The sequence below is a fragment of the Ambystoma mexicanum genome, chromosome 3p (genome assembly GCF_040938575.1).
Source record: "Ambystoma mexicanum isolate Mex_15411 chromosome 3p, UKY_AmexF1_1, whole genome shotgun sequence".
NCBI classification, from domain to species: domain Eukaryota; kingdom Metazoa; phylum Chordata; class Amphibia; order Caudata; family Ambystomatidae; genus Ambystoma; species Ambystoma mexicanum.
Window position 1 is genome coordinate 955822116 of NC_090925.1, and position 144179 is coordinate 955966294.

Sequence of the window (144179 nt, forward strand, 5' to 3'; positions counted from 1 at the left end):
TCTCCTGTCATTTCCAAAGGCCCTAGATACCCTCGAAGGATTTTTTAGGAGAAGTGCAGATGTGTCTTGGACAGGGATGGTGGCAGCTTATCTTTTCGTGAATTTTCAACCCTTCCTTTCCGTGCGAACCGTGTTTACCGCGGTTGGCTCAGAAAGGTGGCCTGGCTCCAAAACGTCCATGCCACAAGGTTCTCTGTCCTGTCCTTTGGCAATCTTGCTCCTTCCCTTTCCCCAGGTCGAGCTGACCCAGGTCAGTCTATATTTGGGCATGCATTCTCCTGCGAAACGCCAAGCTTTCGCGGGCTTCTGCATGCTTTGTGTGTGTGCTTCCAGGATGTGGGTTGGACTGTCTATTTCCAATACACATCCTGGGTGCCAGAGAGTCTTATGTGCTGTGAATGACTGAGACCACTGGATTCCATAATTGGTCCACGTCTTGTGTGCCTGTATCTCCCATTGGGTCCTCTTCGTTTTGGTGTGAAGGACATTCTGGATAAGAGAAGGCTCCAAACACCCATACTAGGTCGATCTCTGGAGTTCTCACTGACGAAGGATAGGATCCAAGTATCCTGAAACTAAGAAGCCGAGTTGAGGAACCGCTGGTGACCCGCTGGAAGGTTTGGCACCCTGAGCCCGGTGTTGTCCCGCTGGACACCTCTGCACTTGATCAAACTAGAAGGCCTGCGAAGACTCTTCGACCAATTAGAATAGTGGGACCTACTATTCTCGGTGCCTTCATCAAACTCTGCAAGTAAGCATTCTCGGGTGTGTCCCTGGGCCAACCAGTGGGCTGACCAGCTTGCGCAGGACCTTTGCTTTGACACCGCTGCCGTTTCGAGGAGATCCTTGAAACTTGGGACATTGCAAGCTCTGTGTTCACGGCACTCTCACACTGAATTTCGTATACTTGGCATTCCCAGGTCTGAAGTAAAGAGAGAATGCCCGAACAGGAGTACATGCCGTTACTGCGTCGCCCATCCGTGGTGACGAACTTTGCAGGTGCCTTGCTGCTGTGCTTCTCTGTGTCCTGAAGCCCTGCTACAGTGAAACGTGCCTAATCCATCCACCAGGAGCAGACAAATTGCCACTGTCCGATTTGGGAACCAAGGGTGTAACTTCGCCCCTGAAAGCCGCAGAGCTGCACAACTGCCGCATTTGAACATGCAACCGAAGTGGACTTGACTGCCGAAGTTTGGTCTGGAGTGTGTGTTAAGAAGGATTTCTGAACTCTGGCCTGGAGGGGCAGAAGTTCAGAAGGCCAGCCTAGTTTCTTGGAACAGGGTAACCTCTGGACAAGCCAGGCCAATTAGGGTAGCTATGGCAGGTAGTCAAGGCTAAGTCTCAAGAGGGGTGAGGGTGACTGAAAGACCTCAATGAGCACACAAAGCAAGGAGACTTACAAAATACTACAGACAGGTGTTATTTTAAAAATATAAACACATTTATTACAGGGCTTTTGTAACATAGACCATAGTAAAGAATCACAGTAACACTAAAGTAAACCAAAACATCAATACTACATATATACAAGACCGATGGGGTCTAAGGAGTACAAAGCACGAAATATGTAGACCACCTAGTTAGGGAGGAAAACAGGCAGTGCAAGTAATCTTTAGACCAAGTTCTACATCAAGAATGCACCTAACTAAGAAGCAGTCCAAGCCCTACGAAGAGAAGAGCCTTATGCTCAATTGTACCTGCACGGGCTGGTGCCAATGGACAAAATAGGGTCTCTTCAAGGGTCTCTAGCAGCTCAGGAAGGTGGATAAGGCGATGAAGAACAAGTTCCCACTATTCAAGCAGGACCTCCACTTGAGGGCAGAGGCAGTTTGAGAGTGCGGAATGGAGTCGCTTTTTCGCAATAGCTGTGGAAAGGAAAGGAACCCTCAGGAGCCACTTTCTGTGTAAAAATGGGCTCCTGCATGACGGTCCACCGGTTGGCGTAAGGACTACTCACCGGTCCCCATTGCAGGCAGACCCACACTTCACCAGTACAGTCCACTTCGCTGGCAGGTCGAATGCGACAATCAGGACGTCTCGAAACCGTGTAGTTTCCCAGATGAGTAAGGATTCCCAAACGGGACAGTGGCAATTTCTCCGCTCCGGGTGGAGGAATCCGCCCAATTCCACTGCAGCAGGCTTCAGGATCAAGGGGGTCACAAATACAGAGAACTTGCACAGGTCGTTACCACAGCAGGGCAACATGGAAACCGTGTTTACTCCAGTGTGGGCGCACTCGTCTCACTTCAGACCTGGGAACGCTAACCGTATGAAATTCAGTGTGAAGGTGCCATGGACACCGAGCAAGCAGTATACCAAGTTTCGAGGGCTTCCTCGAAACCACAGCAGGAACAGAGCAAACATCGCGTGTAAGCTGGTCAGCCCACTGGTTGGCCCAGGGACACTTCCGAAGAGGCTTACTTGTATGGTTTGATGAAGGTGCCGAGAATAGTTGATCCCACTATTGCAATGGGTCGAAGCGTCTTCGCAGACCTTCTAGGACGTTCAGATGCAGAGGGGTCCCACAGGACGACAGCAGGCTTAGAATGCCAAACCTTCCAGCGGGTCACCAGCGGTTCCTTGACTCGGCTTCTTGTTGCAGGATACTTGGCTCCTTATCCTTTGTTCGTGTGAACTTAGGAGATCGACATGGTAGTGGTGTTTTCAGCCTTCTCTTATCCAAAGTTCCCTTCGCGCCAAAACAGAGAGGACCCAATGGGAGATCTGCTCACAAACACTCACTCCATACGTGGACCAATCACGGACCACAGTGGTCCCAGGCATTCAAGACACTCCAGACTCTCTGGCACCCAGGAATTGTATTGGGAACAGACATCCCAGCCCACATCCTGGAGGCACACACAGAAGGCATGCAGAAGCCCGCGAAAGCATTGGGTTGCACGGGAAAGTGCATGACCAAATAAGGACTGACCCGGGTCGACTCTACCTGGGGAAGGTGAAGGGGCAAGATAGCCAAAGGACAGGACAAAGAACCTTGTGGCATGCCCATTTTGGAGCCAGGCCGCCTATTTGTGCCAAACGCGGTAAGCGCGGTTAACATGGAAAGAAAGGGTTAAAAACATAAGAAAACGATAGCTGCCACCAGTCCTTTCCGCGACACTTCTGCACCGTTCATGAAAAGTCCATCGAGAGTTTCTAGGGCCTTTGGAAAGACTAGAGACCCAAGTGTACTGTAAGGTAAGTTACATTGTACACTTGTTACATGTTGCACAAGAGCTGCAACATGAGGAACGGACTAAGGGAAACTAAGTCTCCCAGTACTGACTGTCTTAAGGGCATGTCAGTTTCCCCATAAAAAGTGAGCGAAAGCCCAGAGGAGTGCAGCTGAGGGCTGTGCTTCTCTGGCAAAGTTTAGTTCAGGGTGTAAAACAGCAGCAAAACGTTTGAGGGTTGACACATGGAGGGAAAATTACACTCAAATATGAAATATTTCCTAAGAGAGTGCCAGGGGTCGGTGAGTACTCACAACCCTTACCGGTGGCCCTTAGCGCATCCACCCATTTTTACGCACGAATGTCCCCTGAGGACCACTCTCCTTTCCACAGATAGCCTGAGCTATCGAACCATTCCCAACTCCTGGAACCTGTTCTGCCCTGTTGGGGAGACCGTCCACGAATAGTGGGAACTTATTCTGCATTACCTCACCCACCTTCCTGAGCTGCTACGGACCCTCCAAGAGAGCCCTTGTTTCACCCTCTGCAACATCACGTGCACCAGCACCTGAAAGTACATTTCAGCACTAGGCTCCTCTCAACATAGGGACTGGACAGCCTTTCAGTTAGGTATTGAACTTTGCAGAACTGCCTAAAGATAATTTGCACTGCTTGCTTCCTTCTCTTGATGGTTGTGGACCCATTCTGTGCATTTAACCCTTTAGGCCACTTGGTCTTGTATATATGTATTGTAGTAGCATCGTATTGGTTTAAAAGTATTACTGTTGACAATTACTGTGTGTTGAAACTCAAAGGTCTTGAATTAATGTATTTGTATTTTTAATATATATACACCTGACTGGGAGTGATTTGTAAGTGTTCTTTAATCTGTGTGCTCATCGAGGTTTCGGTCACCCTCACCCCTCCTCAGACCTAGTCTTGACCGTCGCGAATGCTACCTTGATTGGTCTGGCTTGTCCAGAAGGTTACCCTGTTCCAAGAAACTATGATGGCCTTCTGAACCTTTGCCCACCAGGTCAGAGTTCAGAAATCCATTTTAACACCTACCCCCACTATGATTCTTTGGTGGCTGCCGCTGATGAAGAGTTCCCTCACCTTCCTAACCCCATTGCTCCTTGGAACCCTGACCTTGTAACTGTTCTGTCCTTTGATCCTTAACCCATTCGTATTTGCCCATGTAACTGAATGGTTAGTTCATTTGCATATTCCTTTAACCCTTTGCCGACTACCACGTAGTGGCATTTTACAGTTCACATTCCTTTGTTTTTTCCATTTCGTTCCCCTGTAGCAGCATCCACGACCCCCTCCTGCCTCCTTTCGTACTCCTCTGGCCCTTTTTCTCCACACTTTTCTATTTGCACCCTAATTCTTCCCTAATGCCCATTCTCATTATGGCCATTCTGAATTCTGATAGATGCACCCTGTCGGTTGTAAAGTAACCAGGCGTTCTCAATTTTATCAATGTGTGTTTTATATAGGCCATCCCATTCAAAATTCTCTCCCTGTTCCTTAGTTCCCGTAGAGACCCCATCCCGACCGACAAAATGCTCCACGGTACCCCCAACCCCTAGTTTAGTTCCATCTTGTTGCACCTTCTGGAGTTGCCCCAGGACCATGTGTTGTTACACTGTCTTGGACCCTTTCGCTGTTACCCACAACCACTTCCCCCTTTGCCGGCTACACGTAGCAGAATCCTCTTGGAATAGTTGGCCTCATGTTGCCTTTTACCCACTTTGAATTTGCCACAAAGCTAATGTGTTGTTTCCCTTCATTGCGCCGTTCTGCTGTTACTCCTGCCCTCTTCCTCTTGCCAGCTACCCCGTAGCGGCGTCCGCCAAGTTTAACTCACATAATTATTTGCCTTTCCCACTTTGAAATTGCCACACAGCCATGTTTTGTTACCCTTTAATGCACTGTACTGCTGTTACCACCACCCTATTCCCCCGGCCGGCTACCCCATAGCGGCGGCGCTCTAGTTTGGTTTGCATAATATCGCCTTTTCCCACTTAGCAATTGCCGCACAGCCATGTTTAGTTTCCCTTTACTGCCCAGTTCTGCTATCACCACCACTGTCTTCTCATCTTGCCCTTGCCGGCTATCCCGTGGCTGCGTCCTCCTAGCCCTGTTCCTCTCTCTCCTGTCTATATCTAACTCCCAACGACTCTAAATCTTCCTTGATGCCCATTGTCATGTGTGCCATCCCCGCCTCCACTGATATTTGATGAGGTGCTTCCTTATGCGGCTAGTAGTTTTGACCACTGATGCAGAATTTTCTTTGGATTGCACTCTACGCATACATTTCCCCCGATCCTTTGCTTTGTTCTCGAACAGCGTATTGGCGACTCCTCAACTTTGATCACCTTCCCTCTCATCCTCTGTACTTATATGACCCTCTACCAACCTTGCGCTGATAGCTATCCTCGTTCTGCACATGACCCCACTGCCTGCCCTCCCTGCCCCCTAGTAACGCCAGCCAGAGGACCCCACTCCCCTGTATATGCTTACTTCGAGGAGAAAGGGATCCAACCGGAGCACACTAAACTAAAGACAACCTGGCACTAATATGTCCAACACACACACAGCGCCCGTGCTCCTGTAGGTAGTTAAGATGCACGAGTTGCAAAGATATTTCTTTTATCAGTGGCAGAGCCTTTCATAAGCATGATGGAACCTTTCCAACCCCAGGCTCGCATAGCACCATTTACCTTGCACATCTATGACGGATACCGTGTGCACATCAAGTGCCCATTTAAAGCTTAGTTTATAACCATGGTGTCTACCATCGATGCATGAACAATAAAGTTGCTTTCTGTCCTTAATCCAAATGTCTTCAACCCCATGATAACAACGAGCGAGCTGGAGGTTGTGACAAACCTCTCCATAATTGACCAAGTTAATTCGTCCCTTGTTGCCCTTAGACACATACAAGTTGAAACATTCCTTGAAAATACAGTCCCAAAAGCCAAAGTTTTTTTTTATTTTTTATTTATTATAGTGTATTTGGTTAATTAAAACCTTAATCACTTACATAAAAAGAAAGAAATCTCACTTTTACATTCAAGTAACAATTTGAAATCAAACTGAGCATATAACAATACATATTACAACATCTTGCAACAAGTTAGATTCAAATAATTAAATCATTAAAATTAGCAAAATGCATTAAATCCAACTATAAAGCATTCCAATTTATTATCTAAACTGTCCTTCCTTAATTCTGCCTTAAAATCTACCAGAGGATCAGTTCTAGACATATGGGAATTAAATCAAATATTTCATACTTCAGACCAGTTTATATGGCATGAAAAGGAGAACCCCTCTTACAGCAGCTCCATACGACAAGATAAATTCACACTCTCCTTTCTCTTTCTTTTTATATCTCCAAATTTAGTTTTCCCCATTCTAGGGTGATTCTTATCCAAATATAAAAGGCTGCTCCCACATACACAAATGGTTATGCCATGTAAATTGTTGACCAAAATTGATCAGACAAGATCAAACTTCCTATTGTAGACCAATTCCTTGTAACCTTTCATATACCAATACTCTAATTGTTCACAGGCTGTTTATAAATTCCTAGATGTCTTGATCTCCAAATTACAAAATCTGCACATTCTATTTTCCATGGGAACTCCCCTCCAAGTTCCCACACATTCATAGCAGGATAAAATATTAAACCTCAGTAATATTATAAATCTGGAGAGTTCTCTATTACTAACCTTCCATAAGTAATTACGTCTTATCCCAGGCCTCATTCCTTGCAAGCAATAATTTGCATATCTGCTCTTTTTAGCTAAGCAATTTAAGTTGTTTCTTAGGTCCCATTGTAAAGCCTTCTTCTTCAAAATGTTATGTAAACCATTCACATCATCTGTGTTTTCTGGCAGATTCATATTGATGTCCTTTAGAAAAGCCATGGAAGTGTCTGCCAGATCTTTTATAAACACATTCATTGGTTCACACGTTTTCATGCACAATCCTATCACCTTCATCAGACTATCTTCCTTATTCTCTTCCATTTTCAGTTCTATATATAATTTATAACTTCTAATTTTCAACATCGTCATCAAAGAAGTAAGATCTAATTCAGACCTAATGGCCTCAATCGGAGTAGAGCTAGCTAGTCTCAAGGCCGGTTTACATAATTTACTTTCAAGTTTGCTCAAATCTTTTGTAAATCTGGATGCAACTGTTACCATCGCATACAAAGCACCAGGTATTATACAAGTCCTATATATCGCCAACAATTCCTCAATCGAGTACCCACCCTTAGTAGACATACATGCTCTAATGACATTGCACTTTTTATCACTTTTTTCTGTATCATTTCCTCATAATAAAGATGAGGAGGGGGTTTTCTCACCAACATGCCCAAATACGGGTATGTTTCCACTACTTCAATAATTTGGGTGTGAATTTTCTATCTGAATTTACTGTTTTCTTTCCTACCTCCCTTCCCTCCAAATATGAGTATCTTTGTTTTCCTACATTAATGCTCAGGTTATTCTCATTAGCATAATAATAGAACACATTGAGCATCCTCTGGGGTCCAATGGGAGTTTTGTCCATAAGGACAGTTTCATTGGCATACGACATCCAACTAACGGGTAGTTCTCCTACCTTTGGAGGGTGGTTATTGATATCCTTAAAATATACCCCCACGTCTGATACATAAAAATTGTATAAGACAGGGGATGTCACGCAACCTTGTTTGGGACCCATATTTATTTTAATAGGTAGAGACCTATCTACTCCTTTATTTACACAAAGGGTCACTGTGATTTCCCTGTACATTTCTTTTAAGAAGTGTAGAATTATCGGACATATTTTCCATTTTGTTAACTCATCCCAAAGCCTTTCCTTGTTCAAATGTCCTGGAAAATCAACAAAACACGTATATAATTTTGTCTTTTTCTTTATAATATCTGCGGTAATATAGTTCAACATGACCATATTATCAATGGTGCTGAACCCGGCTCTAAACCCCGTCTGAAGAGGAGATATAAATTCATTTAATTTCCCCCATTGGTTTATCATTTGCAATAATAAGGAACCGAAAATCTTACAGCTGGAGTCCGCCATAGCCAACAGCTGATAATTCATGGGCACATTCTTTCCCCTTTTTTATGAATTGGAATAAAGATAGCCTTTCTCCAGCTGTCAGGGATCTTACCACTTTTCCATATCCATGAATAGAGTTCTAGCAAAGTAGTGGGCCATTTTCCAGGGTTGCATTTTATCACTATATTAGCAAGTTTATCTGGCCCAGGGCCCTAGAGGAGTTCATTTTATTTATAATCTTTCAGATATCCTCTCGTCCAAAGGGGAATATCATTTCCTCATTAGTCCAACTGATCTCCATTTGTGATATTGATTTGTTTTTCTCAAAATTAAGAGAGGATATGCAGTCTGTCCATCTATTGATTGATATTACATTGACATTTTTATTATCCTCTTCAGTAACATATTGCCTATATAGATACCAAATCTTTTTGCATCATGGACTCTACACAATCTGTATATGATTTTCCAATTTGCATTCTGCACATTACTCTTATGCGCCCTCAGCCAATTCTTGAATTTAGTTCGTATATTGCAGATTTTTTTCCCCTTTTTCCTCATCATTCATGCTCACATCAGATTTTGGTCATTTTATTTCCTGCTTTCCGAAGTAGCTGTTCGCTGAAGGACTCTGTGCTGATCTCGTGCTGGTCCTAGAAATTTGGCCCCTCCCACTTTCTTGGCATGTAATAAAGAGGAGCCCCTGCGCGCTCCAGCGAGCGCGCTCCACAAGTAGTTCCAAAGTAGCTTTTCGCTGGAGGACTCTGTGCTGATCTCATGCTGATCCTGGTATGTGTCACATCAACACATCAACACAGCTCACTGACTACTTTGCTCCATTTTATGAGCTATATTGGACTCTAATGGACTTTTACTGCTGCCTAATATAATTATCTGTGCTTGCAGCAAATTATATATATTGAATATATTTCATTTACCTTTTTTAGGAAATTTGGCCCCTTCCACTCTCTTGGCACGTAATAAAGAGGAGCCCCCTCGCGCTTCAGCGCACGCGCTCCAGAAGTAGCTCCAAAGTAGCTGTACGCTGGAGGACTCTGTGCTGATCTCGTGCTGATCCTGGTACGGGTCACATCAACACATCAACACAGCTCACAGACTACTTTGCTCCATTTTATGAGTTATATTGGACTCTAATGGACGTTTACTGCTGCCTGATATAATTATCTGTGCCTGCAGCAAATTATATATATTGAATATATTTCCTTTACCTTTTTTTAGGAAATTTGGCCCTTCCACTTTCTTGGCGTGTAATAAAGAGGAGCCCCCGCGCGCTCCAGAAGTAGCTCCGAAGTAGCTGTTCGCTGGAGGACTCTGTGCTGATCTCGTGCTGATCCTGGTACGCATCACATCAACACATCAACACAGTTCACAGACTACGTTGCTCCATTTTATGAGCTACATTGGACTCTAATGGACTTTTACTGCTGCCTAATATAATTATCTGTGCTTGCAGCAAATTATATATATTGAATATATTTCCTTTACCTTTTTTTGGCCCCTCCCACTTTCTTGTCACGTAATAAAGAGGAGCCCCTGCGCGCTCCAGCACACCTGCTCCAGAAGTAGCTCTGAAGTAGCTGTTCGTTGCTCGCAGCGTAACAGCAGTGACAGCTGGCTTCTTTTTGTGCTACCCCGGGACGCACCTTTATACGGTCCTATACGGTGGTGGTGTGGACTTGTCAGTGTTTTTGCCGACGATACAGTGAGTAATATTGTGTGTGTCATGAGTGGTTAGGCTGTACTCCATGCAGCGCTGAAGATCGAGTGAAGGTTGTGTGTTGTTGCATGCCGTGTGGTTGGTCTCTGGTGGACTCGGGAGTCTGCCGACTTTTTTGTTGTTGCTGCCATTGGCGGTGGGTTGTTGTGGAGTGCTACATTGATTATAGCATTGTCTGGCGTCGTGTACCTGTCCCATTCACGCGTCTGTGGAATTCCTGACCGTCAGTTGTATAGTTTGTGACTTGTTGACTTGTTAGGTGAGAGTGTTGCATGTCATACGCTATACGCTACTCCTACTCTTCCTCCTACTGCTGAAATGCTTTGAGCAAGAGAAAGAGTGTCTATGTTTTCAATGCACAGCGCACCTTTTCAGTTTCTCTTTGCTTGAATGTGCTGCTATACCTCTTCAACCTAAATGTACTATATTATGATGTTCTCTAGTTGATTTTGTTTTTTCTCATGCTTATCTTAGTGCCTATCTTGATGTACTAGTCTATCTTGGTTTATATATACTATCAATCTAGTCCTTTTGTGAAGCACTATCTAGCTAGTCCTTTTGTGAATCACTATCTATCTAGTTATATGAGAATATAAAACTAAACATACAATCAGTTACAATCAGTTATTGTATTTTATACCCAATATAATGTCATGGCTGATCACCTACGTGACATTGAAATGCATAAAACCCTTAGAAATAGACGTATATGTATACCTAAGGTAATTACACGCATTTCTACCCAAGGTAACCAGATTGCGGCCTATTTGGAAAAAATATACCACCTAATAACCATGAATGTTCATCTAAAGATAGCAAAATCTCTCCGACAAATGAGCTGCTAATTGAATCTACTGATGACCTGATAATTGAACTCTCCAGTGAGATGGGCTGTGTAAGCTCCAAATTATTAAATGATGTATTAGGGGGGTCGTTGGCTCTCAAACATGATATCGAATTGATTGAAAATATCGACCCCTCACCCAATATAGATCTGAACTCACAATACGATATGATTGTTGATTGTGCCAATATTCCACCTCAAGCTGCTCAGGCTACGCCAACTATAGTGCTTCCATCTGCGCCTCATGATCCCTCTACAAGCCATGTTATTGACTTATCAAACTCTAAGCTCGAAGAGATGGAGCTGGAATATTTAGGTCAAGATCTTGACCGCTCTATTGGTGAGCCAGTCACTACCCCCTTATATTTCACTCCACCATCCAAACCAATAAGCCTCCCGGCTCAGAAAGGGTCTTCCTTAGCTGATCCCATCTTAGCAACGCCAAATATTCAACATCATGTTGAGCCAATCCTGAATACTATGCCTTTGTTTAAGTTTAAGTCTTCTGTTAAGACTCTTCATCCCGCTCATATCCCATTAACTAAAAGTTTGACAACCGATCGAGGCCCAAAATTAGATGACAGTGACTACGATCAGAGTATGACCTCTGATGACAAATTTGAGGCCTCAGAAAATGTATTGTCCAATTTATTGGTAAAATGTACTCTTTTAGAATCTAAAATCGATATCCAATCTTTGTTGATACATTCAAGTCTTAAGACAAAATGTGGTACACAATGCCCAGTACAATCCATCCCTGTGCCGGTTGCACCTCTTCCTTCTATACCTCTGACCTGTGCAAAGACTCGGTTAGATGTACCTTGTGTGCATCCACCTAAGTGCATGTCTCGTAAAACAAACCGTGTTATTCATGCTTTTATGTATGGGAACCAATGAACGAAAAGAAGGCAAAAATGTAATGCAATCCAAGGGTGCCCCCCTCTTAAACCTGTGCCACCAATAACTTCTAGCGCTTCCACTCATATTGTTCCGATTATAATTGTAACTAATCCAACTCAGCCTAGTGTACCACCAGGTAATACCTCAATTGGCTCTTCAGCTGTCCCTAAAACTTTGAAAGTAAAGAAATCTGGAACTAGAAAGCTAGTAAAGCCTACACCCGTTGGCGTTTCTGAAGAATGGCAAATGACACTGCCGAAGGAATGGATAACAAGTCATCCAGCAATGAAGGACATTCCTTGCTCTATACCTAATATAACGACTATAAATAAATAACTCTAATGGCAGCTCTACAACTGACCCAAGTTTCTGTTGTCCAAACTGAAGGTCCATTAAACAGAGCAGCAATACACAAGTTATTTCACAAAATAGTTCCATTGCGAGTAATAACAACAAATGATATTTATCACGTTGACCAAATTGAGTTGAGCAATCATTATACATCGAATGTGTGTTTTAAAAACGATCCCACTCTTAACTATGTTCTAGGCTTTGAAGAGAATCTGCTTCAATTGGGCTACATTGCCCAAAATGTGGAAATCCCTACTAATAAACGGTGTCTTGATGAGTCTCGTATTAGAGCATCTCAATTGACAAATAAACATGGTCTTGTACCTGATTGTGGGTTCAATAATCCATCAAAAACCGCGCGTATACAATCGGTATATAGCCGTGCAATTGAGACGCAAAGGTCAGATGCCGTGCATCCAGTTGCTAATGGTCCTAACCTATCAAAAGATATTCCTTAAGGCTATTGGCAATGGTTGCCTCTGACATTCAAAGAACACTTTTCTGGGACACGCCAATGACCAACATATCACCAATTCCTTTATTCTTGGAACACTCGTGGACACTCACATTTTTGACGTCGATGGATTAATAAGCAACATTGACATGTTTCATATAGTGGCTCTCCAAGAAACTTGGATCACCACTGAGGTACAAATAGACAATTGATCTACAGTTCATGAAGTAGCTATAAAAGGCCAATTAGGTCATCCTAAAGGAGGCCTACTAATATCAGTGCAAGCACCCTGGTCAATTGAAAAATTAACACACTCTTCGCCTAATGTTTTTATTGCTAAGATCACTACTGCTGCACGATCCGCCTAAAATGTTGCTAATATCCAAAAATATCAAAGGAGTCGATGCAGATCTAAAACAATATTCTCATCGCTATCCAATATGGCTCCTTGGCGACTTCAACGCCAAAATAGGCAAGATTCCCTCAATTGATCAATTGACCGATGGTCTTCAGAAATCCGATGCCATTGAGCCTATATCTAATACCCAAGGCAATAAGTGGCGTAGAGTCTTACAATCCTATAATTTAGTACGACTGAATGGCACTACAATGAGTGACCCTCTAATGGCTCCTACAAGAATTGAGGGTTCATCTGCTGTTACCATTGATTACATTTGTTCTAATCACTCGGGTATGCAATTCATTAAGGACATGGGAGTTGTTTGTCGAGAGGAGAGTGATAATCTGCCCTTATGTCTCCTCATTGATACAATCCAAGTTAATGCACTTCTACCAATATATGATATGAACGGACAGATCCTGTTAAACGATGGACAAAATCGTATTCTAAAGAAAAAGCATAATATCTTAGAAGCCAGCACTATGGCCCGGGGATTATTACCCGATTTCATTCGATCGAGTTCATCTACTTTCAATCCATGCGATCAATTGATAAAGAATTTCTCGTTAACTATGGCTAACATTCAAAGTACAACTATAGAACAACGTTCATACAAAACTTGATTTGAGAGAGTTAATCTTTCCTTGCCAGTGCGTAAAGGCAATGATAAAACGATCCAAATAGTAAAAAGGAACTTACGCCATAACATTAAAAACATTGTACATTCCAACAACTGTGTGACCTCGGTGCCCTCGATCACAGCACAAATCCGTGCCTTAAAAATCTCTTATAAATAATGGCTAAAGACCCATAAAAAAGATCTAGAGCTACAAATCTGGCTAAAAATCGCCAGACTATCTGTATCGGTAAATGGCAATGCGATATGGCATTTGATTGCAAAAAACAGAAAAAGGGACCTAACACTAAACTGTATCGATGAGGACACATGGGATAATCATATTGCTTCTACATTTGGCCGTGGTGAATCTGTTGCTTCGCCCTTACCGATCCCTGACACACCTTGGGAATGCAAGGCTGCAATTCTTGATATTATTGCAATCATAGAAAATTTGAAATCTTCTCGTGCTGCAGGCCTTGATGGCATATCAACATATCAAACCTTGTAATTAAAAGTGATGCACCATTATGGGGTGCTGCTCTACATGCATTATTTTGCCACATTGGAATACATGGAATCCTACCCCCAACTTGGAAATCGAGTAACATCTTGACTGTTCATAAGAAGGGGGCCTGGGATGTCCCATCGAACCTCCGAATGCTGGCTATGCTAGATTCTACATCTAAAATATTCACCAAAGTCCTATTACAAGAATTGAATGCAAGGATAGATACCAATAAGATCCTTCCATCAAATCAAATAGGATTTAGAGCGAAATCTAGCACCTCTCACAATCTCCTCATCTTAAGTTCTGCGATCGAACACTCATGGTTGCAGCGTAAACTAGATGTATACTGTGCATTCATCGACTTTTCCGCCGCATTCGATACGGTTTACCGGAACCAGTTGTGGCGTAAATTAGATAATGGGGGATTCCATCTGGTTTTCTTCGTATGTTAATGATATTACATGCTGACACCACAGTTTGCGTCCGCCTCAATGCATTGGGCAAACTATCAAAATCAATGCTGACCCAATGTGGCGTAAAACAGGGGTGTATGATTGCGGCTATATTATTTAATTTATATTTGGCAGATATGTTCGCATCTTTTAACAATCATGCCGCCAACCCTATAAAGATCAAGAATGTGACCCGGGGCTGGCTCGCTTATGCCGATGACCTCCTACTCCTGGACTACACGCCTGCTGGATTACAATCAATGTTGAATGCCCTAGTTATATACGCGAATGCTAACACCCTCAGGATTAATACCACCAAAAGTAAAATCATGGTATTTACACAGAAATTTAGGCCAAAGAGACGACATTGGACACTATCCAGTGAACCATTTGAGCAAGTCACATCCTATAAATATCTAGGCGTAATTGTTGATGATAAACTTACATGGGACTTACACTGGGCTGATCTAAAACAGAAAGGCAAGACCTCAGTAAATGCCCTTAGAGCATTTATTGGTCGAAATAATGGTTATTGTGCATCGGCCGTTTTGTCTATATATAACTTTAAGATCTTGGCAATGCTGTCCTACGCTGTAGCAATTTGGGGTCAAAAGTACAAAAAACGTATTATTATGTTTGAAGCCAAACTTTTGAGGAGGCTATTTCGTCTCCCAAAGTGCATAAGCGTAGAATATCTTTATCTTGAGTTTAATGTTAAAAGTATCTGGAATGTGTATATAACCCAATGTGTATTATTGTACCAACGCTTAATCACAGTGCCCACTGATACCATCATCGTCCCATATATGAATGCCTTTTTATGCCTGGATGATACTATAGCAATAGGCACAATTGGGGTCTTGAAGCAAATACACAAGAAATGGCTATATAATAGTAGCCATACATTTCTCTCTGGCAAGATAAAGTATTGGCTGAAGAGAAAAATAAATGAGTCTGCATTTTTAGATAACATGCTCCATCTTGAAAACCTAACATCTTCTACAGACTATTGTAGGCAGAGATGGTTTCGTATGTCGAACCCGAAATACATTACTGCATACCCTAGTCCGATCACTTTTCGCACATACTTATTACTCAAGTTTAATGTGTCAGTAGCTTTATCGCCAAAAAACTGGAGGAACAAATCTGTTTATCATCACACATATTGTCGTCTATGTGGTAATTTTACTGATGAAACAGTGTACCATCTGATTACAGAATGTGAAAGTCTTAACTTTTTACGTAGGAAATATTTAAAGGCATATAATAATGCAGTAAAGGTGACGGATATACCTTTTTTATGGTTGGGTTTAATGCAAGGCAATGATATCAATTTAATATATTTCGTTATCAGGTTTTATCTGCACCTTGTAGAGATTTTTAAATGTCTTCAATAATCAGAATTGTGTTTTTAACTGTTTTTTTATCTGTAAAGCCAAAAGAATTTTATATGTTTTGTACGTTATGTTATACAAAGCTTGTTGCTATATGTATATCTAATAAATACATTTCAATTTCTTAATGTATATCTGGCTATCATACGTATTTCTATGTTTCTTTCCTGTCCTTTTGTTTTTGAGATTCTACTATGTGTCATCTGTATCATCCCTAATAAATCACCAATTACCTTGAGACCATTGAGGCCTATCTCTTGCCCACTAATGGGTAGGATGTTGAACATTTCATCACTTTTTTCCAGGTTCCTTTCTGTTCAGCAAATCCTATTCCCCCTGCATTGAATTGGATATTAAGGCTTTCTCCTCCACTCCCCGTTTTCTGTTGTGTAATATGTAGTGTACATTTTAGAATTTGGTGGTCGCTATGGCAGGTGACTATGTGTTTAAATACTTTTACCTGATTTCTTATCCCTTTATTTACAAACATGTAGTCCAATCGGTACTTCACCCTACCGTTAGACAATGTCAGGTATTTTCCACCCTTGATGCCAGGATCTAAGAAACCTAGACCCCAAATCTGTACCAGTTCAACCAGGTTAAACCATAAGAAATTAGAGGAGAATAGTTTTGATACAATCCGAGATTTTCCAAATCACCTGGTACAGGTATGTCATATGTCCTGCACAGCTCTTTCCAATCTTCTATGATTTTCCTCGCTATGCCACAGTAAGCATTGAAATCACCCCATCATCATCATCACATTTACGTAAGGGGATTCAAGAAGCCATCCTTCGATGGTATCCATCATTATCTTCCCTATTTCCATAAAGTTGCCCCTCCCCCCCAGGCGTGAGTATATGTTTATCAATAGCATTTCCTCATTAGTGCCATAGTTACCTATAATAACACACATAACATTTTCAGAATTGCCAAATTTTCTATAGTCTCTCACCATTAATGTTTTTTTTTTTACCCCTACACATAACCCCCCCTTAGGCGCCAAAGCTTTTTGCCCCAATTGCATTCTGGTATTTGTGGTCAAGATGGGGAATGATACCAAAATTGTGCACCTTTTGTTTAGCGTATATCTGTAATGTCTATTTGTTTCTCCATATGATCATATTTAACCCCAAGCTATAACTCCATCACGGCACCTCTTGTATCAGTCAAAATAGTTTTCTGCGTCGCTCCTCGTCCCAGCCCCACGAACGAACAGTAGCTTGCCAGACACTTATTGTTATCAAAACTGCTGGCAGTTATATAAAACGCCACCCATCCCCATCATGTCGCACTGTAAACACTCCCTCCTGATATACAGGAATGCCAAGAGCAGCGTTCGGAAGTGCGCATCGAGAACCATGGGGGAATTGACAGAGCGTTAGTGATTGCATGTAGATAACACTAAATATGCAGTGGACGACGTGTCACAAATTGTAAATTAAAATGCGAGATGCAGGAATGTCCAGAACAAACACTGTACCAATGCGAAATCACTTGTGATGACATTTCCATTAAAAAGAAAATGGTTATCAATAGGTGCACACCTAATTATTTGTCACTGTGAAGAGTAGTCACATAAACATTTTACAAAATTCCGGGTGCTGGGGAGGAATACAGGCCCTGACACTGGAGCGTGTGTAAAACATGAACTAAGAAAAAGTGTCTAACTTTAAAGACACTCCCGTCCCCTTCACACCCTTAAAGCTGAAATAAATCAGTCAATACAGTATTTATATTTTCAAAAATATGTAATTCAGAGTAACCAACTCAAGGTAAAAAAATATATATACATTTGGTTTAGCAAATGAATTCGTACAAACAATAGTAATTTACACATAAGGTCATCATAAAAAACAATGGAAAAAAACAAATATACTGCAGGTGATTAATAATTGTATGTATATATGTAATTGCAGATTTCTATTGCTCCTGAAGAAGGGGAGTTTCCCCGAAACACATAGAGTTGGAAATTACTCCTGAACATAAGAACATATTGTTTGGTTTTTTCCTTTGCTTTTTATGATGGCCTTATGTGTAAATTACTATTGTTTGTACAAATTCATTTGCTAAACCAAATGTATATATATGTTTTTACCTTGAGTTGGTTACTCTGAATTACATATTTTTGAAAATATAAATACTGTATTGACTGATTTATTTCAGCTTTAATGGTGTGCAGGGGGCACTTTTTCTTAGGACATTTCCATAAAACACGGGACAAATGTGAAATTCATTTCTCTACCTCCCTTATTCACCATGACACCCAACCTTTTGCAGATTTTTGCGCTGCATGCCAATTGCCACGTGTTCGAAATCTAATCATACCTAATGCAACCATATTTCAATCGTACCACAGCTTTCAATGTAGATGCTCGGACGGAAAGCGTGGCACGTACAGCGTGTTTTGGCCACCACAACGCTACTGGACCAATGTGCGTCGGACACCTATGCATGCCGCAACAAAGCAGGAACCTTTTCCGCCTACTATCGCCCGACAGCCAACAGCCTGCCCTGATTCCCTTGCAAACCCACCTAGGAACCTCGCCGCTTTGCCTGTGGCGCAGCATCTTTTCCTTACAAGAGCCTAATTCTTTTCTATATTAAAAACCACTGGCGCGCCATACCTAACAATAAATGGAACATGTATATTGCGGACCTCTTTCATCCGTTTCATGGCATAACAAACGGCCGTCCTTCAGCATGTGTGATGCGTTAATACCACTTCTGTATAACCAAAAAGGGTGACGGCCAGGCACGCTTCGGTGAGCACAGCTTGTAAGGCGACCATAACTTGTGAGATGAGCTCGCAGATCGCACTTTTACCACCCGAGCACTCACGCACTACGTAATATATTGTATATAAAATAGGCATGTATTCAGACGCTTAGACAGCAATCCCCTAAGAATTAAGTTTATAGAGCCTCCGATGCCGTCGAAATGAAGGCGAGGCAGATTGCTTAGCTGGTTCTAGAAAACAGCTTACAAGTTATTGTAAAGATCACTCCCTACCCGCATCATGTCTGGCCGCCAGCATGGCCCATGGTAGCGGAAATTGCAGGCCATAACTGTCCCTGTCGCTATTGAACCGGCTCCATCCGAGGGTGCCATCTGCATCAGTATGAGAGGCAAATGCAGACATTCCAGGGGGGTGCGCACAATGCAGTTGCTAACCCCTTGCCCAGGCGCCTTTCATTTTAGAGGGTTGCAAGGCTCGGACACCGTCCCTGTGAAACAGCCCCCTTAACCCTTTGAGAGGCTGACGCGGCTCACTGCGGTTTTGTTTCACCAGCAGAAATACCCCGTCATATGAGCTAGCACTCGGATGGCTATACGTCCCCTACAGTTCAGATCTACAACAGGCCACACTGGCGGCAATATTATTATTGAATTGTGGTGTGGCGGGGAGGGCGGGGGGTCATGAGGGGCAGGGCAGGTCCCCCCTCCTCGTTCTTGATTGTGCTTACCCTTTGGATGAGTTGAACGGCGAGTGCAAGCACTCACTCCTCTACTAGTAGCAGCAGCCCCATGCGAGAGCCGCAACTGAGCTTTAGCAGACTAACTTTGCTTCGAACATACATTACCCCATGCCCGTCTCCAGCTCTCGGCCCTTGCCATTTCGTGCCGCCTCCCTGTTGTTGGGGTCTGTCCTTTGCCCCCCAGGCGTGCCCGTGAGCCCCCAACCCAACAGAGCTCACACTCACACGTCCGTCAGGTTCGGGCTCCCCGGTCGCTCTACTGCTTCCGGGAACGCCCCGTTTATTTAAGCCGCACGCGGCGACGTGCAACGTCACGCCGCCGTGTGCGCAACCCTTACGGGGCAACGCCACACTCCTCCTTTTTCAGGAGGACACACAATTATGTTATTAGTTAAACACAACATATCACACAACAAACAACTTGCCCAACCTGGACCCAGGCCCCTTTAATGTCAGCCACCCTCACCCCGGACGACTCTCCAACTGTCCCAACACATACTAACTGAGGTAAGTGGGTTTCCCTCGCCCAGTCCTCTGGGGGTACCTCCCGCTCACCTCCGGCACCGGCAGTCCATCAACAGTAGCCTCCCGACACGGAGAGGCCGGGACACCAAGAGGGGGCCCATCTTCCTCAGGGATCTCAGCGACACCAGGGTCCAGAGGGGGTTCAGTTCTCGAGTCCCCCAGCTTCTTGAAGAAGCTGACGTTACGGGTGACAGCCGTTCGCCCATCGGAGGCCGTCACCATTGACCCCTTCACGGCGACCACATCCAGAGGCGCTGGTTCATAAGGTAGGGACAACTTCCCGTGAGGATGGCGGTTCCGGATGGGCACCTCATCCCCGGGTTCCAGCCGCTGGGGCCGCAGGCCCCGGCGCGCGTTCTCTTGGCTGATCCTGGCCAGTCGGTCGGCCTCAACCTGCTGGTCGTTGATAATCCCGGGTTCTCTCTGCTGTACCTCCGGCAGTAGACCCCGGGGGCATCGCCGGAACAGCACTTCCGCCGGGGCGACACCAGTGGAGGCATGTGGGGTGGTGCGATACACTCTCAGGAATTGATACAATGCCCGTTGGAGGGGCTGGCCTTGTCCTTGCGCAATCCGAAATGTCTTGTTTAGTGTTCACATCAGTCTTTCCGCTTCGCCGTTGGCCCGAGGCCACAGAGGGGATATCTTTCGATGTTGAACTCCACAGGTGGCCAGGAACTCTGAGAAACGTTCGCTTTGAAATGGCGACCCATTGTCCGAGCACAGCGTCAGGGGAAATCCGTGGGTTGCAAAGATCTTTTCCACGCCGACTACCACATGCTCGAATGCCACCGATTCCACAAACTCCACTTTGGGGTACCGGGAGTACTCATCGACTATGGCCAGAAAATGGGTGCCCACGGACGTGGACCCAAAGTCCGCATGCACGACCTCCCAGGGCCTGGTCCCTCGAGGCATTGCTTCGATAGCCGGTTCCCTCTGCACCGGGGAGGCTGCCTGGCACCATACACAGGCTGCCACAAAGTCATCGACCCTTTTCTCCAGCTCCGGGAACCAGACCTTCATACGCAGCCTCGCCTTCGTCTTGGCAGCACCCTGATGTCCGTGATGGGCCAAAGCGATCACCTCACCCACTTTGGAGTGGGGGACCACTATGCGATCCCCCCGGAGCAGGAGCCCCGACTCCGAGAAACACAGCTCATCTTTCACCTTCCACAGCTGTTCAAGGGCGGTCTTCGCCTCATGGGTCCGCCCTGCGAGAGCTTCCAAGACGAGCTTCCAGGAACCGCTCTGCATCGACTGCTTCAGTATCTGAAAGCACCCATCCTCAGCCGCCGCAGCCTCCAGCTCCGACAGGGGCAGTGCATTTGGTGTTGCTCCCTCCACCACCATCCGGTCATGGTCGTCCGTTTCTTCTGCGCAGTTGTCTCCCGCCACTCCCCCACGCACTCCGGGATGACGGGAAAGGAAGTCCGCTGCATTGTTGGCACCTGGCCGGTACTCCAGCGTGACCCCGTACTCAAGCAATGCGAGCATCCATCTCTCAATTCTGGCCGGGGGCTTAGATGACGAGCCCGCCAGAATCGGGAGCAGGGGTTTATGATCAGTCACCACAGTCACCGGGCGCCCCAGCACATAGAGGCGAAAATGTCGGCATCCCCACAAGACCGCCAGGGCCTCCCTCTCGATCTGGGAGTACCGCTGCTCCGTTTCCGAGAGCGCCTTGCTGGCGTATGCTACGGGCCTGAGGTTTCCATCCCGGTCCACCTGGGTCAGGACCGCCCCCAGGCCAAACGGACTGGCGTCGACCACAATCTCCGAGGGTAGCGCCGGGGGTCGAAAAACGCCATGGTGTCTTCCGTTGTTAGGGCGCTCTTGATGTCCTCGAACGCCGACTGTTCCAGTGGACCCCAGTGCCAGGCGGTCTCTTTCTTGGTAAGAGCTCTAAGCGGCTCAGACCTCGAGGCCAAGTTTTGGATGAACCGACCACAGTAGGTCACCATGCCCAGAAAACTTCTCACTTCCGACACGGATTCCGGGGGCTTTGCACTCTTTATGTCCTGAACCTTCCGCGGGTCGGGTGACACCCCTCCCTCCTTGAACACGAACCCAAAGAATTCTATTGATGGGCGCAGGAATTCGCACTTGTCCCTATGGAGGGTGAGGCCCAATGACTGTAGTCTCTCGAAGGTCTTGGCCAGGCGCTTCAGGTGGATCACCTCCGTGTAGGCAAACACCAAAATGTCATCACTGATGTTGAGTACCCCTTCAAGATCAGCAAGTGCACCCCGGATAATGTTCTGAAACACTTCGGCAGCCGACGATACCCCAAAGCTCAACCTCTTGTACCTGTAGAGTCCCCGGTGGGTGGTGAATGTAGTAATGTACCGGGACTCCGGATGGAGGACAACTTGATGGTACCCTGCTCTGAGGTCGAGTTTGGAGAAGAATCTGGCCCCCTGTACCTCAGCAATTATGTCATTGATGGTCGGGGTCAGGTGTCGCTCCCTTTTTATGGCCTTGTTGGGTAGCCTCATATCCACACAGATGCGAACGGAGTCCGGCTGCTTAGGTTTCCTGGCCACGACAATGGGGGACACCCATGGTGTTGGGCCTTCCACTTTCTCGATGATGTCCAAGGCCACCAGGTTGTCCAGTTCTTTGTCGACTTGCTCCCTCAGATGAAAAGGAACTCTCCGGTGTTTCAGGGCAATTGGTTGTACTGAGTCGTCAATGTGTAGCCGGACTGGATCACCGGTCATTCTCCCAATGCCGTTGAACAGGGCTGCGTACTTGTCCAGTAGATCGTTGATATCTTCCAGGTATACTGAGTACGCAAAACTCACTATCCCGAGTGCCTCCGCAGCCGCACAGCTCAGCAGGGTGTTGTTGCTTATGGGGGTCACATAGAACCGGTCTCTGATCTTCGAGCCTTCATGCTCCACCTTCGCCACGAACGCTCCGTCCAGCGGTATGGGCTCGAGTCCACCGAAGGCGAAGATGCGAGCTCTTGGCACAGCCAGGTTCGGTAATGGGTCAAGAGCGTCATAATGTCCCCTCGCCATAACATTGACCGATGCCCCGGTGTCCACCAGCACGGGAACAGGCGAGCGGTTCACCTCCACCACGCACCTTGGCTGTCTCCTGCTTTTGCCTTTCAGGATCCCCATTCTTGAGAGGAAGAAGATGTTTTCCTCCTCCTCTACTTCAGCCTCCTCTGCCTGAGCCTCCTCTTCCGCTTGATCCACCTGGGCCACGTTGGATGGCCGGGTTTGGCGCGGAGTCCAGATTCGGGCAGGACCTCTGGGTACCATGACAGGTAGAGCCGACTTACACACTCTCGAGAAGAGATCCGGCAGCCCACATTGGCCACATGTTCTTCCTGCGGCTGGGCACTCTGTGGGGTGGGGGAGGTCATAGCCACATTTCTGACATGACTCCCCCGATCTTCCTGCCCTGTCTCGGGGGGCTCCACCAGGCCTTCTTGTTCCTCTGCCGCCCCGCCACACAGCGCACACCTCTTCGGCCTTGATCGAGCGTGAACCCGCTTCCATCTTGTTTGCCCGTGCCTCAGCCACTTTGTGACATCGACCCAGTTCTAGTATACGGGACAGAGTGATTCCCGGCTCTCTGAGGACCTGTCTCCTCAGTTTGCCGGAGGAGCATGCTTGGATCAGCATTGTCCGTATCATGTCCTCCGCGTCCCCCCACGCGCACCCTTGGGAAAGGCGGCGTAGGCAGCCGTAAAACGTGTCCAGGGTCTCATCATCCTTCTGCTTGGCCGACAGCATCACGAATCTCTCAAAGTCCACGTTGGCAAGTGGAAGGAAGTGTGCGAGGAGAGCCGCTTTCGCCTCACCATAGGTCTGGTCCACCGGAGTCAGCGACTCGAAGATCTCCTGAACCGCGGCTCCCGCCGAGTACAGCATGGTGGCTACCATGCTGTCATCGTCATCCACTCGAGCAGCCCTGAAGTACATGTCCAGGTGGGCCACCCACCTCTTCCATCGGGGCCCCAGACTGGACGGGGGGCCCGTAGGATCGAATTCTGGTATCGGTTGCAGGGCCGCCTGGGCTCTAGCTTGAGCCATAATGGGGGGCCCTTGTGGAGCGACAGGCTGTGCCCCTAGTGGTGCCTGTGGTGCAGGCCCCTGATTCCCCGGTGGCAGCGGTTGCAGAGCTGCAGGCTGGGCCGCCTGACCTTCGTCCTGAGATTCTTCCCCAAGATCCGCGGTGTCACCGTCCTGGTCGCTGTCGGACATGGGACTGAGCGTACAGGCACCCCACTACCAGACCTGGGGCCGCAACTCAGATTCCCACCATCACCATGCGGAAGGATGCACCCCCGTGCCACACACAGCCTGGTGCAAACACACGGAGAACTTCCAGAACGGCCACCACCTCGTGATGATGAAGAGGATCAAAAAGAGTGTCCTGATGAAGGGGGCGAGGAAGTGCCTTGTTGCCACCTTGCAGCAAAGCACTGCCGTATAGAAGTCCCAAAAATTGAGCCACGTGGATGGACTGGACTAAGCAGGCCCTACCATATTAGTCCTTATCCTGGCTTACACTCGACGTATGTAAGAGGATTCAATTCAACACTACAGCTAAGTCAATGCCTAGTCTGGGATACTGAATGGAAACCCTTATTGATATATCTTTATGTCCAGTTCATGCGTTCTGGATGACTACCCCTATATAACACCCCTCTCTTAGAATCCCCCTGACCCGACTGAGCCAAGAAGTAGTTCTGTTTTGCAAGTTAAAGGGTTTATTTGATAACTTAAACAATATATATTATATCACGCTTTATAATAAATTAATAATTGAATATCACACTTAATCTGATATGATAAAGATTAACAACAGAGAATCTGGCACTAGCACACTTGTGAATAGGAACAGAAGAATAAGGTGGTAGAGAATACTTAATCTAAGTTCAGATGGATGTAATGTTGAATGAAATGCAATACAGAAAATACTCAATATAATTTCAACAAAGCAATGTAATCACTTTTCTCTGGCAATCCCCTCCCCCCCTTTATGCAATGCAAGGAAATGGAAGGAAAGCACACAGTTCTAAGAAATGCAATCAACTGTAATTCAGTTCACCCCAGCAAGTTTACACTACAGAAGTTGGAAACACAGGCCCAAAATGCTTTTATATGTGCTGGCAATGAAGTGAAAAATATGCTAAAATGCTTTTAATTCCCTCTAGGAGGTTCAGGGTGAGTGAAATATACTTGGGATGAGTTCAGGCTCACTTTAGCAAGGATCTAGGAGTAACTAGCAGGTTAAACGAATTTTTGGCAACTGAAAGCAAGCAAACTGCTGTTTTCACACGTAGAGAAATTTGCAAATCGCGGTAAATTCGCGGTTCTAGGTTCGTAGGAAAGCTACAATTCCCAGCTTTCAGAGGAAAGTTACTGCAAGTCTCTACGATAAACGGTCGTGGAGATATGAGCGATTTTGTGAAGGTCGTTTTTCAGATTTGAAATTTTAAAGTTCAAAAAGACAAGTGACAGCTAGCGACTAGAAAATGGCAGGTGACAGTTAGGAGACAGTTCTACTTAGATTAAAATAGATTGAATTATATTATTTTAACTAAGAGATTGGTTCTGCACAGTTCTGCTAGGTACTCACACTATATTCTTGAATTAGAATGGGCCTCGCCACGGATCTGGTCAGGTTTTAGACTGGACTCTGGTCTCTGCACTTCACAGTGATCTGGGTCAGCTCTCTCTGGTTCTGCTAACAGCGGTCTGGTCTGGGTCTGCTCTCTCTCTGGATTCTGGAGATTGATGGATTTGAAGTCTGGATCTTTCTGCACAGCTTTCTCTAGAGATTGATGGAGGTAAAGTATGGATTTTCCGGCAGAGCTTCCAGCTGCAAATGGATTTGAAGGTCCCTATCTGTCCTGTCTGTCTGCTTTTATCTGTTTTTAAAATGGGTGTGTGTGCAGCATCACTAGGCTTTACCCCTCTCCACTTGTCACTGGCCACTTCATCCTATTCCGCTTGATTGGGGGAATGAAATGAAGTGTCATCATGATGAGGTCTGTTTATGGTACAGAGAACCCACCCCTGTCAAATTACACACAATCTATATTTTGACCCAAAGGACATATTTCATAGCTACACAGTGGTTTGAAATTACATGCACCCATCATGCATCACAGGAGGTATACCCTTGTCCAAATCTGCTCTTCCTGGGAGCTTGCATTCAGAAATGGCACATATTTCACTTTTTAACTGATTTTGCAATTTCGGACATTAACCCAAATTTACACACATGTGCGCAAGGAGTATGGACATTAATTGATGAAGTGTCAGATTTTTAACATGCATACATTTAGAGTAATATCCTCTTTTCAGCTAAAACCCCCCTGAACATACCACCGGGTCCTAACACGTCTTAAAATGTGGGCAGAAAAATCACAAGAATTATGGTGTCATTTAAATAATTTTCACAGGTCCGTACTATGAGTTATTCATCTTTTTAGAGTTAGGTTCTGGCCCCAAAGGGGTGTGGTTTCCCCCCAGCACAAGGTTGAATTTCTGGTTTTTCCAGTTCTGCCAAGCCAGCTTGCTCTCACAGGCAGTGCCCCTCCCCTGTCCTTCCAGGAGGAAGCTCCATTTACGACTCCCACCAATAAAACATTTGCCTGAGTCAGGACAGGGCTTTGTTCAGAGCTCCTGTATTCTGTGGGGGCTCCCCTTAATTCAATTATCAGAGAGATGGCATATCCTTAGTGTGGCCAGCAAAAGGCAGATAGGCCTGGGAACACAGCTGTGACTCAAGTTTCACTCCTGATGGGGGGTAGTTGCCAGGCAAAATTGGAATCTCTTTAAGCCAGTTTTTAGCTACATGTCATTTCTGTTCCCCAGTTTTCTGCATTCAAATAAAACTAAACATTTTTACATATGCAGCTAGAATGCTGATTCTAAGTTTAAAACTATGACATTTAAACAATTGAAACCTATGTGACACTCAAAAGTAGGTCACTCAGTCAATTTAAACATTTAGATTTTTAGTGTCTTTCAGTCCAAATTTACTTAAACTGCTGAAATCCAGAGCTCAGCCAGTCTTGTTATAAACCTTCAAGTCACTTCAGAATATAACTTTACATTGGATCCACCTCTCAGTAAGTCTTTCTTTGGCTTGCTTTGGGTTCATTTATTCAGTTTTCTACAAAAAAGTAAAATCTGGTGTTGTTTTAAAACGCTGGCTTTTTGATAGTGGTGAGTACTGGTACTGCACCCCTTTTTGGGATTTAAGAAAATGAATTTCCAACAGTTATGGGTTTGCTTTTGGCAATCAGCATTGCCATTCCCAATGGTTTCAGACTACTGTGTGGGTAGTCCAATGGTGGTTTTAGGCAGTGTCCTTCTGTGCCCATAACATCGGCAAAAATGAGTGGCAGCCTATTCTTCATGCATTTCCCTGTGCATTTTCTGGGAAGCTCTGGCCATCATGATGTTTTCCATGTCAGTACTGCACAGTTTTGAGTTAGGGCTTGGATGCGTGGATAAAAACATCCCACAAGCCCCCCTCTTGCGATGGCCATTCTATTTCACTAATGGGACTCGCAAGACCTGGGATGTTTCCTCATCTTCTTCCAATAGATGGCACAGTTCAGCATCTTTTTCTCCATCCGGTCGGATCGATCGGTTCTCCTCGCCGGTCCTGATGGGAAGATTGGGCGGTACCCCGGGCCCGTTGCGTCTCTGCTCCCGGTCTCCGGATCGTCCTCCTTGGCCCGTATCAAGGTTTTCTTTCTCCTAGGACGACAAAGGAAGAGCGGCAATACCTATTCATAGACGTTTTTCCACCACTGTTGAGATAGTGGGGCAGCATGTGCATTTCATCATAACGAAACATTACATTCTTATTTTGAAAAAAAAACAGTATAACTAAGAGACATTTTCATGCAAATCACAATATTTTAGAGACTAGATGTGGTATGTTTTATGGTTGGAACTGAATTAGTCTGAGACAGTACCCGCTAGGATTCCAGAGGATTCCTCCAGTTGTTGCAGAGTGTGCCTGGGATGGCAACATTTCAACTGGTTTATGTGGACCCACTTGTCTTCCCCCTCTGCCAAACCGCCTTTGGGGATGCGGATCTTGTAGGCCACAGGGGAGATCTTGTCGATGATCTCAAAGGGTCCCTTCCATGTAGGCAAGAATTTCCGCTGTTTTGCCTGGTTTCTTTGGAAGTTGTATAGATAGACCCGGTCCCCCACCTGATATTCCTTCCTGGAAGTCTTCAGGTCATAGTGGGTCTTCATGCTATCAGCTGATCTTTCTAGATTCCGCTGAGCGTAAGCAAAAGCATGTTGAAGGTGTTTCCTTAAATTCTCCACATACTCATGAGTTGTGGAGGCATTTATCAGTGTCTGCCCTTGGGTCCTATAGAGCAAATGCTGCGGAAGCACCATCTTGCGCCCAGTCATCAACTCGAATGGTGACATTTTGGTTGCAGATGAAGGGGTAGATCTGATGGCCATTAGGACCAGAGGTAATCGGATATCCCAACTTGGCCCAGAATCTGCCACAAACTTCTTTAATATGCTCACAATGGTTCGGTTATATCTCTCTACTGCCCCAGAAGAAGCTGGCCGGTAAGCAATATGCAACTTCCTTTTGACCCCCAGTATCTCCCACATCTTTGTCATTACTTCACTGGTGAAGTGGCTACCTCTGTCTGACTCAATCCTTTGAGGTAGAGCAAAACGGGAAAAGATGTGGTTAATCATCAAGGCAGCTGCCGTTTCTGCCTTGCAATTTGGGGCTGGGAGACATTCCACCCACTTGGTAAACAAGCATGCCCCAGTCAACATGTACTTATTCCCCCTAGCAGAGCGAATCACGGGGCCTACAAAGTCGATTTGTAAATCTGACCATGGCAGTGTCATCCCCCTCTTTTGGAGAGGCGCACGGTGCGTGAGGGATGATGGCTGAAATTGTGCACACACAAGACACCCCTTCAAGTATTGGTCGAGGTCCTGCCCCATGTGTGGCCAGTATGCAACCTCTCTTAAGATTTCCAATGTTGTGTGAAACCCCCTATGACCGGCGGTGGCCGCATCATGGGCGTGACTTAACATCAGGCTTCGGAATGAGGTAGGAACCACCCACTGATCGTGGCCCGCTTTGGATTTCCTTACCAGCAAACCGTCTTGGATTCGGAACATTTTTGGACATTTCATCAACACTCTTAGGTCCTCTTTCCCAGGTAATCGGTATCCGTCAGGGGAAAGTTCTCAGGGTCCTCAAGGTGTTGGTAAAATTTACCAATTATTGGATCCCCCTTCTGAGCGGTAATCAAATCAGCATCAGGTGTCTCCTTACTCCATTGTGCAATTGAAAGTTCGTTGTGAGCATTTGTCTGGGACCTAGTGATAGCAGTGACCTGGATTTCCCCCAACAGGGACTCAATCTCAATTAGATCCCCTTGGATGACCCCAGTTTTGGCCAGCTGATCAGCTAAGACATTTCCAGTTTTGTCTGGTCCCTCTACTTTGGAATGACCCTTGATCTTCTTCCAATAGATGGTCATCTCATTCGAGGTGACCAGATCATCAATGTTTTGGATCAACTTCCCATGTTTCAAGGGTTTGTTGTTAGCACATAACATGCCTCTGGTTTTCCAATTAACCAGGTGCTTCGCGAACCCGTTCCGTACATAATCTGAATCTGTGATTATGACCAGTTCGTGGAGTTGATGCTGGACAGCAGTGAGGATGGCCTGATGCACAGCCATCAATTCTGCCACCTGACTACTTCGGGGACCAATTTTGTATCCAGCGGAGGGTTCTGGGGACTCGTTCACCCATGCATTCCCTACGCCGGCCACCAGTTCTTTCTCCCCGTCGTTGTCAACATGGTAAGAGCATCCATCCACATAGACAGTGGGCATTCCCTCACACTTGTCCTCTTCAAAGACTTTGTGTGGGGAATTAAGGTATGCCTCCATGTTGTCCTTGATTTTTAGACTTTCGTCCTCGAGACAGTTTTCTCTGGCACAATCATGCAAGTCAGCCAGACCTTGCGCGAGGGGACTCTTCTTGTTTTGGCAATATCTGACCTCCACAGGAAAGCCTTGCATTGACAGAATCCAGGAAGTAATTCGGGAATTACTCACATTTCCGGCCCGGATTCTGTCACTTTGGAGATATTGCAGAGGCTGGTGTGGAGACTCCACTATGATGTGTTCCCCCTGGATAAACGGGCGGTAATTCTTCAATGCCCACACCGTTGCCAGGAGTGCCTTCTCACAATCGTTGAATTTTTCCTCCACAGAGGATAAAGTTTTGCTCGCATAGGAGATTACTTTATTGACCTTGTCATGCTTTTGGTATAATACTGCCGTCAAGCACGTATTAGAGAACCCCGTCTCCAGGAAGAACTCCTTGTTTCTGACAGGGTAAGCTAGGCAAGGCGCTTGTGAGAGGCTTCTTTTGAGTTGTTTTACTGCCTCGGATTGTTCTGGACCCCATTCCCACTTGACCCCCCCTTCAGGAGATGAATCAGGGGTCTGGTGATCTCTGCGTAGCCCTCAATGAACTTTCTGCTGTAATTAGTCAGTCCAAGGAGGCTCCTTAGTTCCCGCAGAGTTGTGGGGTCTTTCAGTTTCTGAAGTGCTTCCACTTTCTTTTCCTGGGGACAGAGACCCTGCGGAGTAATCTCATGCCCCAAGAAATTAACACGGGTTCTACACCACTGTGCTTTCTGAAAGGAAAGTTTTGCTCCGGCGGCCCTCAACTGGGTCAGAACATAACGGATCTCCGCTATGTGTTCCTCCACAGATGAACTTTTGATGAGGACATCATCTACATAAGCCAGGTTACCCCTCGCACCCAGGTCGGGCATGGCCTTATGTAGGAAAATGTTGAATTCATTGCCGGAGTAGAGTTATCCGAAGGGAGTCCGGGTCCATGTGTATTGCTGGCCCCCAAAGGTAAAAGCCAGCTTGTATTGGTCCTCCCTACTGACAGGCACGGTCCAGTATCCATTGGTCAGGTCTATTGCAGTGAATACCTGTGACCCCTGAATCTGGGCCAGCCCTTGGTCAATGTAGGGAAGAGGCCATCGGGAAGTATGGACCCGTTTGTTGAGCTCCCTGAGGTCGGCGCAGAGTCTCCACTGGCCGTTCGGCTTCAATATTCCCAGCACCGGATTATTGAAGGTGCTGTGGACTGGACGGATTATTCCCCGGGACTCAAGGTTCTTAATTATTTCAGTAAGGGACTCCATTGATGCGAGAGGCAAACGATATTGCTTCACAAACACAGGAGTCATGCCAGGGTCCGTGGGGATTGTTGTTGTGTGGATGTCAGTGCGACCACAGTCATATGAGTCTACCGCAAAGAGATCTTGGAAATCCAAGAAAACTTGTTTCAACTTTTGCTTTTGTTCCAGAGTCACACAGGCATCAGCTAGGTTGACTCTCTCTTCCACCATCTGCCTGAAGCCTGGAAAGACTTCTGGTTTGGCTATTTCAGCGGCCTCCTCCAACTGGGTGGAGAAGTCCCTGGTCAGAGTGCTGATTTGGACCGGAGGCTTCAGGTGGGAAAGGCAGCCCTCATGGACCTGGAAAATCACCTCATCCCTCCTGAAGTCACAAGTCACATCTTCCTTACCATAAGGGCAGGAAGTGTTCACCAGGAAGTTCCCCCCATGCCGGGTAAAAATCCTGTCTGGTGTTGTATTGTCATCACTGTCACTGTCAAAGCAGTCCTTGGGGATTGGCCCTAACAGTTCATTACCTAAATCTATGGAAAAATGTCGGTCATCAACCGCCATTCCAATAATGGTGCCTGCGGCTAGAGTAATACTCTTTAAGTCGCTGTTATCCACCTCTATTAGAATGGTGTCATGTTCTATGTTGACTGATGGTGTTGGGTTTACCCCTAACCCTTGCTGTTGGAGAGAAGCATTTAGATGTATGTAAGCATCAGGGTTTTTCAAATGTTGTCCTCTTTTGACTTTCACTTCCAGGGAGAATTGTCGGGTCCTTTCTGGGATGGTGACTTCCTCTTTAATCTGAATTTCAACTGCATAAGGTAGCAATTGAGCTGACCTAAATGCTTTTTCTGGATCATCAAAGCCCATGGGATTATCCGCTAATCAGGACCAAGCTTTGAAGTTTATTAGGTCCAAACTAATGGCAAAGCGATTGAGAATGTCACTGCCTAAGTAAAAGGCGGCAGTGACTTCTCGCACGACCCAACAATTATGGACTATGCTCTTGTTGCCAATGGAGATTTTGAGCATACACCTGCTTGGCAGGAGATGTTTGGAATTAGGTGCTTCCAGGTCCATTTCCCATTTGTCTATCAGTTTGAAGGTGGGAATGGCTGGATCTTTTGGGAGTTGCGAAACATGGCTTCGCTGATGAGGCTCTTACCATTGTTCACGCACACTCGAGCGAGAACAGAGTCCTTCCCATCATTTAACTGCACAGGGATGAACAACTGCTCTCCAATTTGCTGAATATCAGCTAGGCTCTGAGCTGATTTCACATCTTTCTGGACTATAGGAGTGGGAGTTTCTGATTGTGGATTAGTATAGAATCTCAGAGTGTTTCCTTCCAGCGTGGAGTACCACTTTAGACTGGAAGGAAGGTTGATTTTCAGAAATAGAGAGGACCCTCCATCACCAGTCTGTTGTCCTACTGCTATTACTGTCACGTCAGGAATTTGGCTATTCTGGAAGTGAAATTCTACTTGGTCAGATTTTTGTTCAACCATGTGGCAGGTGCCGTTTAAACTAACATGGTTGACACTCTGTTTTAATTTTATTGGTCGGCTAGTCTGGGTCCAGAGGACCTTGTTTACGCAATCTATTAAGGGTGACAACCTCCTCAGGAGATCATTTCCCAGTAAACAAGGGGTGCCCTCTGGAGTCACTACTATGACTGGGTGTTTTAACTTGTGTCGCCCGATCTTAATGTCCAAGTCTGCAGTACCCTCAACGGGAATTTCCTTCCCGTCAAAGTTCTGCAGTTGTCCAGGAAGAGAGGTGAGAGGAATTTGGTAATTCTCTCCCCTTCCTGCATTCAGTTCGTCAAAGGCCCTTCTGGACAGAAGGGTAGCTTGAGATCCAGTGTCCACCAGTGCCAAAATTGTACCCTGCCCCTGTACTTGTACCGGGGCATAGTATCTTCCCTCCTTCTCCTCAAGGGGGCACAGATAATGCACATTTTTGGACAACTGGTGGGCTAACTTTCTGGTTTTGGACATCGCTAGCGAAGAGATTTGGGCAGAATTCTGTGGAGAGCCTTGGGAATCTGAAAGAAAAAGTTGGCAACTGGAGATCAGAGCCATTGTGGGTTCCCCTGGCTCTGGTTCCGGGCCGCCCCCCCCCCTTTTTGGGGGCAGTCACCAGGATGGGTTTGAACCAGGGGATTTTCTTGCTGTTGGTTCTGGGATGAGATGGTGGGCGGCGGTAGCTCAGTCTCCACATCTCCCCAGTCTGGATTTGCATCCCTAGGGACCCATTTTTCTTTGGGAGGAGTTCCCCCCTCTCTGAAGGAGAAGATCCTTTTCCCAGGATCCTCTGAGGATCCCTCTCCCTCAATTTGGAAGATCTGTACCTCCTCCTCAAACTGAGTCTGTTTGGGTCTTTTGTTTCTCCTACCCCCCCCTCTGCTCCTTAGGAGGCAGGCTTTCAGGGGCAAGAGATTTTGTTTCCGGTTCCTGGGTTTCCAGGGGCTGTTTACAAGTGAGGAAGGAAGCTTCCTCCAAGGCTTTACACCCCCCTTCCCTTTGTGCCTCCTCCCTGGGGACCGGTGTGTTATCAGTGTGCTGCCCCGTCATTGTTCTGGAGCACCAGGTCCAGAGTTGGGTGTGTTCTGCGCCGGCATGCCGATCTGAGGGTTCTGCTGAGCCCTCAGTATGTGACCCAGATCCCGTGCCATGTTTTGAACCTGGCGCTCTAACTGGGAAACCCGCTCAGGCTGATACGGGGCCCTGTTTTCTCCCCTGGGCTGATCCCGGGAAGGGTAGCTATCCCTTCTCTGGTAGTACCCCCGGTTGGGAAGATTTTGGTACCCCTCCACCCTTGGCCTCCCCTCTCCCGGATTCGGTTGTCCGGGCTCAGGGAATTGGGGAAAGAAGGGTGGAGGATTTTGGGGCTGGAAGTTGGGTGGATACCTGGGGAAAAAGTTCTGCCCAGGATTTGGAGAATTTCTGCCCTCCTGTGGGAAGTTGGGAGGGAAGTTCCCTGGGTTCGGTGCTTGGCTGGATCCCCCCCTTGGGCTGGAGGAGTCCACACATAACCCAGGATGGGTCAATTTCCCTTGTAACGGGGACTTACATAGTCAGGAGAGCGAGGGACCCCATTTGTGGGACTACCTCCTTGGCTCCCTGTCTGTGACTGGCCCGAGGACCTTCTGGGCCTAGCATTATTAGGTGCAGGTAGGTTTTTAGGCCCCCCCATCTCCAACTCTAAAACGGGGGTGACCTTTACCTCTGCCACCTTGGCAGCAGCAGGGGTGTTGTTGGCTTTGGGGTTTTTGGGCGCATTATTTTTATTTTCTATTGGCTTCTGCACCTCATAGATACGGGTCGCCTGTTCAATGACCCAGTCTAAAGATCTTTTCTCGTGAAAATCGCTCACAAGCTGGGTCATTATATATTTGGGCAAGGCATGGAAAAATGTATTGACAAATTCTCTGCTGTCTGTGCGCACCCTTCTGGTGGTCTGCGCAAAAGCACGCTTTAACTCCTGCACAAATTCTTGTGGGGCCTGATCCTCCCCACATTGTAAATTGTAGGCTGCCTTGCGAGCCTCTTGAGGATTTCTATGAACAGAAAAATGTTTTAATATGGCCGCCCTATAGGTGGACCACCTGGAATGATTTTGGTCCTCCAGCCCTGCAAAGAAACTGGAGTACTCTGGGGAGAATGTCCACTTTACATATTGGATACAGCTTTGGCTGTCCTTCAAATGGAAAGTCTCCATCATTTGCTCAAACAACTCTCAGTGCTCCCAAACAGAATACTTGGCGTTTTTATGATAAGGCGTGATGACGCTCCTGATTGCCTTAATCTGTTTCAATGGGTCCTTAATCAAGGCCCTTTTTGCCTTATTGGCCTTTTTGGTTCGGGTAACCCTGGTCCATTCATCTTCTGACTCAGAGGCACTGCTCCCCGAGGTTCCCGTCAGATCTTCCAGGTTTTCCCGGATTCTGCGAGCCTGGGAATGGCTGGCAGAATGTGGGGACCTGGTCTCCTGTGTCCTGTACCGCTCAGAGGAGTCTTCAGATCCCTCCTTGCTGCCAGGATTTGATGGGTACCCCCCCACTGACCTAACTGGGCAGAGGTTTTCAGGATGCCCTTAATGGGCCTACTCACCTGGGGTTCCCCATCAAATTGCACCGTGCTTGGGTGCCCATACCCGGCTGCCCGCCCCTCCATTCCTGGGTGGTACTGGCCTATGAGCCCCATGCTTCTGGCTGGATAGTAATCTGCCATCCCTGTGGCCCTGTGCTCATGTGCGCCAGGGGACATGGGGTGGCAGAGTCCAGGGACTGAGAGAAATAAAGGCCTCTGGTACTAGGGCTCCTGGGGTTATGCTCAGGAGTTTCTCTTTCCCAGCGAACCTCATCTCTATCCGCCCCTGCTCCCTGTTGCAATGCAAGAGCCTGCGCCTTCAGTTCCTCAGTTAAGGCCTTACTAGCCTCTATCAGTCTCTCCTGCATCGCTACCTGTTGTTGGAGTCTTTCATTGTGCTGGCAGAGAGCCTCATTCTCTCTCTGTGCCTCCTGATTGGTCCTGGAGCACTGGGCCAGTCTTTGCTGCAGGAGGGTTACCTCCTGAGCTGTGTCCCTATTGGCCTGCTCCTTTCTTGCCAGAGCATCCTCCACCTTCCTGGTGTGCTCTAACAAGTTCTGGTGTTCTTTTTGGAGGTCACCCAGTCCCTGGAGGGCCAGGTGATTTTCTTCCATTTTCCTTTTTAAGTGGCAGACTTCCTGGCCTAAGGTATCCCTTTCCTGACTAAGAGCCTGCATCTGTGCCACCAGGTCGTCCCTTTGCCTTTGGAAGGCACCAGCTTTCTGGTGCTCCTGGTCAAACTCTGCCTGGGTATCCAGGTCTTTCAAAATCAGTTTATTGCTCTCTGCCTTCTCCCTATCTAGGTGGCTTTGCAGGGTGACTACCTGCTCAGCACATGCCCTATTGAAGTCTAACTGTTGCTCCAGCTTTTTCTGGCTCTGCAGTAGGGAGTCCAAACCTTCTTGGTACTCCTTCTGCAGGGCCAGAAATCTGGTATCCTGGTCAGCCTTTTCCTGTTGCAGGATGTCCATATCCCTCTTTATTTTAATGATGTGCTGTCTACTCTCATTTTCTGACTTCTGGCTCCCCTGCAGCCTCTGCTCAGAAGAGACCAGGTCAGATTGGACCTTCTCTAACGTCATCTGTCGCTTATTCGCCAGATCTTGGCTTTCAGTACATTTATCCTGCATGTTTCCCATATACAGGTACAGGTATGCCGCTATCCTAACCATCTTGTCTTGTTCATCCTTAGCTTTAGGAGCCATGTATAGTTCACTCAGGGCCACATGTAAGGGACCCTGATCTCTCCATATATCTGACCCTGTTTCCGTGACCTGTTGCGTGATGGCCTGCAACCAGACCATGCGGTCCTGGTGAGTCCACTCACCTCTCACAAATAACTTATGTAAGAAGTGCTCTCTGGCTATTTTCATGTCTACTAAGGTCGTCATTCTGGAATTTGAGTTCCTTCCTGACTTACAGAAGTTTGTATTTTATTTTTGCAAAACAGACCTTTTTCTTAGAGCGTTCCTTCGAGGAGTGCTTTACAGCGTAACACAGCGTGTGATCCGACCGGATATGTGTATCTGGTCAGCTGGCACGCTGTATTAATCTGCACAAGTGATAGATCTAATCCAAACGTCCGGCACGAGCCCCCAATTTGTAAGAGGATTCAATTCAACACTACAGCTAAGTCAATGCCTAGTCTGGGATACTGAATGGAAACCCTTATTGATATATCTTTATGTCCAGTTCATGCGTTCTGGATGACTACCCCTATATAACACCCCTCTCTTAGAATCCCCCTGACCCCACTGAGCCAAGAAGTAGTTCTGTTTTGCAAGTTAAAAGGTTTATTTGATAACTTAAACAATATATATTATATCACGCTTTATAATAAATTAATAATTGAATATCACACTTAATCTGATATGATAAAGATTAACAACGGAGAATCTGGCACTAGCACACTTGTGAATAGGAACAGAAGAATACGGTGGTAGAGAATACTTAATCTAAGTTCAGATGGATGTAATGTTGAATGAAATGCAATACAGAAAATACTCAATATAATTTCAACAAAGCAATGTAATCACTTTTCTCTGGCAATCCCCTCCCCCCCTTTATGCAATGGAAGGAAATGGAAGGAAAGCACACAGTTCTCAGAAATGCAATCAACTGTAATTCAGTTCACCCCAGCAAGTTTACACTACAGAAGTTGGAAACACAGGCCCAAAATGCTTTTATATGTGCTGGCAATGAAGTGAAAAATATGCTAAAATGCTTTTAATTCCCTCTAGGAGGTTCAGGGTGAGTGAAATATACTTGGGATGAGTTCAGGCTCACTTTAGCAAGGATCTAGGAGTAACTAGCAGGTTAAACGAATTTTTGGCAACTGAAAGCAAGCAAACTGCTGTTTTCACACGTAGAGAAATTTGCAAATCGCGGTAAATTCGCGAGTGCGTTTTTCGCGATTGCGGCAAAACTATAGGGGGTAGGAATGCGGTTCTAGGTTCGTAGGAAAGCCACAATTCCCAGCTTTCAGAGGAAAGTTACTGCAAGTCTCTACGACAAACGGTCGCGGAGATATGAGCGATTTTGTGAAGGTCATTTTTCAGATTTGAAATTTTAAAGTTCAAAAAGACAAGTGACAGCTAGCGACTAGAAAATGGCAGGTGACAGTTAGGAGACAGTTCTACTTAGATTAAAATAGATTGAATTATATTATTTTAACTAAGAGATTGGTTCTGCACAGTTCTGCTAGGTACTCACACTATATTCTTGAATTAGAATGGGCCTCGCCACGGATCTGGTCAGGTTTTAGACTGGACTCTGGTCTCTGCACTTCACAGTGATCTGGGTCAGCTCTCTATGGTTCTGCTAACAGCGGTCTGGTCTGGGTCTGCTCTCTCTCTGGATTCTGGAGATTGATGGATTTGAAGTCTGGATCTTTCTGCACAGCTTTCTCTAAAGATTGATAGAGGTAAAGTATGGATTTTCCGGCAGAGCTTCCAGCTGCAAATGGATTTGAAGGTCCCTATCTGTCCTGTCTGTCTGCTTTTATCTGTTTTTAAAATGGGTGTGTGTGCAGCATCACTAGGCTCTACCCCTCTCCACTTGTCATTGGCCACTTCATCCTATTCCACTTGATTGGGGGAATGAAATGAAGTGTCATCATGATGAGGTCTGTTTATGGTACAGAGAACCCACCCCTGTCAAATTACACACAATCTATATTTTGACCCAAAAGACATATTTCATAGCTACACAGTGGTTTGAAATTACATGCACCCATCATGCATCACAGGAGGTATACCCTTGTCCAAATCTGCTCTTCCTGGGAGCTTGCATTCAGAAATGGCACATATTTCACTTTTTAACTGATTTTGCAATTTCGGACATTAACCCAAATTTACACACATGTGCACAAGGAGTATGGACATTAATTGATGAAGTGTCAGATTTTTAACATGCATACATTTAGAGTAATATCCTCTTTTCCGCTAAAACCCCCCTGAACATACCACCGGGTCCTAACACGTCTTAAAATGTGGGCAGAAAAATCACAAGAATTATGGCGTCATTTAAATAATTTTCACAGGTCCGTACTATGAGTTATTCATATGTGGTTTCCCCCCCAGCACAAGGTTGAATTTCTGGTTTTTCCAGTTCTGCCAAGCCAGCTTGCTCTCACAGGCAGTGCCCCTCCCCTGTCCTTCCAGGAGGAAGCTCCATTTACGACTCCCGCCAATAAAACATTTGCCTGAGTCAGGACAGGGCTTTGTTCAGAGCTCCTGTATTCTGTGGGGGCTCCCCTTAATTCAATTATCAGAGAGATGGCATATCCTTAGTGTGGCCAGCAAAAGGCAGATAGGCCTGGGAACACAGCTGTGACTCAAGTTTCACTCCTTATGGGGGGTAGTTGCCAGGCAAAATTGGAATCTCTTTAAGCCAGTTTTTAGCTACATGTCATTTCTGTTCCCCAGTTTTCTGCATTCAAATAAAACTAAACATTTTTACATATGCAGCTAGAATGCTGATTCTAAGTTTAAAACTATGACATTTAAACAATTGAAACCTATGTGACACTCAAAAGTAGGTCACTCAGTCAATTTAAACATTTAGATTTTTAGTGTCTTTCAGTCCAAATTTACTTAAACTGCTGAAATCCACAGCTCAGCCAGTCTTGTTATAAACCTTCAAGTCACTTCAGAATATAACTTTACATTGGATCCACCTCTCAGTAAGTCTTTCTTTGGCTTGCTTTGGGTTCATTTATTCAGTTTTCTACAAAAAAGTAAAATCTGGTGTTGTTTTAAAACGCCGTCTTTTTGATAGTGGTGAGTACTGGTACTGCACCCCTTTTTGGGATTTAAGAAAATGAATTCCCAACAGTTATGGGTTTGCTTTTGGCAATCAGCATTGCCATTCCCAATGGTTTCAGACTACTGTGTGGGTAGTCCAATGGTGGTTTTAGGCAGTGTCCTTCTGTGCCCATAACATCGGCAAAAATGAGTGGCACCCTATTCTTCATGCATTTCCCTGTGCATTTTCTGGGAAGCTCTGGCCATCATGATGTTTTCCATGTCAGTACTGCACAGTTTTGAGGTAGGGCTTGGATGCGTGGATAAAAACATCCCACAAGCAACAGTCCCAAAATCTGAAGAAAACACACAAATTGGGTATGGGCGTGCGGGTCATGCACTCAGCAACCACAAAATCCAAAAATTAGACCCGGATCACCTTCTCAGTCCAAACCGGAGCTCCGAGAAGTTCCGCGGCCTCGTATGCAAAATGGCCGCCAGCCGCGTGTGCGGTCCGCAGCCACGGCATGAAACGAAATGTCCGTGAACGTTCCGATCGTTTGAAAAATTCCAGACGCCTTTCACCGCTGGGCCCAGGCATCCGACATCACTCGTCGCCACTATCGGGGGTCTGTCCTTTGCCCCCCAGGCGTGCCCTTAGGCCCCCAACCCAACAGAGCTCACACGTCCGTCAGGTTCGGGCTCCCCGGTTGCTCTACTGCTTCCGGGAACGCCCCGTTTATTTAAGCCGCACGCGGCGACGTGCAACGTCATGCCGCCGCGTGCGCAGCCCTTACGGGGCAACGCCACACCTGTGAGGCATTGACGAGCTGCACCCCCGCACCGTAAGAACCCAGTCGCCGCCCCTAGTTGGCACCTCACCCGACGCCCTCTTTGCCCACCTGGGCCTTCCCTCCCCCTGTTGGCCCTCCCCTTGTTGGTCCTCCCCTTGTTGGCCCTCTGCCGGAGAGGACGGGGCTGGGGGATGGGATTTTCCTTACCCCTGTTATCTTATTTCCGCGGTGGCCGGGGCATCGCTCGGCAATCAGCTCCCTTAAGAATGGAAACCACAACTCCCATAATGCACCTAAAATTCTCCCTGACAGCACTGTAGATGCCCACCTGGTCTTCCCTCGGGTAGGACCCAACAACTTGCACTTAAACGGCTAGTGACGTTATGTCACGTTCAAAGTACCTTTTATCAGTTCAGTCTTTTGTTGATTGCCCTGTGCGTAAAGTGCCGCTTCATTCTATTTTTCCACAGTTACACCACGATTTGGCCAAATATAAACAAGAAAAGGTACTGCTACAGGTGGGGTTAAATACTCAAGGGTTATATGGTTAGAGAATTCCTTGGACCAGCCACTGGTTTGTATTAGACATCACATTTATTAGTTGTTTATATGCCAGAAAAAACACAAATAGACCAAAAATTAGATTTGCCATTCTTTGCCCATGTGTATTCTTGAAAAATGTATCACAAATGTAAAATTACATGAAATCAGGCAAAACAACATAATTTAGACAATTAGACAGATTATGGTCATTGGATTGCAATTGAGTGTAAACAATTTTCAAATAAAAATGGAAACACAAATCAAATAAAACGTGAACAGACTCTATGCCAAATTAAACAATTACGACTCTTGACTCATCTTGTGTACGAAAAAATATTATCATGAAAATTCACATTTCGAAAAGTAGGTCAAAACCCTGGGTTTCGCATAACAGTATCTAGAGAATATGACCAAAGGGAAGGGGCACAATGTGTTGGAGTTGATGAAAGTATAAAAACTCAATTATCTCATGTTAGTGGTTTGTATACTGTAATCACATTCATATAAAGAGGATCAGACGAGAAAAAACGAATTGGTTTGGCAATAAATGAAGGTAAAGGACTGATCCACTATTCAATTTTGATATATAAATGGATTTTTGGATCATCGAGATGCAAGCTGTCATGGGCGTAGGACATGGAGGACAAATTCCCCCACAATTTTAAGTGGGGGGATATAATGGCATTTATCCCCCCCAGAATATGTCTGTGTTGTGCACAATGTCTCTGCCACTGTCTGCAGTTGCACACAGCATGTAAATATACTTCTGTAGGCTGTGCACTGCTGAAAAGTCACTTTGCACTGCCAACACGAACCCTGATTCATGGAACTGTGTAAAGTGCATTTTTGGTGTGCAAAGTCAGTGTAAAGTCATTTTTGCTGTACAAAATGACTTTGCACTGCAAAAATACACTTTGCACGGTTCCATGAATCAGGCTTTGGATCGGCAGTGCCAGTGCAAAGTCACTTTTCAGCAGTGCAAACTTGCAAAGTCATTTTCGACCGTGCAAAATAAATCCATGAACCGTGCCCAAAAATGAGTCTTTACATGACATTGGCGACAATCCCTGAGGTCTCTCTTGGTACCCATGTGGTCTCCCTTGCTACCCCTAAGAAAATCTCCCAAAAAAGTGTTTAAGCATTTTTTTTATCGTTATTTTAAATTGAGGCTCATGTGCTGTGGCCAGCAGCATGTGGCTCTTTGTTTCTGGAGTGGCTGGTTTTCTGATAGCTATAGCCAGTAAGATAGCTCAGTGGGTTGAGCGCTCACCGCTGCAATGTGTGTGCGACCTGCAGGTTGCAGGTCCGACTCCCAGCAAGGTCAACTCAGCCTTTCATCCTGCTGAAGTTGAAAATTGAGTACATCACAGGTTGGGTAATACTGTATGTGTATTTGTTCTATAAGAAGCGCTTAAACATAAGTGCTATATAATAACGCATCATTATTGTTTGGCCTTGCATTCCAGTGATTTAGTACTATGGGCATATTCACACTGATATTAATGATACACATGGTGATCCATTCTTGTTTGAAACGTATATCACTTTACAGTGATATCGTAACCATATTTTTCGTAGTGTGCTAAGAAACAATGCTATGTGATGCCACTTCCTGTTTTGTCAAGGGGAGAAAGGTCGTGTTGCATCGCTTCCTGTGATGTCACTTCTGGGTGGGGTCAGATTACATCACGTCCTGTGATGTCATCAGAGGTCAAGCGTTGTGTGATGTCACTTCGCTACCCCCTGGCATTTTGGTGAAATTACATCCCTGAAGTAATCATAGGAAACCTTTGCCACAACATTTCAACTTTGTATTTATTGAAAGTTCCTTCGCAACACAACACTTGCATTGATGTGTGTTAAGACGGATTTCTGAACTCTGTCCTGGAGAGGCAGAGGTTCAGAAGGCCAGTCTAGTTTCTTGGAACAGGGTAACCTCTGGACAAGCCAGACCAATCAGGGTAGCGATCGCGGCGGTCAAGACTAGGTCTCAAGAGGGGTGAGGGTGACTGAAAGCCCGCAATGAGCACACAAAGCAAGGACACTTACAAATTACTCCAAGCAGGTGTTATATTAAAAATATATACACATTTATTACAAGGCCTTTGTAACATTGACCGTAGCGAGAAATCACAATAAAACTCAAGTAAACCAACACATACCAAACCAATACAATATATATACAAATACAAACGAGTCTAACGAGTTAGACGCACAAAATGTGTAGACCACCTAGATGGGGAGGAAAACAGGCAGTGCGAATAATAATTAGACCCAGTCCGCCTTCTGGAGGCACCAAACTAAAAGGAAGTCCAAGCCCTACGAAGAGTGCAGCTGGTGCTCAAAAGTACCTGCACACGCTAGTGCCAACGGGCAAAAGGGGAGTCTCTTCGAGGGAATCAGGCAGTTTAGTTTGATGAACAAATGAAGATGAACAGAGCTCTGCGAATCAAGCGCAGCCTCCACTGGGGCAGAAGCAGAGCGCAAGTACGGAAAAGCGTGCTGTTAGACACAGCAGGGAAAAGTGATGGGCTACTGCAGGAGGGTGACCCGTTCCTAGCAATGCTACTCACCGGCCCCCGATGCAGGCAGACCCAGGCTTCTCCGCGTCAGCTTCAGTGCTGGCAGGTTCCGATACGAGCAGGGAACGTCTCGGCGTCATGTAGATTCCGCAGCAGCAGAAGTTGAGTTGAGGATGTCCCAAAAACGGTGAACCCGCACAGTTTATTACCACAGCAAGGCAACGGAGCGGCCGTGTGTATTTCAGCCCAAGGTATACTACTCACTTCAGACCTGGGAATGCCAAGTGTACGAATCGTGTGAGAGTGACAAGGACTCATAATACAACACAACCTGATGGCGGTTACAGAGCAAGACTCCTGGGTAGGCTGGTCAGTCTGCTGTCTGGCCCAGAGACACTTCCGAAGGCTTACGTGCAGGAGATGGTGAAGATGCCGAGAATAGTTGTTACCACTATTCCAAGGGTCGAAGTACCAGTACAGGCCTTCTCGTTCGATCCGGGGTAGAAAGGGTTTCACAAGGTGACAGCAGTGCAGAGGAGCAGTCCTTCAGCGGGTCACCAGCGATTCCTCGGTTCAGCCTCGTGGTTGCATGATACTTGGCTCCTGTATTCCTTTGTTCGTGAGAACTCAGGAGATCGACATGGTAGTGGTGTTTCCAGCCCCCTCTTGTCCACGGTTCCCTTCGCGCCAAAACGGAGGGGACCCAATGGGAGATCTGCTCATAAAACACTCACACCATACGTGGACCTATCACTGACCACGGTGGTCCCAGGCATTTACGACACCCTAGACTCTCTGGTGCCCAGGATGTGTATTGAGACCAGACATCCCAGCCCACATCCTGGAGGCACACACAAGGCCTGTAGAAGCCCGCGAAAGCATCTGTGTTTTGTGGGAAAGTACATGCCCAAATAAGGAAGGCCCCGGGCCGGCTCGAGCTGGGGGAGGTGAAGGGGGCAAGACGATCAGCGGACAGGACAAAGAGCCTCGTGGTCTGGCCATTTTGGAAGCCAGGCCACCATTTTGGGCTAAGCGCGAGAAGCGCGCTTAAACGCCAAAAGGAGCTCAAAAACACAAGAAACGATTGCTGCCACCAATCCCGTCCGTGATTCACTTGCACCGTTCATTTACAATCCAAAGAGAGTATCTAGGGCCTGTAGAAGACTAGAGAAACAAGAGAGCAGTAACTTAGCTTACAGTGCCCTCTTGTGCCATGTTGCGCGAAAGCTGCAACAGGATAAAAGAACTACGGAAAACAACGTTTCCCGGTACTGACTGTCTTAAGGGCATGTCAGTTTCCCCGTAAGAATGGAGCGAAAGCCCAGAGGAGTACGGCAGAAGGCTGCACTTCTCTGGCAAAGTCTAAATCATGGTGAAAACAGCAGCAAAAAGTTTAGAGGTTGCCACATGGAAGGAAAATTAGCCACAATTAAGAAATCTTTCCTAACAGTGTGTTTACAACAACAGGGCCTTTTCAGCTCCTGCATTTGTGCATCACTAATCCAGTGCTTTGCTGGGTGCATGGTGTCATGGGAACATAGCTATTTATTTATGTATGTATTGAGTATTTAAAAAGCACCTAGACAGAAAATGGAGTTTCAAGGCGCCACAAGACAAAAAAGGGGGCGGCAGACAGGGAAGAAAACACCAAGGACAGTCCTACTAGGCCTTGCTGTTAACAATATAGCAGCTGGAAGCTGCTGTCTGTCAGACATCATTGAGATAATAAGTCAGTAGCGCCTGACCCTTATTCACATATCCTGATTCCTCCTCTTAAAATATCTCAGTGAAGCAACTGCACATGTTTGGGCAACCAGTAAGGCTCGAAATAGAGAAGTATCCAAAGCGACCTTCATTGTAAATTCCACTCAGCCTCATGGAACCTCACCAGTCCGGAAACCAGGGTCTTTAGGTCCTTTAATCACTGCATACTCAGTTGAAGTTCTGTCCCATTCAGCCGCAGTATGGCCCAGAATGCTGCAAAACATGCTCGCCTACACCAGCTCCCACAGATTGTAGGCACACAGCTGAGAAATAGATGTCGCAGCTGCCAATGCTCTATTGGTGTAATCAAAATGTTGTAACCAGGTTCGTGCTCAGCCACTTGATTTATAAGCACTATGTGTGTCCTTCAATGAAGTCCTGGTCAAAACAAACATTGGAAAAGCCAGCATTTTTGGCTTGTTTACAAGTATTAGGCATTTGCCAAGCATTGCTGTTAGATGCCCAGGTGCTCACACCACAAGTGACTTTGCTGACACAAAAGCCCAAACTGTTGGCATTGCCAATGCGTGTACTTTTCCAAATCAATTAGGATAAAATCAATGGAAGAAGATATTGTGTGAGTACATGTAGTCTATTGGTGAAAGTAAGATGCAAGCACTTAGACGTGGGACTTCAAAAATAAGTTCTTGACGGTAGCATAAACATCTGCAAAAAAAAAAAAATTATAGTAAAAGAATCTTTACATATTGTGGGATAGGGCATGCAGTTATAGGGAAACCTGAGGCTGAACAGGGCAGTTCCTGTATATGGGGAACCCTCGCAGCCCTACTTTACTTGACGCTAATGCAGGCTTTGGCTAATGGGTGGGTGCAATCAACTCACTCTATCATGGATCACCTCCTTCTTGTCCACATCACTTGGACTCACCATTTGGACCACATCCATCAGGCAGCGATTAACACTTTCCACTACCCCATTACTTTGGGGAGGTACAGCGCTGTCCTCCTGTGTTTTATACAACATTAGTACCCGGCGAGGGACAATCAGAATGAAAGGACCATTCTGATTGGCCCTCGAGGGGCAATACCTGACGGGGAATCCCTGGATTCATGCCTTTGTCCCCGGTGGGGGGCGTGGCAGCCCCTCAGCCAATGAGGAGGCTTGAAGCGGGGCGGCGTTTTGGGACAGAAAAAAAAAACAACCAAGAAAATGGCTGCCGGAAAAGGGAAAACGGAGTCCGTTTTCCCTGTCCATGGTGGCCATCGGGAGCGGACGCGCTGGGAACAGAAGTGCCCCTGCTTCGAGTCTCCACACAGCTGGAGGTATGGGGGACGATGGCAGCCTCCAGCTGTGTGGAGACTCGAAGCAGGGGCACTTCTGTTCCCAGCGCGTCCGCTCCCGATGGCCACCATGGACAGGGAAAACGGACTCTGTTTACCCTTTCCCGGCAGCCATTTTCTTGGTCGTTTTTTTTTCTGTCCCAAAACGTTGCAGCGTTTTGGAACAAAAAAAATGCTTTTAGTGCCCCGGTCACAGTGGTCGAAGTGGGCGGGAGCGTTCAGGAGCGGTGCTCCTATACTTATTTTAATTAAGTTTGACCGTTCCTATACTTTTATTTTAAAAAGAAACTGTTCCGGAATGGTTTTGTTTTAAAATAAGAGTAGGAAGAAGCTGAAACTTGAACTTTCAGTGCACTGCACTGAATGTTTCCTTAAAAAGCAGGCACATATTTTAGGGGGGTTTTATTGTGCATGGGAGGGGGAGCGGCGATGGGGTCTGTGGGGAGCAGTGCAGGCCATTAGGGAACATAGTTCCTCTACTTATTTTTGTATACTTTGTCCACTGCCCGGTCATGCAGATCTTGCGGGTTGGGGTACTAATAGCTATATGCCCCTTGTGTCGGGGGCATTACCGACTCTGGTTATAGGCCCGAGCGAAGCGAGGGCCTTAACAAATGCCCCGGGGCATTACCTGAGTCAGTAATGCCCCCGCCGCTCGGGGCATATTGCTTAATTGTCCAAGATACAATTCTACCTCCTTTATCACAAACTGTGGACCATTGTCACACAGTGCCCTGGCTGACTGGGCTGTCACCGAAAACACACAGAGCTCTCACTCCAACAGCCCGCTGCACGCCCTCTTCCGCTATCAAGGGAAGCAGGCTTTTTAATGCTTCTGCATGGCCTGGTACCACACCCAATAGACACTGTGCCAGGTGAGGGGATGCCTTCAGTCCTACCACAATAGTTTGATCCTAACTGCAGTACATGCTGTTAATGGCCTCTGGTATTCACTAAGCCATGGTTAGAGCACAGAGGGCCTGAATTTAAAAAAAAATTGTAACATTGGGTGTCTGTCTTAAGCCACCTCTCCAATATTCACATCACACATTAGATTAAAGCGCTCCTTTAGGGGATATGGATGTGTGAACAAATGCTCATGATCATCACTTACTACAAAATCATTGGCAGATAATTTTACTCTATGGTTTGTGTCTGCAGCAAAGTCCCCGTTAAGAGGGTTGTAAAGTGTGTGAGATTTGTGAACAAGGAATAGTGGGTGGACATCCAATCTTTTTGGGACCAGCTATGCTTAGGCCATGAAGCCTTTTGACCTGGGAAATGGTAACATTGTTACGTGAACTGAGCCTTCTGAAGTGAGCCGCCAAATTGAAGGATTTTATACTCTGAACTGCATTTCTTTTTCTTAATTTTCTTTTCTTCTTTACTCTTGTTTTATACAGTGATGATATGTGTAATTTAATACGTACTTCTATTTTCATTTAAATTTTTATGAAAAGTCGAGTTCTTTGACTAAAACACAATAAATAAAATAAAAAATAAAGTCCCCAGGGTGTCCCCTGTCCCCCCCAGATGCGATGTGTCTCCTACGCCACTGCAAGCTGTTGTACGAGATAAAGTGCTTCTTGCAAATGAATGAAAGCAAAATATTGTTCTGTTTAGACACACCTTTGTGAAACTACACAAACTAGTTCTCTTTTCTCTCTCTTGCCCTCGAGGTAAGCGAAATCTCTCGAGGTAGGGTCTGCGTTAAAAGTACCTTTTATCAGTTCAGTCTTTTGTTGATTGCCCTGTGCGACTAAAGTGCTGCTTCATTCTATTTTTTCACAGTTACATCACGATTTGGCCACAGCACTGAATTCCGCCCGCTTTATTTGGAGCTCACCGTTGTGGTGTAACCGAGCTGGGACCAGTCACGTGGGCGAGTGGAGACCCGAGCCATGTGACATGGGAGGTAATAAGGATTGGGCCGGAAACAGTGTTCCCACCTTGGCGACTTTCTCGCTATATTTAGCGAGACAGTACTCCCCCCTAGCAACTGTTTCATAAAAAAGCGGCTAGCAAGAAATCTAGCTACTTTTTTTAATTGGTTTGGAGACTTGCATCATTTATGTAAGTTTCCAAACCAATTGAAAAAAGTGTGGTCATTCGCCCGTTTTCTGACGGGAGCAATGCAAAAACACAGTGTGAATTTCAAAGGAAGGTCTTTACTGTTAATAATAACAATTTTATTGTTCTTAACGTAGCCAGCCCGCCCCAAGAAACACTCTAGGTGAACTGTATGTTATGGGGATGGACCGAAAGGAAATGGTTAAAAGGGGAGGGGCCACAGTAAAAGCCATAAATCATAGCAGGAAAGAGTAGATAATTATGCAAATTAGGCAATGCTGTCATCTAGCTACTTCTGGCGACTTTTACAGTAGCCAATAGCTATTTTCTTTACTGAAAAGTTGGCAACACAGGCCAGAACAACGTCAGTCCGGCAAGAGCAACCAGGCAAGTGAGTCTGAGTGTTTTGTGCTCTGAATACGTGAGGCCTATGTGAGCGTACAAATGTACCCTGACCTCCTGAGGAACACCGGAGGACAGGATAGGCAACACAACAACCATGTGATCTGTTTTGTTGTGCAACTTTTGCTCCTTAGCTATTGCCTTCCTATGCAACAGCGGTAATTCCGAGCACTGGGCAGGCCCAGGTTGGCGGACCAGTTTGCCATCATGTATAAAACTTAAGGTTGCTAGTAAGAAATTATTAGTGAGTCTGGAGCTCCCCGGCTGTTAGTTACATTTCCTTTATTTACTTATTTTGATTCATAGTGCATTTGAAAAGCGCTTATAGAAAAAAGTAAAGTGTGATTCAAAGCGCCCAACACGGTCAGCAGGAAGACACTAAGAACGACAATTCGTTTAAGCCAGGGGTGCACAACTAATTTTGACAGAGGGCCAAAAGTACCTTACATGAGGGCTATAGTGGGCCGAAAAGTAAATGTGGGCGGGGCGGTAGACGGGGCGTGACAGGAGGCTTTTTCAACCCCCAATTTGTATTAAACACATGGAAAAAGAATATGTTTTTGAGGGGTAACGATTTTTATTGCATTTCAAACTTACATTTTGTACTACACATTTTCCATTCTTATAATTTATTTCGATTTAGTTATTGTATATCGTCTTTTTAATTAAATTATATATATTTTATTGACCTATTATTGGACATTCCGTTATTTTGGACTGCTATAGTTTGCTGTTTGGGTTGCCCAAGAGGAGTATGGCCTTCGTTGAGTCAGGTTTCCTCAAAAAAGCAAAGGATGTACATCTCCTAACTGTGCCTTTTTTAGCTTTATTATTGGGTTCACTCTTGGAGTGCAGCACTATGCCCCATGGCTCCCACCCCCACCCAACACTATGCCCCATGTCCCTCACCCCCAACCAAACACTATGCCCCATGTCCCTCACCCCCAACCAAACACTGTGCCCCCTGGCTCCCACCCCCAACCAAACACTATGCCCCATGGCCCCCTCACCCCTAACCAAACACTATGCCCCATGGCCCGCTCACCCCAAACCAAACACTATGCCCCATGGCCCCCTCACTCCCAACCAAACACTATGCCCCATGGCCCCTTCACCCCCAACCAAACACTATGCCCCATGGCCCCCTCACCACCAACCAAACACTATGCCCCATGCCCATGTTCCCTACCCCCAACAAAACACTATGCCCCATGGCCCCCTCACCCCCAACCAAACCCTATGCCACATGTCCTTCACCCCCAACCAAACACTATGCCCCATGTACCTCACCCCCAACCAAACACTATGCCACATGGCTCCCACCCCAACCAAACACTATGCCCCATGGCCCCCTCACCCCCAACCAAACACTATGCCTCATGGCTCCCACCCCCAACCAAACACTATGCCCCATGGCCCCCTCACCCCCAACAAAACACTATGCCCCATGGCCCCCTCACCCCTAACCAAAAACTATGCCCCATGGCCCCCTCACCCCTAACCAAACACTATGCCCCATGGCCCGCTCACCCCAAACCAAACACTATGCCCCATGGCCCCCTCACTCCCAACCAAACACTATGCCCCATGGCCCCTTCACCCCCAACCAAACACTATGCCCCATGGCCCCCTCACCACCAACCAAACACTATGCCCCATGCCCATGTTCCCTACCCCCAACAAAACACTATGCCCCATGGCCCCCTCACCCCCAACCAAACCCTATGCCACATGTCCTTCACCCCCAACCAAACACTATGCCCCATGTACCTCACCCCCAACCAAACACTATGCCACATGGCTCCCACCCCAACCAAACACTATGCCCCATGGCCCCCTCACCCCCAACCAAACACTATGCCTCATGGCTCCCACCCCGAACCAAACACTATGCCCCATGGCCCCCTCACCACCAACCAAACACTATGCCCCATGGCCCCTTCACCCCCAACCAAACACTATGCCCCATTTACCTCACCCCCAACCAAACACTATGCCCCATGGCTCCCACCCCAACCAAACACTATGCCCCATGGCCCCCTCACCCCCAACCAAACACTATGCCCCATGGCTCCCAACCCCAACCAAACACTATGCCCCATGGCCCCCTCACCCCCAACAAAACACTATGCCCCATGGCCCCCTCACCCCTAACCAAACACTATGCCCCATGGCCCCCTCACCCCGAACCAAACACTATGCCCCATGGCCCCCTCACCCCCAACCAAACACTATGCCCCATGGCCCCTTCACCCCCAACCAAACACTATGCCCTATGGCCCCCTCACCCCCAACCAAACACTATGCCCCATGCCCATGTCCCCTACCCCCAAAAAAACACTATGCCCCATGGCCCCCTCACCCCCAACCAAACACTATGCCCCATGTCCTTCACCCCCAACCAAACACTATGCCCCATGTACCTCACCCCCAACCAAACACTATGCCCCAAGGCTCCCACCCCAACCAAACACTATGCCCCATGGCCCCCTCACCCCCAACCAAACACTATGTCCCATGGCTCCCACCCTCAACCAAACACTATGCCCCATGGCCCCCTCACCCCCAACAAAACACTATGCCCCATGGCCCCCTTGTCGGAATTGAAACAATATTATGCCTCCTATCGTAACAATTGTATGTGTATTGGCCTACGCCAAGTTGTCTAAACATCAATTGCGAACAAACTCAACAGCAAGGGCTTGACCTTAGAGAAAGCAATGTAAGTCGCCATCTTGGATTAAGCCGCCATTTTAGGTTCTCTTGTTATATGGAAGTCACCCTGAATATCAAAATGGAGGCCGAATGACATTCTGAGTAAGATTCTGGCCGTTGTGACCTCCGTACACATGAATAATTAATATGCCTGCAGGCCACTTGTCGGGGTCGCGAACTGAGACCTTGTCCTACCGTTGACTTATATGTAAATGTACAACTATATCAGTGAAACCAATCAAAATGCATATATTAAAGGATTGACCTGGCAAGGAACCCATAGGCCCGGCTCACAGAATGGTTAACCCGCGAGAGGGTTGGCCAAGGGCTGGATAAACTGTATAAAAGACCCAGGTATTCCAATGTGCTCTCTCTCTCACTAACGCATCGAACCCTCGTTGAAGTTCGTTATGTTACTCTGAGAGCCGAATACCTATCCGTTTGTCAATTGACTTTGGTAACTGTTGTAGCTTTTAAATAAAGCTCTTGTATGTTCTTTGTAACCTGTGTTGGTGTGTTTCTTTTTGGGCTTCCCGGCCTCATATTATTTCTCTGTTTCCACAGTTGGCGCCCGAACAGGGACCCTCAAGATTGATGCCGGATCATTGAAGGTTGACGCAGACTATCGAACTGGGATCGGACGGTGTGATACTGCGGGCTCGACCGAACGAGACGCGATACCTCAGCAGCGCTGCACGATCTGATCCTTGGACGATAGTCGTGTGGTCTGACACGGCATCTTGACGAGGGTCCATTTTTGAGGCGGGCAGATTTGTCGAAACCACCAAACACAAGGTAAAATTCGTTAGGTAAGTTCTTTGGTAAACCGTACGGTCCTCCTTAGGTTTGGTCAGGTGTAGTCGTGACCCTACTCTTAATTTAACCCTGACAATTTGAATTTGGCATATTGTATCTGCAGACACAATTATTGACCAGGTAACACCAATTTTTTGTGAAATGCCTGGGAAATTATCTAGCTGCTTTAGGGCTTTGTTCCGCAGCGATCGACAATCTTTGGAATTTAGCCGCCCGGCACCACAGGATGGGTCGCCGGCATGTACTATGTACTGTAAGTATGGCATTGGAAGTATAGTATTTAATGATATTTGGCACAGACAAACCAGACATGCCTCCGAATTTCAGTGGCCAATCAATGGTAGTTTCGAGATCCCCCGTATTGAATACCTAGAATCGGTCTTGCCAAAAAAGAAGGCCAGACCTGCAGCATTTGATGTTTTGCAGAATTGGAAAAAAGAAGCGTTGCAGCAGCTTAAAAGTAGGGATAAACATGCACGCCGTCATAAAACAAATGCCGAAAAAGCGTTGGTATATGATAAGGAAAAACATTCAGAGTCAGTCAAAAATATGGATAGGGCTTTCTCACTCGGTATCCAGAAAATGTATCCCTCTAAAGATTTCCATGCTTCTGAAGAATTTATTGAAAAATTGTTAAACGAACGAAGGCCTCGTGCCTCTGCGCCACCTCCGTATGATCCTCTCCCTGGTGCTCTGCCCATTCCTGCTGTTATTCCTGCTGTTATTCCTGTTCCCCCTGTACAACCTACTCTACCTATTCCTCCAGTTGTTGTTCCTCCACCTATCCTACCACCCCTTCCTCTTGCGCCGATAGTTGCACCCTCATTGAATTTGCCCACACCTCCGCTCCCGAGTGGTTCTGTATTGACTGAAGTTGATCGGGGTGCGGGGTCAAAGACTGTTACTCGAAATACTGTTTCTGCAGACAAGAAACGGGAATTATTTGCATGGGCTAAGCACTGTATGGAGAGAGGTGATCAAGGTAACGTTTTTTCCACATTATCAAATATGGGCAATTTTCCCGGGAAAAATGTTTTTATCAAAGGTTTGGGGACTCATTTATGTGTAATGTGGGGTAGATTAAATAATTCGGATCTCCCACAAAGGGTGAGGGATCTAAATACTTAAGCACTTTCGAGGGACACAGAGGAGAAAGTACATGGTCATGTTGAGAGATTGTTTGAGTATAGGAGGGAATTTGAAAAATTACGGGATGAGGATGAGGATGGTGATGACGACAGTATGTATGTACAGAAACGGTTCCTTCCGTGTCGTAGATCGGCATCTGAGGAAGTACGAATTTGTATCATCGATACCGCCGGATGAAGTATATGACACGTATAGTCAGTATACAGTAGAAATGCAGAGGAAGGTGATTCAGGTAATGGTACAGTACCTGCAGGAAGAATGTGTAAGGAAGAAGGTTAGTTGTCCTATAGAGTTATTGGGTATTTGTAAGAGGGCTTTTTCGTCCGACACTTCTTCAGCTGCCTTAGCGCTCGACCTGGCTCTGTTGCTTAGTAAGCGGTCAGAGTTACCTATATCTCAGTTGCCTATGAGAGAGGTTCCTCCGACATTTGTCCCAAAGGTTGAGATTCCTGCTAACGCTGGGACTGGTGCACCCGCTGTGGACATCCCTGCACATTATGTATCGCAATTTGTTCACGTCCCGTTTTCACGACAGGAAGTGAACACTTTTAGACAATCAATTCCCGATATTAGGAAAAACCCGACAGGATTCTACAAAGAGATAGAGTCCGTTTTGCAGTCCTCTGTGTTCACCTTAAGTGATATTGACTTGCTATTCCCTGTACTCCTGCCCGTAGATTTATGGAGGCAGGTTCGAACAATAGACGATGTGCCAGGGTTGGGAGATACGTGGGCTAACATGACTAGGTTTGATGGGGAAAGACCAGCTGGTGAGAAACCACCTCAGGTAATACTTAGTTTGCCTGTTAGAATTGTCGCAAAATTGAAAACCATAATTTCTGAGAAAATAATAATATTTGGGACAAGCTTACGGCCTGTGTTCAAGGAAAAACTGAAGGTGCCACCGAGTTCTTTAATAGATTCGAACAGGTATTCTCTGACTTCAGTGGACAGGACTTGGGCACAGAGTATGGGAAAAGGTTGTTTGTGGACAAATTTTGTACGTGGATTGTTGCCCGACATCCAGTCACAGATTATGTCCTCTGAGAGCGCTTGGCAGGCGAAATCCCAATCTGAAGTTTTGCACATGGCTCAGTATTATGAGAACCGTGTTAATAATGAAAAGGAGAAAATAGAGAAGAGGAAAGGAGATTTGAAGACTAAAGTATTGTTACAACAAATCGTTAGAAATCCCAGGGGGTGTACTTCACAGACCAGAGGTCAGTATGTCCCAAAAGGAAACGCTCCTTTGGGTCCTGTGAATGTTAATCAATGTGCCTATTGCCGTCAGGAAGGTCATTGGCGAGCACAGTGCCCCGTCCTTCGACAAAGGTCAACCAATGCATTTGGGAATATGGGTAGACAACCTAGAGGTCGCCCTGGAGCGGGGGGCCCTGATAGAGGTCAGTTTTCGCAAGATCCTCAGAAACCTTTTTCACGGGAAAATCAGACTTCGAGTGTGGACACGAGAAACATATTTGATCACCCTTCTGCTGTCTACCTTTCTGAAGAGCTTCCTTCTGACAACATTTTATTTCGTTAGGACTGCCCGAAACAGGTTTTGGAACTTTCACCTATTCCCGTTAATCACAAAGGTCCCTACGTTGAATTGTTAGTGGGGAATAGGAAACATCAGTTTTTGATAGACACTGGAGCACAGAAGTGCTCCATTGATCATTCCCGGGTTCCAAACATTCCACTGTCAGGGCAAACAAATGTTTCTGTAGGGTTTTCTGGCATACCAATTGCTTGCCTGGTTTCTTCGCCGGTGCCTGTTTCTTTGGGTCCCTTCACGGACTATTGTCCCTTCCTCCTGACTTCGAACTGTGGAGAGAATTTGCTGGGGTTAAATTTGTTGAAGAAACTGAATGCAGAAATTCATTGTTCCTCTGACGGAGTGCGACTGACCGTTTCATCACGGCAACTTCCCAATTTTCAGTTTTTGACTCGACCATTGCCTCCTGAGTTTAGTGTTGTTCCGGAATGTTTGTGGGCGGTTGACGACAATGATGTCGAGGTGCTACAGATTGAGCCTGTTAAAATAGTTTTGAAACATGGAGTTAAACTACCACGCATTCCGCAATATAAAATATCAGATGAGGGCGAGCGTGCTCTGAAGTGCATTGTTTCCGATTTTGTGCATCGAGGAGTGATTGAAGAGATTCCAGGTAGTTTATGTAACAGCCCGATTTTGCCTGTATACAAGAAAGGCGACAATGCAATCCCATACCGTTTCATAATTGATCTACGTGCTATTAACAAAGTTGTCGCTCACAATTTCCAATTGTGCCTGATGTAACAACGATACTAACAATGATCCCTGCTACAGCTACGCACTTTAGTGTTGTGGATCTAAAGAATGCTTTCTTTAGTATTCCTATACACAAGGAGAGTAGATATTTGTTCGCGTTCACCTTGGGAGGACGTTCGTTCACATTTACTCGTGCACCTCAACGGTATACTGAAAGTTCAAGCATTTATAGTAGAGCTTTGAAAGAGCAGCTTGATACCCTTGAATTGCCACCTACTTGTTCACTGCTTCAGTATGTCGATGACTTGCTTTTGGCTGCAGATTCTGAAAGTGCTTGTAAAGAAGGCACTGTATTGTTGCTTGTTCATCTGGCTAAAAACGGTCATAAAGCTTCGCTCAAAAAATTTCAATATTGTTGTCAGGAGGTCGCCTATTTAGGCTACCTCCTGTCAAAGGAGGGGAGAAGATTGACACCTGAAAGAATAAACCACATTTCTGGCATGTCTGTTCCAAATACACAGAAGGAAGTCAGAGCCTTAATAGGTATGGCTTCTTACTGTAGGTTGTGGATCCCGAACTTTTCACTAGTGATAAAACCGATGTTGGCTTTGACGAAGAAGGGTATTTCTTTGCCGCTGCCATGGAAATCGGAACATCAACGATCATCTGAGCTTCTCAAAACTGCGTTATGCTCTGCACCGGTTCTGGGTACTCCAAATTATGACAAGGCCTTTGTGTTGTTTGTGCATGAATGTGATGGATGTGCTTTGGCTGTGTTAACACAGGAACACGGAGGGAAGAATAGGCCATGCGGCTACTACTCTTCCGCCCTTGATCCTGTCGCATGCGCTTTGCCAAGATGTTTGCGAGCTGTCGCTGCTGCTGCCGCGTCGGTAAAACAGAGTGAGGGAATGATCCTAGGCCATGATTTAGTTTTGAAGGTACCTCACTCTGTAGATGTCCTATTGAATAAAACCCAAACGCAACACCTCACCTCTGCATGGCTGACAAGGTATGAATTAATTCTGTTTGCCCCTCACATTCAAATTAAGAGGTGTTGTGTTCTTAATCCGGCTGAACTCCTACCTTTCCTGCAAAATACTGTTTGCGGTGCCGAAGAATTACATGACTGCCTGTATAATACTGAACAGGAAACGAAGGGCAGGATAGACCTTATAGATACTCCTTTAGGCAATGCGGAAGGGGAGCTGTTTTGTGATGGCTCCTGCTTCAAACTCCCAGATGGTACATCTACAGCTGCCTACGCAGTTACTACGTTGAGTACGGTTGTTGAAACTAAGAGAATTCCGCATAACTCCGCGCAGGCCGCAGAGATTATAGCGTTGACCCGAGCTTGTGAACTCTCCGAAGGGCATACAGTAAACATATATACTGACAGCCAGTACGCCTTTGGGGTAGCTCACAACTTTGGGAGGCTCTGGTCGGAAAGAGGGTTCCTAACCTCACATGGGACCAAGATTCACCATGGTCCCCTGATAGTGCAATTGCTCTCGGCACTCTCACTCCCTAGGCAGTTAGCGATCATGAAATGTGCAGCACATCGTAAGGTCATAGATGATGTGGGAAAAGGGAACGCTTTTGCTGACCAGATAGCCAGGCAAACGGCCACAGACTTTAGCGCAGACATGTATGCTCTAAGGAAAACAAAAGATGCCTATGTAATGGATGAGGGTATTGGGTCTGTGCGAGATATCCAAACTGATGCCACAATAGAAGAATCTAAAAGGTGGGCCGAAGGGATGGGGAAACTGGATGACTATGGGTGTTGAGTGGATACATCTGAAGGGAAATGGTTGCTCCCTGATTCATATGTGCTGGCAATGGTTACGATGGCACACGGTCCTACGCATGTGTGTGCTCAGCAGATCACGAAAATGTTAGAACAAGTCTGGGTGAATGATAAAATTTTGAAGATTGCACAGTGACATGTTCAGAATTGTATGATTTGCTTACAGCACAATGTGGGGAAGGGGACAGTAACTCCAAGGGGTAGCTTTGGGCCCACTTCTGTTCCCTTTGAGGTCAACCACTTTGATTTTATTGAGATGGAACGGTGTAACAATCTAAAATATGTTCTTGTGATTATTTGTGCCTTTAGTAAATGGGTTGAGGCTTTCCCCGTTAAGGATGCCACTGCCATGACAACTGCAAAGACTATGGTAAAGGAATTCTTTCCATGATTTGGGCTGCCAAGAGTAATTTGGTCGGACAACGGTCCCTATTTCTTTGCAGCAGTAATTTTGCAGATATGCACAGCGTTACACATTGAAAAGCGATTTCACTCAGCTAGGCATCCTCAAAGTGCTGGGTTGGTAGAGAGACATAACGGTATCCTAAAGAATAAGCTTGCCAAAACATGTGCCGGCATCAAACTGAAATGGTCAGATGCCTTACCTATTGTATTGTTAGCCATGCGTACCACACCTCAAACTAAGACTGGGCTTTCTCCATTTGAGGTAGTGATGGGGAGACCTGCTAACATTTGGAGCCTTCCGAAGCCCAAAACCCTGAGGGAGGTTGAAAATGTATTGCTTGTAGACTACTGTAACCAGTTGACTAAAAATCTGTATCTCATTTATCATCAGGTCCAATCAGCTTTACCTGTACGGTATACGGGCCCAGGCCACGATATTCAGCCTGGAAGTTGGGTCCTGGTGAAGGCCTACGAAAGGTCTTCCTGTCTCGCGCCTCGCTGGCGGGGACCCTACCAGGTGCTGTTGGTCACCCAAACAGCAGTGCGGGTGGCTGGAAAGAAGCATTGGATCCACACGACACATGTCAAGAAACTTCCTCACCCGACGCCACACGTTACAGAAGAAGCAGAACCCCTTGCTGATGCTACAATCTCTGATCCTGGAGTAGCAAACAGCGCTGTGAGTGTGTCGGAGAATTTCTCTGAGCCCGTGGAGCTTGGGGAACAGTCCATTTCGTCTCCGCACTCTTTGAAAAGATCACTTCCGGAAAACATTGTTTCAAGTTCTGCGACTTCCGTCGCCTCCGATACGTTGCTTCCCTCAGGAAGTGACGTTACCTTATTTCCGGATCAAACAGTACCGGGTACCACCAGGTACGACCTTCGACGAAGACAATAGAACTACGGCACAGGTTTTGCCTGTGCATCTGGAAAGAAGAAGTCATTGAGAGTTTTTCTCTTGAAAAAAGAAAGTTTTTTTTGAAAAAAAGGAAAAAAGGGATTCTGCTGGATAGGGTTGGGGAAGGACTAAGAAGTCGCGCGACCGTAGTGTCGCCAGCAACAAACATTGGGGTCGTCGATTGAGAAACTACGATGCCTGCCACCTCCACCGCTGCTGCTCTCATTGGACTTGTAAATAAGGGGGTGACCAACTCGGACAACAAACAATGTGCCTGTGCCCCGAAAACGTATTGCTGTGTTGTGTTAATAATAATTGGAATTTGTATAGTTACTGCTGTGGGACTTTGGTACTTCGAAGAAATTTACCCTCTAAAACCTCTACTGCCAATTGAAATTGTACCTAATACTTTGACTTCCTCTGTACACCTTCATACTTTGTCACCTAGAGACTCCCAGCATAGACGAAAGTACCATAATAACACTTTAATGATAAAAATGAATTCAACACATGCCATTTTTAATAAGAGTAATTGCTGGATTTGCACCCATTTACCGCAACATGGGATTAAGGGGCTAGGATGGTATATTCACCCTTTACCTTTAACGACTGCTTGCTATGCCTCTCTTAGAGCACTATTCTTTGGCCGTTGGAATGATAGCATCTCAGGGAACTTTGATGGAACTAATTTAAATGATTTTGAGAAACGTGAATTGACTCCCTTGGGATGCTCGCTTTTTGCAAATAGAAGTAAACCTAATGTTGCTTCTATTAGGCCATCTGATAAACTATCTCTTCCTTTTCAAACTCTAATTTCCTTTAAAATGGCTCTGATAGGCAATAAGGACGCTGTACCTCCTTCCTACTCTATTAATCATAGCCCCGATTCAGTCCCCTTTTGTGTACAAAGAAATGGCACTCGGTCAATGGGAGATTTTGAAGGTTGTGTGAACATTGTAAATTTGACCGGGGAGAACAGGCCTCTGTATGTAGGGGGGCCTGTCTATTTCGTTTGTGGTAGTACAGCATTTCCCTGGTTGCCCAAGGATTGGCAGGGAACCTGTTATTTAGGAACCCTGTTACCTGGGATATTCATAGCTAGTACATTGGAAGTCTCTAAGGCTCGCCCACAGCGGGACGAGAACGGAGATACCCCTGGGCAAGTATTGGGAGATATAGCAAAATCAGTTGTGCCATTTTGGGGACAGATAGCAAATTCTGAAAATATTAGGGGACTAGCAAGGGTACTGGAGAGAACCATCAATCGGACCACGGATATACTCTACAATATGACACTAGAATAAAAGGCAATAAGATTGGTAGCACTCCAAAATCGGATGGCATTAGATATCATCCTGGCAGAACGTGGTGGAGTATGCAAATTAGTGGGGTCCGCTTGCTGTGTTTTTGTACCAGATTCCTCACCGACAATTTTCAAAGCAATACAGAACTTGCACATCCTTAGTTCTGAAGTGCATGTTCCTGTGGGAGATTGGAATATTAGCGCCTGGTTCTGGGATTCTTTACAATCCTGGGGTTGGAAGGTGCTTTCTGTTATACTGGTTATTTTGGGAATTCTGCTATTCCTTTGTTGCTGTTTCCAATGTCTATCTAATATATGTGCAATGCTAGGGGGATGTTGTGCTCAGCAAGTGAGCAGAATAGGGCACAAAATGTATGCCCCAGATACAGCATCTAAAGAGTTTGTGTTACAAGAGGTTCTGGTGAACGACCTAATGGCTATAGATATTACAGATAATGATTCAGGATGTATAGACGACAATGCATGGAGTTATTTACAAAGATATTAGAAATGATATTAGCACTTGGCATAGGCCAAAAGGAGGGTTTGTCGGAATTGAAACAATATTATGCCTCCTATCGTAACAATTGTATGTGTATTGGCCTACGCCAAGTTGTCTAAACATCATATGCGAACAAACTCCACGGCAAGGTCTTGACCTTAGAGAAAGCAATGTAAGTCGCCATCTTGGATTAAGCCGCCATTTTAGGTTCTCTTGTTATATGGAAGTCACCCTGACTATCAAAATGGAGGCCGAATGACATTCTGAGTAAGATTCTGGCCGTTGTGACCTCCGTACACATGAATAATTAATATGCCTGCTGGCCACTTGTCGGGGTCGCGAACTGAGACCTTTTCCTACCGTTGACCTATATGTAAATGTACAACTATATCAGTGAAACCAATCAAAATGTATATATTAAAGGATTGACCTGGCAAGGAACCCATAGGCCCAGCTCACAGAATGGTTAACCCGCGAGAGGGTTGGCCAAGGGCTGGATAAACTGTATAAAAGACCCAGGTATTCCAATGTGCTCTCTCTCTCACTAACGCATCGAACCCTCGTTGAAGTTCGTTATGTTACTCTGAGAGTCGAATAGCTATCCGTTTGTCAATTGACTTTGTTAACTGTTGTAGCTTTTAAATAAAGCTCTTGTATGTTCTTTGTAACCTGTGTTGGTGTGTTTCTTTTTGGGCTTCCCGGCCTCATATTATTTCTCTGTTTCCACAGCCTCACCCCCAACCAAACACTATGCCCTAAACACACTCTCAAGAATGCACCCGAACCACCCCACCCCCCAACTCAGCACACACACTCTCAAGCATGCACCCATACAGACCCGAACCTCCCCACCCCCCAACTCAGCACACACACTCTCAAGCATGCACCCATACAGACCCAAACCCCCCACCCTCCAACTCAGCACACACACTCTCAAGCATGCACCCATACAGACCCAAACCCCCCACCCCCCAACTCAGCACACGCACTCTCAAGCATGCACCCATACAGACCCAAACCCTCAGCACACACACTCTCAAGCATGCACCCATACAGACCCGAAACGCCCCAGCCCCCAACTCAGCACACACATTCTCAAGCATGCACCCATACAGACCCAAACCCCCCACCCCCCATCTCAACATACACAACACAAACACTCAAAAACAAACATTCATACACATCCGACACCCCCCACCCCCATCTCAACATACACAACACAAACACTCAAAAACAAACATTCATACACATCCGACACCACCCCCACCCTCCCATCTCAACATACACAACACAAACATACAGCAGAACAGACCCGACACACAAACACAAACAAACAGACCACTTACCGGACGTGCTGGAAGGCAGGTAAGCTGGAACGCTGGCGAGGTGAGTGGTACTACAGCTGCCGTGACCAGCATGGCTGAAATTCCTTCCGACATCAAGCCTCACTGGCCACGCCAGCCGTAGTGCTGGCCCTCCATTGGTGCAGCACACACGCACTACGTGGCTCATAGGAGCGACATGGTGTGTGTTTGCTGAGCCAATGACGGCCAGTGTTTTGTCCGGCCCGGAAGACAACAAAGACTTTCCGAATGGAGGGCGGCCAATGCTGCTTGCGGGCCACCCTCCATTAGGAAAGTGTTTGTGCCTCGCGGGCAGGACAAAACAGCATGGCGGGCCGCAACTGGCCCGCGGGCCTTATGTTGTGCACCCATGGTTTAAGCTAATAAAATAGCTCAGCCGGTTGTGTGCTTGCTGGGAAGATCAGCAGGTTACCGTTTCGGCCCACAGCAAGGTAGATCAAGTAAAACAACCATACTGTGGCCAAAGTTAAGGGGATCCCTATAGCCCAAGGGGTAGAACCTTGGTTATAACAGCAGCAACATCAAGGTTTTAATCTGCCCAGGCACACACGCACGGGAAAACGAAATGCCTAATGTTCAGCTTCGCTGTCTGGGTTTCCATAGGAAGGACCCTAGCCGTCAATCCAAACATACAGATGATGTATGGGCTAATAGATAGCTTCCATCTGCCTAGGAGTAAAAGAGTGCAGGGTCCGGAATGCTTGAGGCAAAACTGAAAATGTGTTTCGAACAATTCTGCAAAAGCGCGCGCAGTTTTGCCTCCACCCGCCCTCCCACCCCCCAACCACCCATGGGAAACCCCACTTATAAAGCACACTGTGATAGGTTTGACCATGCTGGTGGCGGCCCCGATATTAGGATGGAGGTGCGAAGATGGAACAATTTGCCCTGTGACAAGGTTTAAAACTAGAAAAGCACAATGTTCATAGAGGCTGTTTCACACGTCGCGTTTTTTCCTGTTCATAACCCAAATTGTGAAAATGCTTGCAGTTGTACGGAAATTTCAGCGCAACACGATGCAGTCCAAAAAAGCTAGGTCAGGACAAACACCCCATTAATGAAAAAACTGCGTAGAAAACGGAATGTCGGCCTAAAGGTTTAAAAGCTTGGCCGGGGTCGGTTTTGTTAGCATTCAGAGTGCAGGTTCAAATTGCGGCAAGTTCAAACAGCTTTCTGTCCTGCTGAGAACAATAAAAGAAACACCAAATTCGTCTAGGGTAACAGTAATAATGTATCGAAACAGGTCCTATGCAAGGTGCGGCAGATAGCGTGCTGCGTATAAAATTGACAGCTCCACGCATGAAGGTGCGCACGCCCTCCAGGCGCCACACCGCCCCCTGCCTTTCTCCCTTCACCAGGGACACCAGCAATTCCATGGATGCAGTGGGAGCCCCTCTTCTCCACCTATCTGGAAGCAGTTGGCGGCACGCGGTATGCCCCCATCAGGAAGAGGGCGATGCTGTTAAATGCATTGGGGGTTGAAGGTCAGCGCATTTTTGCAAGTTTGAAGACAATACCTGCGGCCGATGATGACTACGACGACGACGTCTACAAGGAAGCGACTCGTCGCATTGTGAAGAGGTTCACCAATAAGGAGAACGTTGTACTGCACAGGCTGAGGTTCTACACCCACAAACAAGAAGGGAGCGAACCCGTGGACGACTACATCACCAGGTTGAGGGAGCTGGCTTCTCTTTGCGCCTTTGGCGAAAACGCAGAACAGGTCATCTGCGACATGCTCGTCGTTCATACAAGAAAAGGAGGTCACCCTTGACAAGGCCATCCAAATTGCCAGGGCGGAGGAAGAAACCTCCAGCAGACGCAAAGAGGTGGGAAGTCACCTGCCCGTGCCCGAACTTGCGGCACTACAATGGAGAGGGCGTAGAGACAAGCAGTCCCGCGACGGCCCCAGAGACGAAGGTCCCAGGCAAAAGGAGGCACCCAAATGCTATAGATGCGCCAGCACCAAGCACATGGCGAATGATCGCGACTGCCCCGCCAGGAACAAGGAGTGCTCTAAGTGCGGACGCATTGGTCACGTGGCTCCGGCATGCACATGGCGGGAGAAAACTGTTTCCCGTGTCGATGGTGACTGCGCTTCGAGCGATGATGACAATCTACAGGACAGACCCATGGTCGTCATGGTCAACGCCCCCCATGCCAGGAGGGAAAAGCCCCACTGCACCATTAAGGTTGACGGAATGGAAACGCGTCATGGCGGACTCGGGATCTGACCTCACTATCCTCCCCATCAACACATACAAGGAGATGATGAGACAAGCTAAAGTAGAGATCAGAACTACCAGGCAAAAACCGACGGTGTTCGGTGGTGCAACTGTCGACCTTTTAGGCTACATCAAAGCCCGGATCGATTTCAAAGGGAGGTCTACCACCACCAAAGTGTATTTCTCAACCAAAGGCCCAGCCGTGCTGGGATGGGACGATCAACACAAACTCAGCATGAAACTAGATCCCAGCACTCTGGAACAGGTACTCATGGTCTCCTCAGGAGCAGCGCAAAATTTCAAGGAGATGTTCCCGGACCTGTTTTCCGAGAACCCAAGGAAGGTGAGAAACTTTGTCCACAAGATTCGCCTGAAACCCAACGCGATCCCGGTGAAACACAAAGTCAGGGCAGTACCTGCCACAGCGAGACCCGCATTGGATGCCCACCTTCGGAAGATGGTCGAAGAAGGAACCATTGAGACCGTGGAATCATCAGAGTGGCTGAGTCCAGTAGTTTTGGTCAAAAAGAAATCCAGCAACGACCTCAGGATCTGCATCGACCTAAGAAGCCTCAATCTAGAGCTAATCACGGATAGCTTTCCACTCCCCAGCATCAACGAAATCGTCCTCATGATCAAAGAGGCGGCAATCTTCTCTAAACTGGACATGCGTGATGCCTATCACCAGATCCCCCTGCACAAATCCTCTCGCCCCCTTACAGCGTTCATCACTCCCTTCGGCACCTTCCAATATACCCGCATGCCATTTGGGTTGTGGTCGGCAGCATCCGCATTTCAGAGGATGATGAACTCCTTACTTAAAGGACTCACGAATGTTTCCTTCTTTCAAGATGATATCCTCGTGTATGCCAAAGACAACGAGACCCATGACAAGGCACTCAGGACAGTCTTGAGCAGGCTTCAAGAGGAGGGCATTCACCTAGGCCATGAAAAATGCATTTTCGGAGTGAACAAGGTAGAATACCTTGGGTACTGCATCTCAAGTGACAGCGTCAGTCCCAAGAAGAACCTCATGCAGGCCATAACAGAAGCCCCGGCTCCGATGTCCAAAGAGGAGTTACGCTCATTCCTGGGCCTGGCGGAGTACTATGCTAAATTCGTCCCTAGATTCTCTGAGACCACGTCTCCCATGAGGGAGCTTCTGAAGAAGGGGCAGCCTACTCTTGGGGCCCGGAACAGAACAAAGCTTTCTGTGAAATCAAAAAGAGAATTCTGCATGCGCCGTGCCTGAAACCATACAACACTGAATGGGACACCTGCATTACCACAGACGCCAGCGCGTATGGCCTGGGGGCCACCTTGACCCAGAAGAAGGGAGACACTGAGAATATTGTGGCGTTTGCATCCAAAGCGCTGTCATCATCGGAGAAGAACTACTCCACGGTTGAGAAAGAAATGTTGGCATGCGCATGGGCCGTCGACTACTTCAGATCGTACGTATGGGGGACGAGATTCAAGCTGATTATCGACCACAAACCCCTCATTCACATGTTCAGCCCGGGCGGCACCAAGACTACCACCCCGAGGCTGGCCAGGATCGCCGCAAAGCTTCAAGAATATACATACGAGATAGCCCACATTGCGGGTTGGAAAAACGCACAAGCGGACTGCATGTCCAGACTCCTGAACCAAAGCGCCCCCGGTACCACATTTTTGGAAGATGAGTGTGTCGTAGCCTCCATCGGTGACTTAAGGAACGGCGAGTACATGGACCTGAGTGAGCGCCACTGGCAGGAGGAGTTCGAACAGGACGATGCCTTGCGGCACGTTAGTACCTGGGTTCGCGAAGGATGGCCCAACGAGAGAGCGATCCCCAAAGGCCTTGGTCCCTACTGGAAAGTGAACGAGGAAATCACCACCATGAACGGTCTCATCCTCAGAGGCGATCAAATCATCCCGCCCAGCGGACTCCGCAAGGTGATACTGTGCAGAGCACACCCAGGCCGCCTGGGATGCAACATGACCAGACGCAGGATACGCGACACCTACTGGTGGCCAGGCATGGACCAGGACATAAGACAAATGGTGGAAAGGTGCCATGAGTGCACCAACAGTGACAAGCGCCTAGCTGTGAGGCAAGCCCCCATGCTGCCCACCGAAGTCCCCAAAGGGGTGTGGCGAAAACTAGGTTTGGATTTCATTGGGCCCCTGGACAACATGCCCCCAGAACACAAATACGGGATAGTCATGGTCGACTACTTCTCCAAATGGGTGGAAGCTGACCTCACCTCAGACATCACCACAAGCACAGTCATTGCACTCACCGCTGTATTCCAGCGGGAAGGTCTACCAGAAGAACTTGTCACAGACAACTGAGTCCAGCTAGTCTCCCGAGAAATGGAGAAACTTCTGAAGCTCAACAACATTCGTCAGCGGAGAGCAAGCCTATACCATCCACAGGCCAATGACCTGGTTGAGCAGGCAAACCGCTTCATCAAAGGGGCGCTACAACTGGCTCATGCCTCGGGCCTAGGCCTGTACAAGACAGTCAAGAAAGCTGTAGCAGCCCACCGCCTTACCCCCAACGCCGTCACAGGTGTTTTGCCATTCCATCTGCTGAGGGGGAGAAGGGCAGCATACTCACTGGTACCACCCTGGCTCCATCAAGTGAGGGCTGACGAAGACGTGGACATGGATGATGTAGCGTTTCGCATGCAGCGCAACAAAGAAGCCATGAAGACCCAAGGGGACTTGCGTCGAGCTGCTCGATACACAGCAGTTAACAGAGGTGACCTGGTGAAAATACGCCTTCCCCACAAAGACACTTCGACTGGCTCCAAATACAGCAGTCCCATAGAAGTCATGGAGAGAGGGTCAAACCACATTTGCACCAGCGACGGAAGGAAATGGAATCTAGAGAGAGTGGCCATGTACCGCAGGAAGGAAGACAGGGAACAACCACACTGGGATACCGGAGAAGATCAAGACCGCCAGGGGACATTCGAAAACCCTCGCCTCTCAGAAAGAGATGCCTTGGAGCCACACCACGGCAGCGAGTTCTCAAGCCCCAACTCTCCGGCTACACCCAGGGAGGCACAGCGAAGAACAAGACAAGGAGAACTCGAATCACCCGCACCTCCTCAAGAGTACTCCAGCAATGCTGCCCCAGATACAGATCTAAGCAGACCTCAGAGAGAGAGAGGGAAGCCCAGCAAGTTTGCGGACTTTGTCATGGAATGACCATCCATCCTTTTCCCAGCAAAGGAGGTGTGTGGGGACATCACGTGATCGCGGAGCGTGTTCTCGCGAGATCTCGGCATACGTGATCTCGCGAGCCCACGCTCCGCGGGAAAGCTTTCCCGCCAGTGTTGATGCAGCGGCAGACCAAGCAGGTCATGCCACAGCGCTGCTCCTGATAAGGAGGCAACAACAGGAGGTTTTGAGCAGCCTCCAGTCACAGCTTCTAGGGCATAAGTCCACAGCCACAGGAGGCTACATGGGGGCCCTAGAAGCTTGTAGCGTGCCATCATTGTGCACACCCTTCCTACAGTGAGTTAACTGGGAAGCCATGAAGCTGAACTGAACCGAACTGTGAGTAAATGTTTGTCCCGAGTTAAGGCAGTTTAAGGTCCACCCGTTTGTCTTACAATAAAGACAGTTGGAACCTCTTACAGCGTCCTGTCGTCCTTTAAGGCCACAACACCTTCTTTCCTATTCGGGTGAGCGCTTTCTTCACCCAGCATCCAAGCACCCAGACACATGACAAATGGCATTGCTTCAGGCTATGCATTGCGAGTAAAAGGAGCGGTGCCTGGTGGGAAACTCCAGTCCTCATTGAGTCCTCCCGCGAACGCAGGAGACTGAGTTTCTTTTTTATTGCGCATTGCCCTGCTCATACAAGCAGCACCAAGCATTTCTCTTTACTCGCGGGAATCTGGCATCTCGTGAGAATTGAGGCCTGTTTATTTTTGGTTGCCCACGAAGGTTGACATCTTTGGTCATTTGGGCATTGTCCTGCTAAAGCACCCGCTCTACACGCCACAAGGCTGAGGAGAATGGTCCCCAGCAAGCGCAGCGGCACGGACCATAGGCGTAGCCAGGATTGTCTAACAAGTGGGGCCTGAAGCTAATGTAGTTGGGCCCACTGCAGTAACATCAGCATCTGTAGATTCCCACACAGCGCTGCTGGGTGGGCATTTACAGATTTAGGGTGGGCCTTGCCCGCCCAGGCCCTACCCTGTCTACACCTCTGGCACGGACCACTGGCGGATCGAAAGACACTTTGTGGTGTCCTGAGGCATCATAGACTGTTCCTCGCAGAGGCGGGTGACGCACGCACCTAACAAGAAGAGCGAAGAGAGCAGACCAGCAGGGACAACAGCAGGAGTCAAGGGCTTCCTACGTAAGAAACATCATGCTGCAGGTGGAGCTACAAAATACACAGCAGGGAACGCAAGTGGCAAGGCAAGGAGAGTACCGCAGGCGAGAGAAAGAGGAAGTGAACAGGGCGCATAAAGCACTGGGGGAATAATGCCGGAGAACAGGGGCGTTGCTAGGGCGGGGCTAAGGGGGCTATAGCCCCTGATCTTTTGGTTGTAGCCCCGGATAGAATCTCCGGAGCTACAGCCAAAAGACTAGCTAGCCCCCAGTCCCAACAGTTCCGACATCAGTTTAGCCCCGGGTCTTTTCCAGACCTAGCAACTCCCCTGCCGGAGAAGGAGCCCACATGACAAAATCCATGGCGCCAGATTGCTGTTCTTTAAGTTATTTCACAGCAGCTGAAACTCGGCCTCATCTCCTCGCGACACTGCGTCAGACATCGAAACAACAGCGGGTTTAAGAGGAACAGAGGGGTCAGCAAAACTCAAAGTTAAAGGGGAATGGGAGTTAACCACAACATTTCGGATCCAGCCATGCGCATCGAACAAACCCCTGACACCCCACCAGCGCCCCTACTGCTCATGCACTTAGCTCAAAAACACGGGCTCGCCAAGAAAGACTGATCACCACCTCTAAAGATGGAGAGAGGCGGCAACTCCCGGGATCCCAGGTAAATGTTGTAATGACTACAGTTCGAATCCGCAATCGCCTTTCAGCAGCTCGTTGCGAATGCAGAATACATGGTTAAAGTACGTAATACACAGTGTACATTATGTAATACCGCCTTCATCTAACCATGTGGTGTTGTGCCCGACCTATGAAAGTGACATATATGCTAAACCACCGGCAAAAGTTCTCGGATTGCAAAGAGAAAGGCAAAGCATAGTCATCCTACATGTAATAACTAAATGAACACGACGAGCCCCTAGCCCATTACCCAAGGTGCAGGTTTCCGAGATCTGTGCCTCAGCCAGCAGAGAATAATGGCTCACGACCGCGCAGTGCTGAATTGCCGAGGAGAGAGACATTGCACCCGAAGATGATGACAGCCTTGACGCAAAAGGCTTTTTCAGCAAGCAAGTTTTTATTTTCAACTGACGATACGCGGCACGCACCATGGCGAAAAAGAACATGTCATAGCATGGGGCAGGAGAAAGCTGGACGGCGGGATCACAAGAGACAAAGATGACACCGGCAAGATGGAAGATATAAATGAACCCGCCAGCAAGAAGAAATAAGCACAATTCAAACAGCGGCAAGAGCACTGCACAATGCCCCGTGAAGAAAAGAGCACAACCATGGGGGATAATAAGCAGCCCTCAGATGCCTGAGGGTTCGTAGCGCTATATACATCCAAATTATCATTCGCTAACTGCAACAAGAGCACCCCACAGTGCCCCAAGAATAAAAGGAGCAACGTTGGCTGCAGTGGCTCATTGACAATGCGTGTGCCTATGAAGCAAAACACCGGCTCGACCAATAAGCAAGAAGCAGGACCTAGGCTTTCAGGGCGAATGGTAGGAAAGTCTGTTTGCCGAATGCATCACGTTCCATAACAACTGAGCTCAAGGGAAGGAACGGAACCGGGGACAAACAAAGCTTAAAACGTGGGAGCCGGCAAATAGGAGTAGTGCTCACAGTGAAAGCTGCCAAACAACGCGAGATGCCTTCAAGAATGGGACAGAAATAAGAGACCGACAAAGCAATAAAAGAATTGCATCAGAGAGTAAGTGAACGCTACTAGAAGGCAGCAGCAGAGATTGACAAAGAATCAGACAAGGTATTTGCAAATAAAAGGAGAACCCGAAAAAAGGAATCTACAGTTCGCACAACACTCTGAACGGATCACAACAGAAGTAGTCTGTGTACGCAGAATACTGCAAATGCAACACGAGCACTGCACGGTGCTGTTACAATTCTGCAAGGGCACATGAAAAGTCAATACCCGGCAGTCACAAGACGGTAACAAATGAAGTGGGTAAGTAGCCAAGTATAATATTGGTCGAATGGTGGGTGTGCGCACACCCATCACAAATGGGACTGACTGGGTCGGGGACAGTGAAGGGAGTTTAGTAGATAACAAAATAACCACACAGATATATATAAAAGGTTATCTTTCATTGCAGGGGGCAAAAAATAAATGTGCTTAGTCCAGCCACTTAATGAAGCAGGTCAAGGGGAATTTTGTCACATGAGCCAAGGATGGAAATAGGAGTTGGGCGTGCAGACCAGAACTGTGATAACAGTGTGCCTATACTGCCTTATATTCCCTGGAACAAAGATACTTTTCAAGGCCCAGTTCAAATACAATCTGAATGGCAGAAGGCATGAGCAATGAGAGATGTTGGGCTAATTGGGTGGGGAGACAAGGTCAAAGTCCACCCACTGGCACCTGGGGTACCAGCTTATGTGCTGCTAGTGTGCCTAATGTTCCAGAGGGCACAAGCATGCAAACCAATTGTAGAGGGCCATATAGTTTGAGAGCCAATGATATACTGTGTACCTAATAACTGTTGAAGATGACTTGCACTAGGGGTGGGCATAAATTGTCCACCTGACTGTAGAGACCCCAATCACAAACCGTTCATATTAAACTTAGATGTTCCCATTGAACGTATCACAACCCCCATACATTTTTCTTGTTTGCCAGTAGTATGATGAATTGTTATATATAAATGTGTTTTTTTGTAAAATATTTGAGAGCTCGAGCAAACGTCCGTTGATGTCCGTTGTAACTCCCTGTTTTAGATAATTCATAATAAAACAGTTGGACGAGACTTTTTGCCAACTTCCTGAGTCGATCTTTTTATTGGTGTAAGAGTTATTCTGCATACCATCCATGCAAGATCTGTTACTGATTTAAGGACCTCCCGGGTTCACCTGGTAGCAATGGCGGATGGTTTAATAAAAGACCCATCGACCTGCTAGAACTCCAGTGTTTCGGACAATCAGACACCCTCCGCCATCTAGCCAGAAGATTGTGGGTTTCCTGTGGAGAGCGGCTCAATAGAAATCTTGCTAGAAAATTGAGACGGTGGGCAGCGTCACTCTTTGACAAAATCCCTACCTGGTCTACACAGGCGCTTTACAGATGGAAGGCGAAAGTGGTCGATTCGTGGTGGAGACGATACCGAAGGCCTCGAGCCAAACGAGCGAATGGTGAGTAGACTGATGGGAACGGCAAACAGAGGGGATGGGGTTGTGATAATTTAGAAACTACAAAAAGCAACAAAAGTAACAGGAGTAACAGGAAATATTGTGTAAAGAGAGAGAGAGAGATATAATGCTCAAGAGTCCAAACCCAAGGGGGTTTTAGAAGAGGTTGTCTCACACTCCAAACGGGTAAACTAGGCTACATGCAGGACAGGTCCGCATAAGGTGACAATGTAAACTCTGTGATCAGAGTATTAATTAGGGGCAAGAGGATGAGGTTGATAACCAAAGTTTTTATGTAAAGAGTCAACTAGTCTGTCTGTTTATGCATTTGTGTTGAATTAAGGTGTTGAGGAGTGGCACAAATAGTTGTGTGAGAATTGAGAAAAAGTTAAGAATGTATACTATCTATCTAGGGAAATGGTTGCTACCAATCCAGAGGTAGACAGAGAAAATTGGTGATTGTTGGCGCACGCTCATATTTATTGTTTTTAAGAATCAAAAAGCTGCAAAGGTATTTTATAAACTCCGGTAAGTATTGACAGTCAATTGAGACTCGTCACAATGGGAGATATTGCTCATCTGATGCCAAAACACATGCCCAAGCTCAAACAGTATAGTGCGGAATGGGTGAAAGGCACGGCAGACAGATAAGATGTTCATGCCATGGCCACAGGTGGATCATTGTCCAAAGCAGTATTGCAACATATGGCCACATGCATGCATGCTGTGTAGAAGGGAAAGAAGTTAAAGAAGAGGTTAGCTATTTTAGAGCATTGGAACATGTACCAGGAAGAGAGGGAAGATCCACCACCCAAACAGTGGATGCTTAATCAGTGTAAGGAGGAAGGTATTCATCCCCCGGCTCTCCTTACCTCGCTGTAAGAAATAGGATTGTATCCTTTAAAGGAACTGAAAGCGGCGACAGGGTATAGTAATCCAATATACAAACCACCTGCTTGTAGCAGTGACGATAGTCCATAGGAGAGTAAGAGAAAAGAGGAGAATTTTAATATCTTACAGGACAAGTAGGAGAAAAGTGAGCGATCGAATATATATCGACAGAGATAGAATGAGAAATTAAGAGATGGAAAGGAGAAAAGGATAAAGCTGACAAGGTAACGCTCGTACAGAACAAATGGATGGAAGGACAGCTATTAGTTAAGCTAGATGGGAAAAGAATTGAGGAATTAAGGCAAAGAGAAGATCAGGATGGACAGGATAGAAAAGACAGGGAAAAAGAAAAGAGACTTAAGGAAGACGAGCATAAAAGAAAGAGAAGACAACAGCAAGAACAGATGTATCAGGAGGAGCAAAGAAAGCATGACAATAGGTAGGGAGCAATAGAAGATTGGGATAGACAAGAAAGGAAGAGAGAAGAGGAGAAAGCACAGAAATTAAGGGACAAGAATACAGAGGCAAAGAGAAGGAGTAAGGAGATAAGAGATTAGACAGGCAGAGGAAAGAGTTAAATGGGAAGCGAAAAAGCAAAGAGACTCATTTGAAGAATTAGAACGTAAGAGGAGACAGCAGGAGCTTGATATTAACCGCATTCAAAAGGAGCTAATGGAGCCAAGTCCTAAAGGGAGTGACGCCAGGGCCATCTATGGTGGCCTTAGAAGAGAACTTTGATATAGGAAGCATCAGAGACAGGATTGATAAAGCCTACCAAAAGTTAAGACAAGGTAGCAAATCAGGAAGCTGAAGGAAGGAAGATCAATCCCTCGTCATCCAATCACAAAGCGAAGAGAAAAATCAATTTAGTCTCAAGCAAAGGGCCTTATCCTCAAGCAGACTGGCCTTAGATAAGGGGTGAATGGAATGAGAGTCACACTAGTTGGGGACTAGATATGTCAGATGAGGAGAGAGAATCCTTTCGTGGGGACGAAGGAAGAGGTGCATGCGTCTCTGAGGGAAGCCTGCAGGCGGAAAGGAAGTAAGATGGTCTGATCAAGAGCAACCTATGGATAGGATGCCAGATCCCAAGCATACCCAGAGCATCCCAGAGGACGATTGTATAGTGAGAAGAGAGAATCACCGCCATATGTGAGCAGGTTAAAATCTTTGGCAGGGAAGAGGCATTCAGGAACCATTGTCCCCACCATGCATAGGCAGATGGTGGGAGTCGATTGCAGGTTAGCGTTTACGAAATTTCCCTTATTGAAAAAAGGGGGAGCAAGACCACAGTATATTCAATGGCCGCAGATGGACAAGGATAATTTAAGATGCAAACTCCCGTGTTTGACATTGGGTCTGAGAAAATGGATTTATGAATTAGAAAAAATGACAAGAGGAAATACGCTAGCCATAGGGGACATTAAGGGTCTATTAGCAGCCATTCTTGTTGAAAGAGCTGATGACATATGGAAGAGAGCAGGCTATTCAAGTCTGACAGCATAGAACACAGCGCACAATGGAGCGCCATTTAATACTTGCAGAGCAAATGTCTGTCGGCTCTCAGGGTAATCCCAACACGTCAGACATAGGTGCGATCGTGACACATAAAATGAAAGAAGATGAAGACCCATTTGCTTATATTCAGGATATTTAAGAGTGTTGGACTCTTGAAACGGGGGAACCATGGGAAAAAATTGCGGCATTATTTTACCACATTTTATGTCAGGGTTTGCTCGACCAAGTACAGAGGCAGATGAAAAAACAAGTGGGAATGGTAGCAACGCCATGAGCTGAAATACAGTTGACAAAAGTTCATCACTGTCGGCTTTTTCAGGAGAAAAATAAGAAAAGAGATGAGACTAGGAAACTTGAGGAAGCTAAATTAGTTCAGAACTTTTTTTCAAAGTATGCCATAGAATGGGCAGTTATGACAAGCAGAGAAGGGCTTGGGAATACAGCAAACAGCGGGTACATAGCAGGCAAATAATCAACATCCGATGAACCAAGGAGGGAATGAGTTCATGCCACGAGGTAGAGGCATGGGCTACAGAGGAAGGGATGGATTCCAAAACAATCAAGGTGGGTTTCAAAATGCACAGAATGTGAATCAGAATGTGAAAGGAGGATTTAACCAAGGGGGACTAATCAGACGGGTTCCTCCTGTGTGTTGGACTTGTGGGAGGACAGGACACATTGCGCATGTATGTGGGAACAAAGGGAATGTACAGAATGGACAATTCTCAAGAGGGGGGACATGTTATCCTCCAGCATATAGCTTACAAGCTAGGGAAGGGTTTGCCCACGATCAGACAGTGTATCAAACACAGATGCTGCAAATGCAACAGGCACAGCAACCACAGCAAGCGCAAACGAATCCACTGCAAGTGCAGTCAAAGCACACCCCTATGCAAACACAGCAATATGCAAACACGGGACAAATATTAACACCTAGAATAGGGGGTACCAGAGTAGTGGGAGGGAATCCTTTTACAGGTACAGTGGTATGCATGTATCCACAATAGGACAGCTCACAGAGTGACTTGATGTGTTCAGTACTATCTGTGACACCAGACCCCCATGAGGAACCAAGTGTTGATTTGATGATAGGAGGCAAATCTTTTTCTTTTTTTAGTAGACACTGGGGCTACGTCTTCTCTCTCCTCTCTTGCTCCTTGCCCTTTTGCTCTTGACGTTCCTTCCTTCACTGCCACTCACAGGTAACGCATACCCTGGTGCAAATTAAATAGCAGAAATTCAGTCATCGGTTGCATCGTTACAATTTGCACTTAAAATCCTCCTACAAATGTCTCGGCGTATACTTGCTAATATATATGCACTCTCCATGGTTAACGACGGTAGAGAAAAAGAATGTGACTGATTGCTGAAGAGATAGAAGATCAGCAAGACCCAGACGGGAAGTGGAATCTAGCAGAGAATTGAGAAGCACTATTTTCACGTAAACAGGGTAGAATGGCTAGGAGAGCGGCAATGAGCAAAAGACTGAGTAGTCTGGCCTCACCATTGGCAGATTCGGGGGTAGTCGTGCACGCTCCAAGAAAGCCAAGAAAAGAGCAGCTAGAGCAAAGAAAAAGAGTGCCATGGGTGAGGGCCGTTTGACTAATTGGCTGCTCCCTGAGCAGGGGATTGCCTCTGTGCTGGCAGAAGACTTGGAAATCTCTGTGGTTGATGCTCAGTTGGATGAAGACATAAATCCACTGAGTGTGGATAAGACCTTGAACTTGTTATCCAGACATAAAGACCTAGCAGCTACATCCATATCACTGGGAGAAGATAAAGGTGGAGTCCTTGGTTACCGTATTTGCCTGATTAAGAATCTTTATCAAAGTGGAGAGCATAAATGGCTATCGTGTTCTGAATTTTTGATAAGATTACACTCAGTGCCTCAATCACGAGTTTTGAAATCAGATGATTTCCAATTTGTAGAACCTATGAGAGGACCAAACCCCAATGTCTCAGCGCTGCATTGTAAGTTCCTGTCAACAGCACAAATGCTAAGGTCATTTAAGGAAGAAATGATGGCAGTTGATGTTGAGATGGATGCTGATCTAAACAAAGACGATCCTAACTGCCCGTATGTGGAGATAGCAACGCTAGCAGATATAACATCATGCCCCATTCTACCAAAAGGAAAGAAGGTGGAATTAACGGATGTGCAACAAGTTCTAAAATGGTTGGCAGATTCACTTCCTGAGGTGTTATTAAAGCAGTGAGAATTCACTATTCTTTCTGGGAACTGCCGAGGTTTCTCCCACCTATTGTTGCCTGAGGGCTCAGTTGAATATATAGCTAAATATTGCTGTATCTGTTTACAGGAGACATGGTGAATGGACCCTTTGATACTAGATGGTTACGTGATTTACCAGTCCTATGCTAAGAAAGGTGAAAGAGGTAGACCTTATGGGGGTGACAAACACTTGAAGCCCTTGCCATTTTTTCTCTAAGCAGAACAATAACATGATTGCTGCTGAAGTGGACTATGTCTATAAGGGTAACCAGGAAAGGTTCTTACTTGTGAGTCTTTATAATCCCCCAGGAGCAGAGAGCTATTACATGATGCCTTACATGATCTATTGGCATCTTGGTTGATAAACCCTGAAAACACAGCGGTTATAGTGGTTGGTGGTTTAAATTGCCACATGACAGGGAGAGTGGAGAAATCTAATAATCATAAATTAAAAGCTAAGGGTACAATGCTGCACACTAAAAGTGATATTGAGGGTCTAGGATGGTTGCAGCTCTTTGAATATTGGGAGCTGGCGATGATCAATGGCAGAACGACTAACGATTATCCGGGCAGACACACATGGAGGAACAGTGCATCCTGTAGCACCCTGGACTACATGTTTGTCTGCCCGAAAATGCTACTACATGTTGATGACATGAAAGTCATGTCTAATAAATGGAGCGACCATGCCGCTCTATTGTGCACACTTAAGATCCCTAATGGTGGTACCGATTATAGGTGTATGGGGAATATAAATGTGGATTGTGAAGGTTTTAGAAGCAGTTGGTTAGACAAGAATTTGAAACATGTGGTAGAAGCTCTGACGATTGACAGATTCCCAAACTTGGCCAAATTCCATACTATGTCCATAAATGCAATAGAAGAATGGATATATGTTTTTGCTGGTGACCATGCTGTGCCCCTATAAGTGTAATGATTAGAGACGAAGGTAAGAAACTCCATCTCAACATACACAACACAAACACTCAAAAACAAACATTCATACACATCCGACACCCCCCACCCCCATCTCAACATACACAACACAAACACTCAAAAACAAACATTCATACACATCCGACACCACCCCCACCCTCCCATCTCAACATACACAACACAAACATACAGCAGAACAGACCCGACACACAAACACAAACAAACAGACCACTTACCGGACGTGCTGGAAGGCAGGTAAGCTGGAACGCTGGCGAGGTGAGTGGTACTACAGCTGCCGTGGCCAGCATGGCTGAAATTCCTTCCGACATCAAGCCTCACTGGCCACGCCAGCCGTAGTGCTGGCCCTCCATTGGTGCAGCACACACGCACTACGTGGCTCATAGGAGCGACATGGTGTGTGTTTGCTGAGCCAATGACGGCCAGTGTTTTGTCCGGCCCGGAAGACAACAAAGACTTTCCGAATGGAGGGCGGCCAATGCTGCTTGCGGGCCACCCTCCATTAGGAAAGTGTTTGTGCCTCGCGGGCAGGACAAAACAGCATGGCGGGCCGCAACTGGCCCGCGGGCCTTATGTTGTGCACCCATGGTTTAAGCTAATAAAATAGCTCAGCCGGTTGTGTGCTTGCTGGGAAGATCAGCAGGTTACCGTTTCGGCCCACAGCAAGGTAGATCAAGTAAAACGACCATACTGTGGCCAAAGTTAAGGGGATCCCTATAGCCCAAGGGGTAGAACCTTGGTTATAACAGCAGCAACATCAAGGTTTTAATCTGCCCAGGCACACACGCACGGGAAAACGAAATGCCTAATGTTCAGCTTCGCTGTCTGGGTTTCCATAGGAAGGACCCTAGCCGTCAATCCAAACATACAGATGATGTATGGGCTAATAGATAGCTTCCATCTGCCTAGGAGTAAAAGAGTGCAGGGTCCGGAATGCTTGAGGCAAAACTGAAAATGTGTTTCGAACAATTCTGCAAAAGCGCGCGCAGTTTTGCCTCCACCCGCCCTCCCACCCCCCAACCACCCATGGGAAACCCCACTTATAAAGCACACTGTGATAGGTTTGACCATGCTGGTGGCGGCCCCGATATTAGGATGGAGGTGCGAAGATGGAACAATTTGCCCTGTGACAAGGTTTAAAACTAGAAAAGCACAATGTTCATAGAGGCTGTTTCACACGTCGCGTTTTTTCCTGTTCATAACCCAAATTGTGAAAATGCTTGCAGTTGTACGGAAATTTCAGCGCAACACGATGCAGTCCAAAAAAGCTAGGTCAGGACAAACACCCCATTAATGAAAAAACTGCGTAGAAAACGGAATGTCGGCCTAAAGGTTTAAAAGCTTGGCCGGGGTCGGTTTTGTTAGCATTCAGAGTGCAGGTTCAAATTGCGGCAAGTTCAAACAGCTTTCTGTCCTGCTGAGAACAATAAAAGAAACACCAAATTCGTCTAGGGTAACAGTAATAATGTATCGAAACAGGTCCTATGCAAGGTGCGGCAGATAGCGTGCTGCGTATAAAATTGACAGCTCCACGCATGAAGGTGCGCACGCCCTCCAGGCGCCACACCGCCCCCTGCCTTTCTCCCTTCACCAGGGACACCAGCAATTCCATGGATGCAGTGGGAGCCCCTCTTCTCCACCTATCTGGAAGCAGTTGGCGGCACGCGGTATGCCCCCATCAGGAAGAGGGCGATGCTGTTAAATGCATTGGGGGTTGAAGGTCAGCGCATTTTTGCAAGTTTGAAGACAATACCTGCGGCCGATGATGACTACGACGACGACGTCTACAAGGAAGCGACTCGTCGCATTGTGAAGAGGTTCACCAATAAGGAGAACGTTGTACTGCACAGGCTGAGGTTCTACACCCACAAACAAGAAGGGAGCGAACCCGTGGACGACTACATCACCAGGTTGAGGGAGCTGGCTTCTCTTTGCGCCTTTGGCGAAAACGCAGAACAGGTCATCTGCGACATGCTCGTCGTTCATACAAGAAAAGGAGGTCACCCTTGACAAGGCCATCCAAATTGCCAGGGCGGAGGAAGAAACCTCCAGCAGACGCAAAGAGGTGGGAAGTCACCTGCCCGTGCCCGAACTTGCGGCACTACAATGGAGAGGGCGTAGAGACAAGCAGTCCCGCGACGGCCCCAGAGACGAAGGTCCCAGGCAAAAGGAGGCACCCAAATGCTATAGATGCGCCAGCACCAAGCACATGGCGAATGATCGCGACTGCCCCGCCAGGAACAAGGAGTGCTCTAAGTGCGGACGCATTGGTCACGTGGCTCCGGCATGCACATGGCGGGAGAAAACTGTTTCCCGTGTCGATGGTGACTGCGCTTCGAGCGATGATGACAATCTACAGGACAGACCCATGGTCGTCATGGTCAACGCCCCCCATGCCAGGAGGGAAAAGCCCCACTGCACCATTAAGGTTGACGGAATGGAAACGCGTCATGGCGGACTCGGGATCTGACCTCACTATCCTCCCCATCAACACATACAAGGAGATGATGAGACAAGCTAAAGTAGAGATCAGAACTACCAGGCAAAAACCGACGGTGTTCGGTGGTGCAACTGTCGACCTTTTAGGCTACATCAAAGCCCGGATCGATTTCAAAGGGAGGTCTACCACCACCAAAGTGTATTTCTCAACCAAAGGCCCAGCCGTGCTGGGATGGGACGATCAACACAAACTCAGCATGAAACTAGATCCCAGCACTCTGGAACAGGTACTCATGGTCTCCTCAGGAGCAGCGCAAAATTTCAAGGAGATGTTCCCGGACCTGTTTTCCGAGAACCCAAGGAAGGTGAGAAACTTTGTCCACAAGATTCGCCTGAAACCCAACGCGATCCCGGTGAAACACAAAGTCAGGGCAGTACCTGCCACAGCGAGACCCGCATTGGATGCCCACCTTCGGAAGATGGTCGAAGAAGGAACCATTGAGACCGTGGAATCATCAGAGTGGCTGAGTCCAGTAGTTTTGGTCAAAAAGAAATCCAGCAACGACCTCAGGATCTGCATCGACCTAAGAAGCCTCAATCTAGAGCTAATCACGGATAGCTTTCCACTCCCCAGCATCAACGAAATCGTCCTCATGATCAAAGAGGCGGCAATCTTCTCTAAACTGGACATGCGTGATGCCTATCACCAGATCCCCCTGCACAAATCCTCTCGCCCCCTTACAGCGTTCATCACTCCCTTCGGCACCTTCCAATATACCCGCATGCCATTTGGGTTGTGGTCGGCAGCATCCGCATTTCAGAGGATGATGAACTCCTTACTTAAAGGACTCACGAATGTTTCCTTCTTTCAAGATGATATCCTCGTGTATGCCAAAGACAACGAGACCCATGACAAGGCACTCAGGACAGTCTTGAGCAGGCTTCAAGAGGAGGGCATTCACCTAGGCCATGAAAAATGCATCTTCGGAGTGAACAAGGTAGAATACCTTGGGTACTGCATCTCAAGTGACGGCGTCAGTCCCAAGAAGAACCTCATGCAGGCCATAACAGAAGCCCCGGCTCCGATGTCCAAAGAGGAGTTACGCTCATTCCTGGGCCTGGCGGAGTACTATGCTAAATTCGTCCCTAGATTCTCTGAGACCACGTCTCCCATGAGGGAGCTTCTGAAGAAGGGGCAGCCTACTCTTGGGGCCCGGAACAGAACAAAGCTTTCTGTGAAATCAAAAAGAGAATTCTGCATGCGCCGTGCCTGAAACCATACAACACTGAATGGGACACCTGCATTACCACAGACGCCAGCGCGTATGGCCTGGGGGCCACCTTGACCCAGAAGAAGGGAGACACTGAGAATATTGTGGCGTTTGCATCCAAAGCGCTGTCATCATCGGAGAAGAACTACTCCACGGTTGAGAAAGAAATGTTGGCATGCGCATGGGCCGTCGACTACTTCAGATCGTACGTATGGGGGACGAGATTCAAGCTGATTATCGACCACAAACCCCTCATTCACATGTTCAGCCCGGGCGGCACCAAGACTACCACCCCGAGGCTGGCCAGGATCGCCGCAAAGCTTCAAGAATATACATACGAGATAGCCCACATTGCGGGTTGGAAAAACGCACAAGCGGACTGCATGTCCAGACTCCTGAACCAAAGCGCCCCCGGTACCACATTTTTGGAAGATGAGTGTGTCGTAGCCTCCATCAGTGACTTAAGGAACGGCGAGTACATGGACCTGAGTGAGCGCCACTGGCAGGAGGAGTTCGAACAGGACGATGCCTTGCGGCACGTTAGTACCTGGGTTCGCGAAGGATGGCCCAACGAGAGAGCGATCCCCAAAGGCCTTGGTCCCTTCTGGAAAGTGAACGAGGAAATCACCACCATGAACGGTCTCATCCTCAGAGGCGATCAAATCATCCCGCCCAGCGGACTCCGCAAGGTGATACTGTGCAGAGCACACCCAGGCCACCTGGGATGCAACATGACCAGACGCAGGATACGCGACACCTACTGGTGGCCAGGCATGGACCAGGACATAAGACAAATGGTGGAAAGGTGCCATGAGTGCACCAACAGTGACAAGCGCCTAGCTGTGAGGCAAGCCCCCATGCTGCCCACCGAAGTCCCCAAAGGGGTGTGGCGAAAACTAGGTTTGGATTTCATTGGGCCCCTGGACAACATGCCCCCAGAACACAAATACGGGATAGTCATGGTCGACTACTTCTCCAAATGGGTGGAAGCTGACCTCACCTCAGACATCACCACAAGCACAGTCATTGCACTCACCGCTGTATTCCAGCGGGAAGGTCTACCAGAAGAACTTGTCACAGACAACTGAGTCCAGCTAGTCTCCCGAGAAATGGAGAAACTTCTGAAGCTCAACAACATTCGTCAGCAGAGAGCAAGCCTATACCATCCACAGGCCAATGACCTGGTTGAGCAGGCAAACCGCTTCATCAAAGGGGCGCTACAACTGGCTCATGCCTCGGGCCTAGGCCTGTACAAGACAGTCAAGAAAGCTGTAGCAGCCCACCGCCTTACCCCCAACGCCGTCACAGGTGTTTTGCCATTCCATCTGCTGAGGGGGAGAAGGGCAGCATACTCACTGGTACCACCCTGGCTCCATCAAGTGAGGGCTGACGAAGACGTGGACATGGATGATGTAGCGTTTCGCATGCAGCGCAACAAAGAAGCCATGAAGACCCAAGGGGACTTGCGTCGAGCTGCTCGATACACAGCAGTTAACAGAGGTGACCTGGTGAAAATACGCCTTCCCCACAAAGACACTTCGACTGGCTCCAAATACAGCAGTCCCATAGAAGTCATGGAGAGAGGGTCAAACCACATTTGCACCAGCGACGGAAGGAAATGGAATCTAGAGAGAGTGGCCATGTACCGCAGGAAGGAAGACAGGGAACAACTACACTGGGATACCGGAGAAGATCAAGACCGCCAGGGGACATTCGAAAACCCTCGCCTCTCAGAAAGAGATGCCTTGGAGCCACACCACAGCAGCGAGTTCTCAAGCCCCAACTCTCCGGCTACACCCAGGGAGGCACAGCGAAGAACAAGACAAGGAGAACTCGAATCACCCGCACCTCCTCAAGAGTACTCCAGCAATGCTGCCCCAGATACAGATCTAAGCAGACCTCAGAGAGAGAGAGGGAAGCCCAGCAAGTTTGCGGACTTTGTCATGGAATGACCATCCATCCTTTTCCCAGCAAAGGAGGTGTGTGGGGACATCACGTGATCGCGGAGCGTGTTCTCGCGAGATCTCGGCATACGTGATCTCGCGAGCCCACGCTCCGCGGGAAAGCTTTCCCGCCAGTGTTGATGCAGCGGCAGACCAAGCAGGTCATGCCACAGCGCTGCTCCTGATAAGGAGGCAACAACAGGAGGTTTTGAGCAGCCTCCAGTCACAGCTTCTAGGGCATAAGTCCACAGCCACAGGAGGCTACATGGGGGCCCTAGAAGCTTGTAGCGTGCCATCATTGTGCACACCCTTCCTACAGTGAGTTAACTGGGAAGCCATGAAGCTGAACTGAACCGAACTGTGAGTAAATGTTTGTCCCGAGTTAAGGCAGTTTAAGGTCCACCCGTTTGTCTTACAATAAAGACAGTTGGAACCTCTTACAGCGTCCTGTCGTCCTTTAAGGCCACAACACCTTCTTTCCTATTCGAGTGAGCGCTTTCTTCACCCAGCATCCAAGCACCCAGACACATGACAAATGGCATCGCTTCAGGCTATGCATTGCGAGTAAAAGGAGCGGTGCCTGGTGGGAAACTCCAGTCCTCATTGAGTCCTCCCGCGAACGCAGGAGACTGAGTTTCTTTTTTATTGCGCATTGCCCTGCTCATACAAGCAGCACCAAGCATTTCTCTTTACTCGCGGGAATCTGGCATCTCGTGAGAATTGAGGCCTGTTTATTTTTGGTTGCCCACGAAGGTTGACATCTTTGGTCATTTGGGCATTGTCCTGCTAAAGCACCCGCTCTACACGCCACAAGGCTGAGGAGAATGGTCCCCAGCAAGCGCAGCGGCACGGACCATAGGCGTAGCCAGGATTGTCTAACAAGTGGGGCCTGAAGCTAATGTAGTTGGGCCCACTGCAGTAACATCAGCATCTGTAGATTCCCACACAGCGCTGCTGGGTGGGCATTTACAGATTTAGGGTGGGCCTTGCCCGCCCAGGCCCTACCCTGTCTACACCTCTGGCACGGACCACTGGCGGATCGAAAGACACTTTGTGGTGTCCTGAGGCATCATAGACTGTTCCTCGCAGAGGCGGGTGACGCACGCACCTAACAAGAAGAGCGAAGAGAGCAGACCAGCAGGGACAACAGCAGGAGTCAAGGGCTTCCTACGTAAGGAACATCATGCTGCAGGTGGAGCTACAAAATACACAGCAGGGAACGCAAGTGGCAAGGCAAGGAGAGTACCGCAGGCGAGAGAAAGAGGAAGTGAACAGGGCGCATAAAGCACTGGGGGAATAATGCCGGAGAACAGGGGCGTTGCTAGGGCGGGGCTAAGGGGGCTATAGCCCCTGATCTTTTGGTTGTAGCCCCGGATAGAATCTCCGGAGCTACAGCCAAAAGACTAGCTAGCCCCCAGTCCCAACAGTTCCGACATCAGTTTAGCCCCGGGTCTTTTCCAGACCTAGCAACTCCCCTGCCGGAGAAGGAGCCCACATGACAAAATCCATGGCGCCAGATTGCTGTTCTTTAAGTTATTTCACAGCAGCTGAAACTCGGCCTCATCTCCTCGCGACACTGCGTCAGACATCGAAACAACAGCGGGTTTAAGAGGAACAGAGGGGTCAGCAAAACTCAAAGTTAAAGGGGAATGGGAGTTAACCACAACATTTCGGATCCAGCCATGCGCATCGAACAAACCCCTGACACCCCACCAGCGCCCCTACTGCTCATGCACTTAGCTCAAAAACACGGGCTCGCCAAGAAAGACTGATCACCACCTCTAAAGATGGAGAGAGGCGGCAACTCCCGGGATCCCAGGTAAATGTTGTAATGACTACAGTTCGAATCCGCAATCGCCTTTCAGCAGCTCGTTGCGAATGCAGAATACATGGTTAAAGTACGTAATACACAGTGTACATTATGTAATACCGCCTTCATCTAACCATGTGGTGTTGTGCCCGACCTATGAAAGTGACATATATGCTAAACCACCGGCAAAAGTTCTCGGATTGCAAAGAGAAAGGCAAAGCATAGTCATCCTACATGTAATAACTAAATGAACACGACGAGCCCCTAGCCCATTACCCAAGGTGCAGGTTTCCGAGATCTGTGCCTCAGCCAGCAGAGAATAATGGCTCACGACCGCGCAGTGCTGAATTGCCGAGGAGAGAGACATTGCACCCGAAGATGATGACAGCCTTGACGCAAAAGGCTTTTTCAGCAAGCAAGTTTTTATTTTCAACTGACGATACGCGGCACGCACCATGGCGAAAAAGAACATGTCATAGCATGGGGCAGGAGAAAGCTGGACGGCGGGATCACAAGAGACAAAGATGACACCGGCAAGATGGAAGATATAAATGAACCCGCCAGCAAGAAGAAATAAGCACAATTCAAACAGCGGCAAGAGCACTGCACAATGCCCCGTGAAGAAAAGAGCACAACCATGGGGGATAATAAGCAGCCCTCAGATGCCTGAGGGTTCGTAGCGCTATATACATCCAAATTATCATTCGCTAACTGCAACAAGAGCACCCCACAGTGCCCCAAGAATAAAAGGAGCAACGTTGGCTGCAGTGGCTCATTGACAATGCGTGTGCCTATGAAGCAAAACACCGGCTCGACCAATAAGCAAGAAGCAGGACCTAGGCTTTCAGGGCGAATGGTAGGAAAGTCTGTTTGCCGAATGCATCACGTTCCATAACAACTGAGCTCAAGGGAAGGAACGGAACCGGGGACAAACAAAGCTTAAAACGTGGGAGCCGGCAAATAGGAGTAGTGCTCACAGTGAAAGCTGCCAAACAACGCGAGATGCCTTCAAGAATGGGACAGAAATAAGAGACCGACAAAGCAATAAAAGAATTGCATCAGAGAGTAAGTGAACGCTACTAGAAGGCAGCAGCAGAGATTGACAAAGAATCAGACAAGGTATTTGCAAATAAAAGGAGAACCCGAAAAAAGGAATCTACAGTTCGCACAACACTCTGAACGGATCACAACAGAAGTAGTCTGTGTACGCAGAATACTGCAAATGCAACACGAGCACTGCACGGTGCTGTTACAATTCTGCAAGGGCACATGAAAAGTCAATACCCGGCAGTCACAAGACGGTAACAAATGAAGTGAGTAAGTAGCCAAGTATAATATTGGTCGAATGGTGGGTGTGCGCACACCCATCACAAATGGGACTGACTGGGTCGGGGACAGTGAAGGGAGTTTAGTAGATAACAAAATAACCACACAGATATATATAAAAGGTTATCTTTCATTGCAGGGGGCAAAAAATAAATGTGCTTAGTCCAGCCACTTAATGAAGCAGGTCAAGGGGAATTTTGTCACATGAGCCAAGGATGGAAATAGGAGTTGGGCGTGCAGACCAGAACTGTGATAACAGTGTGCCTATACTGCCTTATATTCCCTGGAACAAAGATACTTTTCAAGGCCCAGTTCAAATACAATCTGAATGGCAGAAGGCATGAGCAATGAGAGATGTTGGGCTAATTGGGTGGGGAGACACGGTCAAAGTCCACCCACTGGCACCTGGGGTACCAGTTTATGTGCTGCTAGTGTGCCTAATGTTCCAGAGGGCACAAGCATGCAAACCAATTGTAGAGGGCCATATAGTTTGAGAGCCAATGATATACTGTGTACCTAATAACTGTTGAAGATGACTTGCACTAGGGGTGGGCATAAATTGTCCACCTGACTGTAGAGACCCCAATCACAAACCGTTCATATTAAACTTAGATGTTCCCATTGAACGTATCACAACCCCCATACATTTTTCTTGTTTGCCAGTAGTATGATGAATTGTTATATATAAATGTGTTTTTTTGTAAAATATTTGAGAGCTCGAGCAAACGTCCGTTGATGTCCGTTGTAACTCCCTGTTTTAGATAATTCATAATAAAACAGTTGGACGAGACTTTTTGCCAACTTCCTGAGTCGATCTTTTTATTGGTGTAAGAGTTATTCTGCATACCATCCATGCAAGATCTGTTACTGATTTAAGGACCTCCCGGGTTCACCTGGTAGCAATGGCGGATGGTTTAATAAAAGACCCATCGACCTGCTAGAACTCCAGTGTTTCGGACAATCAGACACCCTCCGCCATCTAGCCAGAAGATTGTGGGTTTCCTGTGGAGAGCGGCTCAATAGAAATCTTGCTAGAAAATTGAGACGGTGGGCAGCGTCACTCTTTGACAAAATCCCTACCTGGTCTACACAGGCGCTTTACAGATGGAAGGCGAAAGTGGTCGATTCGTGGTGGAGACGATACCGAAGGCCTCGAGCCAAACGAGCGAATGGTGAGTAGACTGATGGGAACGGCAAACAGAGGGGATGGGGTTGTGATAATTTAGAAACTACAAAAAGCAACAAAAGTAACAGGAGTAACAGGAAATATTGTGTAAAGAGAGAGAGAGAGATATAATGCTCAAGAGTCCAAACCCAAGGGGGTTTTAGAAGAGGTTGTCTCACACTCCAAACGGGTAAACTAGGCTACATGCAGGACAGGTCCGCATAAGGTGACAATGTAAACTCTGTGATCAGAGTATTAATTAGGGGCAAGAGGATGAGGTTGATAACCAAAGTTTTTATGTAAAGAGTCAACTAGTCTGTCTGTTTATGCATTTGTGTTGAATTAAGGTGTTGAGGAGTGGCACAAATAGTTGTGTGAGAATTGAGAAAAAGTTAAGAATGTATACTATCTATCTAGGGAAATGGTTGCTACCAATCCAGAGGTAGACAGAGAAAATTGGTGATTGTTGGCGCACGCTCATATTTATTGTTTTTAAGAATCAAAAAGCTGCAAAGGTATTTTATAAACTCCGGTAAGTATTGACAGTCAATTGAGACTCGTCACAATGGGAGATATTGCTCATCTGATGCCAAAACACATGCCCAAGCTCAAACAGTATAGTGCGGAATGGGTGAAAGGCACGGCAGACAGATAAGATGTTCATGCCATGGCCACAGGTGGATCATTGTCCAAAGCGGTATTGCAACATATGGCCACATGCATGCATGCTGTGTAGAAGGGAAAGAAGTTAAAGAAGAGGTTAGCTATTTTAGAGCATTGGAACATGTACCAGGAAGAGAGGGAAGATCCACCACCCAAACAGTGGATGCTTAATCAGTGTAAGGAGGAAGGTATTCATCCCCCGGCTCTCCTTACCTCGCTGTAAGAAATAGGATTGTATCCTTTAAAGGAACTGAAAGCGGCGACAGGGTATAGTAATCCAATATACAAACCACCTGCTTGTAGCAGTGACGATAGTCCATAGGAGAGTAAGAGAAAAGAGGAGAACTTTAAGATCTTACAGGACAAGTAGGAGAAAAGTGAGCGATCGAATATATATCGACAGAGATAGAATGAGAAATTAAGAGATGGAAAGGAGAAAAGGATAAAGCTGACAAGGTAACGCTCGTACAGAACAAATGGATGGAAGGACAGCTATTAGTTAAGCTAGATGGGAAAAGAATTGAGGAATTAAGGCAAAGAGAAGATCAGGATGGACAGGATAGAAAAGACAGGGAAAAAGAAAAGAGACTTAAGGAAGACGAGCATAAAAGAAAGAGAAGACAACAGCAAGAACAGATGTATCAGGAGGAGCAAAGAAAGCATGACAATAGGTAGGGAGCAATAGAAGATTGGGATAGACAAGAAAGGAAGAGAGAAGAGGAGAAAGCACAGAAATTAAGGGACAAGAATACAGAGGCAAAGAGAAGGAGTAAGGAGATAAGAGATTAGACAGGCAGAGGAAAGAGTTAAATGGGAAGCGAAAAAGCAAAGAGACTCATTTGAAGAATTAGAACGTAAGAGGAGACAGCAGGAGCTTGATATTAACCGCATTCAAAAGGAGCTAATGGAGCCAAGTCCTAAAGGGAGTGACGCCAGGGCCATCTATGGTGGCCTTAGAAGAGAACTTTGATATAGGAAGCATCAGAGACAGGATTGATAAAGCCTACCAAAAGTTAAGACAAGGTAGCAAATCAGGAAGCTGAAGGAAGGAAGATCAATCCCTCGTCATCCAATCACAAAGCGAAGAGAAAAATCAATTTAGTCTCAAGCAAAGGGCCTTATCCTCAAGCAGACTGGCCTTAGAGAAGGGGTGAATGGAATGAGAGTCACACTAGTTGGGGACTAGATATGTCAGATGAGGAGAGAGAATCCTTTCGTGGGGACGAAGGAAGAGGTGCATGCGTCTCTGAGGGAAGCCTGCAGGCGGAAAGGAAGTAAGATGGTCTGATCAAGAGCAACCTATGGATAGGATGCCAGATCCCAAGCATACCCAGAGCATCCCAGAGGACGATTGTATAGTGAGAAGAGAGAATCACCGCCATATGTGAGCAGGTTAAAATCTTTGGCAGGGAAGAGGCATTCAGGAACCATTGTCCCCACCATGCATAGGCAGATGGTGGGAGTCGATTGCAGGTTAGCGTTTACGAAATTTCCCTTATTGAAAAAAGGGGGAGCAAGACCACAGTATATTCAATGGCCGCAGATGGACAAGGATAATTTAAGATGCAAACTCCCGTGTTTGACATTGGGTCTGAGAAAATGGATTTATGAATTAGAAAAAATGACAAGAGGAAATACGCTAGCCATAGGGGACATTAAGGGTCTATTAGCAGCCATTCTTGTTGAAAGAGCTGATGACATATGGAAGAGAGCAGGCTATTCAAGTCTGACAGCATAGAACACAGCGCACAATGGAGCGCCATTTAATACTTGCAGAGCAAATGTCTGTCGGCTCTCAGGGTAATCCCAACACGTCAGACATAGGTGCGATCGTGACACATAAAATGAAAGAAGATGAAGACCCATTTGCTTATATTCAGGATATTTAAGAGTGTTGGACTCTTGAAACAGGGGAACCATGGGAAAAAATTGCGGCATTATTTTACCACATTTTATGTCAGGGTTTGCTCGACCAAGTACAGAGGCAGATGAAAAAACAAGTGGGAATGGTAGCAACGCCATGAGCTGAAATACAGTTGACAAAAGTTCATCACTGTCGGCTTTTTCAGGAGAAAAATAAGAAAAGAGATGAGACTAGGAAACTTGAGGAAGCTAAATTAGTTCAGAACTTTTTTTCAAAGTATGCCATAGAATGGGCAGTTATGACAAGCAGAGAAGGGCTTGGGAATACAGCAAACAGCGGGTACATAGCAGGCAAATAATCAACATCCGATGAACCAAGGAGGGAATGAGTTCATGCCACGAGGTAGAGGCATGGGCTACAGAGGAAGGGATGGATTCCAAAACAATCAAGGTGGGTTTCAAAATGCACAGAATGTGAATCAGAATGTGAAAGGAGGATTTAACCAAGGGGGACTAATCAGACGGGTTCCTCCTGTGTGTTGGACTTGTGGGAGGACAGGACACATTGCGCATGTATGTGGGAACAAAGGGAATGTACAGAATGGACAATTCTCAAGAGGGGGGACATGTTATCCTCCAGCATATAGCTTACAAGCTAGGGAAGGGTTTGCCCACGATCAGACAGTGTATCAAACACAGATGCTGCAAATGCAACAGGCACAGCAACCACAGCAAGCGCAAACGAATCCACTGCAAGTGCAGTCAAAGCACACCCCTATGCAAACACAGCAATATGCAAACACGGGACAAATATTAACACCTAGAATAGGGGGTACCAGAGTAGTGGGAGGGAATCCTTTTACAGGTACAGTGGTATGCATGTATCCACAATAGGACAGCTCACAGAGTGACTTGATGTGTTCAGTACTATCTGTGACACCAGACCCCCATGAGGAACCAAGTGTTGATTTGATGATAGGAGGCAAATCTTTTTCTTTTTTTAGTAGACACTGGGGCTACGTCTTCTCTCTCCTCTCTTGCTCCTTGCCCTTTTGCTCTTGACGTTCCTTCCTTCACTGCCACTCACAGGTAACGCATACCCTGGTGCAAATTAAATAGCAGAAATTCAGTCATCGGTTGCATCGTTACAATTTGCACTTAAAATCCTCCTACAAATGTCTCGGCGTATACTTGCTAATATATATGCACTCTCCATGGTTAACGACGGTAGAGAAAAAGAATGTGACTGATTGCTGAAGAGATAGAAGATCAGCAAGACCCAGACGGGAAGTGGAATCTAGCAGAGAATTGAGAAGCACTATTTTCACGTAAACAGGGTAGAATGGCTAGGAGAGCGGCAATGAGCAAAAGACTGAGTAGTCTGGCCTCACCATTGGCAGATTCGGGGGTAGTCGTGCACGCTCCAAGAAAGCCAAGAAAAGAGCAGCTAGAGCAAAGAAAAAGAGTGCCATGGGTGAGGGCCGTTTGACTAGTTGGCTGCTCCCTGAGCAGGGGATTGCCTCTGTGCTGGCAGAAGACTTGGAAATCTCTGTGGTTGATGCTCAGTTGGATGAAGACATAAATCCACTGAGTGTGGATAAGACCTTGAACTTGTTATCCAGACATAAAGACCTAGCAGCTACATCCATATCACTGGGAGAAGATAAAGGTGGAGTCCTTGGTTACCGTATTTGCCTGATTAAGAATCTTTATCAAAGTGGAGAGCATAAATGGCTATCGTGTTCTGAATTTTTGATAAGATTACACTCAGTGCCTCAATCACGAGTTTTGAAATCAGATGATTTCCAATTTGTAGAACCTATGAGAGGACCAAACCCCAATGTCTCAGCGCTGCATTGTAAGTTCCTGTCAACAGCACAAATGCTAAGGTCATTTAAGGAAGAAATGATGGCAGTTGATGTTGAGATGGATGCTGATCTAAACAAAGACGATCCTAACTGCCCGTATGTGGAGATAGCAACGCTAGCAGATATAACATCATGCCCCATTCTACCAAAAGGAAAGAAGGTGGAATTAACGGATGTGCAACAAGTTCTAAAATGGTTGGCAGATTCACTTCCTGAGGTGTTATTAAAGCAGTGAGAATTCACTATTCTTTCTGGGAACTGCCGAGGTTTCTCCCACCTATTGTTGCCTGAGGGCTCAGTTGAATATATAGCTAAATATTGCTGTATCTGTTTACAGGAGACATGGTGAATGGACCCTTTGATACTAGATGGTTACGTGATTTACCAGTCCTATGCTAAGAAAGGTGAAAGAGGTAGACCTTATGGGGGTGACAAACACTTGAAGCCCTTGCCATTTTTTCTCTAAGCAGAACAATAACATGATTGCTGCTGAAGTGGACTATGTCTATAAGGGTAACCAGGAAAGGTTCTTACTTGTGAGTCTTTATAATCCCCCAGGAGCAGAGAGCTATTACATGATGCCTTACATGATCTATTGGCATCTTGGTTGATAAACCCTGAAAACACAGCGGTTATAGTGGTTGGTGGTTTAAATTGCCACATGACAGGGAGAGTGGAGAAATCTAATAATCATAAATTAAAAGCTAAGGGTACAATGCTGCACACTAAAAGTGATATTGAGGGTCTAGGATGGTTGCAGCTCTTTGAATATTGGGAGCTGGCGATGATCAATGGCAGAACGACTAACGATTATCCGGGCAGACACACATGGAGGAACAGTGCATCCTGTAGCACCCTGGACTACATGTTTGTCTGCCCGAAAATGCTACTACATGTTGATGACATGAAAGTCATGTCTAATAAATGGAGCGACCATGCCGCTCTATTGTGCACACTTAAGATCCCTAATGGTGGTACCGATTATAGGTGTATGGGGAATATAAATGTGGATTGTGAAGGTTTTAGAAGCAGTTGGTTAGACAAGAATTTGAAACATGTGGTAGAAGCTCTGACGATTGACAGATTCCCAAACTTGGCCAAATTCCATACTATGTCCATAAATGCAATAGAAGAATGGATATATGTTTTTGCTGGTGACCATGCTGTGCCCCTATAAGTGTAATGATTAGAGACGAAGGTAAGAAACTCCTGTATAATAGACAGATTAGAGATGCTAAGCGGAATCAGAGGGCGGAACTCCATCACGCCAAGAAAGTGTACACTCCTATGGAGTTATATAATGTGAATGTGAGGAGAATTAAGAACAGATATAGAGCAGCGATGAAGGCTAGGAGAAGAGCTGAGCAAAATGAGTCTTGGCAAAGATGAATACAGACTATCCGTTCCAGAAAGACGCAAAGTGTTTGGGCACACCTTAGTGAAACAAAGGGGACTGTGAAAGGATGTAATACCGTTGAGCAGTGTCCCATTGGTATCGCCTCTCAATGCATCTTATGATACAATATTGGCCAAGATCAAACAGTTGAAATCGTCTAGAGCACCTGGACCCAATGGATTGGCTAATGTAGTTATTAAGAGCCAACCACAATTTTGGGCCAGTTTGCTAACCATCATGTTCCAGTAGATCCTTGTTGAAGGCAAAATACCTTGTTCTTGACAGACGGCGATTTTAATCCCCGTATTTAAAAAGAGGAATCGCTCGGACCCTAATAACTATAGGCTCCTATCGATGTTAGAAGTGACTGGCAAATTATTCGCCTCACTAGTACTCAATAAGTAACAGATATGGGTAGGTCAATTGAATATCCTTTGCAAGTTCCAAAGTGGGTTTAGTTAGGCAAGGTTATTCCACTGCCCATAATCTTATGGTCATTGACATTATGCGTGCTAGAGCAAGGAAAGGTGGGCAACCCCCTTGTATGAATTATACATAGACTTCAAAGCTGCGTTCCAAGAGGTAGACTATGGTTGAAGTTAAAGGCTATGGGCTGCCCAGAGGGTCTTCTCTATTATCTTAGATTATTACATCTAAATACCTTAGTCAAACAGAAATTAGACCAGGAAGGCCATATGACAGAAAAGGTATGTCAGAACAAGGGGGTAAAGCAGGGGCGTGTCACCACCCCACTTATTTACAATCTATATGTCTATGACATACCCGTGGCAATAGCCTCAGCCAAAAACTGTACTCCTAGAATCGGGGAGGCATCCTGCCCGGTCCTAGCATATGCGGACGACCTGGTCCTATTTGACTATACTATCAGTGGGATACGTCGATTGCCTTTGGCTTGTGGGAATATGCAGAAAGTAATGGGCTCTCCATTAATATGGAGAAGACCCAAGTTATGAGATATGCAAGTAAGAAAACTGCACATATCAAGCTTTTTGTATGCTATGTTGAAATTCTGTATGCTCCCCACTACAGATATCTTAGAATTGACTTTGAGCCCAGCAGCGACTATGTCTCATGCAAACAAGCATGTACCATCAGAGCGTCGCAAGTGACTGCATTGCTTCATAGCTTTACTATCAAGCAGGGACGCTTTACATTGGGGGAACCTGCCAATTATATGTGCAAGTATTTTCCCCTATGATTACACATGGCCTCGAAGCTCTCCTGCATACTGATTTGAAACGGCTGCATGTCATTGTGGGGAAATTTTGGCATAGGATTTTGGGTTTACCTGCCTGAAGGCCTATGGCCCCTATAAGGCTGGAGCTGGGGCTGATCTCTTTAAAAGCCACAGTCCTGAAGAAGAGGGCAGGACACTATTTAAAGATGAGATGTGGAACAAAAAATGCATTGCGAACAGCAGTCTATCAAGAAATGTCTAAAACAAATACCACCTGTTTGCTGGAATACCTCATGGAAAAATTCCTAGTGGATGTATGCTGGTCCGATAGAGGAGGGTGCTTCTCAGAGGAAATGCAGAACACTTTGGGGAAGCGTATTGACCTTTGAGATTTGGTGGAGAACTTTGACCATCTGAATAGGCTAAAAAAATATCAATTTGTCCAACATGGGTTTTATACTTTCAAGAAGCCGCAAGTGTATTTGAACCTATGCCCATCCAAAAGGCTCAGCTCCCTACTAAGATGGTGATGGGGATTATTGACAAGATCCCTATAGAACAACGGTTCCGCCATATATGTAAAGATCAGGAAATCCCTGCGACAGCTAAGCATCTGCTGACCGAATGCCATGCAATGACCAATATAATCAAATATTATATTGATAGACATGTGCACAACTGGGAAACTATTGGGGAGATGTCTTTCTAGTTGCACTTGTTATACAAAGCGTCACAAGACCACTGGTTACCTTTTCTTGCTGGGGAGCGAGGAGTTGAGGCTTCCAGTCTGTCAGTAAATCTTTGCAAGCTCAAGGAGCGACGCGGGGTACTGATCCAACACCTTCCTGACAATATACGACAGGGCGGAGCACAACCAGCTCTCAACGCCATGGGACAACGGTTCTCTGATTATCGTGACGTCAGGACAGTGTAAACACTGACAGAGAAGGATTGGTGAAATCCGCTGCAGAACAGGATGGTCGGAACTTCAGAGGTTTGTAGAGAATGCAGTCACAACCACAGATACCGGCAGGGCACAAGACCAGTAGAATTTGAGAAGGCGGACCCCCCAAGAAAATGAAGAACCACGAATAGGACCCAAGCCACCCCAGGACCAGGCCCCAGGCAGACCCAAGAAGAGAGAGAACAACGAGGAACCCGGAAAAGGAACAACAGGGTGACCCAGGCAGGAAGGAGGCCAGACAGTGAAGGCAGTAAGGCCAGGGAAGGCAGGGTAAAACCAGGAACAAGACTGGAACCCAGGAAGCGCAAGGCAGGAGCAGGGAACAAGGGATACAGAACCCCGAGGGGCACTAGGAAAAACTGGAACCAGGAAATCAGGGACACAGGCAAGTCCCAAGGAGCGCAAACACAGCCAAGAACAAACCGCATTGAGACGCGTTGTTTCCTGGTTGTGTGGGCTGGATATAGCCCGGGGCCAGAACGAGGCTTGGAGCACACGCGTCTGTCACTGCGCATGTGCGGAACGTCGAACGCTGACGATTGCGCATGCGCAGGACATTCACAATGGCGGCGCCCAGGGATCCGGGAGTCCGAGCCGCGGGATACCGGCGGGGACGCCAGAGCGGGTACAATCTCCAGGAGGGAGATCGCCGGAGCAGAGGACCCCGACCCTTAGAACAGGTAAGTGGCGTGACAGCACTGTACTAATACTAGCAGTATGAGTTTGCTGATTGCCCTGCACAATATGTGGTTAAAGATAGAAGCCAAGTTGGGTATATCATTATAAGTAATTGATGGTATAATCAACAATAAGCATTTTTGCGAGTGGAAGAGGAGCCTTTATAAATACACCCTTCAAAAGCTGGTGCACTCGTGGAGAATTAATGTAATTTTATTTAATGTTACTAAGTAGGATAAGGAGTGATGTACAATGCTAAAGGAATCGAAGGGAAGCCTTGAATGCGACTTGGAATTGTAATTTTTAAGTGTTTTATTGCGTACCTGCATTAGACAGGTGTTATGTGGATTTTGGAAATATGTCTTCTTTATATATATATATTTTTATAATGCTATGGGAAAACGAAGTTGTTTGATTTCTTTTTCCATCTGTGCTGTGTATTTTATTGATAATATGTTATATTGATATTTTTATATTATGTGTAAAGTTTATTATGTAAACTAAATCACATTAAATAAATAAACTGCCACCCTTGACTTACTGTCTGTCTCCTCTACTTTCCTTTTGTCCTCCTTCACCTACAGTCTTAACTCTCCTTCAGCTCTGCTCCTGACCTTCTCCAAGACTAATTCACATTTCGACTGCCATTTTGAAAACACACAGCAGACTGCCTGCATTAGGCTATCGTTTATCACACAAATGGGAAAGGCTTTGGCTGCTTGATACACGAGGGGCCCATGTGTTCAAATGAGCAGTGCCCTATACGGACTGCGCAAGCAATAGTCACAGACTTTCATCTTTCAGTAAACCACCCAGGATTGCGGGGTCCATTGAGTCTTTGTACAGTTTTCCATGGGCAAAACCTTATCTCACCGGACAAAGGGTTTGCAAGGTGGTGATGGACAAGGGAGCATGTGAGATCACAGGCATAACAAGGCTTAGGTCCTACGGCACCCAGGGCAGACCCTAAAATAGACCACAGTAACAAGCCGCGTTCACCAACTAATCGTTGCACTGTTCAACAAATGCAGTGTAACAAGAATTTGTTTTGTGCTCAGTGCAAGCCTCACACCCAAAAAAGCATGTCCAAACTGGTATATAGGAATCATATTTTGCAGACATTTTACTGTTAAGGTATCATGATAAATGAGATCCAAGCCCACTGTGCAATGTGTGCTCAAAATAGTTGCATGCTTACATCATTACCACAAACATACGTGCTAAATATTAAAATATGTGTCTGTAATTATGTTAATAAAATGCTCTTATTTATTTATTTATTTATTGTATTTGTTGGTCGAATCTTTGATTTTATGCAGAGCAGCCAGAAACGATTTGCCATATATCCCCATACCCTTTCCCGTAGGAGACATTTTAACATAATAGGGGAGATCTATTCACTTATTGAACTGTTTATAAAGTGAGTAAGAGACTATGTAACTTATAAACAGCAATTTATTTACAAACGGACCCAGAGAAATTCATTTACAACATACAATATGCAGACTGAATGCAAACAAGACCACCGGAGATCATGCTGAGTGACCCACAATCCATGGTTGCAGTGTCTGATGATTGTTATTATTATTAATATTATTATTGTTATTATTATTAATATCATTAGGTTTTTTATTGAGCGTAGACCTAGCTTCGAGAAGCAATGTACGCCCAATCTTAGGTTAAGTGGAGATTGGAGGGTGTGTGGACCTAGTCATTAGGGAGAAGCCATCCCTTGAAGATGAGGTCCTGAGGTCCATCCTGAATTATAAAAGTGAGGGGCCGTGTCTGATGGTGACAGGGAGGAAGTTCCAGAATCTGGCAGTATAGACAGTGATAGCCTGTCTTCTGGTTCTTTCCTTCATGCACCAGTGGATTTCATGTCTGTAGATGTCCTTGCTTCTTGCTTATGATTTATTGTGTGAGTGACATGTGTGTGTGTGGGTGTTTTTTGAATATGCACAATGCATTCATGCGTTTGGCAGCAGTGGGCTGCATCATGGAAGTTATTGATAGTAACAATGCTAGCTTATTGTGTTGGTGCAGCATCATTCCATTTGCTATATGGATCATTTTGGCTGCAGCTTCATTAATGTGATTTACAGTGACCATACACGCCTAGATTGTGTTTGCACTTTCATAAAAGTTATTTACTGTGATGATAATGACATAGATTGTGGCTACAAAATGTAAGTGTTTTATGCTAGGAAGTATGGTATTTATTATGGATTCAGCTTTATTAAATGGTTTACACTGGCAATGCTGGTATATATCATGGGCAACACTGCATAAAAATGACTTACAGTGGCAATGCTGGCAAATGTTGTGAACTCAGGCATCATGAACATGTCAAATGCCCCTTTCTACTATTGGTGACATGGCATCTACTATATGTTTTCATGTATTACCCTAGTATACCTATTGTTAACGTATGACTTCTTAATCAATTTTTCTTCGAAATGTGCCATAGAATTAATCATTTCAATATATTGTTTTAAAAAATATTCTTGGGAAAAACACTAGAATTCCCATACGTTACTTAGGGCTCTCTTGCTATGCTTTCTTGTTTGCGTCAATTTGTGGAATACGTTAATGCCCCAGCACTAAAGATATTCACCTGCCTCCACTATCCTTGAATCTTTCAGAATGCCAGTGTCCCCTCAGGAGCTGTCGGAGCGGCCATTCGCTTAATAATGTTCCTGGCCAAACACAATGGTGGCTGGAACATTTGCGTGCCATTGACTACACACCACCCTCTTGTTTCTATGTTTGCGGCAAGATATAAGATTTGATTCAAACTCTTATATCATTCACCTAATGCCGTCTGCATCATGCCGCTGCGACAGATGATCATCATATTCATTCAGCATGAGTGGTGTTCCAGGCTGGCCAGAGAGTCTGTGGAGCAGAATATGCTTCTTCAATGAGCTTGTGGGGAGGGGGTGTCAGCAGGGCTCACAGGGGGAGTATCTCCTTTTGTAGTTTGCCATTGTTTGGGATCATTCATGTACCGCCTTCAGGACCTGCATCACATAGTGATAGGTGATCCCTAAATCCTCAGGGTCTCCCCAGGCTCATCCTTAGCATCCAGCATAGAACTTTGTCACAGTGTATTCATGGTTTGCACTGGATCTATGTAACCGTGTCAGGAAAAAAAGTCTCCTATTTTGGGTAGTTTAGATTCTATCACAATCTATGCATTATTGCTTTTTAAATATACTTCATTATGTATCCCACGTTGCAGTACTTGATGTTTTAGTATGTATGGTGTCCTTCTTCAATGTGTAGGAATAGGCTATCCATTAGGCATGGCTTGATAATATGAGAGGTAATCCTCATTTCCAATGTCTTGCAATCTTTTTATTGTGCTTTCATCTTTGGTACCCATCACTTCCATTTTTGGACTGTCTTACCCTCTTGGGTTTCTTGTATGTTGCCCTATATTCTATTTAACTGTAACGTTCAATGTTAGTCTGATCATTGTCACTGGCTGGTTCTCAGAAGAGGTCTCTCTTGAGCTTATGGTGGTATCATTTTATAGTCTGTTTCCATCCTGCTTGTGAATTAAGATGTATTTTTGTATCTGATTTTCAAACTGTTTGAGGGATGATAACATTTCACTAGACAAATCCGATCTATGAAAGCCTCATCAAAACAGGTCCATCCCTGTTCCTCTAAAACTATTAAGGACCACATAGATACCCTCACTCTGGCCCTTGCCGATTTCTATAACCTCTCCTTTGCCTCTGGATCTTTTCCCTTCACTCTGAAGCACTCCCTTGTGCATCCTCTCCTCAAGAAACCCACAGCTGATACTTCTTGTCTGGCTACGTATCGCCCAATTTCCATTACTCCCTTTTTGGGTAAACTCCTGGAAAAGCTGGCCATCTCTCAGCTTAGTCAATACAATTGAAGTCCCCAGGGTATTCAGGTTCTGTCTCCTTTCCCAATCATGTTATCACATCCCAAGCAGAACCAATTATGTTACTTATTAAAAAGTTATTAAACCTGACACTTAAGTCCTTATTGCTGGCTAGATGTCCCTATCCAGAAGACGAACTGTCCCTTCTGATGTTATAACCCTAGTTGGACGCTGGTGTATCGACTAACCGGGGAAGAAGGGAAAAAGGGGAGAATGGTTAGTGCTCTCCCTAGCCTGGCTCACTACTTTCCTATGCTAAAAGGCTGCACACTGGGGTCAGTCAACCATTGATTTTAATAGTGTTGCTGACCTTTCGTGTGTCTTACCATAAAATACGATGGCGCTGCCTCCATCTCGTGGACTAATTCCACTGTAATTGCTAAAAATATCTCTATGTCCTATATAGCAGACCTCTACAGAGTTATTGTATGTCTGGTAGGTTGGAATAGCAACTGGTTCAACCATTGTCTCTACAGAGTTGTGTGTCTGATAGGTTGGAATAACAACTAATTCCACCAATGTCGACCGGTTTCAGTGGGATTCTATATTGGCCGCTTTCTTCAGGACCTATTAATGCTGATTGTGCTTCAACATATGGGCATATGTCCCATTGTTCAAAACAGTCCATTTAATTGCTGTCTTCTGATTCCTTTTTCTGGAGCAGATATCTTCCGCAAAGTCGGAATCCCGCTGAAACCGGTCGACATTGGTGGAATTAGTTGTTATTCCAACCTATCAGACACACAACAACTCTGTAGAGACATTGGTTGAACCAGATGCTATTCCAACCTACCAGACATACAATAACTCTGTAGAGGTCTGCAGGGTAGAAAAGGCTACAAAGGTAAATTACAGCATTTGTGACATTGTTCTGTCTAAGAAGGAAATATGCGCTTGCATTAAGTCTCTCCCTAATGAGAAAGCATCTGCCCGTATGGATTGAAGTCAGATTTTTTTAAATGATTCCTGGACTGGTAGGTGCTGATTTTCTAAAAACATTTTAATGCTATCAGCCGGTCTGGTGTAATCCTAATCTTCTGGAAAAGTGCCATCATATTCCCCCAATTTTAAAAAAGCGCTGCATTAATAGTCCTCTTTGCTACGGTCCCATTTCTCTGTTAGATATACTGAGCAATATGTGTACTAAATGCCTGGAAAACAGATTGGAGGAGTGTGTGTGCTCAAATTACATTCTGCAAGCCTCACAAGCAGGGTTCGGAAAGGCGTTTTCGACCATTGATCATTGTTTTATTTTAAATACTTTAATAAAAAATACTTCTCTGTTAGGGGGTCAGGCTGTATGTAGTCTTTTTGGCCCTTGAGAAAGAGTTTATTCTGGCGATAGGGAAGCCATGTGGTAGAAAATGGTGATCCTGAAGTCCGTTTGGGTTTTCCACAACTAATAACAAGATGTTATATGAACACTCATGCAGTAGTTAGGTTTGGGATGATTTTATTACAATGAGGGTTGTTAAGCAAGGATGCTCTTTAGCTCTTCTTTTATTTATACTATTTTTATCAGATTTAAACCCCTTAACAAGTGTTTTTAAAGTATGTCCCTGGTATTGGGAAATATGCCTGCTATATCTTTGTTGTATGCAGATGGTATGGCCTTCTTGATCTAACTTTCAATGAACTGCAGCAAAGTCTCAATTATGCAGATAACTACTTCAGAATGAATCTAAAGCTCAATATGAACAAAACAAAGCTCGTCAGTTTTGGGAGAGGCAAAAACAATTACCCATCGGTTTTAAGTGGACTGGAAATTGAGGTTGTAGACACTTTCTGTTATTTAGGATTGTTGTTTGCAAAAAAATGGGACATGGACAAAACATATAGATATGGTAGCCGAGAAAGCCCAGGTAAGGATGGGTGGCCTATTAAGATTTTGTTTTCTCTCCAGATGATGTATTTTAAATAAGTGTGTACATTTTTACAAAATCAAGATGGGGAATACGTTGTTATAAAGAAGCAAGATTTGAGGGTACTCAAAATACTCTAAATTTGCTGTTACACAGAATAAGATCTCAACAAAGTTAACAGGACTCCCACAGGTCACTCCAAATAGTGCTTTACATTTGGAATTCGGGGGTATCAAAATTTGAACCACAGGCAAGTATCAGATTTGGTCATTTTTTAATGAAGACTCAAATGAGAGAGATTGAGAACCATAATATTCAAACTGAATTAATGGAAATTGTAAATTCCCCCATGCAAAACAGATATATTTGGTTTAATGAGGGCTATAAAATATTCATAAAGTGGGGATTCGTAGATGTAAATATTTTGAAGCAAGCTTCTTATGTTCAACTAAGTTTTGTTTTAAAGCAAAGAGCCATACATGCTTGGATGACAGGAGAACGGCATGAAGCCTGGGATCTCTACGGTTGTACGCCACTATTCGAGGGAACAAATCGATAGGAGGTGAAGTGTGCAACGTTATGTCCCCTAATTGCAGAATAATAGTCTTGATGACCCACCTAAATGTGCCTCTTCTAAATAAGGACCTAAATGGGGTGGAGGACAAATGACTAATGCGTGCTTTTATGATATGGGTGTCCCAGAGCATCTGGGTAATTTTCTACTGATTTGTTACTGCTTTGCGTACCTGCGTAAGAAACTGCTAAAAACACACTTAGGGCCTGATTCATGGATTTTTTAGCAGGGTGAATATGGACTTTGCGCGTCATTCTGCATGCACAACCCCCTTCGTCAATTCATGAAATCGACTTTGCAGGCCTTTCCATACACCGTGGGGACTTTGCACTGGATCGGCACGTCTCTGCGTGCAGCCAAGAGCGTTGAGCAAGACTCCACACAGAGTGTGAGTTGTGCCTTTGCAGAGATGTAAATAAGGGACAGAACATGCATAATGTGGAAGAAGAGCAAGGAAATTTGTGGGCATGTCAAGAGACCGCCCGCTCGAGGAAATCGCATGCCCACAACTGCTCAAAACCAAGCGTATTCATGGATCTGACCCTGCAATGTTACGTCGGGAAATCAGCATGTAAAGCTTTCGATCTCACTATCACCTGAAGGTATGCATACAGTCCCAATCGTGTAGTAATCACCTCACAAAGATAAGGTCTGATTGGGGATATAGGGGTGCGTGCAATGCAGTTGAGGTGCCGATTGGAGTTAGGGGTGCACGTATGCAGTGTAGCAGGCTGCATCCACAGTTTAGGGCAGTTTGCACACAGATTTGCTGGGAACTGACCACATTTGCGAAAAAAGGTACGCATATTGAGGGGGCACTGTCAATAGATACGGGGGATGCCATTTCAGAGTCATCGGGGTGCTGCATTAGTTGGGGGGGTTTGCATGCAGTATTGCTGAAGGGTATTATTTCACGGACGAGGAGTGCGCAAAGGTCAGACTACGTGGCTTGAATTGCTTTGCATGGGGGCTTGTCGTGGATGTTCCGTCACTACTTGCACATAGGGTTACATTGCAAGAAATGTTCCATGAATACGCAGAGTGCGCACAAAAACGTATGTGCACAGGGACGTGCAAAGTCATTTTCGGCACACAGATTTTGCAGGGTCAATGCACACTTTTTTTATGAATCGGGCCATTTATCCAAAATAACATTAGTGTAGGCAATGTGGCATTCTATGAATTGCAATAATGCAGATTTTACTTACAACTTGTAAGAATATATTAGGGCTGTGTTAACCCGTCCAGCAGGTTATATGAAATGTTAGGTTTCTGTATTGATTCGGTAGATTATCAAACGTACTTTCTGGAATACTGTTCATAGAATGTTTTATCAAATGGTGATGGGTGGCAGCCAGAACTGTCTTTGTTTACTTTATTTTAGATGCTTGTATTATCTAATGTAAATGCAGAAATCCGAATTTACTAAACTATGATGATGATGTGTTTTACAAACTATCCCCAAACACCATTCCTTTGTAAAGAATAAAAAGGTACAGAGGCTCCGTGGGAAGCCACTTGCAAAACAGAATAACGCATGTAGTCTGCTGATTAAACCCCCAATTCATTGTTTATTCAGCACTTTGGCATTAATTTTATTTTATGTGAATACAGCATTTTTTTGTCTCTCATTATGGGCTCTTCCGTACCCCCCGCTATTCTTGAATTTGAAGTGATTTCCAAAATTGTTCTCCTTTCCATTTTGCAACTGAATGTGCTTCAGTTAGGTGCCGTAAATGAAACAGAAAATGAATTGAATTCCAACCTTCCTCTCATTAATAGACATTACTCGAGGTTTCCCAAGGACCTCCTGAATAAGTTCATTCGGAAACACGTGTCGAGATTCATTCCTGACCCTTCCCGGTAGCTGCCATTGTGAGCGTCATCTCACATGAAATGATATGTCATTCTATAATTCCAAGGCTGCATATTTTGTTCCACCTATGCACTGAGCAGCACACAGTCTCCTCTATATCTGCGTGAATAGCGGCACTGTACAGTACATTACTCAGCGCATATGAAGCCCTGACCTTTTCTCCAATCCATGGAGAGGGTGAAGGCTAAATGATGAGCAGGAAACATTCAGCATTGCTTTTACCAAATACAAAATCATTCAGGCAGGAAAAAAGCATCTTCATGAAACATGGACAACAGTAAATGAGAAGGATTTCAATAGGACATGAGTGACGCGCAACCCACAAAGCGATTGATTTCCTGGCTCTGCAACATTCAAGGCATGGGCCCAGATCCAGTTACAGACTGGATTCAGGGAAGGACTTGGTGTAGGTAGGTGTGTACTGCCAGGTGTTCTTTTTTCTTTCATGTAGAGGTCAGGGCTATGATTTTATCGTAATCACAGGAGCTGCAACCTGTAAACTCGACCCCCCCCCCCAAAGACTTTTTAAACGATAGTGTCCACCAGAGCATGTTTTTCAGTGTATTAAATAAATAGAACTAATCTTTTGAGAGCATGCACAAGCAATGGGAGCCAGTGATATAATCATTTGCCAGAACGTTATTGACAGAAATCGAGACAAAAAAAGAATGCAGGGATTGAATGATAGTCGCTCATAATTTTGTACTAAGGCACAGAATGCCGTTTTACTTTCTGTTACAAAAAGAATATCATGGACAAGGGGTAGTGGGGGAGGATTAGTAGGGGAGGGCAGGAGTTCAGGTGGTGCCCCCTGAAAGGGTTAGTAGACCAAATTCCTTTCTTTCTGTGAGTATATAAAATCTGTAAACAACGTCAAATAATTACGTCACAGTTTAAAGCGCGATGCTGCACGCTTTATTTCACTGTCCTGAAACACTGCATTTCATGTTAGCTAACCTCTTCTTGCCTTTTGGAATGTGGCTGTAAAGTAGACTTCTGTGATCGCAAATCTTTCTCGTGGCACCTTTGTTATCTTGCTTGTGTAAGCAATTACACATCCACATTATGTTCACCTGTGGAGTGTTTGGCGAGTGTTTGGACCTGGGACTTGCCACAACTCCTTTCCTGCTGACCTGTGCCTGAGTGGCTCTACTACCTCTATTACCAACAGTGAGAGGCTGGAGGCTGACCCTCCACTATAATACCACTGCTCCAAGCGGAGCGTTTGCGGAGTGTTTGGCAAGTGTTCGGCGTGGTGTGAGGTAGAAGAACAAACATGGACCACACACCCGCCCTGATCCCTGGCGACGCAGTGATTTCTCAGGTACCTCGTACCCGTAGCCGTATGAAATTGCCTGTTGTTGGGGGTAACGCAGGGGACAAAGTAGAGGCGGTGAGTACCACCACGGATGATGCTGGATTAGCTGGGGTGCCCTCCGTTCCGCCTAATGACCACACGGAGCCCCCTAATGACAGATCCCATCTATCTGACCCTCCCGCGCTGTCTTCCCCCTGTCTCCCCCTTGACCCCTGCTCACCTTGCCCCCCTTGTCACACAACTGTAGAAACATCTTTACCCGTGGTGGATGGGTCCCATGGTCTGCCGTTGTCCGGGTCTGCGCTCAGCGGGGGATGGCGTGGGCCGTGTGTTGTGATGGGGATGGCTGCGACGCGCACGGTTGCAGTGGAGCTGCACCTGAGAACGGGGCCGGAGTCCCGTCGAGCGGTCCAGGCGGAACTACAGAGTTGCAGTGTGTGTTGGGGGGCATACCGCAGGTGGGCAACTCGCTTCCTTCGAGGGAAGCGGCGCCCGCTGCGAGTGCGGCAAATAAGGACGTCTTCTGCCTGCCGCAGGAAGAAGCTTCTTTTTTAACAAAAAAAAAAAACAACAATCAACAAACAAAAAAATAAAGCCCCAAAAACATTTATACCAGGTATACTCTATGAGAGTAGTGAAGCGGCAGCCATTCTAAAAGGCACGGAAAATGGAAGAACAGAAGATATAAGTATCGAAGAGGTCCCAAATGATAAATCAACCTCAGAACATCAAGGGGACCTAACTTTGAATTCTCAAAAAGCAAAGGAAGATGTCCCTCAGGAACTAAGCAGCACCCTATCTGCGGACTCGCAGCTGGAAGATGAAAAACAAACTGTGCCGGGCCTCAATTCGGCCGAAATTAAAGAAAAACATCTTGGAAGAGAACAAGTACCTTCATATAACCCTTGACCAATTACTGATATTTGTGCAAACATGCAAGCCGCAATAGGATCAATGATGACTATAGCACTTGCACCATATCTGAAGTTATATGAGGCACTGCACGGAAATTGTAGGGACCAATCGCATTTATTGGCTCAAATCCAGTCCAAACTAACAAGTGTAGAAAAACATTTTGAGGCTGAACAAAAAAGAAAGATCCATGAAAAAGCATCGGAAAACGTTATAGTTAAGACGCTAATCGAGCTAATTGAGGAAGCTTGGGAAGACAAGAGAGCGTTTTTGCATTGTTTCAGTGACACTATTAACTTACTTAAAACAGAGAGTTACAAAAACAATGTTCAATATGAGGTCAAAAGCACCTCAACAGAAACAATGGACAGAGAGCTAAGGCCAAGTGAGGAACAAAGAAAGGTAAATGTGATGGTTGAGCAGAACAAAAAAACCGCAACTGAAAACACAAGAAAGGCTGAATTCATAGTCAATCGAACACTGGCACCTGGCTCCCAAAGAACAGAGGGAAAACAGGGAGAGTCCCTGATAAATAGTCAACCGATACAGGTCACTGCTAATAACAACTGCGAAACCAGCCTAATGGTACTTATCCATTATTCAGCATTGAAAACCCTAAAGAACCGAACAGAACAGATAAGATGGAAAAATGAAATGAAACTTCGGAACAATCAATCAAAAGACCAAAAGATGTCGTGGAAAAATCAAATAAAAAAACTAAAAATGTGCCCAATCAAAAATGTATGACTAATGAAGGAACGCGGCAGTTCATTCGAAACTTAAAGCTCATAGGTAAAGAGATAACGAACTCTATCCAACAAGCACCGCTAATAAAAAAAAAGGACGATGCAGGGCAAGTAAAGAAACAAGCAAGAGAATTCATTAAAGATGTGGAACTAGAGAGTACATTAGAAAGCTCCATAAATGAGTCCTATGTTCAAGAGTCTTTGTTGCTCTTATCGGTTTATGAGGATGATAGCTCGCAAGAGTCAATTGAGGAATGTGAAGAGCATGAGAGTAAGGAAAGTAATGCTCCGGAACGTCTTGAAGTACCAGCTTCGACCTTTCGAACTTTGCAAGAAAAAAGAACGCAGATTGGACTAAAAAAGGACTTGGAAAAAAAGCAATGCCAGGTGCTTAAAGATATGATCAAACAATCAGAACAAGAACGAGAAAGCTGGAGCACCCAAGACCCCAAGAGCTAGAGAATGAAAAATAGGAATAAAAGTGTTGAGAAGAAGGACCGAAGAAGTGTCAAGAATAATTTTGAACCCTACAGCAATCAGAATAACACCCTAAAATTAAGAATGGAGAGAGTCCTAAGAGCACAGGATGGTTTGATCCTAAATAGATCAAACCTAATGAAACATTTGCATAACGTGCCCCAATTGAGAGTGATTGAACCAAAAGATATACGAATTGTGGAATTTCCAAACGAAGAAGATTTGGATAGAATTCATATACACTTCAACTCAAAGGCAGTTATGAACGCAATATGGCTAGCGGCGGATGACCTGCAGGTTTTGGGTTTTGATGTTAAAACAGAATGTCCGCAACAGAGAGAAAAGGACATAAAAAGGGACACAATTAAGAAAACAAGCTTTGAAGAACAACAAAAAAATGCCAGCGAAAACCAAAATGAAGAGGAAGTGGATTACAGACCTAAACGCTTCTCACCAACAGTATTACGGGGCCCAAATGCTCTACGTATGAAAATTAAAGGAAATGTGAAAGGGAATCTGGTCCAGCAAACAAATAATGACCGTCCTATTGTAACTAAAATAGATGCTGAAAAATCCTGGGCTGGTTAGCGGAAACTTTGAATATGAAAATAAATGAAAAAAAAATTAGACCGAAGGACTAGGACCCCAAGGATTAACAAGTTTTGCTTCCTGGAATACAAGAGGCTTCCATCACTTGTTTGAAAAGCTAAATAAAGACATTCTAAATGCAGATATTAGCTGTATTCAAGAGTGCTGGCTGCAAGAACAGCCATACATACATGGAGCAACTTCTTATTTAAATAAAGCTCTCAAAGGAAGAAAAGGTAGACCTTCCGCAGGTTTATTAACTATCATAAAAAACACATATGGCGGAAATGTAATTCGTACGATACACCCCTCACCATTGATACAAATAATAATCACGCAACAGGATTCAAAAGGAAGTGATACACAAAAAGAAAAAAATACATTAATCATTTGTAATCTATACTGGAATACAAAAGCAAAAGATGGACAAGTATTCCTGGAATTACTAACTAATCATATAGACCAATTGAGGTCAGAATATGATAATCCGGCATTAATAATATGTGGTGATCTAAACATCTCCTGTGGTAAAACCAAAAATCCACAGTCAAATTTGTCTAGTTACAACCGACAAAAACAATCAAAAGCAAGAGATTGGCAGATGGAAATGGAGAACCGTGATCTCTTGCAAGTAAATGGAAATGTCCAAGGAGACCTGGAAGGACAATCGACTTGGTCATCACATAATTCAAGCGCAACATTAGACTACTTTTTTGTTGACCGGAAAATCTTTGGCAGAATACTTACCTTAAAAATCTTACCAACAAAAAGTAGTGACCACAAAATACTAATCCTCACATGCTCAGATCAAGCAATAGAGCATAAAAGGGTTGTGGTACCTAGGAATACTTGGCCTACTGGAGTCAGTGTAAATGAGGGGCGAAACAGACTGAGGTTGACAACACAAATGATTCCCATGCTAACAAATTCAATAAATAAATGGGCTACCATAACAGGAAAAGACGTGCAGTATGAATCGTGTCTCAAAATCTTTAAAGTGACCACAGAAACAAATAGAAGAACCACAAAAAGCAGGACGCATTGTTTCAATGCGGTTCTAGCGGAAAAAAATGACAGCTGGCTAGAGATCTAAGAGCCTTAAAAAAACAGAACATTGCCTATGATGACATGCAAACAAAAAAGAAATAATTGAGATAAGGTTATCGAAACTTGGTTAAGTCCCATATAGCTCTATTATTTCAAAAAGACTCTGAATACATGTTAATGGCGATGAGAAACAAAAATGCAAAATATCTATGGACATTGCTAAATCAGAAAGGAAACCAACAAAGTGAGGAACAACTTAATCCTATAAATGAAACAACGTGGGAACAATACTTTCAAGAAAAATATAATCGAGAGCCCATAACAGACAAAATTCCACAAGATGACAAAGAAGAAAAAGGTTGGGATATCAAATTCACTTTAAGTGAAATCTTGGCACTGATAAAAAAAAAAGCAAGTAGATCGCGAGCACCAGGGCCGGATGGCCTCACGAAGGAAATCTTAAAGCAAGCTCCAGAGGTATGGGCACACATGTGCTTTGTTCTCTTTACACGAATAGTAAAAATGGGTTATATACCAGAATCTTAGACAACTTCAATTACTATTCCAATCCATAAAAAAGGAGACAGAGCTTGTCCGGAGAACTATCGTCCCATATCCTTGCTGGATGTCTTAGGCAAACTCTTTGCGGGCATTCTCTTGAAAAGATTAAAGGAATGGATACAAAGATCTGGTAATTTCGATCACAGACAAGCGGGTTTTGTGGAAAATGTAGACTGCAGTCTAAACCTCCTAATCCTCAACCTGCTAAAAGCAAAGACCATCCATGAAAATCAAAAACTGTTCATCGCCTCAATAGATATGGCGGCAGCCTTTGACAGAGTAGACCGCCAAATTCTCTGGTCCAAATTGAAAGAAAAAGGTTGTCCATCAGACCTAATAGAAGCTATCAAATCTCTCCAAACAAATACATTGATGCGAGTCAGATTGGACCAAAAGGGAAACTTAACGCAGGCAATAACAACAACCTGTGGGCTAAAACAGGGATGCCCACTAGCGTCTATACTCTACAACTTCTATATTTTAGAAGTAAAGAACTGCTTGGAACCACCAAGAGCATGCTCGCCTAAAATAGGAGAAATGAAAATTGGTCATCTCTTATATGCTGACGATCTCATTGTGATGGACAAAACTGAAATGGGTCTACAAAAAAAACTAGAAGCTCTGAATACACATCTAAAAGAAATCGAACAAAAAATCAATCCTGAAATATCAGTGGTAATGATAATTAAAAAAGCAGGTCCTGCAAGTAAAACATCTTTTAGATGGCATATAGAGAATGACCTGATAACAACAGTTAAAAACACAAAATACCTGGGAGCAATTGTAAGTGCCAATTGGAGTGACCAACCGTGGATTGAACATTTGCAGAGGAAAATGGACCAATTAACATCACAGGCATTAATATTGAAAATAAAGTTCTGTAAATTCTCCAAGCGCCCGATTGTTGAATTCTATAATGCAAAAGTCATCCCTAGTGTGACATATGCTGGCGAAACAGCCCTGAGAATCCCTTGGGAAACATGGATAAACTTGAAGCCAGATTTTGGCATAAATTGCTGAATATTCCGATATGTGTTCCGATAAGTATCATACGACATGAGCTAGGATTGCATTCAATGCAAGTCCGAATCATCTGGAAAACACTGGCCACATACAGAAAAATATCTTTGGTCCACCTCAATACCAAATATTGAACAAGGAAGCAGGAAAATGCCCTTTTGGCCATTGGATGAATGGAAAGCGAAATGTAACGAGCTGCTGCAAAATCTAAAAGTCACGACAGAAGCCCTTCTGAAACATCCAAAGAGGGTAAAAATACTTTTATTATCAATCGACTGGTCAGAAACAGAGCGTGCGAGAGTAGCTTCGAACCATCATACTCTATCGAACAAGATAACTAGATGTCCACTGATATTGCCTGGATACCTAGAAAAAAGCGCAAATCGGAATCACAGAGACCTAATAATGCGCTTTCGTCTGAACATTTTAAGAACAAAGATCAATCTGTTCAGATATGGCCTGGCAAAGGAAAAACTATGCAGATTATGCAAAAAAGAAGAAGAATCGTCTCAACACTTAATGTTGTTCTGCCCTGAACTCAGATCTGAAAGGGGTTGTTTATTACTACCAATATTGTCTCCATCATGTGATCTGGACCCCAATTTATGGTGGTCAGCTTTATATGACGATCCAAGCAAGAAAACCGTTAAAGGTCTGGGTATTTTTCTGGAATCTATGCTAAAGAGATTGGAAGGGAATTAAGACTATTATTAACAAGGAGGACCAAAAAACAAATAACCAAACCTCGATTTAAGAACAAAGAGAGAAGACTTGGGAGAGGTCTGGCTTGTGCATGGGGAGGACGGAAAATTTGTACATAAGCAAAAGCTTGTATTTTTGTACGCTGAAAGCTTTAATAAAATAAAATAAAAAAATGTTCACCTGCACCCCTTGGTTAATCACTGTATGATAATTCTCTGTTCTTTTCTGGGCATAAAAAAATAACTAATTTTTGATTTCCCCATCTCCAGCACATCAATGATTTTTGACAATGTTTTAGGAGCAATATTTTTAAATGTGCCATTATTTTTATCAGAGCACAATATCTAAGCACTCTTACGACCTGATTTACAAAAAATTTTGCAATGGGACTTTCCAATGTGAAAACATTTGTGTAAATCAGGCCCTTTATCTTTTCAATGACATTTCTAAAACACAATGTTTTAAAACCGTTAATATCACATACCCCATAAGCAATACGTTTGTGCTGTGCCAATACATTAAAGCAGCTACTTGAAGCATTCTATGATTAGTGTATACAATGCGTGGGCTGGTAGTTTTTTTTAACATCAAAGGAGTAATAATACCCATCTGAAAAATGGTACCTAGCACAAACACTACAAACTGAAACATGAGGACTGGAAGTTTTTGCATGATTCACACCAGTGGCATTTCTCCTGGCAGCCCTCCAAACCATTGTTTTTCAGCCTACCATGACATTACGGAAGGAGAAAGACCATATTAAAATCAGGCTTCCTCCTACCCGAAAAGTCCAGCCCAAACTGCTAGGTCACATTATTTTTGTATTTGTATTTTATTATTATTTATATAGCGCTTTAATCCAAAGCGCTTTACAGTTTAACAACCCGGAAACAACAAACAGGGAACATAAAAGCAATAACAGTATACATGATTCAAACCAGGAAAACAGCATGTGGAACAATTTGCATTTGAGAAGGAAGAAGAAAGGAGGGGGAGGGGAGGAGAAAAGGGGGAGAGTGTGGTGAGTAGCGGGAGAAGTAGGGAGGATGGAGATTATGGGGAAACAGGGAAGATAGAGGAGCAAGGAAGAGGGTATTGGGAGGAGAGGTGAAAGGGGGAAGGAGTCAGGGAAAGGAGGAAAGAAGGAGTGCTTTCAAGGAGGAACATTAGTACTTCAGAAGTTGCACAACTCACAGAGGTGAGCTTGATGTGCCTAGAAACCCAAGCTACAATTTACGGATCACACCCATTGAGTCTGAAGTATGTCTGGGGTTGCTTGTGACCAGTGCCGAAGAGATGTGACCTCGTCTTTTCAGCTATCCCTTTTGTGATGGGACAAAGCTGGATTTGCATATTGCTTTAGCTACCTACAAAATGATGGTTTCCCCACCGGAATGCCGGAGGTTATGATTTATTCAAAGCCTTCCAGTTTTGCACAGCAAAACCATGGAATATGTGTTACCCATCATGCATACTTTTCCAGAAGAATTAGTCGTTGCAAGTGCACAAATTCCATTAAGCGTACATGATTATACACTGCCTTTTGTCCTTATGCACTCTGATGTGCAAATGACCAAAATTCGGCTGTGGGTATCCACCCACGTGTATGTCTACATGTAACAGGTTCCCAACACTGAACTCAAAAATGAGCCCCAGAATGTGTACAATTCACTGTTACTAGTCCCATGATCATTAAATTAATATTAGACATTTCTAGTATTTGCTGTTTAGTGCACCACAAAAAAGGCGCTTTCAATTTTATTTGCACAACTCCATGTGCCAATAGCCATACATAACACAGGATTGATCATTATTGCTAATGACGTTCCCCTCAATTTATAGCCCTTGGTTTTACCTCCATCAATAACTTGGGTGCAGTTCATTACCCCACGAAAATGACCCCTCTTTTAGAACATGAGATGTAATTAAAATCACTGCAACTGAGAATTTGAGCCTAAGAATTCACATCCCAAGAGAATATGCCCGTCAGGAGTCTTCTGCCAAAGGATTTGGATTCGACATGAATTTGCCACTGCTATAAACAACAGGACCTCTGCTGTGCCCATATAAGTCACTGTACTGGGAGAGGTAGTGCAAGGACGCTTGTCGCTCCTGATTGCCGGCCTATGCAAATTGCCAAAAAATTATGACCTGATGAGCACAAGAGCATGGGCTCTGCAGGGGGCAGGGCTGGGGCAGGAGTGAATACACTTGACACAATTTCTTTAGATTGCCACTCTGGCCATATTTTTATTAAACATATGACATATCATAACACCAAGAAATTCGACTTTAAAACACCCGCAATAACTATCTCAACACTGACAGGTGGTCCAGGTGGACCACAGCACCCCCTCCCCCAGTGTGGTGCATGGTGGGCAGGCCCTATTCCTTCCCCACCATGCCCTTTTCTCGTTTGGACGGCGATACCAGGAGGCAGACTGACCCAAATTGCCCTCTGATCCTGCCCCGTCCTCGCCAGGACACCCCAGTGGCTGTTCACCAATTATGATGGGGGTGTCCTCCACCCTTCCCCATCACACTATTCCAGTTCTGGAGTCCCACAGAAGGGGATCTCGGGGTCCACGTGGTCTTCCCCCACCTGCAAACCCCTACTTCCTCCAAACTCTGAAATTCAGGGTGTGTAAGATGGAAAAGGCACAACAATACCTTCAGTCAAGTTGGCGCAGGTCCGGACGGCAGGAGCACAGTGGCACAAAATCCCCAGGTGAGGCAGAGAACTTTACCACCTTGCACTTTTGCTTCCCTCTTATGGGGACCTTTTGCACCACTTCGCTCCCCCCTGTGGGCCTGAGACGGCGTAGCTGACTTGGCCCCCTGCAGGGAAACGGAATCACCCAAAAAGCTCACAAAAAAGCCTAAATGGGAGATTTGGAAGAATTGCGGCCGTTCGAAAATTCTGAACGGTCGAAAAGTTTGACCAAATCCCCCATTTGTTGCTAAGGGCTGCAGGGGCTGTGGGGGTGTCCCCCGCACTATTGTTCACTATTTTGTGAGGGGGTTGCGGGAGTGTCCCACGCAGCCGATCCCAAAAAAAAAAGAATAAAAGAAAAGAAAAAAAGGAAAGGACCCTGCGGCGGTTCCATGTCATTTCATTGTGGGATGTTTTTTCACTGGGTTTTTTGACGCAGATTTTTTAATGAATGTTTTAATTTTTTATTTTTGCGGGGTCCCCCCAAACCCTCTATCGCCTTTTCTTTTTTTATATATTACCGAACACCCACACCCCAAATATATATTTTTGTAACCCCCCTAAAAATATAGATGAGTATTTTTTGCAAAAAAACCTGAAAAAAAATCCTGCAATAAAAAATGTGTTGTACCCTGCGGCGGTGGTTCCCGATCACGGAAGGGAAAGGGAACAGGCTTTGCAGGGACATAGCGAGTCGGCGGCACACAGCGAAGTGTGCTGCCGCAACGCAAGTAGGAGGTGGAGGTGGGGGTGGGGCTAGGGGTGTGGATGTGGGTGGGGGCAGGGGCCAAGTCACAAATGTCCAGGGGAGAAATCTTCAGTTTTTTCTCCCTCAAACATTTCCATCACGGGCTTCCAAGCCAGATCGCTGGGGAACCAGTTCGGTTAGGCATCCTTCGGGTGCCACCAGCCCACTCCTACTCCCAGGCACCCCCTGGCCCATCTAACTTAGCATCCCCACAAGGGTGGGTCCTTTGCCTTTGTGGGCTCTGCCGCAGTAGGAGTGAATACACTTGACACAATTTCTTTACAATGCCACACTGGGCAATTTTGTTTATTAAACCTGTCACATATCATAACACCAAACAATGTGACTTAAAAACACCCCGCAATAACTATCTCAACACTGACAGGTGGTCCAGGTGGACCATTACCCCCACCCCCGGGTAGCGCATGGTGGCGAGGCCCTACCCCCTCACCACCATGTCCTTCTCTGGGTTCGGGGGCGATGCCAGGAGGCAGACCCTTCTTTACCGCCCCAAACTGCCCTTTGATCCGGCCACCCCTCAATGTCTCCCCTGTTGGGACCTCTACTGGCTGTTTACCATTTATGATGGGGAGCCTCCTGTGCCCTCCCCCTCACAGTATTCCTGCTCCAGAGTCCCCCGGAAGGAGATCTCAATGTCCACATTGCCCTCCCCCTCCTGCCACAGGGGCGCAGACCCACCGGTCCGTGCCACCCCCCACCTGTACAGATGTTCTCATTACAGCCAAAAAGTTCTGTTGCAACAGTTCCTTACCGTATTGGGATAAGTGAACCCTGTCATGGTGACAAATACTCAGGCCACTCAACTGGCCATTCTCTATAATCTGCAGGCGTCCGTTGCTAGCGGTAAGCCAGGCCAGTTCTTTATTCAGTTTTCATTCTGAAATGTTCAATGGTCATGTGGGACCTGGTCGCCCCAGTTCAACCTTGGAAAGATTTGCGACGAGGTGAGCAATGCACCCTGGAATAAACGTCCGAACCAACCAAAGAGCGACAACAGGTACTGGATTAGGGCCCTTCTCCTAAACTGTGTCAAGTCGTTGCCCTCCACATGGAAGTTGACCAGGTCAGGTAAGCCTCTCTTTCTCCTTTGTGCATCCAAAACTAGACACACCTGGCACACCTTCAAGCCCCCAGAACCAATCCAGTGTATGCCAACAGCGGCCACGTCTACCAACAGTCCCGGGCGTTCTTGCACTCCCCGCTCCATAGGCCGTACGTACGTGTGACCCACAACTCACACCACTGGCCATGCCCTTGGTCCTACGCAGACACAGAAAATAAAGTATGTTAGCCATGTCATGAATAAAACAGCCAGGGGAGATCCACAACCCTGTATCAACACATCACTGTAATACACAACCTGCCTCTATCCCCCAACCCCCTTTTTTTATATCGATGCTCAAAAGCATACTTAGTGTGGCCTGATGTAACCTTTATATGCCAGGGATTTCCATCGCCCAATTTCCTTGATCTGCCTTTCCTCACATCCATATCCTGTGGCAGTGGTGGCCGCCACAAATTAAGAAGGAATGTGAAGTGAACCCGACCCCACCCCCGAGTCCTTCCCTTTCCAGGGAGCTCTGAAAGATCATTCTGATTGAAACTTGGTAAAGCTAGAGCCATCCCTATTCATATAAAGGGGGCCCCACTGCTCCCCTTGGAGAACCCTGAATGACCCCAATAACCTTACCAGACAAATCTCTGCCCTGCAATGGACCATTACTGTGACCCTGGTGCCCCTGCCCTCTTGTTTAGTTTTTGACCTTCTGAGCACACGATCTCCTTCAAATGAGAGGTCCTCCCTAGATAGTCCTCCGGACCAATCAGTTGTGGAAGCTCCTACAATTACCCTATCTTAAAGGCCCCAAAGAATTCTGTGGGAAAGGCAACCCTAAAGAAAGATACCTGCCACTCATCCCTACAAATTTCCCCAAAACCCTTCATGATGAAGGCCAATTTCACAGGATCCAATATCCGCCTGTTGTCCCCCTGAGAGCCCTCCACCCTCCTCCAGCTAATGAATCCTTCTTTACCGTAAAGTTGGCGGATGGGGGCTCTTCCTTCCAAACCTGCGACAAACCCAATGGATGCCATCTTTGTTCTGGCCACCCCAATGGATACCATCTGCCCTCCAAGGTATCCCGGAAACTTAATCTCAGCACCCCTATGGAATAGGTCCACCATGCCCCTAAACATTCCATAAACTCCCTGAAAGATTTTTCATAGGCCCTTCTTGTCTTCTGGGATACGGTACCCTCAATCAGGAAGGCTAAATCTGGGCACCAAGCCCCCAAAATGTCTCAGGAAAGGGCATCATCACTGGGTCTACTGTTGGTAGGGAACAGTGGAACTCCTGTAGGTTGAAACGGGACTAAGCATCAGCCGCATTGTTATGAATGCCTGGCACGGGTTTAGCCTGAAAATGCATATTTTAATCAAACATGACAGTACCAATCTCTTCAACAACCTCAATACCACAGGGCATGCTGCTTTCTGTCTGTTGATGGACCACACCACAGACGTGTTGTCTGACCAAACACATCTCTTCCCCTTAATTCCTCTCCCCAGATGGTCAGTGCCACTATTATTGGGAACAATTCTGAAAAGGTTATGTTCTTGGTCAGTCCGCTGTCTGTCCAGCTGGTGGGCAACCGCTGCCCACAGCGCTTATTTCCCAGAATGGCCTAGAAACAACACTTCCTATGGCGTTGGTGTAGAGCCCCAATTGCACACTGTCTTTGACCTCAGTGAGCCAGACCTGTACCCCGTTAAAATCAGCCCTGGAAGGTGTCCTAAATAACCAGATCTTGCTTTAGCTACCTGGATAGTCATGAGTGATGGTGCGCCTTGGTCAGCCCAGACACGGCACCTGCAATTGTTCTTGAGAAAGACCGACCCATTGGCATTATCCGCAGGGTGAAGTTCAGCTGCCCCACCAAACTGCAGTTATCTTAGTGTTACCTTGTTGCACAATAAACAAGTGGCTACTAACTCCCTAAAATCATGAACCTTGTCCTCAGGGAGCCGACACGCCCCGCTCGAAATCGATCTCAGTACCCAGGAAACACATGTTGTTGGTCCCTCTGTTTTTCTCAGCGGCGAAGGGTACTCCTAGCATCACCCCCTGAAAAGCCTGCAGTGCCTTACTGTACTGCTCCATGCACTGCCTGCCCATGAACAAGAAATCATCCAAGTAGTGGAGCATGTGTGCTCCCTTACACTCCCTCTTTGTCGCCCATTCCAGGAATGTGCTAATGGCTCCACAGTGGCTCCACAGTGAGAGCAAGATATAGAGCAGCCCAATGGCATACATTTATCAAAATAACCCCCGTCCCCTTGAAAACTGAACAAATATTAATCCCCTGGGTGCACTGGGAGTATTTGAAAAGCACATTTAATATCAGATTTTGCCAGCAACGTCCCTCTCCCCAATCGCTGCAACAATGCCAGCGCCCCATTGAAGGAAGCGTATGCTTAGTTTGAACTCTTTATCAACCCTGCTCTGTAGTAATCCCTGCTGGTTTCTAGGTGACACTCTATCCTCTGTGGCTAGCAGAGCTGCAAACCCCAGACTGGATTCCAAAAACTTTGTGAAAACCCCTCAACCAACAACTTCGCATCTCCATCAAGATGGTACCCATTTGCCCACGCCCGTAGTACATCTACATGTAAAACCCCCCGTCAGGGATTGCCCAAGGGTCCTATTCCTACTTGTGCTATTTGCTGTGTTTTGCATGCTTGCCTACCCCTTGTCCCTACATCCTGCAGAAGGAACAGACATGCTTAAACTTGCAAATAGGTCCTTGAGCACGTTGTTTTATTAAACAGCCAGCAGACCCTGTTTTTATCCTCTGGGACCATGCTGTTACAAACGGACAGCGGCGGTCGCACCACTCCAAACCTCTTGGTTTGCATAGGGCAGCTAGCCCACAAGTCCATCGCCCTGGTACACCAAGCCATCTGTATATTCGCATCCTTAGCACACCTGAACCGTTCGTTGTACGCCAACCAAGCCCCAAATGCAGAGTCATGATACATGGTTAATACCAAGTGATTATAGGATAGTAGCTTCTGTTGGAGCTCTGGAAATTTCTCAGGCAGTATGACAGAGAATATGGCAGTACCTGTAGCCCAGTTAGCCAAAGACTTTTCCATGAAGAACCTCTTCAAGTCCTGACACTCTTCTACCCTTCTATAATCTAGAATAGAAAACATTTCAATATACTTGGTTTTTTTCTTTGTGTCCATTGACACATACAATGTGAGCATGCCTGAAACCACTGCCTGAATTGGGGCAATGGCTGTCACTGCCTTCCCACCGTCTGAGGGAATGTCCACTGTAAGTGATGCCGACCCACCCATCACCCCCACCTGACCGTCACCCCCTGGGCCACTGGTTGCCTCAGACGGGTTTGCACCTAGCCCTGGTGTGCCCACAGAGATTGGTACTGGTATGCCCACTATCACCCCCAGTGTGCTCACCTTACCCACCTGTGCCTCCCACACCAGAGTCTGAGGATGCACCCCTGTACTACCTGGCACTTCTCCCTGGGTTGGGGGCATCCCATAGGCCCCATCTCCTGTGGTCCAACTGCCTTTGGCAGACTCTGCCCCAATGGGGAAACCATGCATGATGCTGTGCTCGTCCTTGCCATCTCCCATAATTGGTCCAAATGGCCATCCTGCTCCCCCCCGGGATAGCAGACATATGAGCCCCCCAATAATATCCCATGCTCTGTCAGTTATTAAATCCCAAAGGGGTGCTGTGATTGATACCGGTCGGCCCCCACTGCCCTCCAACTTGGGGGGCAAAAGGGTACCCGGGGTAGGGGCCACCCCAACTGCTTCAAGTTGTACTCCTCAAGGCTGGACCTGACCCGGCCCCCACTGTGCTGTCCGGCACCAATGTCACCTCTGTGCCAAGTTCCTCTCAGTGCCCTCATTCCCAGCATTTTCTCCTGAAAGTGTGGGGATTACCAACACTACTACTTCAACAGGTGCAGGCTGAGGTGGTGCCTGTTAGGGAGAATTTTCATTTTGGCACTTAATTCCTCCCAACTTAGAGACCCCGAGCTCTTTTGCTGGACCCTGGAGTGAATGAGATCTTTTTCTCACTCTTTCATGTGTTTTGACCTGATTTGGATTATGTGTTTTCACTGTTTTTGGAGTTTGACAAACTCCATAGCCATCTACTTTTAGTATGGTGACACACAGCACCTTCAGTGCAGTGTCACAGAGACCTCCTTTAGATTTCTAATAAGGTTTAAATACCTTTTCTTGTGTGAACTACTGTTCCCAAGAATAGTAAAGTGAAATTGACTTTACTAACCTTTTCTCTTCGTAGGTCCAGCACATACCATTTTATGTGAAGTGGTGGGGGTTACAAACTAGCCGCTTTTCCTACCTTCTCATGTAAACATTTTCTGTTACCCTCCCTACTTTAAATGGCTGGTGGCAGTGGTTTAATTTTCCTACCATTGTGCTTTTCTACCGCAGGCTGAACCCTCAGCTACAGTACAGTACAGTAAATGGCCCCTGACTTCTTTTTTCACCATTTTTTGTTTGTGAGGTCTTTCTTGGGTTTTACTCTGTACGACATAATAGATGTGAGTTCTTTGCTTGTCTTGCCTTTGGCGGGCTTCAGCCCTGAAGCCCGCCTCTGGCTCCAGTGTGTCTGGAAGCACAGGATGTGAGGGAGGGTCCCAAAACCCCCCTGTCCTTTGTCTCTAGGAATGCCTGAATGCAACCAGTCCTGATTGGCCGGCTGGCTGGCTGTCCTTTCAGGACAGCCACCCTGCTGTTTGATTGACAGCCTAGGCTGTGCATGAATGGGAGAAACCTGCCTAAAAGGTGAGGGTTTTGGGACTAGAGGCAGAGCCGAACCCTCGGAGAAACACCCAATGAAGAAACTGTGAATGAAGCTTGCTGCATCATCCTGGGCCTTTGTATTGCCCGGTGAAGTCCTGCTGCTGTACTGAAACTACTTTTTCAATTTGACAGATAAGCTCTGGAAGGGACAACTTCTCCCCTTGGGTTAGTGGGACCAACTAACCCAGAGGCGAACTCCCTGGACAATCATCCCCTATTGGCTGTACTTCTTCATTGCTGCATGAACCTTGTGCCACGGGTCGAGTAATTCGTAGCCGAGTGAAAACATCTGAAATCCGGCAAGTCTCCTAAGGACCCTCCTTAAGCAGGATGACCAGAGCTTGAGTCCCCTCACCAGAGTGCAGAAATCAAGGAGTGAATGAAGCCCAACCAGTATCCAAGATTTGCGACGGTGCTCTTTGATATACGCTGAAACCGTGAAGTGCTGCTGAACCGAAAAGAGCCTGTAGCTGCTGACGACCTCCCAAGTACTGCTGCAGGAGCCCTCCAGATGTCCTCCCTCTTGTCCCCACAACTGAGGCTCAGGAACAAGGGTCTGCACTGCTGTAGCAAGACATAATCCAGCTGGACCACTCTTCTTTAAACCAGAGGTACTGTTTAGACTTGGGGTACTTAGCTCATTGTCTTTTAGTTGTGCTTTTCTCAGTTGGGAATAGAATTGGCTTCCTTTTAGAGTTGATTCCAACTCTCTTTCCACAGGCCGAACTGCTTGTGACCCTACATGCGATTTTCTAACAACCTCTCTAAATTTTTGCAAGACTTTGATTCTAAGAAGTGCCTCAGCTCCATAGAATATTTCAAATTGACTTTGGTTGTGCTGGCTCCCTGATGTAAGAGATTTTGGGCCTCATTACACGGAAGGCGGTAAGGGTTAACGGTCACCGGTAATGCTACTGATGACCGTTAACCCTTACCGCCTTACTACGAGTTTCCTTGGCGGGACCCGACTTTAACGGCTGGTTTAACCAGCCGTTAAAGTAGGGTGCCGCAAAGGTACCTTGGTGCTAATTACGGTACCGCAATTTGCGGTACCATAATTAGTGCCTTCCCCATTCCCATTCTGCCCTATGGGGGCAAAAATGGGAATGTGGAAGGGCCTTGGTGAATGGGGAATTACCGCCCCCGCTCACCTTGGAGTAGGGCGGTAATTCCACCATCCACCAAGGCGGACACTGTAAAATACCAGCGGCAACCATGGTGCTAAAAGCACCATGGTTACTGCCTACCGTGTAATGAGGCCATTTGTCTTTAGGGCTATTACCTAACTTGGCAGTATTTTAGTATCATAGTATTTTGGCGGTAAATTGGCATTATTTCATTTTGGTGGTAATTTAGTGGTGAGCCTACCTTTTATAACACTGCCCTATGATAAGACAAACCTTCCCCCTTTATAAATTTGACACACTCCGGGCTGACTGTAAACACCTACCCAGGCTTAGTACAATTATAGGGAACCCAGAAAGATCATAAATAATGTCAGTTATCACGTATAGATTTTGTCAATGGTTTATCTATACCAAAGACCTACGCCCTGGGAGGGCTCTGCTCCCCTTTAGCATGCAGAGTGGAGCACATTCATACCAACACCCAAACTCTCTAGCTTGCCTATGTATGCTTTTCTGCTTTTCTCTAATTTTACCTCTAGCAGTATTTTATTTTTACCACTGTGAGGTGAACACCACAGCACCTTCACATTACTTATCCTAATTGAAATATGAAGCTTTGGAGACATAAAAGAAAAATCCTTACACCAAATCAGTCTAAATGTTTTTTTTTTTTTAATTCTGTTAAAGGAATGGTGCAGTTAGAAATATTATTGTCCCTATGGTTCGGCCATGTGTTTTTAACCACAAGTCGATCGATCATACAAACATTTCCTATGCACCTTACCTGAGTTTTCATCTCTTGAACACAAGCAAAATCAGGCAGCAGGGCGCGGCCATCTTGTCATATCTTATCACTTGCCGCATCGCCCTGGGTGACCTGCGTTTGCAGCACTAAATCATATCCCCCGCCCCTGAGCCTGACATCATTAGACGCTTACCGCCCATTTCACAATGCCAAAGCACGTCCCATGTCAACATTCTCTGCGCTTCAGCTACTGACGTGTCGCCATGGAAATGGCAGGACGCCTCTTTCCTCAACAAGTATAAACAGACCGTTTCACAACACACAACATCGATTTTCTATTCCCTTCCTCACACTGTATTTCTTTGAATATTCTGTGACTCGTTTCTGTGCTCTGGTCAGCTACCTTCGTTGATTGTAGCCCGTGCAAACAGATACCAGTACCATCAATATAAATTATTTTCGTTTGTTTACCACACAATTGCAACAATAATGCCCTACCTATACGAGCCTGAGTATTCCGAGGAGGAATTACTGGAAAGAGAAAGATGCGGAAACGATGGGGCTTCGGACAACAGTTGGGAGGACGATTCAACAGATGAAGAGCATGGGCCTAGTCGCATGGACGGTGTTTCCACCTGGTGTACCTGCAATCGGTGCGCGCTAATGCCAACCGAGGGGGAGAACTGCTGCTGCCGAGAAAACTCTGGATGCTTGTCCTACATATCGCAAGGCGATCCACAGCCGCAATGCGATACCGAGCTGCCAGACTTCAGGGCAGCCTGCCTCACACGGCCTGTGTTGAGGATTTTGATGGTGCTTATGCACGAACTTCACGCAACAGTTTGCCCTCGTAATCCAAGTAACGAGTAAGTATACTCTGGTTGTGATGTCAGTTAGGCCACTACTATTTCATGGTTGTCTCCTATATTCTTGTAACTTCAATATATCATTGTCATATCAGTTTAGTCTTGCAATTCTCTAGTAATAGTCTCATAAAAGTCGTTCAATATTGTGCAGTGTCTAGTTGGCTTTTGTCCTGGCAAAAATGCCATTGGATACAAGAATTGACATTGACAAATAAGGTTTAGTACACATATGTTGGTCATTTAAAAACAGTTTCTATCGTTCTTTTTCACAGGTGGTACAGGCTGGTGGCCTATTGTTCGTTTACATGGTGGCTTCATGGGAGGCTTGGACACCGCGTTCGATGAGTAATACCCGTCTGTGTCGTTGGTGCCATTAAAGAAACTTTCCCCAGTGACAGCGGTCAGTACAGGGGATTTTCCCTCACTGTGCTGCAACCAGACCTTTACAATGTGTAATAGTTTTGTGCCCTCAAAATAAGAAACCAAATAAAACACAACATATTTTTTTATCAATGGTTGTTTCAGTTTTTAAGTGAATCAAGTGTGTTTCCATTCAGCAGTGTTCCGGTGCCTTGTCTGCACACCCCAGGCCCATCCATCCCCCCTCCACTATCAAACGCAGTTCGCACCAGTGGATGTGCACTGCCAAGGGGGTCTGGCAGGGGTGGGAACGACCAAGGTGCCAAACACCATGTACACTTCAAAAGGTATCTTACGCCCAGGTGCCATTGTTCACACGGCCTCCTCAGACCCTGTGTCTCCAAGCAGGCTCCCCTTGAAGCAGGCCCCTCCCCTGCAATACACGTAATACCATGACATATACACGTCATTCATTCACAAACACACCCCTTTTTGTAATTCTTTATACACCACTTAATATTTATCATGAGAACATCCTTGAGCACTGCAAGTCAACTCGGGAACGTGCTACTCGAGAAGCCCGGTGACCGATGCTAATCTGCTCTTCGTCGTGTTATCTGTGAACTTCTGTGACCGCTTCGAGTGAACTTGTCAGTGTGCTACCTGTGAACATCTCCCTGTTCTCCTGCCACTTACTACTCTGCTTGCTGAATCTAACTGTTTGTTGGTCAAGGTAAGGGCATGTATCCTAATCATATCTCCTTCATTTGTAAATTTATATGTATTTCGAAGTAACATACTCAGTAGTGCTATGTGAATTTGTCTCATTGCTATTGACTTGAGTTTCTTTTGTTATGTTATCGATATATCCATTTTTATCAGTGTCAATTGGCCTCGAATTGCTTCCTTCGCGGACCGTGTCTACAGTATAAGGATGTTTCCTTTTCATTCATGATAGAACATTCAAGGGACGAGTAACATGTTTTGATTTTCAAAACATCAATGAATTGTTTGTTAAAGTTATCCTATAATACAGCAGCCCATGCTGCACTGGTTTTGCTGTGGTGCCCAAATGAAAGCGTACAATTCCTTCTTTCTCACATTTTTATGCAAAATAATTTTAGAATAATGTTGACCTTTATTTTGCAGAATTTACAAGAATGCCTGCATGTTCTATTTTCGGTTACCCATCGAAGACCCATGACAAATCTGAAGGCATTACAATGCATGTATTCCCTAGGACTGTTGATCGAATAAAAGAATGGGTCAGATATTGCGGATATCCACTGGAAGAGCTTGAAAGTAGAGTCAAACACGTCTTGGAGGACAAGAGGGGTCATCGATACCGCATTTGCAGCCTGCGCTTTACCCCGAATATATACGACACATACTTGTACACAAAGAGGAATCAACTGAGAACAACTCGAAAATTGCTCCCAAACGCTATTCCGACTTTATTCGTGAAAATGCCGCCACAGGTGAGTCACGCTTCTGGATTTAGCTTTATGCCAGAATTTTCGGTGTAAATGTCACTTATAATACTTTCGAAATGTATATGATTGAATAGCTGTTTAAATAATTACTATTTTGGTAAACATCAATCCTGGTTTTTGAGAAACCTCATAGAAAATTGATTTATGGGCACAGATAACTATGCTATATTATGCATTTACATAAGCCTAATTTTCTCGTATTGAGTCTCCTTACATGTCACGTTTTACTGTTGGCGTTTCTAAATCGAATAATACTTTCGCTTTACAAGCCCATGACTATTCTCCGAATATGAAGCAACAAGATTCAACATCCATGTCTTACCTGGAGTCATCAACCACTTTGAGCGTGTATCAAGTAATCTTACCTAGCTATTCTGTTCCAGACTGGTTTTATGCACGGAATGTTAGATAATGTGATCATATTTTTGCAACGTACCATTGCTTTACACAATGTTTATCGTGGTTTGATATTGATATGTTCCCTTGTCTGCAACCCAATGTGTATCTTCAATTTCCAATATTTTCATCCTTACTAATGCAAGTACTGTGTTTCAGGAAGATGCTGAAGCGTCCACTACAATTACAACATCCCTCGTAGTAGATCCGGAGCTAGAGGTATGGGTCTTGACAGTTCAATTGAACGAGATAATCTGATCATATTTACATATCGTGGAATTGTTTTACACAATGTTTCATTCGTACCTTGCTATTGATATGTACCTTTGTCGTCTTTCCAAATTGTGTGCCCGGTTTCCAATATTTTCATCCATAGTAATGCAAGTAGTGTGTTTCAGGGAGATGCTGGAGCGTCCTCTACAATTACATTATACCTTGTCGTTGTTCTGGAACCAGACCTTGTAGTTGTTCTGGAACCAGACCTTGTAGTTGATCCGGAGCCAGAGGTATGAGTACTGACAGTACCCTCTAATGAAAGAAAGTCGGGCTTAATATATGTGCAATGCAAATGACTTATTTGAAATGGATACTCTTTTTTGTAGGGCTGCATACAAGATCCGTATATTGAACGGGAGGCACGTGGATCTGAGTCGGTGCGCCAGCTTGCTGATGGTGATGTTAGAGTAAAGAAGGTTTCAAAGAAAAGAAAGAAAAATAAGGTTAGTTATAAACAATTTATATTTTCGCCAATTGTTTTGAGCTGAGGCCTTCATTACATGCTTTTTTCAATGTAAGTTGTACAACACTGTATGTTGGATTTACATTGAACATCCCTTTTCCTGTCTGTCCTGTAGTTGCCCTATGGAGTACGGACTATAAAGACACAGACAGCGATACAAATGACAGATGCTGCTTGCCAAATTGTTTTCACCATTGAGGAAGTATTAATTGAGGCGCAGCGTGTTCACACTCAAGCTGCCTATGTCCAATGGCCAGAAAATGAATTTAATGTGACCGGCAAATCCAGCAAAGTGTTTTTGGACCTTTGCTACAATGCGCCTGCTCCGCCAGTTGAAGATGAAATTCAATTTAGAGAAGATAGTTTTACATTACTCACTGAGCACTTGACACAATCGACACCCAGCAAAAAAATGCCCCCCAAAAAACAGTCGACATTGATGTTTTCTCCTGTGCATGGTCAAGTAACAGATGTTGAAATGACAGAGACTGAAGCATCAACACTATTGACTGACAAACTAGACAAAGATAGCAACTATAGTATGTCCAGTTTGGCTGATATGTCCACAACGGTTCAGTCCGAAACAACAGTGTTGCTGGATGACCGTCTAATAAAAGAGGCCAAATACATATAATCTACAGCAGCTTGATGGAGATTGTAAAGATGCTGAAATGTGTGCATGGGAGGGGAAGTATGTGGGAAGCCATTGGTGAATGTGACTCGTCTAACACAAGGCAGTAACCTCAAAATACATGCCACCTGTGAAAAGTTACATGAAACATTTTCATGGTCCGCTCAATCGAAGCTGGAGGAAATTCCAGCTGGCAATCTACTGTGTGCAGCAGCTTTACCTTTCAGTGGCTCTAGTTTCATGAAGTTATACAGTTTCTTTCAGTTTATGGGACTCCATTTCTTTTCTAAATCGCAATACTACAAATACCAACGTGATTATCTATTCCCTGCCATTAGTGAAGCTTGGAAAATTGAACAATTGGTTATTCAAAGTACATTCTCTGACAAACGGTTCAGGCTAGCCGGCGATGGACAGTGTGACAGCCCCGGATTTTCTGCTAAGCACTGCACGTACCATTTTCAGGACATGGAAAGTAAGAAAATTGTGAGTTCGGTGGTCGTGCAGGTGTCCCAATGTAAATCCTCAGTGGCCATGGAGAAACTTGGTTTTATAAAATCAATGGAAGATCTACAATCGAGGGGACTGCAAATCGACCTCATAGCCATGGACAGACACGTTTCAATAGCCAAGACAATGAGAGAGCAGTATCCAAATATTAAACATCAATTTGATGTATGGCATGTTGCCAAATCAATCAATAAAAAAATCTCGGCTGCAGGGCTGCAGGGAAAAAAAAAAAGGTTTGGAAACTATTTCACAATGGTCCCAGTCTTTCAGCAACCATCTTTGGTGGAGCACCAAAACATGTGATGGGTCTGTAGAAATTCTACTGGAAAAATGGTGGTCACTACTGCACCACTGTTCCAACGTTCACCACTGGACAGACAACCAACATTTCCACCAATGTGAACATGGACCTTTGTCCCCAGAGCAGGCACGGAAGAAGAAGTGGTTGATCCCATCTTCACCTCCACACAAAGCCCTTGAGAAGATTGTGTTTGATAAAACTCTATCAAGAGATCTGTTACGCTCACCTGGTATCCATGGGGACGCCACCCAGCCAGTCGTTGGGCACCAATGTCGTTGGTGCCCTTTTCAATGACTCCCTGGTGCGGTTCTCGGTGGAATTCCTACTCGAAATGAAGACTATGTTTAGGACTGGACAGCCAAGGTAAGCCTTCCCACCTCTGGACTCCCCTAGTAACTTAGGGTGAGACCCAAAGTTACTTAATTATGCAAATTGACAAGGGGGGTCCTGGGAGTCGCTCTGCCAGACATTAGTCCTGGTTACGAGGGACTTACCCAGAGTCTTTAGCTCACTATCTTTCACAGAGAAGACATATCCCAAACATATCAGTCTTTTTCCTGCCCTGGGGCAGTCCAGCACCGAAATGCTAGGCTATTCTCCTCTGAACAAGAGTACCAACAGCAACCCCAGACACATGTTTCGGTCTGGTTGGACCTCATCGTTGTTGGCAGTGACAGTGATTCCGAGACTACATTTGCATGGACTCCGATGTGACTCCATGGGAATGGTGATTTACATTGTCCGGCGCATGCCTTGGCAGGCTGCCGGGACTTGTACTGTCCTAGTGGCACTGTGGAGCCAGGTGCCAGAAACAGTATCACGAGTTTGGCATTGCACCGCCAATATCACCGACACGTTACCGCCAACCTCATGATGAGGCCCTTGTTCGGGTTCCCCTTGATGTCACTCATTCATTGCTGGCCAACATAATTGCAAATTTCATACATGGTGGGTGTGATGCTTGCATTGAAATAGCAACCTAGTACTTGAGATTGCTGACATGTTTCTTTGGCAGCAGCAGTCACAGGAGCAATCATTTGTTAATATGCACACATTTTAACTTGCTTTTATTCAGGTAATGGCTACATGTGTGTAGTCATACTTGCATTTTTTAAATCTTGAAATGCAGCATGGCAGTGGTTGCAAATCATCTCTGATTCATACAAACAGATTAATGTGGATGTATACACAGAAACATACGAATCATGGTTTTCGTTTTATTGTGAAGGAGATGACAGGATAATGATTGGCATGCAGGCAATGACCATGGTGCCTATGCAAGTGGGTCAGTGGTTTGCAATCACTTTTCAATTGCCAATTCACACCCACCTTGCCCAATACCACTATGCCTATGCCACCTCCTACTTTGCCCAGTGTGTGTGCCAATTTGGCTCCATTTGTATGTCGTACAATGGTCATCTCAACCATGCATTCATATGTGCTACATTTATGTTTGCACTCATGTCACATGCACTTGGGTATATGCACTTGTAACATGCAGGTGAACTGGCTAAATGCTGAGGGGTACACTAGTGGTGAGGAGGTGGGATGCATTGGTATGACTTGCCTTTGCTGCAGGCAGTGGGGGATTTGCTCATTGTGGTTTTGCAGGGGTATGTGGCATTGGTGTGATGCATTCTGGTACCTATTGTGCATTTGATGTGCCTGTCAAGCTTTGCAGTTTTAATGTTTCTGTGTGCTCCGTCTGGCCATTTCACACATGCAAGTCATGCCCTTCAACTCATATATGCAATTTGTGTATATGACATTGCATTACACACATGCACTGGTGACAATTATCCCCTGCATTCCACAGGGCACATCCATTGGTAATTCAACTCACCCAACAGCCAGGTACGCTCTAGTGACAGTGTATTATCACCCAACCAATTCCACAGTGCACATGCATTGGTAATTCAACTCACCTAACAGCCAGGTACGCTCTCTGCTGTGACGTGCCATGTACCTAGGCAGCGTGGAGTTCCTCAGCCCCATGGTATTGTGTGTCAGTCCCAGGAATCTTGCACAGAATCTGCATATTGAGGGTGTGGTACAGTTTGCGGTTCCTGTAGACTGTTTCAATGGCATGTCTGGCCACCAGCTCCCCATGTGTGCAGTCCAATGCATCAATCACGTTGGGCATGCCTGCCAGGGCATGGAATGCAACTTTGGTGGCATTAACCTGGGCAAGTGTTCCGGGTAGGGTAATGTGGTCAGACATGTGCCACAGGAGGGCATCCAGGCCCTGAAAAAGGACTCTCCAAAAACAGGTTTGGAATATCATGTGCAGCTCATCCACAGTGTGTTGGTAGATGCCAGTTGCCAGGAAATGTAGCACAGACAGGCTAGTGATGCCGTTGTGTATCAGGTCGGCTATCTAGGTTATGGGGTCCCTGTCCAGCCGGTACAGGGTGTGGATCTGTGTTTGGGTGAGGTGGAAGGGTGTGGCCCTTATGCGGGCTGCCAGCATGGTTGTATTGGAAGGGGTGTGGGCATGGTCCTTGTGTGCAATCACAGTGCTTATGGCGTGCAGCTGGGCTGATTTTGGCCACCTGTGGCCTGTTCTGGTAGACCTGACACTTTTTAACGCTTGGTCCGCGATACCTGTGTTTCCAGCACAGTGGTTGTGGTGCCACTGCCACTTTTATGGCAGTGTTTACATGAAGTCTGTACTTGGAATGTGCCCATACTACTGCCATGCCAGTGTTTCAGGCACGGTTACGGGCATGCCGCAGATTCCGTTCACGGTGCTGCCGGATCCAGTAGCAACGTGGATCTGACTTGCGGTGACAGTGTTTACGGCATCGTGACTCGTAGTATGCCAGTCCAGAATAGGGTACCAGTACTTGCGACCGGCACCGCTATTTCTGGATTGCCATACTTGTAATGAGGCCCATTGTTTTAAAAACGATAAAATCACATACAACCATCACCAATACTTTTGTGCTATGACAATACATTAGTGCAGCTACTGGAAGCATTCTATGATTAGTGTAAACAATGCGTAGGCTGGTCATTATTTTTAATGTAAAAGGTGTAATAATACCCATAAGAAAATACTACATAGCACAAACACTACAAACTGAAACATGATGACTGGAAGTTTTTGAATGGTTCGCAACAGTGGCATGGCTCTGGGCAACCCTCCCGACCATTGTTTTTCAGCCTACCATGCCATTACGAAAGGGGAAAGACCATATGTACATCAGGCTTTCTCCTACCCGAAAGGTCCAGCCCAAACTGCTATGTCACATTAGTACTGCAGAAGTGACACAACTCACATATGTAATTCAACTCACACAACTGCCAAGTACGCTCTGTGACAGTGTATTATCTCCCTCATTCCACAGTGCACATGAATTGGTAATTCAACTCACCCAACAGCCAGGTACGCTCTCTGGCGTGATGTGCCATGTACCCTGGCAGAGTGGAGTTCCTCAGCACCATGGTATTGTGTGTCGATCCCGGGAATCATGCACAGCAATGGGTGATGAGGTGGTGTGCATCACACACCATCTGCACATTGAGGGAGTGGTACAGTTTCCGGTTCCTGTACACTGCCTCAATGGCATGTTTGGCCAGCTCCACATGTGTGCCATCCAATGCACCAATCATGTTGGGCATGCCTGTCAGGGCATGGAATGCAACTTTGTTGGCATTAACCTGGACAAGTGTTCTGGGTTGGGCAATGTGGTCGGACGTGTGCCGCAGGAGGGCATCCAGGACTGAAAAAGGATCCTCCAGATACAGGGTTGCAATAGCCCATGCAGCTCACCCAGAGTGTGTTGGTAGGTGCCAGTTGCCAGGAAATATAGCACAGACACTACCTTGCGCAAGGGAGGGATGGCAGTACAGATGTGGATGAGGCTGGCGATGCCGTCTTGGATCAGGTCGACTATGTAGGTGATGGTGTCCCTGTTCGGGTGGTAGAGGGTGTGGATCTGTGTATGGGTGAGGTTGAAGGGTGTGGCCCTTATGCAGGGTATGGGTGGCTGTCTGTGGGGTGCTACCTACTGGCCATTGTTATTCTGCATGGCCAAGATGATCCTCCTTCTCCTCCTGCACCTCTGCCGCCTCATCTGCCTCTCTGCCTCTTCTAGTTGTATCCCTGCATGCAGGGCCTCCAGCTCAGCTCCATTACTGCTACTGCAGATGCCAGCATGGTTGTGTTGGAAGGGGTGTGCAGTGTGGGAGTGGTCCTTTTGTGCATTCACAGTGCTAATGGGGTGCAGCTGGGCTGATTTTGCCCACCTGTGGCCTATTCCTGCACACCTGACACTGTTTAACGCCTGGTCCGCGATGCATGTGTTTCCAGTGCAGCATCATGGTGCCACTGCCACTTTTATGGCACTGTTTCCGTGAAGTCTGTACTCGGAATATGCCCATACTACCGCCATGCCGGTGTTTCAGGCACGGGTACAGGTCATGCCGCAGATTCCGTTCATGGTGCTACCGGATATCGTAGCAATGTGGATCTCACTTGCGGTGACAGTGTTTGCAGCATCATGACTCATAGTATGCCATTCCGGAATAGGGTGCCGGTACGGTGCGACCGGCACTGCTATTTCCAGACTTGTACATGCTTGTAATGAGGCCCAATGTTTTAAAAACAATAATATCACATACAACCATCAGCAATACTTTTGTGCTATGACAATGCATCAGTGCAGCTACTGGAAGCTTTGTATGATTAGTGTAAACAATGCGTAGGGTGGAAATTATTTTCAAGGTCAAAGGAGTAATAATACCCATCTGAAAAATACTACGTAGCACAAAGAATACAAACCTAAGCATGATGACTGGGAGTGTTTGAATGCTTCGCACAAGTGGCATTTCTGTGGGGAACCCTGCAAACCAATGGTTTTCAGCCTACCATGCCATTACGGAAGGGGAAAGACCATGGGCCTTATTTCACGGATGGCGCTAAGGGATTACCGGCACCGGTAGGGCAGCGGTGCTGGTAAACCCTTAGCGCCATACTACGAGGTCCCTCAGCGGGTCCTGTACTTAACGTGTGGCCAGACCACACGTTAAGGAAGGGACCCGCTGAGGGACTTCAGGGCAAATAATAGCGGTACCGTTATTTGCTCCTTCCCCATTCCCATTGAGCCCTATGGGGGCTCAAATGGGAATGGGGAAGGGCCTTGGTGAATGGGGAATTACCGCCCCGCCAACCTTGGAATGGGGCGGTAATTCCCCCATTCACCAAGGCGGACTCGGTAAAATACCGGCAACAACCATCTCCACTTTGCCACCGGATATCAGTTACAGCTAATCTGAAATCTATCTCAACTCAATTGGTTGTCACCCAGCATGACTGCACCCCTTGAAAAATGTGTTGCACGTTGCTCGTTTCCTTCCTACTCGGTCCCCCGCCGGAGTCACAGTTCCACCTCTCTTTTGGTTCACTTCTATCACTGTTCCTCTCAGCTCCTGCACAGCCTTTAAAATGTCAATTAACATGGATTCATCAGTAAGATGGGAACACGGGGTGATGGCGTAGGAGGGAGAACCTTTCACGCTACAGTACACACGTTTGCAGATTGACCTGGCAAATTGCTGTATTCAATCACAGCAAGGTGAGAATCTCTCGCCAGTCAGCCACATGCTGGTTATATTTGCCCTCGACGAGAAGGAGATAATATCTCTAATTTCACGTCATTTATTTTCACTGTAATGAAATGAATATCGCTAATGACATGAGTTGCGGAAAAGGTGTTTTTTCCTGTTGCGAATGCAAAACACACCCGCAGGAAGCAGGGACATGTGTTTACCATTGTCTTTGCAGGTGCTGAAATAGGTGCAGTAAGCAAACTGCGGCTCAGCTGCGAGCTTGTAAAACATGCTGCGGTGCTGTGTAATACATTTATTTATCTACATGTTTAAGGGGGCATGAAGACCACAGGACTCAGATCTGCAGACGGTTATGCCAATAGCGCAATGCGCATGTTTCCTCCCACGATGATGGGAAGGGAACGACACTTAAAAGGATTGGAAGATTAATGTGCACTCTTTGACAGGAAAAGTATCATGCGTGAACCCACTGCCCCTTTTAAAACTATCTGTTCAGTGCACATCATCGCTTGGTTCGCAGAGCTGAAACACCTTGCTTGTGAAATACGCCCACCCAGGTTAAAAACAGTTTGACGTTCATCAGGAAAACACATTGGGCCTCATTACGAGTTGGCCCGTATTCTGCAGTAAATCCGTTGGAATACCGCCCCACGGAATTACCGTTATTGCCACTTGGTCTGGCGGATTTACCGCCGGATTGCAAGTGGTGGTGTTAGTCCCCATTCATTTGGAGTCCATTGGAGATTTCGATGGAATTGCTGCCAGAGGAATTGCGGCTGCAGTAATTCCAAGGATTTTGACGATTTTTTCGGCGGAAAGTGGGAGGATTTACCTCCTGCATGATGCTGGGGGTAAATAGACCATTTCAGGGCCAAACTCCTGGTATGGTGGTGCGGGAAAAGTGTCAATTATTCCGTTACCAACACTTTTTTCCCACACCACCATGCTCGTAATGAGCCCATGAGCAGCTCGTTCGCACTGCAAAGTCCATTAACTGTGAGAAAATGGCTGTGGCAGCTGCTGACGGCCTAGTCCCCATTTTTTACCTTTCAAACATTGTTTTGAACCTAATCATCATTCCCCATTCCCTTGAGACGTTAACTGATATCGTGCAGGTGAAATAACCAGCCTCCAAAAAACACTATTCAAATCAACTCCCAAATGGTCACTAAACAATGTAAAAATAATGTGTTAAAAGGGAGACTCAAGGTAGGTGGCCTAAACTAGCATTGTATTAATAGGTACTCTCATTACTTATTATGAACTAAAGGGGGGATCAAACTAAAGGAGGGGTCATCATCACAGAATAATTCCTACCCCCAAGCATTACCGCGGGCAATAAAGATAGAGAAGGGCATTTTCCCAGGGTAAACTAAACTCACCCCACCAGAGGTCTAATATATAATTGGCACCCCTGTTTTGGAACTCGATTTTCTTTTCTCCTTTGCAGAGCCCGCTTGAAGGAGAAAAATGAGGGGCAAACCATGAGTGAATTGTATTCCAAGATTGCCACTGAGCAATCAAAGATTGCAGCGCACAAATCCAGCTTCTATATTAGCAAAGATTGAGGTGGAGTTGCCCCCGAAGGCTGGTACCATCATTGGAAAAGGAAGAGGAGCAAATGCGGTGCCAGCAAAGTAGGGAAGGTAAGGCTTGGGATGGTGGCGGTAGTAGAGACAAAAGAAGATGTAGTATCCTAGCTTAACATCTGCTATGTGTGTCTATGTGAGTGAGCGGTGGAGCTTGGAATGTTGGTGCGAGGCCTGGAATGGGGTGAGTGTAAGGGTTCCAGGAAAGGAGGGTTGGGGGGACTGGCAGGGAGAGAGCCAAGGAAAGCAGAAGCACATCACCTTATCTCCTGTCTTTCTTTCCCACTGTAACTGGAACAATAAAGAGGACTTTACCTTTTGATAATCCTGGCTCTGGCGTGGTTCCTGAGTTCCTGCCTGTGTCTTTACCACACCAAGATACATCAATTGGCGATGAGGATGTCTGAACCCGATGCAGACTGAGCGTAGGAGAGAAGAAGAGGCGACGAAGAAGTAAAACCAGCATAGAAAAGAATTTTCCTGGTGTGCTGGTAATGGAGTGAAGATGCAGAAGCCAAAGCAGGGAGATGATTGCAGCCATGGTACCCCATCCATGGGATTGGTGAAGAGCCAGGCCTTGGCATAGGCTTGAGGGCAGAGTGGCAGAGCGAAATTGTCACTTCCCAGCAGACTGGAGATGCTTGAGTGCCGCTGCACTATTGTGGAGTGGAGGTTTCTGGGACTGAAGTCCATAGGAAGAATCTATGGGGCGCTGAAGTCCGCGGAAGGAGCAGTTCTAAAGGTACTGAGAGATATACAAATATTGTGGAGCGACTGTTTGGAGCCATGGTGGGGGTTGCTGGGGCCGCATAGAGTATGTATTTTGTGGACAGTGAGTTTTGAGTGTATGTGTGGGAGTATGGAATTGCTGTATGGGTTATTTTTTGATGTTTGCAGTTGTGTGTGCAAATGGAGTTTTGGGGGTGTGACCCAAGTGTGCGCACGCTAAGCAGCGGGTTCTGCAATTGTAGTGCAATGTAGTGAGAAGTGGATGTTGTTAGTATGTACACGTGTGTAGTGTGACACATTTGTAGTTGTAGTGTACGTGTCTTGTGTGACGCATCTGTACTGGAGTTGCATGCATTTGAAGGGGTTTTGGCTTCCGCACTATGGCTAACTGTGGTTGCTGTTTGAAAAACCTTCAGGGGTTGGACACTTTACTGTTGAGTGCTCCAGGGAGTTAAACATTTTTGGTTCTGGTAGTGATGTAGTTGCCAGGGCAAGGGGCATGAAGTAGTAGGAGGTTTTTACGTAAATTGTTACGTTAGAGTTAGGGCACGGGGCCCATGTAGTAGATTTTGGTGCGTTGTAGGTGATCGCACAATTTGTTTCCTCACGGGAGAGGTTACTGTTTTGGGAGTGGAATTACACTCCAGATGGGTTTTCTGTGGTGCCAGGCGATGCCTCAAGAGGAGTGGTGGCTCACCAGTTGATTTTGCTATTATAATTTTGTTTTGGAGTGGCACACAGTTTTGGAGTTTTTGTTAGTGTGGTGTTTTTGGGAGTTTGCTGTTTTAAACTGATTTGAACCACACCGACACCCATTTTTAATAATTATTCAAAACGTTTTTGGGAGAGTTTGGATTTGCACATTTTACTTTTCATCTCTCATGTGCATCTAATCTAATTTCTTTTGCAAATTGATGTTTTTGCAATGCACCACATTTTTCATCTTTGGTGTATATTTGGAGTTTTCGGGAATATTCTGCAAGTGTTTTATTTTATTCTTTTCAACATTTGTGTAAGAAGTTCCTGTTTGCACGGTTGTGTCTGTGCACATTACCTTTTGGCGCACCACGTCTTTTGTGGTTGTGTCATGTTTTTGTGTGATCTTTGTTTGTGAGTGGCTATCCTAAAATTTTACTTTCTGTTATATGTGAGGAGAGGGGTGGTGATTTTGTTAGTGGGTAGGATGGTTACAAGCTAGGTAAGTGTCATCAGACCTTAGTTATTCTTCATGTGTTTTGTCTTTGATAATTTTATAGGATGTTGAATGTAGTGAGTCTGCTCTATTTACAGCGACTGGAGTGTCCTGCATTAGGGTGAGGTTGTGCCAGGACGTGGCAGGTCCAGGGTTTGGGTGTGGCAGGCCCTTACGGAAGGAGAAGAGGTTTTGTACAGTTTGGTTAGGTGAGTTAGATGTTGTTTTGCTCAGAGAGAGAAGGTTGTGCTTGGGGGTGGCAGCCCTGAGGTCCTGGGGGGCAGACCAGGACAAAAGCCGAAAATGTTCCTCGAGGGTAGATTCCTTTTACACATGGATGGTTATACTTTTCCTTTTCATCAAAGGAGGGGAATGTTGTAGTATCCTAGCTTAACATCTGCTATGTGTGTCCATGTGAGTGCGAGGTGGAGCTTGGAATGTTGGTGCGAGGCCTGGAATGGGGTGAGTGTAAGGGTTCCGGGAAAGGATGTTTGGGGGGACTGGCAGGTAGAGAGCCAAGGAAAGCAAAAGCACATCACCTTATCTCCTGTCTTACTTTCCCACTGTAACTGGAACAATAAAGAGGACTTTACCTTTTGATAATCCTGGCTCTGGTGTGGTTCCTGAGTTCCTGCTTGTGTCTTTACCACAGAAGAGAGCACTCATTGCTGGGTATTCAGAATGCTTGTGATGTGGTCTGTATTGGGAGTTACAGCCCCCATTCTAAACATTCTAATTGGAACAGCCGTGGGCTTTAACTTTCTCATGGTGCTAATTAACCTTAATGCCTCCATTTATTGTCCTCAGAAGGATAAAGGGATCAGTCATCCCTGGCAGAATTCAATGCTGTTACTTACAAGCTATAGAGAGATATTGGAGGAGAGTACTTAACTCCCTGTTGGGAGCAGGAAAAAACAGAGACAAGAACACGTGGCTGGGCAAACCATAATGATTGATGTTGTCTACATGGGGAGTTAGAGAGCATATTCTAAGCATTCCATTTGGGACAGCCTTGGGCTTTAAATATCTCAGGGTGCTAAGTAGTGATAATAACTCAATTTGTTGTCCTTGGAAGAATGAAGGGCCAAGTCAGCCCTGCCGGGATTCAAGGATGTGTCCTCCAAGCTAAACACAGAAGTCTGGGGTGAGTGCTAAACTCTCTGAGCTATTTTACTGACAGGGTTCTGATAGATATAGATTTAACTTAACTTCTGGCCCTGAACGATTGTAACACCCCATATTTTCCCTCTTGTGAAATGTTTGATTGGGTCGATTTTGTGGGATGGGACACCATTTGTTGAGGTCAGTTCTCCCAAACCTTCCCAATTTACCCATCCTATCGCCCGCTCTGTTTAACAGGGGGGCATGCCTCATTCAAAAAGGTGTGACAAAAATCCTACGGTGGCCAGAAGAAGAACAAGGGGTTCAAAGACTCCTATTGGTTATGGCCAAACCTATACCACAAACTGTCTCAACGTTTTATCCATCATGAAGGTAAACAGAGAAAAGTTGATAGTATAATTTCACCTCCTTACTTTGGAATGTAGGCCAGGGCAGACTTTGCTCTCCAGAGAAGTAGGTGATCAGCGGAGCCTTCTGAGTAACAACAATAGGATAAGCACCAAAATAAGAGGAATGTCTAAGCAAGGCTCTTTAAAATGTTAGACTTTACTAAAAACACAGAGACCACTAAAGAAACAAATTGCCCACTCCTGTAAAGGAAATGCACCATAAAAACAGACTGGTTATCTACCTTGGGCATACTGGTTAACTGTATTGTATGTAGGCAGTTGAAAAAGGAATGGGAATCACAACGCTTTCGTCTTTTAAAAGTTCTGGGTTAAGGGCACAGAATGAGGATCTAACCAGATGTCCGGAGCAAGGTCAGGCCACATGGCAAGTGTGAGGAGAAGCAGTGACAAATATAGATTGTTTCAAGTAAGTGAACGAGGCGCACGAAAAATTCAACATTTTCTTCATGATTTTCGTCTGTTACTCACTACCATGACAAGAGTTCACCTGCTGGATGCAGCTAATCACATGTGCTTCTGAGAGATAGCACTCAAAACATGGGAATAGCGCCACAAAGTAAACCATCTCTAGAACAATATTGGGCCTTGCGTACATTTCATCCAAACACTGGGCTTGTACTAATGTCAAGTGAAAACAGGAGATGCAGAAAGCACCAGTTTCGATTGGAACTTCATCTCTAAAAGTGTGAAGAGGCCAGAGTGTGTCAAAAATATAATCCTGTTAACCAGAGAAAATCCGCTGTGCAACCGAAATTTCAAAATGATAAGAGCCAAGTGGGATAATTCAGCCAAGTGTTATGAATGGTGCTAATGCAGTTTTCCTACTGTACATCGAATAAAGAAAACGAATCATCATTTTATTCAGAATATTGTTAATGCAATATTTCATTTATTTTCCCAACCACCGATAGATTATTGTACAATGCGTGTAATAATATGGTGGATGTTATATAATGCATTATAGTGTAAATATGTTGAAAAGCAGAGGTGCTTTGTATTAGGTTGAACAACATATACGGTTAATTCAGCCTCATATTGTGCAGACTTCAAGTTGGCCTAGGTGTTACCCCTCCTTTGAGAAACTCCTTAGGATATGATATACAATATAATATGGCATTTATAACGCGCCTATACACAAGTGTTTCAAGGTGCGAAAAGGCAAGGGGAGGAAACAGAGGAAGGACAAGAGACAACAATCTTACTCGGCTTGGTGATATTCAGAGTGCAGGGAAAGGGGAGAAGTGCCGGTGGGTGGAGGGCTGGGAGGCAGGAGAAGTCCAGGACAAAGGAAAAAACAAGTAGTGCAGCTAACGGGTGGCAAGTGCAAGTGCTCAGAAGTGCAGACAATGAGTGTCAATAAGTGCAGGAGAGGGGACTGTTGGGTTACAGGAACAGACCACAGGTACAGGAGTTGCCAAGAGGCACTGCAGGTTTGCAGCTGGACAGGCAGTGACCTGGGCCTGAATTCAGAGGGTGGCCAGGTGACCAGTGCGTGAATCAGACAGGAGATCAGCAGGGGAGAGAAAGAGAGACGGCAGAAGCAAAGAGGAAATCCTTGATGTGCTTCTGGAACCGAAAATTGTTCTGCTTAGGTTTCAGAGAGGAATGGAGGCTGTTCCAGAGTGAGGCACCAGTCAAAGAAAGAGATCTGCCCCAACTTGTTGCTTTGAAAAGCGACTGACCCTCAAGGAGTTAGAGTTGGAGGTGTAGGAGGCGAGGGCTCGAGTAGGAAGATAGCTCGGTAGAGAGAGTTGGATGTTTTGTGGTCCTTGGCCCCAAAAAGCCTTGTGGATGATGCAGAGGGTCTAGAACTTGATCCTTGCTGCCATTGGGAGCCAATGAAAAGATTTCAGTGCTGGAGAGATACTATCCATGGGCTTGAGGCCAAGGACAAGTCTCGCAGTCCCGTTCTGGATGAGTTGTAGAGGACAGAGAGTAGAGGCAGGTAGATTTAGAAAGAGGCTGTTTTCAGTAGTCCAGCCCAGAGAGGACCAGAGGTTTGGAAACAGTGAGCTTCTGGGGGAAAGCCCGGAAAGGAAGAATACCACTGAGGAGGTCCAACTGGTAGTTTGACTTCTTAGAGACGTCAGAGATGTAAGGAGAGAAGGAGAGTGTGGAGTCGAAGATGACCCCGAGGTCCTTAGCAGGAAGAGGGCCCAGTGTGGACGGCCAGAAGGTGAAAGGAAAGGAGGGAGCTGGTGATCCGAAAAAGAGGATCTCCATCTTACTGGCATTAAGGCGGAGATCGTTGGCTGCACACCACTTCTGGTTTGTGGTCAGGCACTCCGGGAGGAGAAAGGGAGAAGAGGTGCTGAGGAGAGCCTGAAAGAGAGCTGAGTATCATCTGCATAGCACTGAATGGTGGAGCAGAGAGCAGCTATGCCATGGGTGAGAGGTGCCAGGTATTGGTTGAACAGCCAAGGAGAAAGATTGGACCCCTGGGAAACACCAAAGGTAGAGAGAGAGATAGAAGAGAAGAAGGACTCAAGTTAGACCTGGGAGGGGCGGTCAGAGAGAAAGGAGGTCAGCCAGGCGAGGGCCTGATCGGTGATACCCAGGTTATCACAGAGCCGGTTGAGCAGGATGGCATGGTTGACCATATCAAAAGCAGAAGAGAGGGGAGAATGTTAGAAAAATATTCTCAAATACCAGGAAAATAGAATTTGTGGCCTTCCGAGAGACTAACATTGGGATTGACCAGATGGTTGAATTTACAACCCCTGCACCTCAAGGGCAAATTCATCCATTAAAAGTTACCCTTTTGAACTTTGGCTGGCAATAAAACTGGCCATCTTCCCTGATAAAAGCATTTTTGATAATTTGGGGAGAAAGGAAAAGTCATGTATAGTATACACAAGTTTAACTTTATTTGCAGTTTAGGGATGTTAGCATTATTAGAGAAAATATTAAAAGAAACATTACGACCCATCTGTCGTCTTGATTGATATGTGGCACATTTGAACCCATTGGCGGGTAAGAGGCAAAGTTACAATTAGAATGTTTTTGTTATTCCGACCTCACTGGTGTTTTGGAAATTGATTATGGAAATCAATGTGTGTGAGATAAATGCAGGGAGGTCAATTTGTTTGTTTTTGCCAACAAGATGTCTCTGATTGTGTAAAATTGCAGTGACTTCTTCTACGTAAAACTAGCGATCACATTTGTCTTGATTTCACCTTGTATTCATTTAGTTAAATGCATTAGAGTTTTGATCAAACTGCCTGTTCTTGCCTGTTCTTGCCCAGAATTGTATAATTAGAGGACAATGGGACATTAGTTCAAGATGTCCACTTGATGTAGTATCCATACATTCATCAAAATATATCCTACAAAGGGTGTGTCAAAATTATGTAAATTACATATAGTCAAATAGTGTCATCTGGCAGTTTGATGTGCAAATCAGGTTTCAAGGCTCAGGTGGCGGTCCTTTGCTTGAAAATGTCTCCCTGCTTGACTGCAGTTTGCAGATGTGCCCGATAGCTTGAAAGTGGCTTAACAAGAAGACTTTTGACAATCTCGGCCTGGAAATTAACAAAAGCAAGACGAAAACACTTGTTTTTAGAGGTAAAAAAGCAATAAATGCAAAGGTGTGTGTAGAAAATAAAAGTGGTCCCGCTAGAGCAGGTCATATCTTAGAACTATCTCGGATTGTGTTTTTCAGAGAACGGTACCTGGCGAGACCACATTTCTAAAGCCCCCACGACCATGATTAAATGCCGTGGGAACATTAGGAGGTTTTACTGTATGCATGGTAAAGGTGCACTGACACCAGTCTTGGAACTGTACCGGTCTACATCTGCAGCAGTGTACGGTGCAGAGTTCTGGGGCTGTGGAAAGTCGGCAAATTTGGCAGTAGCAGAACACACATTTTTAAAGTCAGTAATGTTGCAACCGACCAGTGCCCCGAATGCTACATTGCATCTACAATATGAGGTGTGTCCTATAGAGCGTGTAATAGCTTTAAAACCTTATTATTGGCACATGTTTTTAGTTTTAGAAGGCAGCCGTTCAATTCCTTGGTTGGGGATATTAAGAATGTGTGAACAATTTTGGGTATCGAAAAATATTGGGATCGGCCCGCTCGCATACGTTTGAAGAGTAAGGAAGTGATTAAAACGGCCTGTAGAGAGCATTATAGACAGATTTTGGTGACAACCTGTGCAAAGTTTTCTAGTGGCCAGCTTTATTTGCAGGTAAAGGGCACATTTGGTTACGAGCGCTACTTAGATGTCATTATCCCCTGTCAGGCGCGCTCGTTACTATTTGATTTGAGAGCAAGAACTAGGCGTGTAGCCTCTTTTTCGAAAAGGTGGAACAATTTAAACTGCTCAGTTGTCAGTGTTGTGGTGCATTGAACAAATCTGTCCTCCATTTCATGTTGTTTTGCCCTACATATAGGGATCGTTCGGCAATGTATTTATTGCCAATTTGTAGATTAAAATGCCTTAGGAGAGTGTCAGAGGTATTGGAATTTTGTAAAGGATGCGAAGATCTTAGCGTGTTATACTCTATTGCCAATTACATTTATAGGGCATGGCTTAGAAGGAGGAATGAGCTACGTAGCAATGGGGAGCTCGTTAAATATGTGTTGTGTACTTTATATTGGCTGTTATTTATATATATGAGTCAGTAGAGTTTAAGAACACATGTTTGCTTAATTTTTGCAAATTGTGTGTTTTAACCATGTATGTATTATGTGTCCATCTGCATTGATTGATATTGTATTTGTGTGCCGTTTCTTTTATGGTTTTTCCTCGAAATAAAGCCAGTGATGATGACGACGATGAAAGTGTCTCAATGTCCTTTTTCTGTTGAGCAACAGTAGCTGTCAGAAATAATACTTCGGGGATGTGCATACCTGGGTGTGTTCCACCAGTTAAACAAAGACACTTGGGCTCTTCTGATTTTTCCTCCACAGGCTGGAGTTACCAGAGGCACCTCCTGGCACTTGTTCACCCTCTTGGCACTTGGGTGTCCTGTTCTCTGGACCTCAGCACCAGGTGCGCTGTTCCATTTTCCAGCAGACACCCATTCTGTTCCCAAACGATATTAAGGGAAGAGCATCTTCACCTCTTCTGATCAAATGCCATCACTCCCATAGAAGGAGGGTTTGAGCTATCAATAACTCTCACTGTACCCAAGAATGTGGTGCTTTCCCAATCCATGTATACCTTGATACTAGTAGGGAATAGGTAGCTTCCAAGCTTATGATTAAATGAGAAGATTTCACTTTCAGAGTGTCCTCTTTTTTGCAGAAATGTCCAGGGTGCTGCTCATGGTGGAGTTGCTGGGTGGCATGCTCCAAGAATCCTGTACTTTCTAAAATGGTGGAAGGGATCTTGTACCTCAAATGAGAGAGCTCAAATGTTGCCTAAGCAACACCCATTTCAATCCCCAAGAGCAAATGACCCTGACTCCAATGTACTTCCCTTGCCTTAATCACACTCTAAGCCCCACCTTCACACGTTTA